At 56.3% G+C, this 139,315-nt stretch overlaps 3 protein-coding genes across 4 annotated transcripts in view; 1 reads left to right on the top strand and 2 right to left on the bottom strand.

Annotated features, from left to right (window-relative positions):
- The window catches only part of SLC5A6 (solute carrier family 5 member 6), a 20,790-nt gene extending 20,440 nt beyond the window's left edge, over positions 1 to 350 (bottom strand). The window contains exon 1 of the mRNA XM_089776963.1: positions 213 to 350. The gene's annotated coding sequence lies outside the window, so the exon portion shown is untranslated. The remainder of the gene's footprint in view (positions 1 to 212) is intronic.
- Positions 351 to 14,471: 14,121 nt separating this feature from the next.
- ATRAID (all-trans retinoic acid induced differentiation factor) lies at positions 14,472 to 20,796 on the top strand. 2 transcript variants are annotated; one of them, XM_089776965.1, is made up of 7 exons: positions 14,472 to 14,624; positions 16,583 to 16,713; positions 17,244 to 17,315; positions 18,203 to 18,277; positions 18,503 to 18,629; positions 19,085 to 19,185; positions 19,535 to 20,796. In XM_089776965.1, exons 1-7 carry the CDS (start codon positions 14,541 to 14,543, stop codon positions 19,578 to 19,580), a joined length of 636 nt encoding a protein of 211 aa, XP_089633091.1. In that variant the 5' UTR covers positions 14,472 to 14,540; the 3' UTR covers positions 19,581 to 20,796. The 2 variants fall into 2 exon arrangements, with proteins under 2 accessions (XP_089633091.1, XP_075770609.2); XM_075914494.2 differs by having other exon boundaries at positions 14,473 to 14,624; positions 18,503 to 18,624.
- A 25,350-nt stretch (positions 20,797 to 46,146) lies between these two features.
- Positions 46,147 to 101,686, bottom strand: LOC102462066 (nuclear GTPase SLIP-GC-like). Its single transcript, XM_089776966.1, has 19 exons — positions 99,073 to 101,686; positions 98,214 to 98,374; positions 90,492 to 90,590; positions 77,914 to 78,019; positions 76,881 to 77,103; positions 74,881 to 75,081; positions 73,445 to 73,666; positions 72,583 to 72,758; positions 68,319 to 68,337; positions 67,199 to 67,288; positions 65,352 to 65,457; positions 61,275 to 61,405; positions 60,140 to 60,301; positions 58,070 to 58,287; positions 57,230 to 57,350; positions 54,531 to 54,639; positions 53,468 to 53,604; positions 48,279 to 48,369; positions 46,147 to 46,360 (listed from the first exon to the last, which is right to left on the bottom strand). The coding sequence occupies exons 2-19, from the start codon at positions 98,239 to 98,241 to the stop codon at positions 46,302 to 46,304; spliced, it is 2,298 nt and encodes a 765-aa protein (XP_089633092.1). The 5' UTR covers positions 98,242 to 98,374; positions 99,073 to 101,686; the 3' UTR covers positions 46,147 to 46,301.
- Positions 101,687 to 139,315: the final 37,629 nt, after the last annotated feature.

The raw sequence follows: 139,315 nt of genomic DNA on the forward strand, positions 1-139,315 counted from the left end.
CGGCAGCGCGCCCCACGCGAGCCCCCCCGGCAGCGCGCCCCACGCGGGCTCCCCCCCCCCGGCAGCGCGCCCCAGGCGAGCCCCCCCCCCGGCAGCGCGCCCCAGGCGAGCCCCCCCGGCAGCGCGCCCCACGCGGGCTCCCCCCCCCCCGGCAGCGCGCCCCACGCGGGCTCCCCCGGCAGCGCGCCCCACGCGGGCTCCCCCCCACTCACCGGGGAGGCCCCGCCCCGCGCTGCCCGGCCTGTCTCCTTGGTGCCCCGCACGTGCTGCGGGGCGAGCAGCCCAAGGCGGGGCTTCCCCCGGGCGGCGCATGCTGATGACGTCAGGCACTGGCACGGACGGCCCGTCTCCCGAACCGCCATCTGCACTCCGGGCAGCGGAGCCTGGGGTCACGCGGGGGCGGGGCAGCGAACCCAGCGCTGACCCCACGTGGGGAGGGGGCGGGGCGAGCTGTGTTTACGGCGTCACCGCTGCTGCTCTGCAGCTGAACCACCGGGCAGCGCTTCACGCGCCAGTGTGGGCACGTGGGGAGGGGGCACCCCTGGGGGGTGAGCACACTGGGGGCTGCGCACGGGGGGGTGCCTGTGGGGGGTGAGCACACTGGGGGCTGTGCACGGGGGGGGTGAGCACACTGGGGGCTGTGCACGGGGGGTGTCTGTGGGGGGGTACACTGGGGGCTGTGTACGGGGGGTGAGCACACTGGGGGCTGTGTACGGGGGGGTGAGCACACTGGGGGCTGTGCACGGGGGGGTGAGCACACTGGGGGCTGTGCACGGGGGGTGTCTGTGGGGGGGTACACTGGGGGCTGTGTACGGGGGGTGAGCACACTGGGGGCTGTGCACGGGGGGGTGTCTGTGGGGGGGGGGTACACTGGGGGCTGTGTACGGGGGTGAGCACACTGGGGGCTGTGCACGGGGGGGGTGAGCACACTGGGGGCTGTGCACGGGGGGTGTCTGTGGGGGGGTACACTGGGGGCTGTGTACGGGGGTGAGCACACTGGGGGCTGTGTACGGGGGGTGAGCACACTGGGGGCTGTGCACGGGGGGTGTCTGTGGGGGGGTACACTGGGGGCTGTACGGGGGGTGAGCACACTGGGGGCTGTGCACGGGGGGGTGTCTGTGGGGGGGTACACTGGGGGCTGTGTACGGGGGGTGAGCACACTGGGGGCTGTGCACGGGGGGGTGTCTGTGGGGGGGTACACTGGGGGCTGTGTACGGGGGGGTGAGCACACTGGGGGCTGTGCACGGGGGGGTGTCTGTGGGGGGGTACACTGGGGGCTGTGCACCGGGGGAGGTGCCTGTGGGGGGTGAGCACACTGGGGGCTGTGCACGGGGGGGTGCCTGGGGGAGGGGGGCTGCCTGTGGGGGGTGAGCACACTGGGGGCTGTGCACGGGGGGGGTGTGTGTGCATGGGGGGGGTGGGGGGTGAGCACACTGGGGGCTGTGCACGGGGAGTGTGTCTGTGGGGGGGGGTACACTGGGGGCTGTGCACGGGGGGGGTGTTCCTGTGGGGGGTGAGCACACTGGGGGCTGTGCACGGGGGGGTACACTGGGGGCTGTGCACGGGGGGGTGAGCACACTGGGGGCTGTGTACGGGGGGGGTGAGCACACTGGGGGCTGTGCACGGGGGGTGTCTGTGGGGGGGTACACTGGGGGCTGTGTACGGGGGGTGAGCACACTGGGGGCTGTGTACGGGGGGTGAGCACACTGGGGGCTGTGCACGGGGGGTGTCTGTGGGGGGGTACACTGGGGGCTGTGTACGGGGGGTGAGCACACTGGGGGCTGTGTACGGGGGGTGAGCACACTGGGGGCTGTACACGGGGGGTGTCTGTGGGGGGGTACACTGGGGGCTGTGTACGGGGGTGAGCACACTGGGGGCTGTGTACGGGGGGGTGAGCACACTGGGGGCTGTGCACGGGGGGGTGAGCACACTGGGGGCTGTGCACGGGGGGTGTCTGTGGGGGGGTACACTGGGGGCTGTGTACGGGGGTGAGCACACTGGGGGCTGTGCACGGGGGGGTGTCTGTGGGGGGGGTACACTGGGGGCTGTGCACGGGGGGGTGAGCACACTGGGGGCTGTGCACGGGGGGGTGAGCACACTGGGGGCTGTGCACGGGGGGGTGTCTGTGGGGGGGTACACTGGGGGCTGTGTACGGGGGGGGGTGGGGGGTGAGCACACTGGGGGCTGTGCACGGGGGGGTGTCTGTGGGAGGGTAAACTGGGGGCTGTGCACCGGGGGAGGTGCCTGTGGGGGGTACACTGGGGGCTGTGCACCGGGGGAGGTGCCTGTGGGGGGTACACTGGGGGCTGTGCACGGGGGGATGTGCCTGTGGGGGGTACACTGGGGGCTGTGCACGGGGGGAGGTGCCTGTGGGGGGTGAGCACACTGGGGGCTGTGCACGGGGGGGGTGTCTGTGGGGGGGTACACTGGGGGCTGTGCACGGGGAGTGTGTCTGTGGGGGGGTACACTGGGGGCTGTGCACGGGGGGGGGGTGTTCCTGTGGGGGGTGAGCACACTGGGGGCTGTGCACGGGGGGGGGTACACTGGGGGCTGTGCACGGGGTGTGCCTGTGGGGGGTGAGCACACTGGGGGCTGTGCACGGGGGGGTACACTGGGGGCTGTGCACGGGGTGTGCCTGTGGGGGGTGAGCACACTGGGGGCTGTGCACGGGGGGGTACACTGGGGGCTGTGCACGGGGGTGCCTGTGGGGGGTGAGCACACTGGGGGCTGTGCACGGGGGGGTACACTGGGGGCTGTGCACGGGGTGTGCCTGTGGGGGGTGAGCACACTGGGGGCTGTGCACGGGGGGGTACACTGGGGGCTGTGCACGGGGTGTGCCTGTGGGGGGTGAGCACACTGGGGGCTGTGCACGGGGGGGTACACTGGGGGCTGTGCACGGGGGTGCCTGTGGGGGGGGTGAGCACGCTGACAACTGTGCACGGGGGGGAGGGGTGAGCAGGCTGGGGGTTTGGGGGCAGGCTGCAGGCAGCCACAGGTGAGAGAGTTGGAGCAGAAGCGGCTCAGAGGGAAGGGGCATCTCTCCTGTGCCACATGGGGAGGGCGGGCTGCTGCTCTGGGCCAGGGCGTGTGTGGGGGAATCCCACGTTGGGCTGGCAGGCTCCTGCTCTGCAGAAGGGCGGGGGGGAGAATGTTTTTGTAATATTTGAATGAAACCTATGGGTGCCTCAGTGTCCCCTATGTGTGTAATCAGTCCTCCCCCCCCCCCCCAGTGGGGGAAAGTGTTTGCTCTCTGGGCTGGATAGAACACAGGTGGTGGCAGCGGTGGGATGCTGAACACACAAGAAGTATGTTGCAGGCAGTGACGTGCAGCAGAGACGAGGGCAGTCAAAGGTAACGGCCCAGCCCAGTCTTTGCACCCTTGTGCAGGGGGAGAGCTCCACTTTGGGAAGCCCAACAGGATGCAGCTGAGGACGGTTGGTCGGGCATTGGGAGACGCAGGCCCCCAGAGGAGGCAGAGTGCCAGAAGCAGCAGCAGAGGTTGGGACAGAAAGAGCATCGGGGCCTCCTCCCTGGCCGGCTCCCCATTGCGTCCGCTCTGTGGTTGGGGGCCAGGCCCTGCTCCATTTGATGTGAGGCAGGGGTGCTTGCCATGTTTGTAGGAAGCGTGCGTGAGCCTGGCTGCCGTAGCCCCAGAGCACCCCGGGAGGCCCAGGGTCCCGTGCCCGTGCTGGGGAACAGCCGCACTGGCCAGTTAGCAGCCAGCCTCCAGCCCATGCCCTGCGCCATGCGCAGCGGTGAGCGCTGTGGGCCAGTCCCAAACCGAGCTGCAGAGCAGCAGCAGACTCAGCCCAGGCTGTCCCCCGACAGGTCTGCCCTGCCCAGCTCTGGGCTGCACAAGGCAGCCTCGTCAAACGGACACGCAGGCGGGATGAGCCGGGACCCAGCCCCTTGGCTGTAGGAGCCTGTAGGTAACCAGGTGTGACAATCAGGGCTGGCTCCAAAGAAAGTGGAACTCAAGTTAATACCCAACTGCAGGAGCTCCAGGGCCCAGAAAGGGGTTTCTCACCAGAAGCTGCCAGCAGCCTCCACTGGCTGAACCGCCTCCCCCGCCCGGATTCCCCTGCCCCCAAGCTCCCTGGTGTCATGAGCCGAGAGGGAGGAGGGGTGAGGTCAAGCAGTCGGTCTCTCCTCTTGGACACCTCCGTGCTGAGTCAGGCTGAGCCACAGTCTCTTGTGGAAGTGAAGTTTGACCCCTCCTGGGGCAGAAATGTCCCGTCTTGTTCACACCTCACTCCCCCCCCCCCCCCCCCCGAGAACTGTCCCTTAAGCAGATGAGAAAGAGATGGGACATGCTAGTGTGTCTGAAAACGAGTGTGGCCCTGCCTTTCTAGCTCGGGGCATGATACAGCAATGCCTCAACGTCCTGCTAGGGATGTAATAGCGCGCACGGAGTCCGGACCGACCCTCGCTGCAGCTCTGCATTGTAAGCGTCTTAGTAGCCAGGCGGGCTGACAGCCCGGCTCAGTTCTTGCTCACACCAGGGCTCAGAGCTCAGACCCCACCCCCTGGGCAAGGGCTGCTGCCACCCTGCACTGCTGCCTCTGTATCAGGCTGCAACAGGCAGCTGGTCTGCGAGGGGAGCTGCTCCCACCTGGCACCCCGTGCTGCTACCTCTAATACAGAGGGCAGGGGCTCCTCAGGAGTGGGGCCAGAGCACACTGGCTGCCAGACCCACCTCTGGGAACTACAGAATCGTTAATTAACCCATAAAAATTCATGAGGTTAATTGACTGTTCAATTAACCTGACATCTGCTGGGAAACCAATACGGCAGGACACAGGCAATCCAGGACGTTTTGGGAGAATGTTGGGGAGAACTTCTTGGTACAAGTGCTGAAGGATCCGACCAGGGGCCGTGCGCAGCTTGACCTTCTGCTCACAAACAGGGAGGAACTAATAGGGGAAGCAGAGGTGGGTGACAACCTGGGAAGCAGTGATCATGAGATGGTAGATTTCAGGATCCTGACCAAAGGAAGAAAAGAGAGTAGTAAAATACACACCTTGGACTTCAAAAAAGCAGATTTTGACTCCCTCAGAGATCTGATGGGCAGAATCCCCTGGGATGTTAACATGAAGGGGAAAGGAGTCCAGGACAGCTGGCAGTATTTTAAAGAAGCCTTATTGAAGGCACAGAAAGAAACCATCCCGACACGTAGCAGGAGAGGCAAACGTGGTAGGAGACCGGACTGGCTTACGGGGGAAATCCTTGGTGAACTTAAGCACAAAAAGGAAGCTTACAAAGAGTGGAAACTTGGACAAATGACCAGGGAGGGGTTTAAAGGTATAGCTCGAGAATGCCGGAGGGTTATCAGGAAGGCGAAAGTGCAAATGGAATTGCGACTGGCTAAGGATGTGAAGGATAACAAGAAAGGTTTCTACAGGCATGTGAACAAGAAGAAGGTGATCAGAGAGGGTGTGCGGCCCCTACTGGATGAAGGAGGTAACCTAGGGTATGTCTACACTACCCCGCTAGTTCGAACTAGGGTGGTAATGTAGGCATACCGCACTTGCAAATGAAGCCCGGGATTTGAATTTCCTGGGCTTCATTTGCATAAGCCGGCCGGCGCCATTTTTAAATGCCGGCTTGTTCGAACCCCGTACCGCGCGGCTACGCGCGGCACGGGCTAGATAGTTCGAACTAGCAAGCCATTCCGAACTATCTAGCCCGTGCCGCGTGTAGCCGCGCGGCACAGGGTTCGAACAAGCCGGCATTTAAAAATGGCGCCGGCCGGCTTATGCAAATGAAGCCCAGGAAATTCAAATCCCGGGCTTCATTTGCAAGTGCGGTATGCCTACATTACCACCCTAGTTCGAACTAGCGGGGTAGTGTAGACATACCCCCAGTGACAGATGATGTGGGGAAAGCTGAAGTACTCAATGCTTTCTTTGCCTCTGTATTCACCGTCAAGGTCGGCTCCCAGACTAATGCACTAAGTGACGCAAGATGGGATGAAGATGGACAACCCGTGGTGGGTAAAGAACAGGTTAGGAACTATTTAGAAAAGCTAAACGTACACAAATCCACAGGTCCGGACTTATCGCATCCGAGGGTACTGAGGGAGTTGGCAAATGTCATTGAGAAGCCTTTGGCCATTATCTTTGAAAAGTCATGGAGAGAGGAAGAAATCCCGGATGATTGGAAAAAGGCAAATGTAGTGCCCATCTTCAAAAAAGGGAAGAAGGACGATCCAGGGAACTATAGGCCGGTCAGTCTTACCTTGGTTCCTGGAAAAATCATGGAAGGGATCCTTAAGGAATCCATTTTAAGGCACTTGGAAGAGAGGAAAGTGATTGGCTGTGTCTACACTGGGCCACTTATTCTGGAAAAGCAGCCGCTTTTCCGGAATAACTTGCCAGCTGTCTACACTGGCCGCTTGCTTTTCCGGAAAAGCACTGACGATCTACTGTAAAATTGTCAGTGTTTTTCTGGAAAAACTATGCTGCTCCCGTTCGGGCAAAAGTCCTTTTCTGGAAAAACTATTCTGGAAAAGGGCCAGTGTAGACAGCACAGTAGTCTTTTCCACAAAAAAGCCCCGATCGCGAAAATGATGATCGGGGCTTTTTTCCGGAAAAGCGCGTCTACATTGGCACGGACGCTTTTCCAGAAAAGCATCCTGCCAATGTAGATGTGCTTTTTCCAGAAATACTTATAATGGAAAACTGTTCCATTTTAAGCATTTCTGGAAAAGGATGCCAGTGTAGACGTAGCCATTAGGAATAGTCAGCATGGATTCACAAAGGGCAAGTCGTGCCTGACCAATCTGATTAGCTTCTATGATGAGGTAACTGGCTCGGTGGATGTGGGAAAGTCAGTGGATGTGATACACTTTGACTTTAGCAAGGTTTTTGATACAGTCTCCCACAATATTCTTGCCAGCAAGTTAAGGGAACGTGGATTGGATAAATGGACGGTAAGATGGATAGAAAGACGGCTAGAAGGCCGGCCCAGCAGTGATCAACGGCTCGATGTCAGGATGGTGGTCAGTTTCTAGCGGAGTGCCCCAAGGTTTGGTTGTAGGACCGGTTTTGTTCAATATCTTTATGAATGATCTGGATGAGGGGCTGGACTGCACCCTCAGCAAGTTTGCAGATGACACTAAGCTAGGGGGAGAGGTAGATACGCTTGAGGGCAGAGATAGGGTCCAGAGTGACTTAGACAAATTGGAGGATTGGGCCACAAGAAATCTGATGAGGTTCAACAAGGACAAGTGTAGAGTCCTGCACTTGGGATGGAAGAATCCCAAGCATTGTTACAGGCTGGGGACCAACCAGCTAAGTAGTAGTTCTGCAGAAAAGGACCTGGGGGTTACAGTGGATGAGAAGCTGGAGATGAGTCAACAGGGTGCCCTTGTAGCCAAGAAGGCTAATGGCATATTAAGGTACATTAGGAGGAGCATTGCCAGCAGATCCAGAGATGTCATTATTCCCCTTTATTCGGCTCTGGTGAGGCCACATCTGGAGTATTGTGTCCAGTTCTGGGCCCCCCACTACAAAAAGGATGTGGACGCATTGGAGGAGGTCCAGCAACCCAAAATGTTTAGGGGCTGGAGCGTATGACCTATGAGGAGAGGCTGAGGGACTTGGGTCTGTTTAGTCTGCAGAAGCGAAGAGTGAGGGGGGATTTGAGAGCAGCCTTCAACTTCCTGAAGGGAGGTTCCAAAGAGGATGGACAGAGGCTGTTCTCAGTGGTGACAGATGCAGAACAAGGAGCAATGGGCTCAAGTTGTGGTGGGAGAGGTCCAGGTTGGATTTTAGGAAAATCTATTTCACTAGGAGGGTGGGGAAGCACTGGGCTGGGTTCCCTAGGGAAGTAGTGGATTCTCCATCCCTAGAGGTGTTTAAGTCTCGGCTTGACCAAGCCCTGGCCGGGTTGATTTAGTTGGGATTGGTCCTGCCTAGAGCAGGGGACTGGACTTGACCTTCTGAGGTCTCTTCCAGCTCTATGGTTCTATGATTCCTATGTACCTCAAAGTAGCACCCTGGAACCAGTGTTGCCTCCGCTTTTTTCCACCCCTGCGGAATGAATTTTCTTACGTGCACCAATGTAGAGGGGACGTGCGACATGTAACAAAACCTATGAGTGGGGCCAAAGGGTTCTGATGTGGGGCGAGTCTCAGGGCTGGGGTGCAGGAGTGTGAGGCCTCTGGCTGGGAGTGTGGGCTCTAGAGTGGGGCTGGGATTGAGGGGCTCAGAACTGGGACAGAGTTGGGGTGCAAGGGCTCTGGCTGGGAGTTCAAGCTCTTGCGTGGAGCTGGGAATGACGGGTTTTCAGTGCAGAAAGGAGGCTCTAGGTTTGGGGGGATTGGGGTGCAGGAAGGGGTACAGGCTGTGGACTTGGGTACAGGCTCTGGGCTGGGGTACAGGAGGGGGTACAAGCTCTGAGGATTCGGGTGCAGGAGGGGGTACGGCCTCTGGGCTGGCGGTTGGGGCGCAGGAAGGGGTACAGGCTCTGGGCTGGGGGTTGGGGTGTAGGAGGGGGTACAGGCCATGGGCTAGGGGATTGGGGTGCAGGAAGGGGTACAGGCCATGGGCTGGGGGTTGGGGTACAGGCTCTGGGCTAGGGGATTGGGGTGCAGGGAGTACAGGCTCTGGGCTGGGGGTTGGGGTACAGGCCCTGGGCTGGGGGGTGGGACGCAGGAGGGGGTACAGGCCGTGGGCTGAGGGTTAGGGTGCAGGAAGGGGTACAGGCTCTGGGCTGGGGGTTGGGGTGCAGGAGGGGGTACAGGCTCTGGGATGGGGGTTGGGGTGCAAGAGGGGGTACAGGCCCTGGGCTGGGGGGTGGGACGCAGGAAGGGGTACAGGCTCTGGGATGGGGGCTGGGGTACAGGCCCTGGGCTGGGGGGTGGGACGCAGGAGGGGGGTACAGGCCGTGGGCTGGGGGTTAGGGTGCAGGAAGGGGTACAGGCTCTGGACTGGGGGTTGGGGTGCAGGAGGGGGTACAGGCCATGGGCTAGGGGATTGGGGTGCAGGAAGGGGTACAGGCCCTGGGGTGGGGGTTGGGGTGCAGGAAGGGGTACAGGCTCTGGGATGGGGGTTGGGATGCAAGAGGGGGTATAGGCCATGGGCTGGGGGTTGGGGTGCAGGAAGGGGTACAGGCTCTGGGATGGGGGTTGGGGTACAGGCCCTGGGCTGGGGGGTGGGACGCAGGAGGGGGGGAACAGGCCCTGGGCTAGGGGATTGGCGTGCAGGAAGGGGTACAGGCCCTGGGCTAGGGGATTGGGGTGCAGGAAGAGGTACAGGCTCTGGGCTGGGGCTTGGGGCACAGGAGGGGGTACACAGGCCACGTGAGGTATGGGAAAGGCCACGACTGGCTGGAACCCGTTGTTCGGTACCTATATGTGCACTGAGGGGTGGCCGCGCGGTTGTGACTGGACTCTGCGGTGAGCTGTGGGGCTGTCCCTCTCTCGTGCTCCAGGAACGAGGACGGGGGCAGTTGCAGGCGGGAGGTTCCAAGGGCCGTTCCTCAGAAGGCCGGTGTGAGCGAGAGCTCTGCAGTTGTGCGAGGGGCTGTCGGGCACCACGCTACGGGGGCGCCCGGGGCCCAGGACTGCGGGCTGGCCGTGTGCAGGTGGGAGGAGGGCAGCTGTTCTCCGCCGGGGTCCACGGGGCTGGGGATGCAGCGCTCTGCCCAGGCTCCAGCTGCCCAGCGCCCCCGTGGCCTCCTTTGCCACCAGGCTGCAGAGCAATCAGCAGCCAGGCAGTGCACATGGCCAGAGCTCCCAGCAGGGCTGGGGGGGGGGGCACGCTTCAGAGGAGAGTGGGGTTAGGGGGTTGGGGAGCACACAGGGAGGGAGGGGCTCAGGGGACCCATGCTTGGGAGGGCAGGGTGCTTGGTGGGGGGGGGAGGATCACACCTGGGGGCACAGGGGCTGGGGGCATGGGGAAGAACTCCAGGAGGGAGATCACACCCAGGGAGTGCAGGGGAAGGGTTCTGGGAGGGGGCACTGACATGGAATGTGGGGGAGTCACCAGGCCCTGCACCCCATCCACAGCCAGGCGTGCCTGTTCTCTTTGCTTGGCTCCCCTTGTCCGGGGAGTACCTGGAAATAAATAACTCTCGTGGTTAAGCTGGCTGCTTCTCTCGCATGCGCTCGCTCTGCGGGGTGTTTTGGCTTCCCCATGCCCTCTGCCACAAGGCTCCTTGTGCCTAAGCTAGCGCCCCCAAATCCATTGGGGTTTGCTCTCCAAGCAGGTCACTGGCAGAAGGGTTGTGGTGTGAAAGGGGGACAGAGGTGCTGAACCTGGGGGTGCATGAGGGTGGCAGCTCACAGTGCTGTGCAACCAGCCCCTTGAGTCCACGGGCACAGGAGGGGCCCAGCGTGGCAGTGCTGTGCCACTAGCCCCGAGTCCAGGGACACGTAAGGGCCCGGCTCAGGAGCGCTGACTAACCGGCCCACTCAGAGGTGCTGTTGGTGGATGTGTCTGTGTTGGTGCAATTCCGGGGAGGGAAGGACCCGGCCCTGGGGACCCAGCTCCTGCAGGAGAGCTCCACGGGGAGGGATTTGGCAGCAGAGAGGTCGGGCTGGACAGACCTTTGGTCAGGCCCTGTTGGTCGCTCTGCTGTTCTCAGGAGAACACAAGCAGCTGCTGCGAGAATTGGTACCCTCCCCTCCCCTCCCAAGAGTGACCCCCAACGAATGAGCCAACCCAGAGCAAGAGGCAAACCTGGGACCTATGCCAGAAGCCTGTATCCCTAGAAAAGGGAACAAATTTATAGGCAGGTGTGTGAGACCAAGCTGGATGAGCAAGCATCTCAGAGAGGTGATTAAGAAAAAGCAGAAAGCATATAAGGAGTGGAAAATGGGAGGGATCAGTAAAGAAAGCTACCTTATTGAGGTTAGAGCATGTAGGGATAAAGTGAGAGAGGCTAAAAGTCAGGTAGGGTTGGACCTTGCAAAGGGAATTAAAACCAATAGTAAAAGGTTTTATAGCCATATAAATAGGAAAAAAACAAAAAAAGAAGTAGGACCGCTAATTACTAAGGATGGAGTGGAGGTTAAGGATAATCTAGGAATGGCCCAATATCTAAACAAATATTTTGCTTCAGTCTTTAATGAGGCTAATGAAGAGCTTAGGGATAATGGTAACTTAACAAATGGGACTAAGGATATGGAGGTAGATATTACCATATCCGAGGTAAAAGCCAAACTTGAACAGCTTAATGGGAGTAAATTGGGAGGCCCAGATAATCTTCATCCAAGAATATTAAAGGAACTGGCACATGAACTTGCAAGTCCATTAGCAAAATTTTTTAATAAATCTCTAAACTCAGGGGTTGTACCATTTGACTGGAGAATTGCTAATATAGTTCCGATTTTTAAGAAAGGGAAAAAAAGCGACCCGGGTAACTATAGGCCTGTTAGTTTGACATCTGTAGTATGTAAGATCCTGGAAAAAATTTTGAAGGAGAAAGTAGTTAGAGACATTGAGGCTAATGGCAATTGGGACAAATTACAACATGGTTTTACAAAAGGTAGATCGTGCCAAACCAACCTGATCTCCTTTTTTGAGAAAGTAACAGATTTTTTAGATAAAGGAAATGCAGTGGATCTAATCTACCTCAACTTTAGTAAGGCATTTGATACAGTACCACATGGGGAACTATTGGTTAAATTGGAAAAGATAGGGATTAATATGAAAGTTGAGAGGTGGATAAGCAACTGGTTAAAGGGGAGACTACAGCGGGTCATATTGAAAGGTGAACTGTCGGGTTGGAGGAAGGTTACTAGCGGAGTTCCTCAGGGATCAGTTTTGAGGCCAATTTTATTTAATCTTTTTATTGCTGATCTTGGCACCAAAAGTGGAAGTGTCCTAATAAAATTTGCGGATGACACAAAGTTGGGAGCTATTGCCAATTCAGAAAAGGATCGGGATATCATACAGGAAGATCTGGATGATCTTATAAATTGGAGTGATAGCAATAGGATGAAATGTAATAGTGAGAAGTGTAAGGTTATGCATTTAGGGATTAATAACAAGAATTTTAGTTATAAGCTGGGGACACATCAGTTGGAAGTAACGGAGGAGGAGAAGGACCTCGGAGTCCTGGTTGATTATAGGATGACTATGAGCCGCCATTGTGACATGGCCGTGAAAAAGGCTAATACGATCTTGGGATGTATTAGGCGAGGTATTTCCAGTAGGGATAAGGAGGTGTTAGTGCCATTATACAAGGCATTGGTGAGACCCCATTTGGAATACTGTGTGCAGCTCTGGTCTCCCATGTTTAAGAAGGATGAATTCAAACTGGAACAGGTACAAAGAAGGGCCACTAGGATGATCCGAGGAATGGAAAACCTGTCTTATGAAAGGAGACTCAAGGAGCTTGGCTTGTTTACCTTAACCAAAAGAAGGCTGAGGGGGGACATGATTGCACTTCTTAAATATATTAGAGGGATAAATACCAGGGAGGGAGAGGAATTATTTAAGCTTAATACCAATGTGGACACAAGAACAAATGGATATAAACTGGCTAGTAGGAAGTTTAGACTTGAGATTAGATGAAGGTTTCTAACCATTAGAGGAGTGAGGTTCTGGAACAGCCTTCCAAGGGACGTAGTGGGGGGAAAAGATCTATCTGGTTTCAAGATTAAACTTGATGGGTTTAGGAAGGGGATGGTTTGATGAGATAACATGATCTTGCTATCTAATTGACCATTCATTATCAGTGGGACTAGGTCAATGGAGGGATGACAGGAGTTACTATAGGGAACTTTCTGGGTGTCTGGCTGGTGATTCTTGCCCACATGCTCAGGGTTTAGCTGATCGCCATATTTGGGGTTGGGAAGGAATTTTCCTCCAGGGTAGATTGGCAGAGGCCCTGGAGGTTTTTCGCCTTCCTCTGTAGCATGGGGCACGGATCACAGCTAGAGGATTCTCTGCATCTTGGGGTCTTCAAAGTATTTGAAGGCTTCAATATCTGAGATATAGGTGAGAGGATTATTCTGGGAGGGGTGGGTGAGATTCTGTGGCCTGCCCTGTGCAGGGGGTCAGACTAGATGATCATAATGGTCCCTTCTGACCTTAAAGTCTATGAGTCTGTGAGTGGGACAGCATCTCAGAAAACCCTACAGAAGAGAGACACAATTACTGCCCCAGCCCTCAGCCTCCCACCCCACAAGTGGGAAGGTGTGGGGGGATGAATCTTACCCCCCCCGGATTCCTAAAGGAATCTGGCTGGCTGGTCCCCTTCGACAGGGAGCGAGGGGAAAGTGCAGCTTGCTGCACTCCTCACTCCAGCTGGGGAGCACAGGGGACAGATGAACTTGGACCTGCTCCAGCTGGGAGATGCATGCCCCTCCCCCATCTGTGCCCGCTGCAGCTGCTGTGGTAAGAGGGCTGGGGCATCCTCTCTCCCCAGGGTAGCCTGCATCCTGAGCCAGGATTCAAAGGAAGAAAAGGAAAGAGGGAAGTACCCAAGTAGTGCTGAGCAACTCCTCCAGTGCCTGCACAGAGGACAAAGACGTGTTGGACCTCTCAGCTCTGGGAGGGGAGAGGGTCTGGTGGGTTACAGCAGGGGGCAGATACATTCGGGCTCTATATAAGAACATAAGGTCAGATTGGGTCAGACCAAAGGTCCGTCTAGCCCAGGATCCTGTCTGCCCACAGTGGCCACTGCCAGGTGCTTCAGAAGGCGTGAACAGAAGGAATCGTGAAGTGATCTTCCTGTCGTCATTCCTGCCTTCTGGCAGAGGTGAGCGACAGCAGCCCTGCCCATCCTGGCTAGCAGCCATTCATAGACCTAACCTTGAACTTACTTCATTTGTATTGACAACCTGTTGTAGTTTGGGCCTTTCCACGTCTCCTGGCAAAGAGTTCCACAGGTTAGCTGTGAAGGAATAATGTCATAGAACCCCAGAGCTGGCAGAGACCTTAAGAGCCATCGCGTCCAGCCCCCTGCCCAAAGCAGGACCCACCCCAACTCAATCATCCCAGCCAGGGCTGTGTCCAGCCATCCCGCAGGGAACCCAGCCCAGGGCTTCCCCACCCTCCTAGGGAATCATTTTTCCTAATCTCCAACCTAGACCCACACCCCCCACTGCAACTTGAGACCTTTGTGCCTCCTCCTGCTGCCGGCCCCCACTGAGAAGGCCTCTCTGGACCCCCCGCAGGGAGCTGCAGGCTGCTCTCAACCCCCCCCCCTCCCCTGCTCTCCTGCAGACTCAACAGCCCCAAGTCCCTCAGCCTCTCCTCGCAGGTCACGTGCTCCAGGACCCCTAAACATTTTGGTCGCCCCCCGCTGGCCCCTCCAAAGCGTCCACACCCCGTGTGCAGGTGGGCGTGGCCTCCCCCGCGCGCACAGGGGCTCCCTAACTCATGGGCGCGGGGTGCAGGCAGGACCCAGCCCCGCCCACTCCCAGCCCGATACAGCCTGGCCACGTGGCGAGCCGGGACGATCGTCATACCCCCGCGCCTGCGCACCGACCGCCCTAGCGGTGCCGGGCGGGCAGGCAGGCACTCCGCGGGTCACGTGGTGAAACCTCAAGTCAGGTGCTATCACGTGAGGGCGCCGCGCGTCACATGACCCGTCAGTCGGCGATGGGGCCGGCGGGCTGCTTCCTGCTGGCGCTGGCGGCCTGGGGGGGCGCGGCCGGGCGGGAGCCGGTGAGAGACCGCTGGGGGGGGCAGCCCGGCGGGGAGCTGGGGGGGGCGCTGGGGGGAGGGGCAGCCCGGCGGGGAGTCGGGGGGGGGCAGCCCGGCGGGGAGTTGGGGGGGCCGCTGGGGGGAGGGGCGGCCTGGCGGGGAGTTGGGGGGGGCGCTGGGGGGAGCGGCATCCTGGCGGGGAGTTGGGGGGGGCGCTGGGGGGAGCGGCAGCCCGGCGGGGAGTTGGGGGGGCGCTGGGGGAGGGGCAGCCCGGCGGGGAGTTGGGGGGGCGCTGGGGGAGGGGCAGCCTGGCGGGGAGTTGGGGGGGGCGCTGGGGGGAGCGGCATCCTGGCGGGGAGTTGGGGGGGGCGCTGGGGGGAGCGGCAGCCCGGCGGGGAGTTGGGGGGGCGCTGGGGGAGGGGCAGCCCGGCGGGGAGTTGGGGGGGCGCTGGGGGAGGGGCAGCCCGGCGGGGAGTTGGGGGGGCGCTGGGGAAGGGGCATCCTGGCGGGGAGTTGGGGGGGGGCGCTGGGGGGAGCGGCATCCTGGCGGGGAGTTGGGGGGGGCGCTGGGGGGAGCGGCAGCCCGGCGGGGAGTTGGGGGGGCGCTGGGGGAGGGGCAGCCCGGCGGGGAGTTGGGGGGGCGCTGGGGGAGGGGCAGCCCGGCGGGGAGTTGGGGGGGCGCTGGGGGAGGGGCATCCTGGCGGGGAGTTGGGGGGGGGGCGCTGGGGGGAGCGGCAGCCCGGCGGGGAGTTGGGGGGGCGCTGGGGGGCGGCAGCCCGGCGGGGAGTTGGGGGGGCGCTGGGGGAGGGGCAGCCCGGCGGGGAGTTGGGGGGGCGCTGGGGGAGGGGCAGCCCGGCGGGGAGTTGGGGGGGCGCTGGGGGAGGGGCAGCCCGGCGGGGAGTTGGGGGGGCGCTGGGGGAGGGGCAGCCCGGCGGGGAGTTGGGGGGGCGCTGGGGGAGGGGCAGCCCGGCGGGGAGTTGGGGGGGCGCTGGGGGAGGGGCATCCTGGCGGGGAGTTGGGGGGGGGGCGCTGGGGGGAGCGGCAGCCCGGCGGGGAGTTGGGGGGGCGCTGGGGGGAGCGGCAGCCCGGCGGGGAGTTGGGGGGGCGCTGGGGGGAGCGGCAGCCCGGCGGGGAGTTGGGGGGGCGCTGGGGGGAGCGGCAGCCCGGCGGGGAGTTGGGGGGGCGCTGGGGGGAGCGGCAGCCCGGCGGGGAGTTGGGGGGGCGCTGGGGGAGGGGCAGCCCGGCGGGGAGTTGGGGGGGCGCTGGGGGAGGGGCAGCCCGGCGGGGAGTTGGGGGGGCGCTGGGGGAGGGGCAGCCCGGCGGGGAGTTGGGGGGGCGCTGGGGGGAGCGGCATCCCGGCGGGGAGTTGGGGGGGCGCTGGGGGGAGCGGCAGCCCGGCGGGGAGTTGGGGGGGGCACTGGGGGGAGCGGCAGCCCGGCGGGGAGTTGGGGGGGCGCTGGGGGAGGGGCAGCCCGGCGGGGAGTTGGGGGGGCGCTGGGGGAGGGGCAGCCCGGCGGGGAGTTGGGGGGGCGCTGGGGGGAGCGGCAGCCCGGCGGGGAGTTGGGGGGGGCACTGGGGGGAGCGGCAGCCCGGCGGGGAGTTGGGGGGGCGCTGGGGGAGGGGCAGCCCGGCGGGGAGTTGGGGGGGCGCTGGGGGAGGGGCAGCCCGGCGGGGAGTTGGGGGGGCGCTGGGGGAGGGGCAGCCCGGCGGGGAGTTGGGGGGGCGCTGGGGGGAGCGGCAGCCCGGCGGGGAGTTGGGGGGGCGCTGGGGGGAGCGGCAGCCCGGCGGGGAGTTGGGGGGGCGCTGGGGGAGGGGCAGCCCGGTGGGGAGTTGGGGGGGGCGCCGGGGGGAGGGGCAGCCCGGTGGGGAGTTGGGGGGGGCGCCGGGGGAGGGGCAGCCCGGCGGGGAGTTGGGGGGGCGCTGGGGGAGGGGCAGCCCGGCGGGGAGTTGGGGCTCCCTTTCACCGCGCTCCCCCCCAGGTGTGCAGCTGCTGCCCGGGCCCGGTGCGCGCCGGCTCCAGCGTGGCCGGGTTCTGCGCGGCGCGGTCCGACCTGGTGCTTTGGGGGCGCTGCTGCTTCCGCGGGGACATGGAGCGGGGCCTCATCGTGGGGTGAGTGCGGGCGCGGCCGGGGGCAGGGCAATGTGCTGCCTCGCTGGCCCTGACGGGGGGGGCTCCGAGCTGGTGCAGGAGGGCGCCTCGCCCCTCCCCTGGGCTGTGCGTGAGGGGCAGGGAGCAGCCCCCGGGAGCAGGGCGGTTGGGCAGAGCCCTGGAATCTGCTCTGGCCCGAGTGTGGGGCGGCAAATCCCCGCCGTGAGCCAGCCCTGCAGGAGCTCAGCCCAGACCCTGGGGGCCTGCCTCCCGTAAAGCTGTGGGGACAGGCACTGGGGGTGTCTGGCGAAGGGAGGAAGTAGGATGGGGGGGCAGGGAGTATATGGAGTCACATGCTGGGTGGTGAGGGGGGTTAGCATGAGGGGGTGCAGGAAGGGATGGAGGAGTTTGCAGGGTGGGGGAGGGGATAGCAGTGAGTGGGGGGTGAGCATGGAATTGGGGGTGGGAGTTGTGGCTTGGTGGGTCAGGGCTGCATTGGGGCTTGTTAATCCTCCGCCTCCCAGGGCCTCAGACAGCTTTGTCCTCCCCAGGCTGGATCTGAGCAATTGCTCCTTGTCTGCGCCCTGTGCTGGGTTCCAGGCTGCCAGCACCGCGGCTGTCATGTGAGTGGGGCCTGGAGTTCTCCCTGCCTGCTCCTCTTCCCCTGGGCTGTAAGCCACACACCTCCGGGGGGCAGGGAGGGGGGGCGTGCTGCTCCGCCTGTGGGCCTTCCACCTCCTGCCCCCACCCTCCCCCGTGGGCCGCTGGAGCGTAGTGAGCGGGGCTTGGCTCCCCGGAGCCTGTTCTGCCACTGGCCCCTCGCTTGGCTGGGGAGCGGCCACGCTCCCGTCCCCCAGCCAAGCCCCTGCTGGAATAGCTCTGGCCTCCCCTGCCCGGCTGGATGCTTGGGCCTCCCTGCGCCTTCCTGTGGGAGCTGTGCCTGGGGGGGTGTGGGGGGGATTATACTTCCTCACCCTCTGCCACTATGGCATGCCCCTGCAGCAGCACCCCCCAGCCGCAGCGTCAGGTCCACTGACTGGGGGAGGCACAGGGGGCAGCTGCCTCGGGGCTGGAGATTCGAAAGGGCTCCCGCATGGCTTGCTCCGGCTGGGGGAGGCAACACCCCTGCCCTGCTCCTTCCGCCTCAGGCCCTGCTCTTTGTGGGGGTGTGGAGCCAGGCACCCCCACACGCCTTGCCCAGGGCCCTGGCAATTCTGTCGGTCTCCTGAGGGCAGTGGACTACTGGGGGGAACCTCTGTGGAATGGGGGGTGGCTGGGGCATCTGCTTGCCCAGCCCTTGTCACAGCTGCACCCCTGAGCCCAGAGGGACCCATTGTGCTGGGACAGGCCCAGGCAGGGCGGAGCCTGGCCCAAGGGGTCGGGAGCAGCATCCTGGAGCCTGGCGATGGGGGGAGGGGATGTGCTGGTGCCAGGCGGGGGAAGGGCGCTGGGCAGGCCCTGGTGCAGTGGGGGTCGGGGGGTTAATACCACCAGGTCTGTCTGTTTGCAGCGACCTGACGGAGAATCCGCTGCAGGAGAGCATCCCCAACACCACCTTCCGGGGCTTCACCAGGCTGCAGAGCATGTGAGTGCTGGGCCGGCCTGCAGCCGGGCTGCCCTGCTTCAGGGGAGGGGGAGGACGGCCCAGTGGGGACACTGGGGCGACCCTGCATGTGAGGGGCAGATCTCTCCCCTGGACACCTGAGGTTCCTTGTGGGACTTGCCTCCTGGGGGTTGAGGGGCTCTCCAGTGTGGGGCAGCATGTGAGCCCTTGGCTGGCCCTGCCCAGCTCTGACTCCCTCTTGGCCAGATCCCTGCCGCTGCCCCTGGAGTGCCCTGGAGGGAGCATGGCCTGGGACACCGTCACCATCCGCGGGGACAGCCGGATCTGCCAGGGTCAGAGGAACCCCTGCAACGGCTCGGGGGAGCTCGGTACAGTACGGAGGGGTTGGGAAGATGCTGGGGGGAGGGGCTCTGTGATGACCCCTACCCCAGGCTGAGAAGAGCCCATGGCAGCGACACTGGGAGGCACAGGGGTAGGATCCCGGGCAGGTGTCCCTCCATCTCCCCTCCCACTATGTGCAACACAACATGCAAGGGAAAGCCATGCTGCTCTGGCTCCTGCTGACCCTCCTGGGCTCCTGCTGCCCTAGTTCTAGTGTCACCCCAGCCACCACCCTGGGGCTTCCATCATACCCACTCCCCCCACCTTCCAGCCTGGGCCTGGGGCTGCTGCGGCAACCCAGCGCTGCCTCCCCGATGGGCCTGTTCTCCCTCCTAGGCAGGCTGCTGGGCAGGCAGGAGCAGGGTCCCCCCCGGCTGTCGGACATTGCAGCTAGAGGGCCTCAGCCCAGCCCCACTTCCAATCCTGACTCATGTCTGGTCCTACCAGCCTGTCTGTGCCCAGAGAGCTCCCTGTGCGCCCCGGATGGGCCCGGCCTCTTCCAGTGCCTGTGCGCCGGCAGCTCCCACGGCTACAAGTGTCTGCGCGAGGTGAGCCGGGTGCTTGGCCATGGGGCGGGGTAGGGGCTGGGCTCAGCACAGGCCTCTGCAGGAGCCTCTGGCTCTCCCTGAGGTCATCCTCACAGCCGGGGGCTCAGGCCTCTCCTGCCTGCCTGGGGAACACTGGCCGTGGCGGCTGCTTCTGGCTGGTGTGCCAGGATCCAAGTGAGCATGGCGCAAGCTACAGTGCAAGGCTGTGGTACCTCCTTTCTGGGGTGCCTCCCAGGCCTGGGGCAGCAGTGCTGGGCTGCAGGGGGTGGCTGCAGGCTCCCTGGAGCCGAGGGGTGGGGTCAGACTCACAGACATCCCCTGCTTCTCACCTGCCGGCTTCACTTTGCAGGGCGCCTTCCCCATGCTGCTCTTCTATGGGACCCTGGGGGCTGTGACCACCAGCCTGGCCCTGCTGGCCTGGGGCACCCAGCGCCGGAAAGCCAAGTCCTCCTGACCTCTCCTGGACTGTGGGGAGAAGGGTGCAGCCTGGAGACTGGATGGGGGCCCTTTCCTAGGGCTTGCCCAGCTACTGAACTCACTGTGCTGCCACGGCCCAGCTCCCTGGGCACCACTGCCAAGGGGCTCCGAGAGACGGGGGGGTAGCGCCCTGGAACAGTCTGGCTGCCTGCGTCCCATTATTCTCCACCAGCAGGGGAGACCCAACTCCCCAGCCCTAGGCCTTGCCTGGCCCCACTCCAGGGTCCACCACAAGGCAAGTCCTGCAGCGAGCTCTGGGGGGCTACACATCACACCCCACATGGAGCCTCTGCCTGGGGCCAGCTCCCTGTGTGCACATCTCATGGCTGCTGGCCTGCAAGGTCCCTGGTACACTGGAGGCTTCCAGCTCTGACCCCCTGTTCCCCAAGTTATGAGCCTGGGGCTACACCCCTGCCTGGGCACAGGCTCTGGCAGGGGCCTGTCAGTGGGCTGGACCCCTGGGTCTCACTCTTCCCCTGGGGTGAGCGATGAGACTGGGCCTCTCTCCTGCCAGCCCTGTGCTTCTCTCCCCCTCCATGAGCTCCAGGCAAAGAGCCCAGCTGGGACAGAACCCAAGGGAGACTTGTACCATCGTGGGGAGCAGTACTCCCTTCTCTCCCCCCTCCCCCCCCCCGCCCGTGGGCACCAGCCAGCGCAGGCAGGTTTATCTGTGGCATGGCCCAGGCAGCCCCAGGGCACTGAGGATTAGAGGCCGTCCACACTGTAGGGAACCCCAGTTCTGGGGCGCATCTACCTCCCTTCCTTCAGCAGCTCCCTCTGAGAGATCTGGGCCTAACTCCTAGCCCCATCTTTGTTCTCAGCAGCCTTGCTGCGGGGTAGGACAATCCCCGGTTGCTGGAGCTCAGCTAGGTCAACTTCAGCCACTTCCTCGGTCATTTCATCTGCCCGGGCCTGGCGGCTAAGTGGTAGGACACTAGGCGGCTGGAACTGTCACTCAGGGAGGTGAAGACTCCTTGGCCCAGAACGTCTAGGGTGGGGCCAGCACTAGGGCAGGGGGTTAGTTGCCCATCACCAAGTGAAAAATCCCCTTTCTTTTTGACCCCAGAAAGAAGGCACTTGGACTTCTGCATAGGGGCCACCCCCAAGCGTTTTCACCACATGAGAGCTTGGGGGGGGGGGGGGGAAGGAGAATGACACGCTCAGCTAGCTGACCTCTGTCTCAGGTAGGTGCACACAGACCTCCTGTTACCTTCCAGGGCCCAAGAATCAAATCATGACCTTAGAAAAGGTGATTTTATTAACGAAATAGAAAGGTAGCTGTGGTGAAGCAGACTTGGCTGCTAGGTGTTTGAGCAACTGAGAAAAGAGCAATTTATAAACAGAGAAATGTGGAGCTGGCCCGGGGACATTGAACCAAACAAAGAAAATAACCTGATTGTGTCTAAATAGACATTCCGTGTCTACTCCCATCTCTGCTTCTAGGTCCAGTCTGTTTCCATGCCCCATATTCTTTGTAGGCATGGTAGCTCTGCCTGATCAATTCATCTTGTTCCCCTAGCTCTTGGAAACTCACACAATGAAAACAGCAGGCGCGTATCTCTTCCAATTCAGATCTCAATACCTCCTCCCCCTGGTTCTCTGGGCTCCTGCTAACACCCCCTAGTACCTGAGTTTAACCCTTTAGTCACTGAATGCTGGACAGCAACCCTCCTAGCCATCACAGCACCAGAGTGCCTGCCTATGGAGCTGGAAAGCCTCCGTGTGCCATGGAAGTGCTGCGGGGGCCCAGCGAGCCACGGGGAGCCCCACTGATGCCCATTGTACCTGGAGTGATGCCACCAGGTGCTACCTGTTGCCCAGGAAGCAGGACAAAGACAGGAGGAGCTTGGGGGGGATCTGGCTGCTGGGAGTGGAGCAGTTTGGCCCCCTCACTCCAAGCTGGGCTGTTCCTGTGCTGAGAAGTCTGCGCTGGGCCGTGTCCTTGTGGACTAATAAACCTTCTGCACTCCCTGCCAGCTGAGAGTCCCCTCTGGCTGCAAGTGGGGGTGCAGGGCTTGGAGACTCCCCCACCCTGGTAACAAAAGTCAGGCCACAGAGCTAGGCCAGACGGGCTTCATCGGCATGGCTGGGAGCAATGGTAGGCCTGGGGTTGCCATGTGTTAAGCTGTTCCCTACTCTGGAGAGCACTCCAAAACCTTGCCTCTATGGGCTCTGGTACAAAACTCCCCCCCACAAAATCCTAATATGCAGATCTTTGGGGACACTGCTACCACCCAAGTAATCCCAAGAAAATCAGGGAAGAGATCATGTGGGAATTCCCCTTCCTAATGTGAAACTCCCCCCTGCCCAATCTCGGTTTTGCTTGGAGTTGGGAAAAACGGAATCCGCAGGCAACTATAGACTCTGCCCTTGTAACTAGGCACTGTGTCCTAAGGAGACAACAATTAACCAATACCGGTTAATAAGAAACCCCTCAATCTTTTATTATCAAAACAAAACTAGTCTTGCAAGCATAGTAGATGGGCTGGGTGGAAAGAGTCAGTTTGCTATGGATATTCAGGGAAAGTCCCTGGGCTGTAATCCTTAGTTACAAAAAATAAAAACAATTAGCCAGCTCAGACATGATTTCCAAACCCCCAAAGAGGGAAAACAATAAGCCCTGATGGACTAGCTAAACTTTTCCCTGCTTACACATTTCAAGAAGTCTGTTCTTGGAGAGAGAAGCGACTCCCATCTCCCTTAATAGCTCAGAGAAACTGCTCTGATCGCAAACAAAGACGAGAGAGAGAACCCCTCTTTTCCAGTTTGAAATTTCTATCTGCGGTGTTATTGACTGACTGCCTGGTAGCTTGGTCCCTTAGTCACCAGGTGCTGATCAGCACTCCGGGTTATGACACTGGTTGAGAATGGGACACTGCCCCAAGCTGAGAGAAGGCTGGTGGCACCTTTGAGCATCCTGAGCCAGGCGGAGAGCCTACCTCTGGTTCTGTGTCATGGCACAGAACAAGGGTTTGCTGCCTGTGCCTGACTGGCACCGGAGGGGAGGGCTGGCCTTAGATTCAGGTGATGGCTCTGCCCAGTGTGAGCTAGGGTCAGTTCCTGTTGGACTCTCAGTGCCTGCGATTGCCAGTGGTACTGTGAGGGCATGGCATGGCCCTGCCTCAGAGAGCTGTGAGGCTCAGTGCAGTGGAGAAGGGAGGATAGGGGTCTGGTGAACTTGCTCAGCTGGGCAGCCCCATCGAACACCTGTAGGTGAGTTCACACAGAGGGGGAAACCCCAGCATCCCGCTCTCCTGCACCAATGATTTTCATTATTGAGCTGGGACCAGTTTCTAGGGTAGAGACTGTAGAAGCCTCTGTCATGCTCTCCCGCCATTCATTTGGCAGAGCACTTATTAGAGAGGAGCAGATCCTGGGTCAAATTCTTGTCAGCTGGAGGGTGGGACTTGAACCTGGGTCTTCTCCATTCCCCACATCTGCAAGTCCCTTTTCTAGCTCTGGCCTTCACCCATCAGTTTGCAGGGAGCCAGGCACCAGCCCCAGGCCTTGAGAGTCACTAGGTTACGCCTAACCATGGTCATTGGTGTGGGGGCACTGCCAATGGACATTGTTCTGCTGCTGCCCAGATCCAAAGGCAGCCCTGTCACCCGCAGCAGTGCAGAGGGAAGGGAGGCAAGACCATCCCATGGCCCCCCTCCCTTCTGCACTGCTCCTGATGGTGGTGCTGCCTCTGAGCTGGGTGCTCAGACAGTGGCGGCAGGTCTCCAGACACCCAGCTCAGAAGGCAAAGGAAAATCTGAGATGTGTTTTAATACTTCCAAAATTTGCCCAGGGGAAGATCTGAGGACCAAAGAAGAGGTCATGTCAGGGAAAGCCCAGACAGCCAGTGACCCTATTCACAACCCCCTACACTGGTCCTGCAACCCTCTTTTGGGTTGGGGGCCCCAGGTGGAGAAAGGCTGCTCTTGGAGATTCCCCCATGACCCTGAGGTCCAACACAGCCGAAGGTTTCTGGCAGACCGTTTCCCATAACTTCCACTGCCGAGCTCATAGATTGGGCCCTACCAAATTCACCTGCCTCCCCATCTATTCCACAGTCAGAAGTTTTCAAATTGCTTCCTTCCACAGTTTCAGATGTTGACATGGGAAATTTCACCATGTTCTAGCCACGTGAGTTCTGACCCAAAATGGGACCATGTGGAGATTGGGGGGTTTGCACAATTGTTGTGGGGAGGGTTCCCAGGAATGCCACCTTCCCTTCAGTGCTGCCTCCAGGGCAGGGCTACAGTGGGTTCCACCCTCATTTCTATCCTGCCTCTCAGGGGCACTCCAGTCTCCCTACCACGAGCAGCTATGCAACTCCCATCCCTGCCTAGCCTGTGAATTTGGTAGGGCCCTAGTCTTAGATTCTCAGAGACCTTTTCCCCGCCATGGTCTGCACTACTGGGAGTCTCCCTTGGAGCGGTCTGGCCTCCTTATCCACACTAACGGGAGGTCACCATAGAATTATAGAACTGGAAGAGACCTCAGAAGGTCATCAAGTCCAGCCCCCTGCTCTAGGCAGGACCAATCCCAACTAAATCAACCTGGCCAGGGCTTTGTCAAGCCGAGACTTAAACACCTCTAGGGATGGAGACTCCACTACTTCCCTAGGGAACCCATCCCAGCGCTTCACCACCCTCCTAGTGAAATAGTTTTTCCTAATATCCAACCTGGACCTCTCCCACCACAACTTGAGACCATCGCTCCCTGTTCTGCCATCTGTCACTACTGAGAACAGCCTCTGTCCATCCTCTTTGGAACCTCCCTTCAGGAAGTTGAAGGCTGCTCTCAAATCCCCCCTCACTCTTCGCTTCTGCAGACTAAACAGACCCAACTCCCTCAGCCTCTCCTCATAAGTCATATGCTCCAGCCCCCAAATCATTTTGGTTGCCCTCCGCTGGACCCTCTCCAATGTGTCCACATCCTTTTTGTAGTGGGGGGCCCAGAACTGGACACAATACTCCAGATGCGGTCTCACCAAAGCCGAATAAAGGGGAATGATGACATCTCTGGATCTGCTGGCAATGCTCCTCTTAATGCACCTAATATGCCATTAGCCTTCTTGGCTACAAGGGCACACTGTTGACTTATATCTAGTTTCTCATCCACTGTAACCCCCAGGTCCTTTTCTGCAGAACTACTACTTAACCGGTTGGTCCCCAGCTTGTAACTATGCTTGGGATTCTTCCATCCCAAGTGCAGGACTCTACACTTGTCCTTGTTGAACCTCATCAGATTTCTTGTGGCCCAATCCTCCAATTTGTCTAAGTCATTCTGGACCCTATCTCTGCCCTTAAGCGTATCTACCTCTCCCCCCAGCTTAGTGTCATCGGCAAACTTGCTGAGGGTGCAATCCATCCCCTCATCCAGGTCATTAATAAAGATATTGAACAAAACCGGTCCTAGAACATCAATTCATTGTATTGGCTATTTCTTTTCACACCAGCATAATGGATTAAAGGCGCTGTGTGATGGACCGGGCTAGGTCTGGGGACCGCTGAGGGCATCCACTCAGGGCGGATTGCTCAAATCCAGGGCTCCTTATAGCCCCAGACTGGCTACCTTTCCCAAATAGGCCACACACCAGTCACACCGAGCGCTTCAGCTGCCTACCAGGCCAGCCAGAAGCCTCACAACCAAAACTCCTCGGCTACGTCTACACTGGCATGATTTTCCGGAAATGCTTAAAACGGAACAGTTTTCCATTATAAGTATTTCCGGAAAAAGTGTGTCTACATTGGTAGGATGCTTTTCCGGAAAAACACTTTTTCTGGAAAAGCGTCCATGCCAATGTAGACGCGCTTTTCCGCAAAAAAGCCCTGATCGTCATTTTCGTGATCGGGGCTTTTTTGCGGAAAACACTTGTGCTGTCTACACTGTCCCTTTTCTGGAACAGTTTTCCGGAAAAAGGACTTTTGCCCAAATGGGAGCAACATAGTTTTTCTGGAAAAGCAGCTGATTTCTTACAGTAAATCGTCAGTGCTTTTCTGGAAATTCAAGGGGCCAGTGTAGACAGCTGGCAAGTTATTCCGGAAAAGCGGCTGATTTTCGGGAATAAGTGGCCAGTGTAGACACAGCCCTCAGGTATCCCAGCTCTCCCTGTGTCACAATCAGCCCCAGGCCTGCACACAAGTGAGGGGTTGTAGAGCCCAATCTCAGCTATCCCAAATGGGTTCTTCCAATCCCAAAGAACCAGCCACAAATTCCCAGTCAATTTAGATCTTACCCGCAAGGTCACACTGAGCCAATCCTTCAGAATCTAAAATCTAAAGGTTTATTAATAAAAGAAAGAAAAAGCTGAGAGTGAGGTTGTTAAGGAGAATACATGACATGCATCGAATCTCCCAGTTCTCGATGCAGGATCTGAGCAAAGATGTTACAAACTGCTGGCTTAAAAGTCTCTGATGCACATCCGATGTCAGGACAGGGCAGCAATCCTTCCTGGCTCTCTGTTCCTCGCAAGGCTGCATCTAGGATCAGTAGTGGAATTGAAGACAAGATGGTGTCCACCTTATGACACTTTATATCCATTCCTGGTACCTTCCAAGCTGGAGCGGGTCACATGGCTAAGTGACCTAGCCCTGTGTACTCTGCTAGCAACCATTAGCTACTGACTGGTCTACAGGTTTCCAGGTGCAGCTGGCTAATGTCTCGTAGGCGGTGGCTGAGATGTGTCTGAGGAGGGAGCTGAATGAGGAGAGGGCAGGGGCACTGTGGACAGGCTGGGGAAAGTGAGCTGAGTGGAAGGGGCAGTGTGGAGAAATGGGTGTTAGAGAACTGGCCCGATGGAGGATGGAGTTTGCCGTTCTTCACAGCAGAGGGGCAGGGCCATGCAATGAGACAAGAGCGCACAGGCAGGGAGAGAAGAGTGTAAATGGTTCCGAGTTCCCCTTCGCATTCTCTTACAGAGCTGGGGCACTGGTGTCAGGGAGTTTTGTTTCTGACCGGTTTAATTGTACTGCCTAGTTAAGTGTCATGTGATGGCGGCGTCTGGGTCAGTAACTGAACAACCACGGGGGGGGTGACCCTTGGCCCAGGGATCCATGCTGGATCTCCTCAGGTGCTGGCCGCCCACAGACCGGTCGGAACCGGATTTTCCCGCCAAGCGGCCGCGAAGGTTCCGTCCCCTCAGGTGCTGGCCACCCACAGACCGGTCGGAACCGGATTTTCCCCCCAAGCGGCCGTGAAGGTTCCGTCCCCTCAGGCGCTGGGCTCCACAGACCGGTCGGAACCGGATTTTCCCGCCAAGCGGCCGTGAAGGTTCCATCCCCTCAGGCGCTGGGCTCCACAGACCGGTCGGAACCGGATTTTCCCGCCAAGCGGCCGTGAAGGTTCCGTCCCCTCAGGGCTGCGCCGCCCACAGACCGGTCGGAACCGGATTTTCCCCCCAAGCGTCCGTGAAGGTTCCGTCCCCTCAGGCGCTGGGCTCCACAGACCGGTCGGAACCGGATTTTCCCGCCAAGCGACCGCGAAGGTTCCGTCCCCTCAGGGCTGTGCTGCCTCCTCCTCGGGGCTGTGTGCCCTAGTGGCAGCAGGCGGGTCCCTCTGCTCTGCCCCCGGCAGTGAGGGGCAGCAGGGGATTTACCATCCCCCCCACACACATAGCCTGCCCGTACTGACACCAGCCTGAGACTCCCCTTCACCCCCCAGTGCAGGACAGGACATTGTGGGACTCCCCAGTGCTAAATCAGCCTGAGGGGAGCAGGTCCTGGGCAGATATAGGGCAGGGCGAGCGAGGCAGCCGCCCTGGGCCCCATGCTTCAAGAAGCTCAGCTCATGCACTGTGGCGCCACCGCACATGCGCTGTGGCAAAGGGGGGCCCCACGAAATTGGGCTGCCCTGGGCCCTGCAAAATGGTCATCTGCCGCTGCCTGGGCGCCTCCCCCAGCGCCACGGCCAGTCCTCAGGAGAGAAAGGGCCCTGCACTTAGGGGCCATTAGGTTAAAACAACTAACCCAGCAGGTATCTACACCTCTAGGCTCATCTGCTGGGGTTTCCATTACCTTGGGATCTGGGATGAGCATCCCAAGATTGGGCTCTTGCGGATCAGTCTCTGTCCCATTGTTTTCATTCTGTTTGCCCCATGCGTGCCAGGCTGCTGGCTGCGAGGGAGCGGGTGGGGCTGGTGAGCTGTCTGCTGGTGGGCACGTTAGCCAGGTGGGACCCGTTGGTAGAGGAAGTGTGTGTCCGTGGGGGTTGGTCCCTTCCAGAAGGGTGGCTTTGTAAATTTGGCCTTGGGTGGTTCTGCGCACGTGCTGTGGGACCTGCGGGGCCTCATGTTGCTGCAGATCTTGGAAAAGGTTTGGGGAAGGTTTGCTTGAGGCGTGTTAGCACCCGCTGGAGAACTGCAACTCTGCCTCTTGGTGGGGATGGTGTCCTGGGTCTGGAGGCCTGCGAGGGGAATCCTCAGAGCTGCCAGATGCTTTCAGCCTAGCTTGCAAAAGCCCAGTTGTGTCCCCCACACTGTCACGTCACCCCTACGGGCCTGATTCTGCTCCATAGCTAAGTGAGGAGGCCAAACTCCTGCCCTGCTCAGTGTGGATGCTGCCAGTTGCACTCAGAAACACTGGTGTCCAGTGAGAATGGTACTCGGCTGCTGCTAGGCAGGGCTCTGGGAGCCCCAGCGAGGCCTGATGCTGGGAAGGCGGGGCCCAGAGTGGCATTTGGGTGTGTGAGTCCTTTGTGAGGCTGGCCCCCAGAGGTGGGCGGAGCTGGGACGCGAGCTCCTGGGGAAGGACTCACAGCTGGGAAGGGCTGGCGGAGCTGTGGGATCCGTATGGCTGCTCGTGAAAGCCAGGCCCATTCTCTTCCTAGTTCGTGTCTCTTCTGAGCCTTGTCCAAACCCAGGTCCCCTGCAGTCCCGAGGTTGCCACCCTCTCATACACACATCTCTGGGGCATTTCCCCCCCACATGCCCCACCACCTTTGGATGTCTAGCCCCAGAGCAGTTTCTGAAAACATAGAGGCTTTACGTTCCATCAAACAGCATTGGCTTTTATTTATACCTGTGGCCAAACCAAAATGAAGTAGAGCAACTAATCCAGTCTTCTTCTTATTTTGAATGTCATGTTCACTGCTGTATTTCCTCGTCAAAGTTGGACGTCCAAACTCTCCAGGCAGCGAAGAGCATCACTGGTTAGATTGTGGAGATCCTCCAGTGAGCCGATACGATTTTGTGTTGGGCATTCCGCAACAATGTGGTGCATAGTTTGTGTACTGGCACAATCACAAAGTGGAGATGGCAACAAATTCCTCTTATGCAGTAGATAACGGCACCTGCCCTGACCGGTCCTAAGCCCAGTTAGAGCACACCACAGTCTCTGGGGAAGAGCGAAACCTTTCTGCTCAGTGATGGGGTCTGGCACAAGATGTTTGTTTGGGACGTCTACTTGCTGCCATTCAGCTCACCATAGTTCCTAATTGATCTAGTAGGTATCTACACCCCCAGGCTCAACTCCTGGGGCTTCCTTTCATCTTGAAATTTGGGGATAAGCATCCCAAGGTTGGTCTCTTCTGGATCAATCTCTCTGCCCCATTGTTCTCATTCTGCTCAGCCCATGCAAGCCAGGTCTGCTGGCTGAAGGGAGCTGATGAGCTCTGTCTGCTGGCAGGAGGAGTGAACCTTCGTCCGCCTCAAGGCATGTTTCCAGTGTCTGCTGACTTGCCTCGTGGGGGAGCACAACATCCCTGAGGTGGTTGAGGCACGTTTTATCCTCCTCAACATAGTGGAGAGGAAGGGGGAGGCATTCCTACCAGGATTGGGGGAAGACACAAGTCGTGCGGGGAGACCCTTTGAGCAGCCGTGGACAGCTGTATCTGCGAGGCCCATCAGGATGGGGTGCGCATCCAGGAGTCCTTGAGGGAGAGGTTCTCTCAAGGACCCCAGTAACTCTCCCAGGGCCTCCTCTCTAGGGGCCTCTGGCTTGCAGTCCTATCCCTTCCCTATCACTTCTCCTCTCTTCCTCCCTTCACCCTCTCCCTGACCTCACAATACAATTTATGAAACATTCTGAAAAGGTGGGCGGGGGGCTCATAACTGGGACAGGGAAGGGGGTGGCTTGATGTGCCACCTCGGGTGTGGGGACCTCTTTGGAGTTGCAGTCAGGTGGGCCTAGGCAGCACAGGAGAATGGACAAGATGGAGGGGAGGGGGCTGGAGCGGGGTCAGTGTGGGCAGGAAGGCCAGGGGGAGGGGGCATGGGCATCACCTGTGGAGAGGGCAGAGACATAGTAGAAGTGCAGGCATATGGGCATAGCATAGGGGGGCAGAAGGGCGGAAGCCAGGAGTGGCATTAGGTGGGTGAGCCGTCAGGCGGGTTACGACAGCACACATGTTGTCCACTGCTGCATCAACTGTTCCCATGCATGGTCCCGCCACTCCAAGTCCACGCTGACCTTGTGTGCCAGGGTCTGGTGGATATCACACAGGACACTGACGTGCTGGCGCGTAAGCTGTTCTTGGACCCTGGCATGCCTTCAATTCCCCGGGCTCTGGCAGGTGGCTGCGGTGGTGTGGATTAGCCCAGCTGTGGAGAACACACAGAGGGAGAGGCGGTCAGTTATCCCTGCAGACACTGTCCCTGAGGCCGTGTCCTCCTCTGTGAGAAGTGACCAACAGTCCACATCCCAGAGGAGGGGGATGTCCTGGGAGCAAGGCCATGTGTGGATTGCACAGCGGGCCATGCCACACAGATGTGCCCAGAGGACTGTGTTGCTCACTTCCCCCCCACCCCAGTCCATGGACAAGCAGCAGTGGGATCCCCTCATGGGCGGCAGAGGAGCTGGGAGCAGCCTGGACCTTTCTGGGGGTCTCACACACAGATGCAGTTAGCAGCGCTGTCTACGGGCATGTGCTAGGTGCAGCACTCCTCGGTCTGTGTGGGGTCATGCCTGAGCCCTTGTGGTTAGCCTGCTTTCAGCCATGGTGGTTCCCCGCCCCATGGCAGGACATATGTGGTCTCCCCTGAGCCTGCCAGCAGGATCCTAGACGTGCTCAGGGGCTGCCTGCTATGTACATGTACCGCACAGTAATGCTGCACATGATTGCACATGCATGGACTGCAGCACAATGTCCAGCCTGAGCGACACTTGTCCCCTGCCTCACCTACCCTGTGTGTGTGACAGTGAGACCACTCACCAGAAGCCTCCTGGGAGGCCTGGAAGACATCCTGGCTCACAGGCACCATCTGGTGGCCGTCTCCCCTTCCACTGACTCTGGCTGGCCATGACCCTTCAAAGAGAGACACAAAGAGGGGTGGGCCTTCTGTGTACTGTGTCCATCGTGGGGCTTAACAATGTGGCCCTGATGTGACCCTCTCAGTAGTGCCCAGACCCAGCTGATATGTTACAGGCTGCCCCTGCATCACGTGGTAGCAGCTGCTCCTGGGCCAGGGGCCAGTGCAGGGTCAGACTGAGCAGGACATGTTTCAGATGGTTCAGTGACTCCAGAAGTGCCCATCCATGTGGGGGAGAGGGAAGGGGAGCGGACGGGGGACCAAGAGCAGGGCTCTGACATCTCGTCTTTCACAGCCCGGGACAGAGCCCCTCGCCGCTGGGCCAAAGGCCGGACAGTTCAACTAACCCCTCATGTGCCGCCTTTCGCCTGCTCCCCTGGCCCTTTTGTCACTGGCCAAAGCCACATGTGAGACATTCCCTGCTCAGCTCAGGTCACTCAGCACGGCTCTTCTCACTGAATGAGCCTCTTTGTCCCGAGCCTGCCTCTGACCCCCAAGAGCCTAAAAGCTGAGGTCACAAGGTGACCACGGGGTGGGGATACTGAACGGCCTGATGTCCAGACACCTCCCAAAATCTGGTCTGCTGCCTGGCTCCCTGCCCAGTGACAGGGGAGCGACAGGCCCTGAGCAAGGGACTCTTGGGAGCTGGGGGTGGAGCAGACTCTGGGTTCAAATCCCCCGCAGCAGATGGCAGAAGAATTGGAGCTGGAATCTGCCCCCTCTCAGGGAAGTGCTCGGACCACTAGGCTCTGGGGGTATGTCTACACTACCCCGCTAGTTCGAACTAGCGGGGGTAATGTAGTCATCCACAGTTGCAAATGAAGCCTGGGATTTGAATTTCCCGGGCTTCATTTGCATGAAGCCGGCCGGCGCCATTTTTAAATGCCGGCTAGTTCGGACTCCGTGCTGCGTGTAGCCGCGCGGCACGGAGTCCGAACTAGCCGGCATTTAAAAATGGCACCGGCCGGCTTCATTTGCAACTGCGGATGACTACATTACCCCTGCTAGTTCGAACTAGTGGGGTAGTGTAGACATACCCTGGGACACCTGACCGGGTCCCTCAGTCTCTCCCATTGACACAGTCCCACAGTGGGGCAAACAATTAAAAATCCATTGGGGCAAGGGCCGGATGCTGGGGTTCCCACCTCCCCAGCCTCCTCCCACATTGTCAGCTCACTCCTAGGGGCCTGATCTGGCCCCACAGCCGAGTGAGGAGGCTAAAGTCCTGCCCTGCCTGGTGTGGATGTTACCAGGTGTACACTCAGAAAAACTGGTGCCTAGTGGGCCTCTCCTGATCAGCTACATGTGTCCAGTGAGGTTGGGGCTTGGCCGCCACTGGGAAGGGCTCCGGGTGTCCCAAAGGGTCTGATGCTGGGAGGGCGGGGCACAGAGCAGCAGTTCAGTGCCCGTGTCTCTCGGGAGCCTGGCCTCCTGGAGGCAGGCAGAGCTGTGATGTGAGCTCATGGGGAAGAACTCACAGCTGGGAAGGGCTGGCGGAGCCGTGGGATCCTTGGGAAAGCCAGGCCCATTCTCTCCCAGGCTTTAAGGGCAGAAGGGACCATTGTGACCTTCCCTCCGAGCTGCTGCGCTCACCCCCAACCCTGCATAGACCCCAGTCTGCCTTGGCCTTTCACGCTGGGGCAGACCAGCCAGTGCCTGCATAAGATGATTGCGTTAGGTTCCTGGAACTCCTGAATTCAGTCCTTCCCAGGTGTGAACAGCTCCTGGCATCAGCCACAAGGCCCCAGGGCCCCCCATCCAGCCTCCTCCAAGCCATGAGGCAGGGGCAGCTCACCACTGTTACAGACCAGGAGTCAGAAGAACCAGACCCTTGTCTCCAGCCCCTCTGCCCCCTTCTGCTTCTCGCTGCCATGAACCTGCTCTCTTCTGCTCTGAAACTGGCCTTGCTCTGGTCGTGGGCCGTGGGAACCGAGCCCCGCCGGCTTGGCAAAGATGTGAAAACCAGGCATAGTGGCCTGGGGTATCTCCATTCTCCAGGCTCAGGTCTTGAAATCTGTTCTTTCCAGAGCATTGCCCTGACCCCAGAGGGCCAGTCCTCACACCAAGCCTCCCCTCAACTCTGGGTGTCTTCCTGCTCCTCAGCCCCATGGCCGCTCAGCTGTGCAGGGCAGCGGGGAGTTTGGGGTTGCTGTAACTCCATTTGGAGGCCCTCCCCGTGGGTCAGTGGCAGATCTCCCCATCTCCAACCCTTTGGCTCAGGGGCCCCTCCCTGCCCGCCTACTGCAAGGCTCCATCTGGTCTCGTGTCTCCCACTGTGCCAAGCCCAGACCTGGTGACCAAGAGATTAATGCTGAACCTAGCTGAACCCCCATGTTCCCACCACCTTTGGGTATCTAGCACCAGGGCAGTTTGTGAAAACTTGGGGCGTTACCCTCCTTGAAACATGTTTGGCTTTTATTTACGTGTGTGGCCGAAACACAACAAAGTAAAACAACTAATTTCATTACGTAAAACTACTACTCTGGTTAGGTTAAAGCAGGTTTCCCAACCTATGGGTCCGGACCCAAATATGAGTTACCGTTACATTTCAAAAGGGTAATCAGATATCCCCCCAGGTGGCTCTTAAGGAGCCATTCACACATTTTTTGAATTGTCCTGGGTCACCAAGTCTTCCTGAATTGTCGAAATGGGTCCCCATCTGGAAAAGGTTGGGAACCACTGGTTAAAGTAACTAATCCAAGTAAAACAACTAATCCATGTGTGCCAGACCCGCCGGCTGAAGGGAACTGGTGGGGCTGGTGAGCTATCTGCTGATGGGCACGTTAGCAGGGTGGGATCAGTTGGTAGGGCACATGCGCGCTCTTGGCGGTCCGTCCCTTGCAGAAGGGCAGCTTTGTAGACTTTGCCTCGGGTGGCTTTGCGTGTGCGCCATGGGACGTGCTGGGCCTCATGTTGCTCCGTAGCTTGAAAGTTGGCTGGAGGCGTGTGAGGACCCGCCGGAGAACAGGAACTCTGCTCCTGGGTGGGGAGTGGGGGTGTCCTCAATCTGGAGGCCTGTAGAGGGGAACCCTCAGGGCTGCCCGGTGTTTTTGGACTAGCTTGCAAAAGGTTGGTTGTGCTTGTGGCCATGGACATCACTGCTGGGTGCTTGCTGGGAGCCTTTCTCCCCTTCCTGTCCCGCGCCTGGCTTCTGCCGGCGGGAAGGAGCCACCCCACTGGCATGCTGTGGCTGGACGATCCGCACGCGTCTCCCAGAGCACCGCGCTGAGGAACCCCAGGGGATCTTGTGGGCGAGTCAGCACCTGCCGAGCCAGCGGGTCTGTTCTCTTGCTGCTTACCGCACTTCTGGCACACTCGGGCCGGGGGCTGGTACCTGCAGCCCTCAGGAGACATCATCCCATTGAACCCAGGTGGAGCTGCCACGTCCCAGAGACCAAGCAACTCCTCAGAGACATGAGTCTTCTGCAGTTCCTGACTCTGCATCGCTCCGGGGTCCGGGTCGGCTGAGTGCCCCATGGAGACATGGTCTGCCCCAGGGCTGGCGCTGTTCAGCATCTGCATCAGGCGCTTGAGCTGCAAGTAGTGTGTGACCTGCCCAGTGACCAGTGCGTTGATGATAGAGCTTGTGCACTGCCCAGAGCCTGCTGCCTTGGGGGCAACCTCGCGGTCTTGGCTCCTGGGAAGAGCTGCTCCGTCTTGGCCTCCCAACTCCCTTAGGCACAGGACTTCTCCGGAGACCCCCTTCCTGTCCCTGTGAAGCTCCAGCTTCTCCCCGCTCCCTGCAGCGCCAGCCTCGCTCCGGTGAACGTGGAGTGTCACCGCAAGCGTCTGCTCTGTCCTGTCTGACCCCGGAGGGGGTGATGTCAGATCTGGCCTGCCAGCAGGTCACAGGGCCCAGGGCTCGCCCGGCTGCCTGCCACTCTATTGCTCTTCCCATCTCTGCAGTGATGTCTTGCCCTGGCGCCGGGCAGGGCATTCGGAGCCGGTGCTTTGCCTCTCTGTCTGCCATGCAGGGGCGATGGTGGGCTGCGTGTTCCTCCCCTCTCGCTGCCCCAGGATACTTCCGGGAGTAAAAGCGGGCCAGTCGCTGCCTTGTGTCCGTGGGCAGGGCACGTGCATCCATCCCCCTCTCAGCGGGGGTCCTGGGAGGCCAGAGACCGGACTGAGCCTTTCTGGAAGGCGGCAGGAATGGTGAGAGATACGGTGCCATGCCGCCACCGTGCAGAAGAGAGAGCCGGCCTCTCTGTCCTGGGGGGCGGGGCAATGAACTCCCTCAGGGAATCCTGCACCCTCCGGGGCAGCCCCCATCTGTGCTGCACCTGCGTCTTGGTGATGTGGAACTCCAGCCACTTCCTATCCTAGCGTTGCTCCCCAGGAAGCAGGGGAAATGGCAGCACTGGATCCAGAACCCCTTCCCCGCAGGCACATGTACAGCCTCTAGCACACAGGCCTGAGCATGGCTGGGGGCCTTGTGCTATTCTAATAGAAAGATTAGCTACTCAAAATTGTGTGTGTGTGTGTGTGTGTGTGAGAGAGAGAGAAACAGACCCACCCACCCATCCACACCCACTGGAAAATTGTCCTCCTCTAGTGGCTGATAGGTTGTCATCATCCAATGTACTACTGCTACCAGTTAGTGGAGTTTCTCCTTTTGCTCCAGTGGGGGAGGGCTGTACTATGGGCCTGAACATACTGGGTTTGAACCCAGCTGATGACCCATGGTTGGGGTGTGTCATGGGATGTGCCACTCTGCCTGGTCACCCCAGGAGTTCGTGGGGGAGGTCAGTGCCCCACCCGCTGTCACATGCCATCACGTCCCTCTCTCTTGGGGCTGCAGCTTCTCTCTCGTTCAACGGCCTGTTCCTGACTCTGCTCCCTGACGTGGCCACTTGGCGTTTCCCCTCTTCCCAAGGGCAGCCCTTCGGCTCCTTGTCACCCCTATGGTGCCCCGGCAGGTCCCCCTCTCACTGCCCTGCCAGACCCTGCGACAAGCTCAGTGGCTGGCAGGGAAACCCAGGCGCCCATCTACCTCCCCATTCCAGGCCAGGGACCCTCCTCCCAGCAGTTCTGGGCTGCCTGGCCCAGCTGTCACTGCTCCGTCCCTGGACTGCTTCCTACCGCTCCTAGTTGCCCTCCCTGAGCTGGGTGTGCCGGGTCCGAACATGCCTCCCTCTGCCCAGGCAGGGACCGTCCTCTCCAGCAGCAGCCCCTCTCTGCAGCCGGCTTCTTGACTTTCTCCACCCAGCCCGCTCCTGCCCAGCTCAGTCTGTTTGCCATCCCTTCCCCGCTGCTGTTCTTCCCTTCAGGGACCTCTTGTAGGGTTCCTAGGCCCGCCTGGCCACCTTAGGCCCTGCCAGGGTGGGGTGGGGTGAGCACAAAGTCCTGCTACTGCTGACAGTGGGCAGATAGCTGCCCTCCCCCACCCCGTGTCTCCTGCAGCCATGTGTACACACTCTCTCTCTCCCTGCCCAGTGTCTCCCACCACAAGAGGCTGGTTCCTTTTCTCCTCCACAGTCACCCTCAGCTGCTGCTGCTGGGATGCCAGGGCTGGCTCAGGCTTTTGCAAGGCCTCCCTGCTGCTACCTCACGTCCCTGTCACGGGTCCCTGGCCTGGGCAGATAAAGCCTCTTGGGGGCTTTTCCCTGCTATTTTAGGATCCTGGAGTGTCTGGTTTTCCCTGCCCCTCATCTCTGCATTCACTTCCCTCCCTGCAGCATCCTTGAGTCTGGTGCCCCCGTGCATGGTCTTACGGTGTCAGATCTTCACCTAGGTACCGGGCCACGTCCTGTATCCTCTCCTCCACGAGCCGCAGGCTGTGAGACAGGGTGAGCTTCTTCAACAGCATGTAGCGGCTGGGGACAGAGAGAGCAGAGCACTGAGTGCAGGCCTGGCCGCAGGCCCTCGCTTACCCAGGGGCAGCTTTGAAAGTCTCCCTGCCCCTACCCCATGGAGGTAGAGTTGTGCCTGGCTTGTGCTAGGAGGGGTTAGCTGGAATGGGAGGTGAGTTTCAAGAGAAAAACCTCTCTGACACCCCAGCTCTTCCTGTGCCCCAATCAGCTCCGGGCCTAACACACCCGTGAGGGGTTGTAGAACCCAATGAACTGTCATTCATGTTAAAATTCGACACTTGCCAACAAGGACTTAACAAACATTTGAACTATCTCACCCATTACCAAGATAGTTTCCCCAATTATCACCTCTAATACCATTAACTCACAAACATCCCACTCTCCCTACCTCTAATATCATCAATTCACAGACACTTACCTTCCTTCCTCCCCCCCCCCCGCATCCCCCTCCTGTTCTGCAATGTGATTTGTCCTTTTCATATTTGTTCATTTTTTTAATTGTATCCTTTGGTATATATGGTTGTGACTACTTTCTTCCACTATTTGATCTGAGGAAGTGGGTCTGGCCCACGAAAGCTCATCACCTAATAAACCATCTTGTTAGTCTTTAAAGTGCTACATTGTCCTGCATTTTGCTTCAACTACCCCGAACGGGTTCTTCTGGTTCCAACAAACCAGCCACAGGTCCCAGGCCAATTTACACTCTGGATCTTACCCACAAGATCACGCTGAGCCAATCCTTTAGAATCTAACATCTAAAGGTTTATTACTAAAAGAAAGAAAAGCCTGAGAGTGAGGCTGTTAGGGTATGTCTACACTACCCCCCTAGTTCGAACTAGGGGGGGTAATGTAGTCATACGGAGTTGCAAATGAAGCCCGGGATTTGAATTTCCCGGGCTTCATTTGCATAAAGCCGGCCGGCGCCACTTTAAATGCCGGCTAGGTTGGACGCCGTCGAACAAAGGGATTGAGGGTCTTTTATACAAAACTTCGGTGTCTGTTGCCATGCTAGGGTCTGCATTTGGCAGGGCCTGATAGGCTAGTGATGAGGTAGCATGACAATATTGCCCTATAGGAATTTTCGTGATGTATGCGTGATCCCCTCGTGGACAGGACTAGATGGGGCATAGTTAGTGTGAGACAATTATGTTTTATTACCTTATGTTTACTTTTTCCTTTGCCCCTAAGACTGGTCAAGCAACGGTCAAATGAGGCTTATCTGTAAGCACTATCTAGTCATGCTCACCTCCCTATTTTTTGGCGCCTGTGAGTCCTAGAATGCCTATAAGATCAAATTCCATTCACAAAACTGCATTGTGCTGCCCATGCTCCTCTGAGTATCTGGGTTTTGTGTGAGGGGCCTTGTGTGGCAGGATGGGCTATACGCGAAGGCTATGGACAGAAAAAGCCTGCTTTACAACATGCCCCCGTGGCCATGGCCGAGCGGCCCAAACGCCACCAATTATACCTCCTCCTCGTCCTCATCGCCTTTATCGGCACCAAGTAAAGATTTTCTTTCAACGAGAAGCACTTGCGCAACAGTGCGTTTTGTACAGGCTTTTAAAACAGCGCATCCTAGAACAAGACAAACAATACATGTTATAAATGTGATGAAAATAGAAACAAAAAGTTATTTGTATCGTCCTAAACCAAACCATGAGGCTAGCCATCCCAGTCAAAAAAAGGTGCACGATTCCTGACATCCGTTACAATTTGCTCAATTTTTTCAATTACATCACTTACATTTTGTTCAATTGACTTAATTTCCATACAACATTTATCTTTAAACATAGAACCATATTGTGACTCATCTAACCAACTACAAAAACCATTTTCTTTTGCTAACAAGTAATCAAAAGCTAATCTATTTTGCATAACATATACATGTATTTCTTCAATTTTATCTGATAGTAGTTTTAGTCCCTTGCCTGTTTGGTTGCCGAGGCGTTCAATAGCCAGGGCATTCAATTCAAGTTGTTCTCGCATTATCAGATTTCCAACAGGATTCCAGGTGGATATTGCTATAGCTGCTTTTCCAAACTAGGTGCCTACCGACTGCCAGACTGAGGACAAATCGCGGGTTTTCCGCCCTACAAAACGAGGCAGTGAGGAGTCCTGTACATAAATTCCTCCTCCTTGAACGGCTACATGGCCAAAAGTGCAGCGTCCTCTTGTATTAATAGGCAACCGAGAATGGGCTTGATTTCCACAAAGCCAGAAGTGTCCCGGGTACAATGATTGGAGGCAAGGATGGTCACTGCACCAGGGAGCTAGTTCATCGTTTACATCTACGATGGTTATATAAGCACCAGGCAATGAATAGAATGGAGTAATGCGCAGACCACCATCATCGTGGCGATTACTTTCCGTCTGACACATAAAATTCCTGTTTGCAAACAAAAAGGGATACGGAATAGGGGTAGGAGTAACCTGTGGATTAGTTTCTCGATACTTATCATAGTACAAAATACTGGTTAGATTCCATACTATTGTTGTTAGGTGATGTTAATAAAAAAGAATTTAGTGTGGCTGTTAAAACAAAGCCAATCCAGTGGGAAGGGGTTGGTACCCCACTCCTAGTTTTTCTGTTCACATGGCACACTTCTTGCTTCTTTTCAGTTTCTTTTTGTTCACCTGTGAAGACATTGTTAACATTCTCCTAACTTAACAATTACTACACTATTATCTTTTCACTAAACTTTATAGTTACCAATTGATTGCCAATTGATTGATTGGGCTCAATTATTAATTTTGTTTTTGTTTAAATTCATGCTTCTGCTTTACTTAAAATATCCTTTCATAAAAACACTAAATATCCTACACACAATGACAATTGCAATACATATTACAATTAAGACACACAAGACAAACTTGAACAGAAGACAGAACATAAACTTATTATGTCATGACACAGAACCATGGTTTTTTCTTTAGTTGTTCAACTGTTCTTTAGCTGTTCTTCAGCTGTTCTTCAGCTGGTACCAGCGCTTTCTGATCTGAAAGACAAAAAAAACATTTCTACCCCGGGGGGGGGGGGGTGACACATTATATCTTAGAATACTTTTCCTTTGCAAATGTTCTTGCTAATTTTGATCAGCCTAATGTTACCAAATGATATGCTTTCATTCTGCACACCAGCTTCAGAGGGTTTAAGTGAATTACTTCATTGTTCAATTATTAAGTTAAAGGTGGCATGCCTTAGTTTCCCTCTTGTACTACAGATCAGTCTTAATGTGTGAAGCTTCAAATGATTTACTTCCACAGAAACTTTTTCTTAAAACAAGGTGTTTGCTAGTTACTATTCCATCAAACAGAAAAAGGTTTTATTTTCCTGAAAAGAATCATACTTGATGTTACAGGCTTACTTATAGGGGATAGTGCCGTCCCTCCCTTTCCAGAACAGACAGGCAGTTTGCAGACACACACAACCTCGGGTCTGATACCAACTCAAAAGTATTATCAACTTAGCCTTAAACAGAGACACAGTGAAGTTTCAGAGCTTGGATTCTTAAAACAATAACTTGTTTTCTTAGAGAGCAAATTTAACCTTTAAGGGTACAGCTTTTACAAATTTACAATGTATAGATTCATCCTTTTATGCAGTTTACCAATTAAGCTCCAGTAGAATTTCTTATTTCCCTAGTCTGCCCATGAAACTCCAAACCTTAACACATGCTTTTTCTTTCTATTGTCTGTCTTGATTCCTGCTAAATAGCTTTTTCAATGACACAAGTGTTGTCCATTATTAATTTAGTATGAAGGGTAGGCTTTTCAATTAGCCCCCACAGCTTATAATTCCTTTTCATGGGTAAATTTAAATGTTTATTATTGCAGTTAGCTACTTATAATTTCTAAACCTTTTAGTACAGGGGTTTGAGAATTTCCTGAAGTTGCTTGGCAGCCCTTTCCTGCTTCAGCGTGCTGCTCTGTATGTATGTTTCCAACTAAAATGCTTAGGGCCAGTATGGCTTGATGGTCGGCAGGTATTCCTTCCTTCAGAATTTGGAGGAACACTTCCCACAAGCTGTTAAGTCTATTTCAAAACTCAGTGTTTTACATTCTCTTTATTTACAACCTCTGATCCGTTATTTAAAGCTACACATTCCAACCATACTGTGGGGAGCTCTCCTGCATTACGCTGCATGTCCTCTAAAAGGGTTTTTAATTTGGTCCAGGATCGGGTGCATAGAACCGTGACCTGGTTAGTAAGTCCGATTGCTGCATCATAAGTTGTTTTTTAACGGCTACTGGGAACACTTCCACTTCAGTTTTTATTGCTAAAGGTGGGGTGCTTGGTATTTTTTTTAAACTTTCGAGAGCTTCTCAAGGATAAGAGGGGGGGCTTAGCTGGCCCAGCTCTTTTCTCCGGAGGCACATCTATATCTCGGTTGGGATTGTTAGCCTCAATTTTTTGCTGATCCCCACACACAGCAAAACTTAGTGGTGTGTGGCTTGAGTCCAATTTTCAGAGGGTCGTTTTAAACATGACTCTCAAAACCTCTGCTACTTTCTTGAGTTTAAATTTATCAGGCTTTAATTTCTTTTGCTCTTGGGATTCTTCTAACTTTTAAACTAACTCTATTAAGAGAGTGCGCCCTGGACTACCGTGGGTAACAGGGGTAGCTGGAAGGGTGGCTGACACGTGGCTATTAGATTTCTTTAAAACTCTTTCTGCCGCGGTCAAAAGTTTTGCCAGGTCTGTTTCGCTCCCTTTTAACCCTGTAGTTACACAGGCGGGGCCTTTTGTCTCCTCTTCCTAATAAAACGTGACAGAGTGGTGTGTCCTTAACAAACACCCCAGAGAAGACATTGTTAGGAGGGCTACCCATGATTTTAAGGCTTGCCCAGTTCCTTACTTTTATATTAAAAATCATTGAGGGGTTATTACTCTCATCTCCCAATTTGTAATACGTTAAATGACTAAATACATCTTCCTGAGTTTCACTTGGGGGTCTGCCTGCCTAGGGGCATTCACCACATCCTGTTCGTGACGCCATGTTACACCTTGGTTCGGTGATGTGATGTGAGCCTCAAGGGTTAAAGCCGACTATCCAGTGAAAACTACTGGATGATGGTGAAACAAATGATTTTTATTAAGTGGTCAAAACCAGCAATTAACAAGTAGGTGTTTGAACTAGCAATTGCTTAGTACTTTTACAGCGTAGAAAAGCTTGGGCACAATTATACCCAACTGATTACAATTCTTTGATTACAATTCACTTATATCAAATCACTATCCCTAATTCGCCTAAGACAACGCAGCATACAAATAAAAAATACAAAAAACAAAGCCAAAATAATGATAATAAAAGAACCACCCACAGCCAATCCTTCCAATGTCACTTTAGGACAGCTGGTGGAGTTAGTCATTGATTTTTTACTGTTACAAGTTGACAACTCAAAGGTTTTTCTTCTAACACTAATACCTGGGCTAAAGCTTAACCCTTTCACATAGCACAAAATCACACTATCTATACAATACAATTAATATGACTTACTTATACTTCACAGGATTATAGGATATAATTAATACAGCTTAACTATTAACTAAACCATCAATTAATAAATTTAAGCAATACTTACAAATCCAGAAACGATAACAACATAAAGACACACTAGAACTCGGAGCATACTCAGGACTCGTGCACCCCTATATTTGATTCGAAGGGTGGAGAGGCAGCCTCAGGGTGATCAATCCTTTAGCCGGGCAAAAAAAGACACGTGCCCTCAATACACGGAACCTCCGTCGAACAAAGGGATTGAGGGTCTTTTATACAAAACTTCGGTGTCTGTTGCCATGCTAGGGTCTGCATTTGGCAGGGCCTGATAGGCTAGTGATGAGGTAGCATGACAATATTGCCCTATAGGAATTTTCGTGATGTATGCGTGATCCCCTCGTGGACAGGACTAGATGGGGCATAGTTAGTGTGAGACAATTATGTTTTATTACCTTATGTTTACTTTTTCCTTTGCCCCTAAGACTGGTCAAGCAACGGTCAAATGAGGCTTATCTGTAAGCACTATCTAGTCATGCTCACCTCCCTATTTTTTGGCGCCTGTGAGTCCTAGAATGCCTATAAGATCAAATTCCATTCACAAAACTGCATTGTGCTGCCCATGCTCCTCTGAGTATCTGGGTTTTGTGTGAGGGGCCTTGTGTGGCAGGATGGGCTATACGCGAAGGCTATGGACAGAAAAAGCCTGCTTTACAACAGCTTGCAGCAGAGATGTTATAACTGCTGGCGTAAAAGCTGAGCTGAAGACGAAGATGGAGGGTACCACACGGCACTTATATACCTCCCCTGGCATCTTCCTGGCTGGAGTGGGTCACATGGTCAGTGGCCACGCCTATAGCTTCATTTACCAGGTTTGTCTTTGGCATTTAGAGATGTATTGTCCTTGGACCCTTGCTCATCAGCATGGCCAATAAGCAAACATTCCTGGCCCATTTCTCTGCCTAAGACAGAGAATTTTCCAGCATCCATACAGAGTACATATTTATAACTCCACATACAGATACCAAACAAGTACATGAACAGCATACACAGATTCAGTAGAACAGAAGCTTTCGCTTGACACATTACATGGCCCCCTTTGTAAACACTTTGGGGCAAATTACCCCCCTATGGGTGCAGCAGTGATCTGGTTGCTCCCCTTAAAAATCCAGTAATGTGACATGGTTACACTTGGGACTCAGGAAGTGATACAAATACCTATGTTCTGAAATATATTAGTCTTTTCAAGCTGGTCTGAATATTTAGAGCAGAGTTGGGAAACCTTTTTTGGGTCCGGGGGCCGCTGACCCACAGAAAAATCAGTCGGGGGCTGCACACAAGTGAGAAGCAAAACAAACAAACAACCCCTCCCTCCCTGATGTGACTTCTGACTAAGAAGCAGAAAGACCCTCCTCACATTCCCCTCAGAAAAAAAAGCCCAAACTGACTGGTTTTCCTCTGCAAATCTTGAAATATATCATTTAGGCTTTTGGAGGAAAAAAAGCCTGCACATTTTGTTAGCTGCTAAAAAAAATTAAAAAAAAATCTCTCGAGCTGTTTTAGTTCTAGTCTTCTAACATATCTATGTTCGCATTTGACATGTGCACAACTGACTCTGCCATTAGCAAGTTGGGCATTTTGCAAATTCTGTGAACTGAGGAGTCTGAAAACATAGGTATCCCCTACTTTCTACCATTGAAATGCACTGCCAGGTAATGGAATGAGAATCTCTCTTGCTCTCTAAGGGTATGTCTACACTACAGCACTAATTCGAACTAAACTAATTCGAACTAGTGCATCTAGACCTAAAAACTAGTTTGAATTAGCATTTTGCTAATTCGAACTAGCATGTCCACATTGAGTGGACCCTGAACCAAAGTTAAGGCTGGCTGGAACCAGTGCCGGCAGGGCACCAGGTTAGGATTTAGAGCGTGGAGCTGCTGCCTCAGGCTAGCCGAGGGCTGTGCTTAAAAGGACCCGACCCCCACCCCGGACAGACAGTTCTCAGGGTTCCCCGCTTGCTTGTCTACCTCGATGAGGGACAGCAAAGCAGTCCTGACTTGGAGTGCCCTGAGTGCCCACACTTGGCACGTCACAGCACTCGGCCATCAGCGCGGCTGCACCTGCCGCAGGTTGCCATCTGGGAGGGGTCAATCGCGGGGCTGTCAGGATCCAGGAGGCTCTGCAGGAAAGCTTCCACCCTGAGGAGACCGCAGAGCCACCCCAGTCCTCCCCATCGGGGGCTCGTGCCCCATTCCTCCCTCACCTCCTTCCACTTACCCCTCCCTAGCCCTCCTTCCTGAAGTAAAAAATAAAGGACACGTGTGTTCAAAAATAGAAACTCTCTTTATTTAACAAAACTGGGGGGGGGGGGGGGGAGATTAACCTCTGGGGAGATTTGGAAAAGGAGGTGGGAGAGGGGAAGAGAGAGGGTGGGAGAGGGGAGGGGGATCCTGGGAGGAGGGAGCTGGAAGGGGGAAGCCAGGGGAAGAAGGAGGAGGGGAAGTATAAAACTATGGTACGCCATATCTTCAGTACTGTGTACAGATGTGGTCTCCTCACCTCAAAAATGATATTTTGGCCTTGGAAAGGGTTCAGAAAAAGGCAACTAAAATGATTAGGGGTTTGGAACGGGTCCCATGTGAAGAGAGGCTAAAGAGACTGGGACTTTTCAGCTTAGAAAAGAGGAGACTGAGGGGGGATATGATAGAGGTCTAGAAAATCATGAGTGGTGTGGAGAGGGTGAATAAATAAAAGTTCTTCATTAGTTCCCATAAAATAAGGACTAGAGGACACAAAATGAAATTAATGGGCAGCAGGTTTAAAACTAATAAGCGAAAGTTCTTCTTCACACAGCGCATAGTCAACTTGTGGAACTCCTTGCCACAGGAGCTGTGAAGGCTAGAACTATAACAGAGTTTAAAGAGAAGTTAGATAAATCCATGGAGGTTGGGTCCATGGAGTGCTATTAGCCAGGGGGTAGGAATGGTGTCCCTGGCCTCTGTTTGTGAAAGGCTGGAGATGGATGGCATGAGACAAATCGCTTGGTCATTTTCTTCAGTCCATCCCCTCCGGAGTACCTGGTGCTGGCCACTGTCGGCAGACAGGCTACTGGGCTAGATGGACCTTTGGTCTGACCCAGTATGACCATTCTTATGTTCTAAGCTCAGGGCTCAGGGTCGGGGGTCTCACTGGAACAACTTGATTTTCATGCAAACCTGCTCCTGGATCTGCACGTGGCCTCTAGTGGCCAGGCTGTCAGCCATGCGGCCGTAGACGGCCGTGTTCCTGTGGCTAGTGTGGAGATCGTGGACGTTGGAGGCCTCCCCCCAAACCTCGATGAGGTCCATGATCTCCGCACTAGACCAGGCAGGCGCCCGCCTCTTGCAGCCCTGGGCAGGCTCCTGGGAGCCGCCAGCCTGGACCTGGGAAGAGGCGGAGGGCTGGGTGGCAGCGGGTGGCTTGCTTGTGCCGTGTCAGGTGCAGGGTCTGCTGGCTGGGTGCTGGCAGGCTTGCAACTGGCACAAGCACCGTTGCCAGACCGTGCCCCTTTAAGGGCTCCGGGGCCGGGAGGGGGGCAGAAAAGTTTCCCTGGTTTGGGCCAGAATGGCCACCAAGGCAACCTGGGAAGGGCTAGCCTCCAACTAGTTCGAATTAAGTGGCTACACAGCCCTTAATTCGAACTACTTAATTCGAACTAGGCTTAATCCTCGTAGAATGAGGTTTACCTAGTTCGAATTAGGCGCTCCGCTAGTTCGATATAAATTCGAACTAGTGGTTTGTATGTGTAGTGCCTATGAAAGTTAATTCAAACTAATGGCTGCTAGTTCGAATTAACTTTGTAGTGTAGACATACCCTAAGATTTGCTATAACACTTAAGGCACCGCATGACAGCACATTTCATCTGTATTTCCCGCTTCAATTAATTAATGCTACAATCACTGTATTTTAAATTCCCACTTTACTCATACTTCAGTGAGAGACATTGAAATAGCTCAATTAACACCCCCACAAAATGAAAGGAAAAAAAGTCTGTACAAAAGCTCACTAAAAGAAAGGTTTCATTAATGAGAATTGTCGTTGCCTCCTTTGAAAAGTCACATTTTTTTCAGCAGTTCAAGCAGCCGATTAATTTTTCTGTATTCCACGTTGAAGTCTGCAAAGAGAGCAGCAGGTTAGAACATGGTTAGCTGACTTTCTTCTGCAGAAGAATTGGCCATTTCCCTTTGGTACGCAGCAAGGAAAGGGTTCTAATCCTCCATCCAAACATAGGAACACAACGACCTCCGTTCTGTGTATTTCAGTGCTTTGTGGAGTGCCGCAGTGATACGTTCTCCTCAGACTGAGACTTTGTCAGAATGGACCCTCACGATAATCCAGTCTGCACTTCGGAGGCCTCTAACCCTCCCCCACCCATGTCTGTAGCAGGGTTATCACCTCTGAAGTCCTTAAATCTTGCTCTGAAGACTTCAACATGCAAAGAATCCCCCCTGTGCGTGAGTTCAACCCGGAGAGTGACGGGTCGGGGAACCCTTCCTAAAAATGACAAACGGTCAGCCCCTGAGCATTTGGATGAGACTCTTGCTTGCTGGGGTCCCTCTGGGCAACCACCACCGGGCAAATTTGAACCTAGGACCCCTGGGGCTTAGTGTAGGACTTTCCTGATTTTAAGAGGAATAAGGGATCTTCCGGAAAAGGCTTTGTTTTCTGAAAGGTTCCTGTCTAGACTGATGCTTTTTTCCGGCAAAGCCCCGAGCCGGAAAAAAGCGGCAGCCATGTTCATGCAAATGGAGCGGGGAAAATTTAAATTCCCGCTGCATTTGCAATTCCGACTTGGCTCATCTGCATCCCTTTTCCGGAAAAGGGTGCCAGTGTAGACACAGCCCTAGAGTGATAAAGCCAGCTGGCTCCCGGTTGGACTGTAGAGCTCCCTTCTTCTTATCTCTTGCCACTGCATGGGACAGTGACCCACCCCAGGCGTGTGGGTTACATCTGCACACAACTTCCACTCTTATGAATGTGTTTTCTCTGGAGTTCACCTTCTTTGGCACTCCCCTGGGGCTTTGCATCCAAAGAGCACAGAGTGCTTTGGAATAGTGGGGAAAATGTCCCCATTTTACAGATGGAGAAACTGAGGCACGGGGCAGTTCAGTGAATTCCCCAAGGCCACACAGAAGGAGGCAGCATAGCCAGCAAGAGAACAGATCACCTTAGGGTTAGGCATGGCCTTGGTACTAAGAAGAGGTGGGCATGTGCAGTGGGAATGCCAGGCAGGGGGAGGCGTTGCCTTCCCAAACCGCCAGCCTGGCCCTGCCCACAGTCCACCTCAGAACGCTGACTGTCAACGTACTGGGGGTGGAGTGTTGCTGCTCCCAAGTGCCCTCCCTCCCTGTGCTCTGGGGCTGGGGATGCTGGGGCTGTGCACTGCTCCATCTCCCCGTGGTGCTGGGGGCGTGTGGCTTGGTTCCTGTGGAGGTGGGGCCTAGACAAAGGGGGTGGGGTTAGGGGCTTGCCTCCCTCAGCCCTACCTTCACCTATAGAGGTAGGTGGGATTCCCAGCTCTGCCAGCATGCCTGTGAGCCATGGGCAGGTCATTTTACCACCCCAAAGTCAATGGAAACCCTCCCGAGTGGTTTAGCGGTATGGGTGGAGGTTGGGTAGCCCTTGGAGCGGCCAGGATGCAGGGAGCCATGCAGCCCCCCTGCTCCGTCGGCAGCCCCTCCACACTGGTTGCATGGTGTGCACCCGGGGTGCTCGTGGCACTGAGAAAACCCAGCACCTGCCCTCACAGGGGTCTTCTGCACTAGCCCCTTTCAGAAGGGCGGGAGGAGCTGCGGTGTCCAAAGCTCACCCCATCCGTCCCTTGCAGGGAGGAGGCCCCCGCTTCACCCTGACGCATCCTAAGCCCGTGGACGTCTCCCCACACGCACGGTTCTGCTCACGCTCCGAGATCACGTAAGGGCCTGGCTCAGCAGCCTGGGAAGACCTGGGCATGGGCCCCTTGTTGGACCCTTCCGCCCTGCCTGACCAAAGGTGGCTCCCGCCGCTGCAGACGGAGGTGATTTCGGTGTTACCTGGCAGCTCCTTGGTGAGTTCTTCCCAGTGGAACGGGGCGACTTTGAACATCATGGAGATGGCCTTCTGCAGCTGCATCTTGATCTTGTCCTGCGGTAAACACACAGCCCTGCCAGTGAGCACGGGGAGAGGGAGCTGGATCTGTGCCCCAGCTGCACTGCCTGTGACTTTCCACTCACAATCACACACACACACACCCTGCAATGTCATCAATGGGTCAAGGAGGGCCTTGTGTGACAGCTGGAGGGTAGCACGGGCGTGCTGGTTAGGACGGGCAGGAAGGAAAGAGCCCGCTGGACTTGTACAACCCAAGGGGAGTTGACGGCTCTGGCAGGTGGCTTGTAGGCAGAGCTCATTTCGTCTGGGTCACAGTACAAATGATGGCAGAGACGCCATTTTGACGGTGGCTTTCCAGAGGAGACCCCTGGCTTAAGCTGGACCCTCAGTCACACCTTGCATCAAGCGGTGACACACCGGCCTCCTGCTCCCGGCCCGAGGAAGAGCTCTGTGATGCCTGAAAGCCAACGGCAGAGATTCCCTCACCCGCCTTGCCTGCCCAGGGTCACTGGCAGCGGCACCAGCCCCCTTGGAAGAACTCCATTGCAGGCCACAGAGGTCCTGGGCTAGTTGGACGCTGCATCCGTAACAACAGGGAGCAACGTCCGACTGCTTGTTTGTGTCTTTCAGCGTCCTGCGTGCAAGTCCTTGGGGTTCCCCTGCAGGCGAGTCCACAGGGACCAGGGGCATGAAGCTTTCAGGAGCATGTGGAGAGGATGGTTCATCACACCGTGCCAGCTGTTAAACAACTGCTCGTTATTAATCTAGGTAAATGTCAGTCCCCTTAATGCAGGAGTCTCTGACTTTTCCTGGGAGGATCCTCTGAGCTGCAGTCTAGTCCAGTGTTTCTTAAACTGTGACACCGTGTGCTGCGAGGCAGTCGGAGGTGCGCCACGGAGAGCAACAGAATTCAAACTGGCCGCCCTTAAAGAGGCAGCTGACCTTTTTTCCCTCAATAACTTCCCCCTGATCCTTTCCCGCCCCCTCCCAGGAGCCCTTGGGAAAAAGGAGGGAAAATTGTTGCTGCTCTTCCAGGCTGTGCAGGGAGTGTCAGGGGAGGCTGCATTTGGGGAGAGGAGCCGGATTGCTGCTGAGGAGCCTTTTCCAGGCCAGGAGCTGTTGTGCTGGGGCTTGGCTCTAGCAGGCTGTTTGGGGCGGTTGATTGTCCCTGGCGGGGAGAGCCCCCAGCTGTGCCTGTGGCAGGGAAGGGCCTGCACAGGAGGTGACTGTGAGTAACTGGGGCTGTTTGGCAGAGCGCTGCCTGGGACGGAGCCCGGAAGACCGACTGACTCTGCCCAAAGAGAGCCAGAGTGAGCTCCCCAGGGACCAGAGCTGCTGGCATTGGGTGGGCCTGCTCCAGCAGCAGAGGGGTTTTCAGCTGGCTGCCCGCCTGGACTGACACACACAACCTGCCCAGGGCTGTCTCCACTCCAGCTGCAGCCCTTCGAGCGCCCCAGGCCAGCAGGTGAGTCCAGAGGAGGGTGGCAGCACATGCCAGAGACACGTCTCCTTTCTTCCTGGGCACTTCAATTGATTTTCTTCATGTTTAGTCTGCTCAACCCTGTTTGGTTACGTTGCTGAGCAGAGGTGGCTAATTCTAATTCAATCAATGAGAGGAGTGTTATTTACAATGGTTGCCTTGGAGTTAGACCCAGATTGTTACTGGAGTAAGTTGATTCCTGGAGGCTCCCCAGGCGCAGCATTCAGTGTGCACAGGGCCAGCCAGGTGGAGGCACCGGCACTGTATATTCCTTTAGGACCAAGGGACAGTGGCAAGGGGGTGGGTGGGGATTCCCGGCTATCCAATATCACCACTTGGCTACGCAGGATCCCTGTTAGTGTTAAAACCTCCAGGCACCCAGGGGAGCCTGGCCTGCTCCCGAGTGACCAGGGAGGGAAGAGGGGGCTACACAAAGCAGGTACACATTGCTAGAATATATATTTGCTGGTACCGTCAATATTGTTCCTAGCTACAGCCTTGGAGTTCCGTGCCATTTGCCATAGGGAACATAAGAACATCAGAGCAGCCATAACGGGTGAGACCAAAGGTCCATCTAGCCCAGTGTCCTGTCTGCTCACAGTGGCCAATGCCAGGTGTTCAAAGGGAGTGAACAGAAGAGAGAATCATCACGAGATCCCTCCTCTGTTGCCCATTTCCAGCTTTTGACAAACAGAGACCAAGGACACCATTCCTCCCCATCCTGGCTTATAAGTATTGAAGGATCCATCCTCCAGAATCTATCTAGCTCTTTTTTGAACCCTGTTAAATTCCTAGCCTTCACTGCATCTTCTGGCAAGGAGTTCCACAGGTTGACTGAGCTGAGTGAAGAAAAACTTCCTTTGGTTTGTTTTAAAATTGCTCCTGATTCATTTCATTTCATGTCCCCTCATTCTTGTGTTATGAGAACTTAAGAACGGCCAGACTGGGTCAGATTAAAGGTCCATCTAGCCCAGTGTCCTGTGATCTGACAGTGCTCAATGTCACATGTCCAGAGGGGATAAAACAGGATGGGTTTATTAGCGAGTCATCCATCCTCTGTCTACCACTCCCAGCTTGAGACATTCAGAAGATGAGGCTGCATCTCTGTCCATCTTGGCTAATAATCACTGATAGACCTATCCTCCACGAATTTGTCTAATTCTTTTGTGAAATCCCATTGTTGTTTTGGACTTTGCAACATCCCCTGGCAAGGAGTTCCACGGGTTGATGTGTGCTGCATGAAGAAAAACGTCCTTTGGTTTGTTTTAAACCTGCTGTCTATTAATTTCATTGGGTGACCCCTAGTTCTTTCATTATGTGAAGGAGGAAATAGCACTTCTATATTCATTTTCTACATGCCATTCATGATTGTATAGACGGAGAGCAAATCCCCTGGAGATCACTTTTCCAAGCTCAGATATCTGAGTCTTTGCAAGGGCTCCTCGTCCATATTCTTACTCATCTTTGTTGCCCTTCTCTGCTCCTTTCCAAATTGTAGTGTATCTTTGGGTATGTCTACACTACAAAGTTAATTCGAACTAACAGACGTTAGTTCAAACTAACTTTCATAGGCGCTACACACACGAACCGCTAGTTCGAACTTAATTCGAACTAGCGGAGCGCTTAATTCGAACTAGGTAAACCTCATTCCACGAGGACTAATGCCTAGTTCGAATTAAGGGCTATGTAGCCACTTAATTTGAATTAGTAGGAGGCTAGCCCTCCCCAGCTTGCCCTGGTGGCCACTCTGGCCAACACCAGGGAAACACTTCTGCCCCCCTCCTGGCCCCGGAGCCCTTAAAGGGGCACGGGCTGGCTACGGTGCCCGTGCCAGGTGCAAGCCTGCCAGCACCCGGCCAGCAGACCCTGCACCTGGCATGACACGAGCCCGCCACCCAGCCCTCCACCTCTTCCCGGGACCAGGCTGGCGGCTCCCGGGAGCCTGCCCAGGTCCGCAAGAGGCGGGTGCCCGCCTGGTCTAGTGCAGACATCTTGGACCTCATCCACGACCTCCGCACTAGGCACAGGAAAGTGGCCATCTAGGGCAGGAGAGCTGCCAGCCTGGCCACCCAGAAGCAGGTTTGCATGAAAATCAAGGTAGTCCACTGAGCCCCCCGACCCTGAGCCTTGAGCTTAGAATGGCCGTACTGGGTCAGACCAAAGGTCCATCTAGCCCAGTAGCCTGTCTGCCAACAGCGGCCAACCCTAGGGACCCTGGAGGGGATGGAGTGAAGACAGTGACCAAGCCATTTGTCTCGCGCCATCCATCTCCAGCATTCCACAAACAGAGGTCAGGGACACCATTTCTATCCCCTGGCTAATAACACTCCATGGACCCAACCTCCATGACTTTATCTCACTTCTCTGTAAACTCTGTTCTAGTTCTAGCCTTCACAGCCTCCTGCAGCAAGGAGTTCCACAGGTTGACTATTTGCTTTGTGAAGAACAAATTTCTGTTGTTAGTTTGAAGACTGCTACCTATTCATTTCATTTGGTGTCCTCTAGTCCTTCTATTATGGGAACTAATGAAGAACTTTTCTTTATGCACCCTCTCCACACCACTCATGCTTTTATAGACCTCTATTATATCCCCCCTCAGTCTCCTCTTTTCTAAGCTGAGAAGTCCCAGTCTCTTTAGCCTCTCTTCATATGGGACCTGTTCCAAACCCCTGATCATTTTAGTTGCCCTCCCCTCTCCCACCCTCTCTCTTCCCCTCTCCCACCTCCTTTTCCCAGTCTGCCTGAGTTTTGTTCAATAAAGAGAGTTTCTATTTTTGAACACACGTGTCCTTTATTTTGTACATGAGGAAGGGGGCTAGGGAGGGGTAAGTGGAAGGAGGTGAGGGAGGAATGGGGTACGAGCCCCCAATGGGGAGGACTGGGCTGGCTCTGCGGGCTCCTTAGGGTAGAAGCTCTCCTGAAGCCCCTCGATTGACCCCCCCCCCTCCGGATGGCAGCCTGTGGCAAGTGCAGCCGGGCTGATGGCCGAGTGCTGTGATGTGCCGAGTGTGGGCACTCAGGGCACTCCAAGCCAGGACTGCTTTGCAAGCGGGGCACCCCTGAGAACTGTCTGTCCGGGGTGGGGGTCGGGTCCCTTTAAGCACAGCCCTCGGCTAGCCTGAGACAGCAGCTCCACGCTCTAAGTCCTAATCTGATGCCCTGCCGGCACTGCTTCCGGCCAGCCTTAACCTTGGTTCAGGGTCACTCAGTGTGGACATTGTAGTTCGAATTAGCAAAACGCTAATTCGAACTAGTCTTTAAGTCTAGATGCGCTAATTCGAATTAGCTTAGTTCAAATTAACTAATTCGAACTACATTAGTTCGAATTAGTGCTGTAGTGTAGACGTACCCTTTGTGAGGCGAGCTGAGAGGGCTGCATGCAGTATTCTGGGTGGGGGCATTCCAAACTGTATGGAGGAACATTCGGTTTCAGGATTATTCTCTGTCCCTTTCCATCTGCACAGTTTGCCACCTGTTTACCCCCTTTTCCAGATGCTTTATGAATCTGTTGAACAGCCCTGATCTTTGGTCTAGTATCTGGCTGGGCAGCTTGCTCCGGGCCTCTCCTTCTTTGGACACTGTGCAGCTCCCAGACCCCACTCCCCACCCCCATCAGTACAGCCCCACAGAACAGGGGGACGTGCCTCTCACCTTCAGATCCTGGAGCTGCTTGTTCATCTTCTCTATTTCGTTATCAAACATCCTGTCCTTCGTCTCCCTCTCTATGTTTTCCTGGAGGATTTTCTTCATCCGCTGGAAGGATCCCGGGCCCTTGAGCTGAGCTGCAACTGTTGGAAAGACAGGAGCAGTCAGCGAGCTAAAGGCGCCGGGGAAGATTTGCAGTGGCAGCAGGAGGTGCTGGAGACAGGTTTACAGGAGGAAAACAACGGCAGTGTCAGCACCAAAGGGACATCCCCGCTGCTCTTCTAGGGAGAGCGACCTGAGTGGTGGAGAACAGAGCCGCCTGGCTGCCGCTGAGAATAACCCTCCCTCGTATCTCTCAGGGCAAATGGCCCCTCCATGCCTGTACGTGCTCCAGCCTGAGTGGGCTTCAGGTACTGCAGAGGTGCCAGTGAAATGCTGAGCAGGAATGGATTTGTGCCAGATCCCAGCCGCTCTTCCAAGACTGCCCCATCGATGACGACAATGACGTGTGGATTCATGTGAGAAAGTGGGTTTTACTAATGGCCAACCCGTTCCCAGAGACATGACAATGTCTCTCTAATTAGCCAGGCACACGGTAAGGCTGATGGTATCAAGGACTAAAGTTCCTTGACTCTAGCACCTTTTCCTTGTTGTTCTTGCGCTGTAACAAAAGCCAAAAAAACTCCACGGAGCTTTGATCAACAACTCAGAGCTGTTCACAGGCTCATGGGATCGCAGAAGGGCAGGGCTGGACGGGGACCTCAATAGATCATCTAGTCCAGCCCCCAGGACTATCTGACGCACAGACTCTAACGCCCCACCCCGGCTAGTTTAACTTGCTTCTCGTTGTCCCTCTCGGTGAAGCAGCACGTGAATTCCACCTTAGGTCCACCGATTCCTAAAACGTTTTCTTCTCCTGCAGCCTCCACCCTCAAGTTTCACCTGACATTCTTCCACTTTGGAGGATGAAGTTCAAATTCATCCTCACCCCCACCCCTCCCTCTTGGCCTGATGCCAGAGAACCAGCCCACACCAGGAAGCTTGGGGTCACCCAGCAGAAGGGTCCTACCTTCGTAGTGAGGGCGTAAGTGACTTTGGATGGACTGCACCAGGGAGGAGTAGATATCTATCTTCCTCTGAAGGATCTTCCTTTCCAGCAGGCTCAGGATGATGTTAGTCTGTGGGAATCAATTTAAAGCATTTGCCATTATCTCTGCTATCCCTGTTTGTGAAAATGAGCTAAAGAAATGGTTTGGGACACTGGTCAGGTGTTGGGACATTGCAGCTGATCACAGGGTGTGTCTGTGTGGGTGTGTGTGGTTCAACCCACAATTAAGGTGGACTACGCAGGTGTGAATTTTTAAGGCCAGAGTTTAGACACAAATGGTGAATTCAAACTGCCTCTGTGATCTCCACAATTCATTTTCCACCTTAAAGGCTGCCTGGTAGCTTCTAACTAACTTGGATTTCATATTCCTGGGCCTCATGCACTGAGCCCCAGAGTTCTAGCTGGAATCTGAAGATTGCCGACTTGTGGGTAGAAACTTGGAGTCTCTGCTGAGTTTTCTGCTTCTAGGACAGGAACCAGAGCCTAGAAACCTAATTTTAATGTTGAGAAATGTAAAGGCGTGCACACTGGAAAGAATAGTCCCCACTCTACATACAAAATGATGGGAACTAATTTGGCTAGAACCACTCAAGAGAGAGCTTGGAGTCACTGTGGATGGTTCACAGAAAATAGTCACTCCATGTGCAGCGTCCATCAAAAAAGCAAACTGAATGTTAAGAATCATTAAAAAAGGAACAGAGGATAAGAAAGAGAACATCTTACGGCCTCTGAATAAATCCATGGGATGCCTAAATCTTGAACACTGCGTACAAATGTGGTTGCCTCATCTCCAAAAAGATATCTTGGAATTGAAGAAGGTTCAGAAAAGGGCAACAAAAATGATGAGGGGTTTGGAATGGGTCCCATATGAAGAGAGATGTGATCGAGGTCTATGAAATCATGAGTGGTGTGGAGAAAGTGAATAAGGAAAAGTTATTTACTTGCTCCCATGACATAAGAACTAAGGGTCACCAAAGGAAATGAATAGGTAGTAGGTTTAAAACAAACCAAAGGAAGTTTTTCTTCACTCAGCGCACAGTCAACCTGTGGAATTCCTTGCCAGAGGATGTGGTGAAGGTCAGGACTTGAACAGGGTTCAAAAAAGAACTAGATAACTTCAGAGGTTAGGTCCATCAATGGCTATTCACCAGGATGGGCAGGGATGATGTCCCTGGCCTCTGTTTGGCAGAGGCTGGGAATGGGCAACAGGGGAGGGATCACGTGATGATTCCCTGTTCTGTTTGCTCCCACTGGGGTCCCTGGCATTGGCCACTGTGGGCAGACAGGACCCTGGGCCGGAAGGACCTTTGGTCTGACCCGTCTGGCTGTTCTGATGTTCTGATCTGCTCTGGTGCTTTCAAATAACTACACTCAGCAGCAACCTAAGGGAGCAGGTTCTCTGTCCAGCCACGGGGATGAGCACCCACGCTGGGGTGTCCTTTGGCATGCCTGGCTGCTTTCCAACGATACGATGCATTCAAGCTCTGCCCGTTGATGCTGACATGACACGTACCTGGCAGGGCTCTGGTGGAGAAGGGGCTGAGCAGCGTATCCGCCCCACACTGTGGGCCGGGATGATTTTCAGCTCTTGCTATTTATTTCATTGGTGGGCAGAGAAAGTCAAATTCTGCTTGGCTCACAGACTGGTCCAAGGCCTTCCCCTTGGGTGTGTCAAGGACACTGGGCTGGGGGGGTTGGCTGACATCCTTCCCTATAGGGCCCAGCCAACCCAGTCCGGGGGTCACTTTACAGCAGGAAGGGTGGGGTTTCTGGGGTCACCTTGCCTTGTGCTTTGGCTGTTCTTGGTCGCATAGGTGTGCGCATGGTGTGTGCCCAGGCACACCCTAATGTCTCAAAAAAAAGTGGCTTTGCGTTTTAATTGAATCGCATGATACCCTCTTTTAGTTTTCAAGTATGGATTGTTGTCTTATGCAATAAGCGCCGAATTGCGTAATATAGATGCTGTAGAAATGTATAGAAAGCCAGTGCTCACTCACAGCATGTCCTTTATGATTGAGTATTCAATAAATGTTTGCCTTTAAAAAAAAAAAATTCCCTGGGTGCACACCCTAATGAGATGTGCTGCGCTCACCTATGCTTGGTCGCTGGGGGGTCCCTAGGGGAACCGCTCCTGCTGGCGTCACTTTGAAAAGCCCATGGGTTGCTGTAAGTCACATCAGGGCCAAACCAGCCCTGGAGTCAACGCGGTTCCCCTACCCCGGGGCCCTGCACTAAACACAGCTCTGCTTGCCGGGTGATCGGCCCCACAGGGACACCAGGCAATACTCTGAACAGCTGACTCCAGGGGTGGTCTGGTGCTGGAAAAAAACAGTGGTGGCCAAGCACCCAGAGGCAGCCCCCCCATCCGCTCCACCGTCCCCCCTCCCTCGGCACCTTCTGCCTGCTGCCATCAGCTGTTCCCCAGCATGCCAGAGGCAGCAGGCGGCGGGGCAGTGCACGGGGCGGGAGGGATGCGCTCAGGAGCGGGGTGGAATGGGGCAGGAACAGGCAGTCGAGGACAGAGTGGGAGGGGGTAGAAAGCAAGGTGGGGGTGAGGCCTTTGGGGAAGTGAGAAGGTGGGGCAGGGCGTGGACAGAGCTGGACGACTCCTGCCCCAGGTGCGCTAGCTGGCGGTGCAGCGCCCTCCCCTCTTCACTTACCTCCTGAATTAAGAACTTGATCTTCCAGGTGTCACTGGTCACAGCCCTCGTCTGCCCGACGTCTCGGATCTTCGCCTGGACCGAGGTTCTGAACTTGTCCAGGCACGGCCTCAGCGAGGCGCTGGGGAAGAGCGAACAGCCGGAGTCAGCCCCGAGGCCGGCCCATCACTCCAGCTAGGAAGTTCGGCTTCTTGTGCTGACCCTGCCTGGCCTGGCTCCTGGGCCTACACAGGGCGCCAGGACCGGCCAGGGACATGAAGGAAGCTGTCGGCCCTGCCTTCCAAGCTGGCAGGCCCTGTGGTGTTACCTCACCAGGTCTAGCAGCCAGAACCTAAGGCCTGGGCCCCAGATGTGACCCCTGGCTTGCCTGAATCCAGCTCAGGAAGCTTGGGGCTCCCCTTCAGCATTGAGGAGCACACACCAGTGCTCCATGCCCACCCCCGGCTCTAGCTTGCTCCCTCCCGAAGTCTGGCGTGCAACGGGAAGGCGGGGAGTGTCTTTTTCCCTCCCAGCAGGGGCCACATCCATGAAGATTTGGGAGATTTTTTTGCCTCTCGCTTGTGTGCGGCTGATTTTGTGGTGGGTTAGCGGCCCCCCCACCCAAAAAAGTTTCCCCCCGCCTCCTCTGTGTGAGAACATGCTGTACTGCCAGGGCTGCTGGGTCACAGTGCGGACGTGTCCGCCACCCTGTGCACCGGGATTTTACCCCCCACAGAACCTCACGCCATAAACCAGCTGCCGTGGGTTAGGGAAGCCGGCGGGGGGAGGACTCCGCCAGACTAGGTTACCCGGAAGCGGCAGGAACTGGGGGTCATGCGGGAGAGGGGCAGACAGCCCTACCGCTGGGAGCTCGGTGTCCCTGCAGCCTGTGCAAGGCAGGGGTCGTCTCTCCTGAATATTTCTGCAAACACGGGGTTGATTGCATCATAGATGGGCTGAGCCAGGGCGGTGTTGAGGTCCAGGTAGCCGAAGGTGGGGGACATGTACACCCCGTTCTTCTGGCACAAGGCTTTCAGGGTCCTGTGGAAACCTTGGTTGCTGTTCCGGTTGGTGTTGCGCTGGACAATTGGAAACACAGTCGCAGCGCAGTGAGTACGGGGGATACGACTGACACTTTGTAGTACTGTAGGCCCCTGCGTGCTGGGAGCCGCCCTGTGACACAGCCCCGCAGACCTACTGCACCCTCCCTCTGGAAGCAGCCCTGTGGGATGAGCAGAGCAGTAAAGGCAGGTCGTCCAGGCCAGTGCAGAGAGGCCTTTCCAGAGGAACCATCTTGGAAACCATAGCAACGTGTCCCTGAAGGGCTAGCGACAGCCAATCAGAGCCCAGCAGATTCATATAAAAGGAGCTGCAAGGGCTGAGCAGGTGGGTGCCCGGCTAGGCAGAGAGGAGAGAAGAAGGGAGCTGCTCTGGCTCAGGACCTCGACAAGTAGCCGGAGTCCACAGGGGGCTGAACCCACTGAGATTGTAAAGAAGAGTCTGAGGAACGTGATGGCGGTACGCTAGGCAGGGGGAGGTGTTGCCTTCTCAAACCGCCAGCCTGGCCCCACCCATTCTCCAGCCCCAGAATGCTGACTGTAGGCATACGGGGGGCTGAGGGGGGTAGAGTGGTGCTGCCCCCAAGCACCCACCCTCCTGTGCTCCAGGAAAGTGATTTGTTGTGCGCACTGTCACACGGACACCTTCTAGCTGATTGTTTGTAGTAGACACAAAAGGGGGAGAGTCTGGATAAGCCGCGGTCCCATCTAAACACTTTCATTTAAAGGTCTCCACAGGGTGCCACAAGCAGCTGACCAGGGCCAACGACAGCAGGACACACCTGGGGCTAGTTAGCTAGATTGCTCCTTCAGGCAAGTCACTCGCACCTGCAGCCCAGTAAGGCCAGTGGAGTTGCTTTAAAAGGGGTCCCCCAGGCAAGGGACACGGAAGATGAAGTGTGACGGACCGGAAGGAGAAAGGGAGGAACAAGAGGCCATGTGGGAGCTGAGAGCTGGTTAACAGGCACCAGAGGGAGACACTTTGGAGGGGTTGTTTGGGGGAGTGGCCCAGGGAAAAGCTGCCAGGTCACAAGGGAAAACAACCTTGCCTGCTGCTGTTGTAGGGTCCCTGGGCTGGAACCTGGAGTATTGAGTGGGCCTGGGTTCCCCCCAAGCCTTCCTTCCCCCTACTCTCCCCCTGCCAACACAGAGCCAGGAAGGGAGGTCAGGCTTCTCAAGGGGTTTTACCCCCAAACCACGGACTAGCCTGTGAGGAGCATGGCTCACTGAGCCGTGGGCTCTGCCTTCTGTAAAGAGAACGGGGTCGTGTATAGGACCACAGCGAGTCTCTGAGGCTAATACCATCCGCCAGCAGCATGAGACCAGGGGCACGGCTGGCACTTTGCCAGATGGGGCTGTCAGAAAACAAATATTTGTTTCCTTTTAAATAAGGAGTGAACTGCAGTTGGCCAGGGAGAGGGTTCATTTTCAGGGGGGTTTGTTGATTTTCTAAGCTGAGGAGTTGCGCTGCCCAAGAGCTCAGTCTGCTGCCCAGGAGGGTAGGGAAGGAACCGAAGGTGCCGCGCTGGCAGTCAGCAGATGCCAACTGCAGCATGAGACGGCTACTGCTCGTGCACGGCGCAGCCAGGCGCTGCTCGCGGAAATCTCCGATCGCTGGCACGAGGACCCACCGACTCCTAGAGTGGGGCGCCCACTGGGCACCGCTGGAAGAAGGTGCTGCTCTCTGCAAGCGGCTTGTATCCAACAAAATTGAATTCCCCCTCTCAACACCCACTGCCAATGAGCCCGTTTAGGGCATTCCTGCCCAGGCCCCAAGGCACGTCTCCACCGTTCTTCAGTCACAGAGATGCCATGGCGGAGGCAGCTGGTGGCCACAGAACGGAAGCTGCCCACGTGGGCTCAGTGGACTCACCGAAATGAGCTGCGGGAGCACTTCAGCATGACAGAACTTTGCTTCCTCCAGGCCTCTGTGAAGGAGCTGCTCCAGCTGGGCAAAACACTTCTCAATCTCCTTCTCCAGAGCCTCGATCTTGCCCTCCATGAAGCTTTCCAGCTCTCTCTGCTGGTAGAGATCCTGCAACAGCAGAAGGGCAGAGGCCACGTCACTGCGCTGCTGAGGCAGGAGGCAAAATGAAGGGGCCTGTCCAGATTTCTGCTCTCTAGATCCTGCCGCGCGGGCCTGGCTTCGGACAGCCCCTGCCTGGCAGGCACCTGAGGAGCACAATGCGCTGGAAGAGGGGGTCACCCGTCCAGCCAGGGGCGTCCTGCGTTGGTACGGAGCCAAAGCCCTCGAGTGCGACGTGGCACTGGAGGCTGCTGCAAGGGGAGAGGTCAGGGCTTGGGCAGTGGGTGAAGGTAGGGCTGGGTGAGGCAAGCCCCCAGCCCCACCCCTTCTGTCAAGGCCTTGCCCCCCCATGGGAGCCAAGCTGCCTCCCCACCTCTCCCCATCGCCACTAGGAAGCTGGGCGGTGTCTGGCGCTAGCCTCCCCAGAGCACTGGGAACTGGTGTGTGGGGCGAGGGGCGAAACACTCTGTCCCCAGAGTGTGGCCAGAGCTTGGATGGCAGTTTGGGAAGGCAACACCTTGCCCTGCCCAGCGTACCCACCACCCGCAGTGGAAGGGTTGGTGGGGAAGTGACAGCAGGGCAACTGGCTAAGCTCCAGCATTTGGCTGCTTTTGCAGAGACAGTCCATGGTGGTCTAAAACAAAGCCCCCTTCTCTAATTGGAACTCCAGAACCATCCCTATTAACCGTCAGCAGTCCGGGGTCTATGGCACACAGCTGAACAGCTCCAGCTCCGCCCACCGGGGCAGTGATGCATTTACATGCTGGCCAGCTCATTCCTAGCTTTTCGGAGCCCAGTCTTTGCATTTGTTCCCTGTTAGGACCTGGAGAGCGGGCAGCCTGACTCCAAGGCCCAGGGTTGGGAGAGGCAATGGAGAGAAGGCGCAGGGAAGCGGCTGCGGTGTGAGGAGAGGGTAATATCCCCTGCAGCAGGCAGATCAGAACATCCCCTTCCTCTCTCCCCCCGGCCGTTCTAGCCATACCATCGCCTCTTTGGTAAAGTTGTTCTGGGCCAGCAGGACAGCGCTGTGAACGTCAGACATATAACCCTCCAGCTGCTTCTTCTTCTCCTTGTGGTAGACAGTCCTGACACGCGCTCTCAGCTTGGGGATCTCTGGAAGGGCACAGAGAGGCAGAGGTGAGCCGGGCCGCCAGCCCAGTGGGGGACAGCAGGGCGAAGGGTGTGGGGCTGTGCGAAGCTTCGTGCCCTGCGCGGTGCAGCAAGGGCGACCGGACCCCCAACGGGGACGCAGCGCGGTCGACGGCCTCGCTACCACCTCTGGGAGCAGCAAAAGAACAACGGGTCAGAGTGCTGGGGGAACCTCCCAGGTCAGGGGTCACCAAGCAGTCGGTCGGGATCTACCGGTAGATCCTGGAGCCTCGGACAGGGAATCCTGACCGATTTGGCCAAGAGGCTGTTATCAAGTGCAGCACCCTGCCCTGCCCCTCCCACTGCTGGGCACCTCCTGCCCTCTGCCTTAGAGCTGCCCCCTCGGGAGCCTCCTGCTTTCTGGGCAGGGCAGGGCAGGGCAGGGAGAGGAGGGGCTGTTGTCAAGGTGCCCCCTCCCACCCTGTATCTCTCTCCACCGAGCAGAGAGGGGGCACAGCAGGACATGGGAGGGAGTTTGCTGGCTGCTTTTGGGAGTGGGGCAGGGGCCTGCCTTAACCCCACTGCACCACCACCCAGGAGCCACCTGAGATAAGCAGGGCCCAGTCAGAGCCCACATCCTGAAACCCCTCCCCAGGAATGAACCCCTCCTGCACCCCAAACCCCTGCCCCAGCCCTGAGCACCCCTCCCAGAGCCTGCACCTAGGACCCCTCCAGCACCCCAACTGCCTGCCCCGAGCTCAGCTGCAAATCCCTTAATCCCAGACCGGAGCTTGCACCCCAGCCCTCTGCCCCTGCTTAGTGAAAGGGAGGGAGGGGGAGTGAGCCGGGGCGGGGCCTCACAGAAGGAGGCGGGGCCAGGGTATTTGGGTGTGAGGTAGATCTTGGATTGCACTGAAATTCAAAAAGTGATCTCGTGCTTACAATGGTTGGATGTCGCTGGGCCAGAGGGTCCCGGAGGCAGAGGTGGGAGCCAGCGGAGAGAAGTGGGGGACTGAGGAGCCCTGTCTTGGCCCAACAGCAGCTGAGGAACCCTGGCCCTGGCCAAGGAACCCCAGCATCAGGGGGCCAGGCAGTCAGGAAGTCCTGGCCTGAGCCAGCGAACCCCTGGCTGCAGCTGGGCTGCTGATGCCAGGAAATCTGGGAAACCCTTTTTGGCAGCAGGGCTGGGGTGACCTGATAACCCAACCCCCACTGAAGTGGGGCTGGCGGAGGCAGGTGGCCCCAGGGGGAAACCTCAGGAAATGCCCAGTGGTGGTAGAGCCACCAGGTGGTCCCAGCTAGAAACCCTGGGGGCCACTGGGGCAGTAGGTTGGCAACAGGATGTGAAGCCGGGCCAGGCCAGCATTAGCGGGCCCAGGTGATGTCGTGGTCGGTGTCTGCTAGAGACCAGATCAGGTGGGTGAGGCAGGTGAGGCTTTCTTCAGACAACTAAGAAAAGCTTCTACATCGCAGGCCCTGGTTTTCAGGGGTCTTTAATCCCTCTGACATCTATTGGGAAACTGATACAGCAGGACACAGACAATGCAGGAAGGTTTTGGAGAATGTTGGGGATCAGCACATTAACAAGAAGATAAGGAACCGACCAGGGGCCGTGCGCAGCTTGACCTGCTGCTCACAAACAGGGAGGAACTAGTAGGGAAGTAGAGGTGGGTGGCAACCTAGCAGCAGTGACCACAAGATGGTAGATTTCAGGATCCTGACCAAAGGAAGAAAGAGGAGCAGCAACATACACATCCTGGACTTCAGAAAAGCAGCCTTTGGCTCACTCAGAGAACAGGATCTCCTGGGATGTAACATGAGGGGGAAAGGCATCCAGGAGAGTTGGCTAGATGTTAAAGCCTTATTGAAGATGCAGAAACAAACCATCCCGATGCCCAGTAAGTAAAGCAAATATGGTAGGGGACCAGCTTGGCTTACGGGGAAATCCTTGGTGAGCTTAAACACAAAAAGGAAACTTATAAGAAGTGGAAACTTGGACAGATGACCAGGGAGGAGTATAAATATATTGCTTGGGAATGCAGGGGAGTTATCAAGGAGGTGAAAGCACAATTGGAATTTCAGGTAGCAAGGGATGTGACGGGAAACAAGAAAGGTTTCCACAGACATGTTAGAATAAGAGGGTGATCAGGGAGGGTGTGGGGGCCTTACTGGAGGAGGGAGGTAACCTAGTGATATATGATGTGGGAAAAGCTGAAGTACTTTTTTGCTTCTGTCTTCACGGACAAGGTCAGCTCCCTGACTGCTGCACTAGGCAATGCAGTATGGGAAGGAGGGGGGCAGCCCTTGGTGGAGAAAGAACAGGCTAAGAACTATTTAGAAAAGCTAGAGATACACAAATTCATGGGTCCAGATTTAATGCATCCGAGGGTACTGAGGGAGTTGGTAAATGTCATTGCAGATCCTTTGGCCATTAGCTTTGAAAACTCGTGGGGATCGGGAGAGATTCTGGATGACTGGAAAAAGGCAAATGTAGGGCCCGTCTTTAAAAAAGGGAAGAAGGACGATCCAGGGAACTACAGACCAGTCAGTCTTACCTCAATCTCTGGACAAATCATGGAGGGGATCTCCAAGGAATCCATTTTGAAGCTCTTGGAAGAGGGGAAAGTGATCAGGAATAGTCAGCATGGATTCACAAAGGGAAACCAATCTGATTAGCTTCTAAGATGAGGTAACTGGCTCGGTGGACATGGGGAAATCAGTGGATGTGATATACCTTGACTGTAGCAAAGTTTTTGATACGGTCTCCCACCATATTCTTGCCAGCAAGTTCAGGGAGTGTGGGATTGGATAAATGGACGATTAGGTGGATAGAAAACTGGCGAGATTGTTGGGCCTAACGGGTAGTGATCAATGGCTTCATGTCAGGTTGGTTTTCAGTTTCAAGCGGGGGGCCCGAAGGATCGGTTTTAGGGCTGGTTTTGTTCAACATTTTTATGAATGACCAGGCTGAGGAGAAGGGTTGCACCCTCAGCAAGTTTGGAGGTGACATTAAGCTAGGGGGAGAGGTAGCTATGTTGGAGGGTGGGGTTAGGGTCCAGAGTGACCTGGACAGATTAGAGGATTGGGACAAAAGAAACCTGATGAGGTTCAACAAGGACAAGTGCAGAGTCCTGCCCTTGGGATGGAAGAATCCCAAGCATTGGTACAGGCTGGGGACCGACTGGCTAAGGAGCAGTTCTGCAGAGAAGGATTTGGGGATTCCAGTGGAGGAGAAGCTGGATATGAGTGGTGCCTTTGTAGCTAAGAAGGCTAATGGCATATTGAGGTGCATTAGGAGGAGCATTGCCGGCAGATCCAGAGAAGTGATTATTCCCCTTCATTCGGCTCTAGTGAGGCCACATCTGGAGTATTGTGTCCAGTTCTGGGCCCCCCACTATAGAAAGGATGTGGATGCATTGGAGAGGGTCCAGTGGAGGGTGACCAAAATGATTCAGGGGCTGGAGCACATGACCTATGAGGAGAGGCTGAAGGATTTGGGCTTGTTTAGTCTGCAGAAGAGAAGAGTTAGGGGGGATTTGAGAGCAGCTTTAAATAACTTCAGGGGGTTCCAAAGAGGATGGAGAGGGGCTGTTCTCAGCAGTGATGGCAGAACGAGGTGCAATGGTTTCAAGTTACAGTGGTAGAGGTCTAGGTTGGAGAGTAGGATAAAATATTTCCCTAGGTGGGTGGTGAAGCACTGGGATTGGTCTAGAGCAGGGGGCTGGACTTGATGACCTTGTAAGGTCTCTTCCAGCTCTATGGTTCTATGATTCTAGGTGTTTAAGTCCCAGCTGGACAAAGCCCTGGCTGGGATGATTGAATTGGGGTGGGTCCTGCGTTGGGCAGGGGGCTGGACTTGATGCCTCCTGAGGTCTCTGCCAGCCCTGGGGTTCTGTGATTTTAAGCAGAGGCAGCACCCTGGGCAATGAAGCGTTAGCAACTCAGGTAAGAGGAAACCACTGCACGTTACCTGTCTCCTCCTTTGTGAGATACTTCCCTTCCCAGTATTCTTCGGCGCTGACGGTGTAAACTAGATCAGGGTTCTTCAGGAGCTCCAGATCACTCTCCAGATTTTTCTAAAACACACACAAGACACACACACACACAAACACTGTGACAAGGTCAGAGCAGACGGCTATAAGAAAGCAATGGAAAGGAGCTGTATAAGCCTCACACTGAGGAGATCTCTGTTCCCAGGGTAACAGGGAGGGGCTGGTTTAGAACCAGCAGAGGCAATGGGGGTGGAGGAAAACCTGGGGCTAATTGACCAGGCCGGCAGAGTCAGGCAGCATGGGCCAATTAGGACACCTGGGGGCAATTAAGAAAACCAATTCAGACTGGCTAGAAAAGAAGCTGTGGGCAGTGGTAGGGGGTGTGCAGCTGGGAGGAAGGAGGAGAGTGGTGTTATGAGTAGGAGGAAAGGAGCCCACAACTAGGAGGACAAAATTGAGAGAAGGGGCTGGGGAAGGTGTGGGGAAGTAGCCATGGGGTCCTGGAGCTGTCTTCTAGCAGGTGTCCCAGGGCCCTAGGCTGGAACCCGCAGTAGCGGGGAGCCCGGGTTTCCCCCAACACCCACCTCTCCATTTCCACTCGGGGAAAAGGACTCTGGAGCTTGATCCCTGTTTTACCCTACACTGGCCAAGGATGCAAAGAGCTCGACAAACGGCAAACTGAAGCTCTGGGTGTGGGGCCGACAACTGTAGGCTGCTGGGAGCCTCTGAGGCAAATCCGCCAAGTTCCTTAGTCACGTAGAATTTATCCGGGCACTACCAGGGACAGATACTGTAGGGAAATGGTGGGTGACCTGTGGCCCATCGGGGTCTCACATGTGGGCCACGAGACATTTTGTTACCACTGCCCACACACAGGGCTGTCAGATTATGCTATTTTCCGTCCACGTTGTTTTTTTCCTACTGTAGTTAGGTTATGTCTAGACTGCAGGCTTCTTCCGGAAGAACCTTTTATTGGAGGGATATTCCGAAAAAACTTCTTCCAAAAGAGAGCATCCATACAGCAAAAGCACATCGAAAAAGTGATCTGCTTTTTTGACAGATAGTGTCCATTCAGTGTGAACGCTTTCTTGCATGTAAGCTGTGATTACTATGGACAGAGTGGCCACCAGGGCACCTGTGCGCCCTGTGCTTTTTCCTCTTTCCTCCTCTTGCGAAAGAACTCTCTCTTCCCCGTCCACAGATGCCTTTCCCAAAGAGCTCTTTCCCAAAAAAGTTTCGTCCTCATAGAAAGTGTATTACCAATGTCGGAAATCCCCTCTGTTCTTTGGATTTACTTTTGGAAGAATGCGATTGCAATGTGGACATAACTCAAGTTGTCGGAGAATTGGTCGCTTTTCCAACAAAACTCTGTAGTGTAGACATACCCTTACTAAAGTGATGGGCACATAAAGCCAGAGCATGGGAAGTGAGGGGCGTGTCGATGGCACATGACGTTGACTGCGAGAGCCGCATGCTTCCTCAGCCTCCAATCACTGTGCTGCTACAGTTCAGTCTCCCGCCCCGCTCCGCACGCGCACACACAAATTTAAAGTTCTCAAGCACAGTGAGCAAAGCTGGCGTATCCTGGGAGACCCTCTGGGATACAACAATCTTGCAGCCCATTGAGATGAAGGAGGGCCACTCCTGCAGCCCACACACTAGCCAGCATGCCCATGGCTAGTCTAAAAGCTTGGCAGAGTCATATTGGAGCAGCTTTCTCATGTCAATACATTGATCCCAATTCTGCTAATATATGCATAGGGTATAACCACCGTATCCTGTAGTCACGCAACTGAAACCAGAGCGCTCAGGATCCTAACTTTACCTGGAGCTTGACCTTCATTTGGCTGCCCTTCTCCAGTTTCACCGTTGTGTTCCTCTCTATAATGGCGTCGTGTTTATTTCTTATGGATTTCTACGCACAGAAATACAATAAAAGCTATTGTAGATCACTTCGAAACTTGCCAAAATGCTACAGCAGATGTGATGGCCACCAGGGACCATCTAAGGCCACCAGGGACCAACCTTACGCCAGGCAAAGAACCTTACCCAGGAATTTTGAGAAGCTTTGTGAGGTATTTGGACACTACTGGGATTAGGGTCATAAACCCATAGGACGGATTCCACTCGGCTTTGTTGTCAACGTTGCTCAGCTGCTGAAGTTCTAACCTCTTGCATTCCTCAGGGCTGCCATGTATGTGGACAGCCCTGCTGCCCCAGTTGTACAGATGGAGAAGCCAAGGCACAGAGGTTAAGTGACTTGCCCAAGGGCACATGTTGAGTTTGTCACAGATTGGGTGAGATCAAAGGAATTCTTGGATCTCACGCCACTGGATCAGGGCCTCTCTCAGGATATTTACCTGGTTCTAGCTGGTGATCAACCTCCTTCCTGAGGTACAAATGCCAATAGTTCTTGTAATTTTATCCTGACTGCGAGCTAAACTCTCTGTTATGTACACAAAGCAAGTGAGGGACTCCCATGTGTGTGGTGAGCAAGTGACATCTAGACAGGATCCAAGCATGCTATAAATGCCTAATTTTTTCAAAATTTAATCCTATAGCTCCTCTTACAGTGAGCAGGACTTGTTTTTATAGGACCAGCATTCCCTGTAAACTGAGCACTTTGCAGCAGAGAGTGAAATGCCGCCTACCTAATTAGCAGAGCACCCACAGCCTCCCACAACTGGCACCACGTGTTTCGATTTGGTGGTGCACATCTGAGCATGGCTTAGTGCATACAACAAAATTTATTCCACATACACATTAAAAATAGAGGGAACGTTGCCAAGGACTGATAAATATGAGGAGGGGGAACATTCGTCTTCAGAAGACAAATCAGCTAGCTCTCATTTTTGTTCATAGACAGTATTCTCTCTCTCTCTCTTTCTCTCTTTTTCAAAAAAGATTATAACCTCCTTTAAGAAAAAAGGTTTGCAAATACTCACATTTTTCACTTTCCTTTCCCTGGAAGAAAGACAAAAAGGACACATTAACCAGGTTCAGCAAACTTCAAAACCCCTGTCCTGTCCTGTGAGCAGCGGGGTCTGTGAGGTGACAATGACCAGTCTGTAAAGTGCAAAGGCAGACTGGATTAGACCCAAAGTCCTTCTAGCCCCGCATTACTGTTTCCGGGGTTGGCCAGCAACAGGTGCTCCAGGGGAAGGTGCAAGATTTTCTCTGGAGGACAATAACAGAATGACCTGCTTCCTGCTAACCCCCTGTGACACACATGCCCATGGAACAATTTGTGTCAGGCAAGCTGCACCTAACACCCTGTCGTCGTATACACCCAGAAGGTGACATGCAATATCTCACTGGAAAACTCATAACTCGCTGATCAGTAATGTTCTTGCCTGCAAGGTTGCCTGGTGTTTGGTTTTTGACCGGAATACTCAGTCAAAAAGGAGCGTAGATGAACATAGTTTGTTAGGGGAAGTCAACATGGTTTCTGTAAAGGGCAATCCTGCCTTACTAATCTGCTGGAGTTCTTTGAGGAGGTCAACAAACATGTGGACGAGGGGGATCCAGTGGCTAGAGTGTACTTAGATTTCCAGAAAGCCTTTGACAAGGTCCCTCATCAAAGGGTCTTAAGTAAAGTAAGTTGTCATGGGATGAGTGGGAATGTCTTCTCATGGACTGAGAACTGGTTGAAAGGCAGGAAACAAAGGGTGGGAATAAATGGTCAGTTTTCAGTGTGGAGAGAGATAACTAGTGGTGTCCCCCAAGAATCTGTCCTGGGACCAATCCTATGCAACTTATTTATAAATGACCTGGAGAAAGGGGTGAACAGTGAGGAGGCAAAATTTGCAGATAATACCAAACTGCTCAGGATAGTTAAGACCCAAGCAGACTGTGAAGAGGTATGTAGAGTCAGCCCACAAAGGTCACTGCAGGTGGGCAGGAAAGTCAGAGGGCTGGAGAAATGAGCTCTCTGCAAACAAAGGAAAGAAGGCAACACCTCACACCAGGTGTGGCACGATGCTGGGAATTATTCATCTATATCTGAGGTTGTGAAGAGCTCGTTGGCGTTGAAAAATCACAGGGGAGGAAGTGGGTCTGGCCCACGAAAGCTCATCACCTCATAAACCATCCTGTTAGTCTTTAAAGTGCTGCACAGTCCTGCCTTTTGTTTCAGGGGAGGAGAAGACAGCCTGGAGCCTACACCAGACAGTCTGGCAGCCACGTGGGATCGGGACAGGATCTTTATCTGCACCCACATTTCAGGAGATTGTAACTTGCTGAGGATGAATCTTAGAAGTGTAGATTTACCTTCGTTTCCTTATTCACCAGCCTGTCTGGACCCCTCATGCCTAAGCTCACTCAAAATCTCCCTCCCTTGCGTTTCTGTCTTCCTTGGTATTGAACCAGCCCAGCGCATGGATTGAACTGAAGGGGGCGTTAACGCCAGCCAGAAGAACAAGCTGCTGTTCCTGTCTCTTTAAAGGAGCAGAAAATGTCCCTTGACTCCTCCCCTCTCCTGCCAGGCCACTCCCCTTTTCACAACTGTGTCTCAGCTATGTGAATGGAGCAGAGGGGAGCGTGGGGCGAATGGGATCAAATCATCTGGTTGCATTTCCTTTTCCTACTGCCTTCCCAGCCTTGTCCCCTTTTATTGGCCATTAGGCTCATTTGCTCCCCTTATAGAAAGGCTGGAGGGTGCTAGTGTTGAACACTACTGGCTGGTATAAGAACTGCCAATTGTGTGTGTCCTAGGCCCTGTAGTGCCTGCTAATGGCGAGTCTCCAATAGCCCAAATGTTGCTTTTGGAACAAGAGGATCACAGTTCTATCCCCACTACCACTGTGAAGTTCTTAGTGGCCACAGGTGATCTTGGTGGAGTTCTACTGAGGGGAAAAACAACTGAGGAGAGTTGGCAGTTTTTCAAAGGGACATTATTAAGGGCCCAAAAGCAAGTTATTCCACTGCATTGGAAAGATAGAAAATATGGCAGAAGACCACCTTGGCTTAACCACGAGATCTTGCATGATCTAAAAATAAAAAATGGAAAGTAGGACAAATTACAAAGGATGAATATAGGCAAACAACACAGGAATGCAGAGGCAAGATTAGAAAGGCAAAGGCACAAAATGAGCTCAAACTAGCTACAGGAATAAAGGAAACAAAAAGACTTTTTATAAATACATTAGAAGCAAGAGGAAGAGCGAGGACAGGGTAGGCCCACTGGTCAGTGAGGAGGAAGAAACAGTAACAGGGAACTTGGAAATGGCGGAGATGCTCAATGACTTCTTTGTTTCGGTCTTCACTGAGAAGTCTGAAGGAATGCCTAACAGTGAATGCTAGTGGGAAGGGGGAAGGTTTAGAAGATAAAATAAAAAAGAACACATTAAAAATCACCTAGAAAAGTTAGATGCCTGCAAGTCACCAGGGCCTGATTAAATGAATCCTAAAATACTCAAGGAGCTGATAGAGGAGGTATTTGAGCCTCTAGCTATCAACTTTGGAAAATCATGGGAGACAGGAGAGATTCCAGAAGACTGGAAAAGGGCAAATATAGTGCCCATTTATAAAAATGGAAATAAGAACAACCCAGGAAACTACAGACCAGTTAGTTTAACTTCTGTGCCAGGGAAAATAATGGTGCAAGTAATTAAGGAAATCATCTGTAAACACTTGGAAGGTGGCAAGGTGATAGGGAACAGCCAGCATGGATTTGTAAAGAACAAATCATGTCAAACCAATCTGATAGCTTTCTTTGGTAGGATAACGAGCCTTGTGGATAAGGGAAAGGCGGTGAATGGGGTATACCTAGACTTTAGTAAGGTGTTTCATATGGTCTTGCATGATATTCTTATCAATGAACTAGGCAAATACAATTTAGATGGGGCTATTGTAAGGGGGGTGCATAACTGGCTGGATAACCATACTCAGAGAGTAGTTATTAATGGTTCTCAATCCTGATGGAAAGGTATAATGTGGGATTCCGCAGGGGTCTATTTTGGGACCGGCTTTGTTCAGTATCTTCATCAATGATTTAGTTATTGGCATAGAAAGTACGTTTATTAAGTTTGCAAATGATACCAAGCTGGGAGAGGTTGCGACTGCTCTGCAGGATAGGGTCATAATTCAAACTGATCTGGACAAATTGGAGAAATGGTCTGAGATAAATAGGATGATGTTTAATAAAGACAAATACAAAGTGTTCCACTTAGGAAGGAACAATCAGTTTCACACATACAGAATGGGAAGCGACTGTCTGGGAAGGAGTACGGCAGAAAGGGATCTAGGGGTTATAGTGGACCACAAGCTAAATATGAGTCAACAGTGTGATGTTGTTGCAAAAAAAGCAAACATGATTCTGGGATTCATTAACAGGTGTGTTGTGAACAAGATACGAGAAGTCATTCTTCCGCTCTACTCTGTGCTGGTTAGGCCTCAGTTGGAGTATTGTGTCCAGTTCTGGGCACCGCATTTCAAGAAAGATGTGGAGAAATTGGAGAGGGTCCAGAGAAGAGCAACAAAAATGATTAAAGTTCTAGAGAACATGACCTATAAAGTAAGGCTCAAAGAATTGGGTTTGTTTAGTTTAGAGAAGAGAAGACTGAGGGGGGACATGAGAGCAGTTTTCAGGTATCTAAAAGGGTGTCATAAGGAGGAGGGAGAAAACTTGTTCATCTTGGCCTCTGAGGACAGGACAAGAAGCAATGGGCTTAAACTGCAGCAAGGGAGGTTTAGGTTGGACATTAGGAAAAAGTTCCTAACTGTCAGGGTGGTCAAACACTGGAATAAATTGCCCCGGGAGGTTGTGGAATCTCCATCTGTGGAGATATTTAAGAGCAGGTTAGATAAATGTCTATCAGGGATGGCCTAGACGGTATTTGGTCCTGCCACGAGGGTCCCTTCCAGTCCTGGTATTTTATGATTATATGATAAACTGCAAGAGACGTGAGACGTTAGTCTGAAAAGGAAAGCTGTGACTGATTTCAGCTATTTTGGTTTGTCAAACAGAGGATGTTTCTGTCTAAAACAATTCAAGCTGGGGCTCTGAGTGGATTTCTTTGTGTAACCTGGGCCTACAGAGCAGTGTCCTCTACTGTGAGCAATAGCGGCTTTTTTGGCTTCTTGCTTGAATGAGGCCCCCAGCTGACTTTAATGTGGGTCAGTGGCCCCCAGCCCAAAAAAGGTTCCCACCCCTGCTCTAAAGGAAGACCTCTCAGTCCCCCAAAGTCCGGGGATGATCGAGGGTCCTACCTCTTGTATTCCCCCAGATTCAGGTTATCCGACTGGGTGACCACCAGGGCCAGGTCCCGGCACATCCCGCCTTGGTACGCTTTGATGCCCTCTGCCAGCAGCTGTTCATGGCCTTTCTCCCCCAGAATCCGTTTGATGTCGCTGATCACCCAGATGACTGAACATTTTTTGATGCTCTTAAGTGGAGGGAGAGAGAGAGAGAGAGAGAATGGGATGATTGAGTTGGGCCGGGTCCTGCTTTGGGCAGGAGGCTGGACTTGGTGCCTCCCGAGGCCTCTTCCAGCCCTGGGTTCTGTGATTCTATATCTGGGAGCAGGCAGGCAGCCGGGCTCCATCCTGCCCCATGCAGAGCACCCGCAATTCCTCACTGGCTAGGGGCAGGCTTTGCAGGACTGTGCCAGCAATTGGCAGGCTCACGTCCCTATTTTGAGTCCCTCCGTTGGGCCTCGGCGCTAGGTGGAGGTTCCCGGTGGGCCCCTAGGATGGATCCAGGGGAGAGAAGATAAAAGGGGCATGCAGGAGGAAGAGCCTCAGCCCCCTAGTGAAGCGCAGAGGAGGAAAGATCCCACGGGCCTTTGATGCTGCCGGAATCCAGGAGCAGCAACGGAGCCAGGCTGGGACGTGTCTCTGACTAATATCCGGGGCTCAGCCTCTGAGTATGATCCAGCTGCTGCTTCTGTCCCGCCCCCTAACACCTTCCCCAGGCCACAGAGCACCCTGCCCCCTTCCGAGCGATCCTCTGTATGACCTGGGGCCAGTTCCATTCAACCCAATGCTGAAATTCTCACCAGCCAAGTCAATGGTTCAACATCCTTCCCTCTCGGCTTCCCTCCCTCCCCTCCCCCCAGAGCTGGGAAGTCACCTCTTTCCACATGTCGTCCCGTTTGCTGTTGTAATCGCCCGTCCCGGGAATATCCACAAACACGACGCCTTCTGGAATCACGTCCGACTTCGGGATCTTCACTTCCACGTACTTGACCAGCGGCCAGAGGCGCTCCAGGGCTTTCTCCGCATCCGGGCCTGGCTCCTCCTCGTCTCTTTGAGACCGGACATAAGGGTCCAGTTTTGCACAGAGTTTTTCCGCCTGAGGACAATACGTGAACCAAACTCGGTCTCCAGTATTCACTGGATGTTAATTAACATTAATATGTAGAATTATAAAAGTATAAAACTGATTGGCATTTGAAAGGCTTATGTGTCAGACAGAAGATAGATCCATGGAGGTTGGGTCCATCGATGGCTGTCAGCCAGGATGGGTCGGGATGGTGTCCCTGCCTCTGTTTGTCAGGGAATGGGTGACAGGGGAGGGATCACATGAGAATTCCCTGTTGTGTTCCTCCCTTCTGGGGCATCTGGCATGGGCAGACAGAACACTGGGCCAGATGGACCTTTGGTCTGACCCTGTCTGGCTACTCTCATGTCCTTATTAAAAGAGAGTGTTGATGCTATTATGCATAGCACAAAGTGTAAGTAAAATCAAAATCCCCTTGTGAAAAGGCTCAGAGGGGTGGCCGTGTTGGTCTGTAAATTTAAAAACCAGTGTCATGAGCTTTCATGGGCAACCCACTTCCTCAGATGGTTGTGAGCGTTCCCGGCCAATGGGGGCTGGGACCGTCTATACCTGTGGAGGAGCAGGTAAATATAACCCTGCAGGTTAGCAGGGGCTAACCCATGTGACCCATTATCCTTTTATTGCCCACTTGATCTAGAAGGTCAGCCTAGGTCAGTATCCGAGGGGGAGCTGTGTTAGTCTGGATCTGCAAAAGCGACAAGGAGTCCTGTGGCACCTTCCGTTAGTCTATAAGGTGCTCCAGGACTCCTTGTCGCTTTTGCAGACTAGGTCAGTGACACTCAAACTAAGATTCTTGAGGAGGCTTTTACTGTGTTTTCAGCCAGTTTACTGTGTTAGTAACCAACTGACTCAATTAGCCTCATTCACACTGGTCCAACCATTGACACGTAACTTCTTTTGCTGTTCCATATAGCCTGGATTCTGCAAACTCCTCTGCAACCCACCTGAGGAAGTGGGTTTTACCCACAAAGGCTCATACCCTAATACATCTGTTTGTTGCAAAGGTCCCACAAGACTGCTCGTTGTTTTGACAGTTACACACTAACACGGTGGCCCCTTGGAGATATAGCACTATGGTAAATGAAGCAACGAATTCACATGGCTGGGGCTCTTTGGCGGGCGGGAATTGCTAATTTGGCTCCCGCACCATTGACATCTTAGTACCATTGGACTAGAAGGTCACCGTTGTGTTCTGGGTGGGAATTTACGGGCGCACCCTCTCTCACCTGTTCATCCTTGAGGACCACACACCGTGAGGGAGGGATCGGTATCAGTGGCTTTGCCCTCAACAGCTCTTCATAAGGCCTGGTCTCCGCATTTTTCCCATAGAGGGCTCGGAGCTTTTGGCCAGCTTCATCGACATCGCTGTCCTTCTCATCGGGATTGCCTACAACCTCCACCAGATTCTTCAGCTCCTCCCGCCACTCCTGCCAGGTCAGAGCAAGGCAAAGGGACCGTTATTGTCTTGGGCATGTGTCCCCCGCTCTGGCCCTCTGAGTACAGAAAGTGGGGGCCTGCAAGAGAACTTAAAAATACGTTGCCTCTAGATGCTTCTGCTTTCAAAAAACTCCCCAAGATCACAGAGTCCCAGACCCAGGAAATAGATTGTTACCATGAAGTAAAAACAAAACAAAACAACCCCCCACCCTCACTTTCTTCTGGAAAATGGGAAGAAAGCACTTGGAATGTTTTCCAGAGGGGTACCTCCAAGCTGTTTTACAAGAGAGCTTATAAAAAAAAGAAAAAAAGCAAACTGCAATCGCTGGTAGTTGACCGCTCAGGCTATGTCTAGCCTGTAGTGCTTTTCTGGGATACTGGAGATATACAGGAAAAACAATGCCACATCTAAGGAAAGCGTCTGCTTTTTTTGAAAAATTTCTTCTTTTATTCTTTTGCCATCCCTGTAAAACTTATTTTATGAGGAAGAAGGGACGGCTTGAAAGAGCATTTTTTTCTGAAATCTGGTGCTGGGTAGATGCACCAAATTTCAAAAAAGCTTCTTTCAAAAGAAAAGTGGAAAAAGATATGCAAATTGCAGTTCACAATTTGCGTATCTTTTCCCAACTTTTCTTTGTAGTCTAGACATAGCTGCAATCTTACACATGCATACAGAGACCTTCTATTCTCTTCCAGGATACAAGAATCAAACCATAACCTTAAAAAATGAAAGGTGATTTTATGAACAAAACAACAAGGTATCCTTGGTAAAGCAGACTTGGTTACGAGGGGTTTTGAAGCAACTGAGAAAAGCACAAATTAAAACACAGAGAATTTCATCCCTGGGATACAGCTTAAAGTTGCAGTGTATGGGGGAGGAGCACAGGGATTTACCACAGAGAAGTTTAATCAAACAACAAAACAAAGAAAATAACCTGATCTTGTCTAAATAGACATTCCCTGTCTACGCACATATCCATGCTACAAGGTCCAGTCCGTTTCTTTGTAGGCATGGTAGCTCTGTCTGGTTCAATTCATCTTGTTTCCCCAGCTCCCGGGTTAAACTCACCCAACGGAAAACAGAAGGCAGGTATCTCTTCCATTCAAATCTCAATGCTTTCTTCTCATTGGCTCTCCTGGCTCCCTGCCAATACTTACTAGCTACCTGGGTTTAACCCTTTGGGTACTGAACATTGGGGGTGTTCAGAAAAGGACAGCACCCCTCCTATCCATCACAGCATGTGTGGGATGGGAGAATGGTGGGAACAAATAGCCCCAGGGGTGCTGCGAGCTCAGACAGGGTGGGATTGGTGTGACAGCGTTGCAGTCCGAGGGACACAGGAGCTAGGTGAGTGTGAGCAGAGGGTGGGGGTGGGAGCCGGGAAGTAGCTCGGTGCCGGAGGAGCAGGTATGGGGAGCAATAGCGCAGGAGTAGTTGGAACAGTTCCCTGGCTTCTGCGTCAGATGAACCAGCAGCGTGTGGTTCAGGGAGCGGGAATCCCTTCTGGCCACCGACAGGCCAGGCAGGGAGGGCCTGGTTCTCCTCTTAGAAGGCCTCCCTTCCTGCGTGTTCCTCCCTGGCTGGAGCCCTTGGCAATGAGGGGGTGGGGTTTAAGGCAAACTACAGCCCAGCTGTGGCCTGCAGAGCCAGGCAGATGCAGACCCCACACCCTTCCCGATTGAGCCCCATGGGCGACCATGACCCTGTGGGGCGGGGGCTGTGGCTCCTCGCCCATCCGCCCAGAAAACAGGCCCCTGTCCCTGTGCCCGGAGGCTGCACTCAACTTGCCTCTTCTGAAAGAAGGTGAATCTTCGCCTCATAGTTTTGGCCCCGGCCGCTGCTGACTTGCACCATGCAGGAGGTGCAGGCTTGGTACCCCGACGTCGGCAGGAAGAACTGACGCTCGATAATGGCGTTGAGCAGGGAGCTCTTCCCGGTCCCAGTGTTCCCTAAGAGCCCGATGCAGATGGGGTCCAAGGAAGAGCTTTCTTTCAAGGTAGTGAGGCGGTCCCTGTTAGAGGAAGAGAGAGGGAGGGGGTTAGGCAGGTTCATGTATTTGGGAAGCCTGATGCCTGCCTGGTCTCACAAATAAACCCCTTGGAAGTGAGTGGAAAGGCCCCTTTTCTCCCCTGCCCTCAGCTGATTTCGGTTGACATAGGGTTGGGCTCCTCTGCCGCTACAGTGGGCAGGAAGGACAGGTGAGTTTTCCCACCGTCCTCCAGGACACGAGGGTTCGAGCAGCTGCAGCCGGCGAGGTCGCTACATGCCCGGGATACACCAGATCTACACGGGGCGGCACAGACATGTCAGCGCAATTGTGAGTCCTGGTCTCGCCATCGCAATCCCAGGCTTACAGCGCCGCATGGACACACAAGAGCAGGTTTCCACACACAGGGTCTCTGGAAGTGTGGGTCCCTCACACCCCGGTTTGCATGGAGCTTACACTCCCTCCCCCGGTACTCCTTCTTCTCCCTGGGCTGTCTCTTCAGTGGGTAGGGCTCTGAGAAGGTATCTGCAGGGGTATTTTCCAGGGGCCATACAGGGCTGGGGGGTGAGCTGTACATTCATGGGGGACATCCCATATTGGAGGGGTTCTTATGCTTCCCTCCGAAGTGGCTGCAGCTGTCAAGGACAACACTGGGCTGGAGGGGCCGTGGCCTGACCCAGCCTGACCATTCCTATGCTCCTGGCTAGAGCCAGGCCTGCAGGCGGTGTTCAGAGCCCAGCGTAGAGCGGGTGAGCTGAGCACTCTGGGAGCAGGGGCTGGGAGGGGGCTCTAAATCCCTTCGTCTTCCCGAGAGGAACCAAGCGGCCGACTCACTTGAGGTATTTCAGTCCGTCCCACATGTTGCCCTCGGGCAGAAACTTGTACAGCTTCTCGTACAAGTTCTTCAGAAGTCCCCTGGCCTCCGCCTCCAGGGTCTCGTCTGAAGAAGGACACGGTGACGTCAGAGCACCTCAGCCCTCGCTCGGGAGCCGGGTCCCAGCTGAGCAGTGAGCAGGGTTGTGCTACCCCTGGGAGCTCCAGGAAATGGCCGCGGCTGGCGAGCCCTCTGAGTCAGTGCCCCCACTTCCTAAGGCCCAGGGCATTCCCGGCCCATCCTGCCCGCTCCCTAAAGCCCAGGGCGTTCCCGGCCCATCCTGCCCGCTCCCTAAAGCCCAGGGCGTTCCCGGCCCGTCCTGTCCGCTCCCTAAAGCCCAGGGCGTTCCCGGCCCATCCTGCCCGCTCCCTAAAGCCCCGGGCATTCCCGGCCCGTCCTGCCCGCTCCCTAAAGCCCCGGGCATTCCCGGCCCGTCCTGCCCGCTCCCTAAAGCCCCGGGCATTCCCGGCCCGTCCTGCCCGCTCCCTAAGGCCCAGGGCATTCCCGGCCCGTCCTGCCCGCTCCCTAAAGCCCCGGGCGTTCCCGGCCCGTCCTGCCCGCTCCCTAAGGCCCAGGGCATTCCCGGCCCGTCCTGCCCGCTCCCTAAAGCCCAGGGCGTTCCCAGCCCGTCCTGCCCGCTCCCTAAAGCCCAGGGCGTTCCCGGCCCGTCCTGTCCGCTCCCTAAGGCCCAGGGCATTCCCGGCCCATCCTGTCTGCTCCCTAAAGCCCAGGGCATTCCCGGCCCGTCCTGCCCGCTCCCTAAAGCCCCGGGCATTCCCGGCCCGTCCTGTCTGCTCCCTAAAGCCCCGGGCATTCCCGGCCCGTCCTGTCTGCTCCCTAAAGCCCAGGGCGTTCCCGGCCCGTCCTGTCTGCTCCCTAAAGCCCAGGGCATTCCCAGCCCGTCCTGCCCGCTCCCTAAAGCCCCGGGCATTCCCGGCCCGTCCTGCCCGCTCCCTAAGGCCCAGGGCATTCCCGGCCCATCCTGTCTGCTCCCTAAAGCCCAGGGCATTCCCGGCCCGTCCTGCCCGCTCCCTAAAGCCCCGGGCATTCCCGGCCCGTCCTGTCTGCTCCCTAAAGCCCAGGGCGTTCCCGGCCCGTCCTGTCCGCTCCCTAAAGCCCCGGGCATTCCCGGCCCGTCCTGCCCGCTCCCTAAAGCCCCGGGCATTCCCGGCCCGTCCTGTCTGCTCCCTAAAGCCCAGGGCGTTCCCGGCCCGTCCTGCCAGCTCCCTAAAGCCCAGGGCATTCCCGGCCCGTCCTGTCTGCTCCCTAAAGCCCAGGGCGTTCCCGGCCCGTCCTGTCTGCTCCCTAAAGCCCAGGGCATTCCCAGCCCGTCCTGTCTGCTCCCTAAAGCCCAGGGCATTCCCGGCCCGTCCTGCCCGCTCCCTAAAGCCCAGGGCGTTCCCGGCCCGTCCTGCCCGCTCCCTAAAGCCCAGGGCGTTCCCGGCCCGTCCTGCCCGCTCCCTAAAGCCCAGGGCGTTCCCGGCCCGTCCTGCCCGCTCCCTAAAGCCCAGGGCGTTCCCGGCCCATCCTGTCCGCTCCCTAAAGCCCAGGGCGTTCCCGGCCCGTCCTGCCCGCTCCCTAAAGCCCAGGGCGTTCCCGGCCCGTCCTGCCCGCTCCCTAAAGCCCAGGGCGTTCCCGGCCCGTCCTGTCTGCTCCCTAAAGCCCAGGGCATTCCCGGCCCGTCCTGCCCGCTCCCTAAAGCCCCGGGCATTCCCGGCCCGTCCTGTCTGCTCCCTAAAGCCCAGGGCGTTCCCGGCCCGTCCTGCCCGCTCCCTAAAGCCCAGGGCGTTCCCGGCCCGTCCTGTCTGCTCCCTAAAGCCCAGGGCGTTCCCGGCCCGTCCTGCCCGCTCCCTAAAGCCCAGGGCGTTCCCGGCCCGTCCTGCCCGCTCCCTAAAGCCCAGGGTGTTCCCGGCCCGTCCTGCCCGCTCCTTAAAGCCCAGGGCGTTCCCAGCCCGTCCTGCCCGCTCCCTAAAGCCCAGGGCATTCCCGGCCCGTCCTGCCCGCTCCCTAAAGCCCAGGGCATTCCCGGCCCGTCCTGCCCGCTCCCTAAAGCCCAGGGCGTTCCCGGCCCGTCCTGCCCGCTCCCTAAAGCCCAGGGCGTTCCCGGCCCATCCTGCCCGCTCCCTAAAGCCCAGGGCGTTCCCGGCCCGTCCTGTCTGCTCCCTAAAGCCCCGGGCATTCCCTGCCCGTCCTGTCCGCTCCCTAAAGCCCAGGGCATTCCCGGCCCGTCCTGCCCGCTCCCTAAAGCCCAGGGCGTTCCCGGCCCGTCCTGTCTGCTCCCTAAAGCCCCGGGCATTCCCGGCCCGTCCTGTCCGCTCCCTAAAGCCCAGGGCATTCCCGGCCCGTCCTGCCTGCTCCCTAAAGCCCCGGGCATTCCCGGCCCGTCCTGTCCGCTCCCTAAAGCCCAGGGCATTCCCGGCCCGTCCTGTCTGCTCCCTAAAGCCCCGGGCATTCCCTGCCCGTCCTGTCCGCTCCCTAAAGCCCCGGGCATTCCCAGCCCGTCCTGTCCGCTCCCTAAAGCCCAGGGCATTCCCGGCCCGTCCTGCCTGCTCCCTAAAGCCCCGGGCATTCCCGGCCCGTCCTGTCTGCTCCCTAAAGCCCAGGGCGTTCCCTGCCCGTCCTGTCCGCTCCCTAAAGCCCAGGGCATTCCCGGCCCGTCCTGTCCGCTCCCTAAAGCCCCGGGCATTCCCGGCCCGTCCTGTCTGCTCCCTAAAGCCCCGGGCATTCCCTGCCCGTCCTGTCCGCTCCCTAAAGCCCAGGGCGTTCCCGGCCCATCCTGCCCGCTCCCTAAAGCCCAGGGCGTTCCCGGCCCGTCCTGCCCGCTCCCTAAAGCCCAGGGCGTTCCCGGCCCATCCTGCCCGCTCCCTAAAGCCCAGGGCGTTCCCGGCCCATCCTGTCCGCTCCCTAAAGCCCAGGGCATTCCCGGCCCGTCCTGCCCGCTCCCTAAAGCCCCGGGCGTTCCCGGCCCGTCCTGTCCGCTCCCTAAAGCCCAGGGCATTCCCGGCCCGTCCTGCCCGCTCCCTAAAGCCCCGGGCATTCCCGGCCCGTCCTGCCCGCTCCCTAAAGCCCCGGGCATTCCCGGCCCGTCCTGCCCGCTCCCTAAAGCCCAGGGCGTTCCCGGCCCATCCTGTCCGCTCCCTAAAGCCCAGGGCGTTCCCGGCCCGTCCTGCCCGCTCCCTAAAGCCCAGGGCGTTCCCGGCCCATCCTGTCCGCTCCCTAAAGCCCAGGGCGTTCCCGGCCCGTCCTGCCCGCTCCCTAAAGCCCAGGGCATTCCCGGCCCGTCCTGCCCGCTCCCTAAAGCCCAGGGCGTTCCCGGCCCGTCCTGCCAGCTCCCTAAAGCCCAGGGCGTTCCCGGCCCATCCTGTCCGCTCCCTAAAGCCCAGGGCGTTCCCGGCCCGTCCTGTCCGCTCCCTAAAGCCCAGGGCGTTCCCGGCCCGTCCTGTCCGCTCCCTAAAGCCCAGGGCGTTCCCGGCCCGTCCTGCCAGCTCCCTAAAGCCCAGGGCGTTCCCGGCCCATCCTGTCCGCTCCCTAAAGCCCAGGGCGTTCCCGGCCCATCCTGTCCGCTCCCTAAAGCCCAGGGCGTTCCCGGCCCATCCTGTCCGCTCCCTAAAGCCCAGGGCGTTCCCGGCCCGTCCTGCCTGCTCCCTAAAGCCCAGGGCGTTCCCGGCCCGTCCTGCCCGCTCCCTAAAGCCCAGGGCGTTCCCGGCCCGTCCTGTCCGCTCCCTAAAGCCCAGGGCGTTCCCGGCCCATCCTGTCCGCTCCCTAAAGCCCCGGGCATTCCCGGCCCGTCCTGTCTGCTCCCTAAAGCCCCGGGCATTCCCGGCCCGTCCTGTCTGCTCCCTAAAGCCCAGGGCGTTCCCGGCCCGTCCTGTCTGCTCCCTAAAGCCCAGGGCATTCCCAGCCCGTCCTGTCTGCTCCCTAAAGCCCCGGGCATTCCCGGCCCGTCCTGTCTGCTCCCTAAAGCCCAGGGCGTTCCCGGCCCGTCCTGCCCGCTCCCTAAAGCCCAGGGCGTTCCCGGCCCGTCCTGTCTGCTCCCTAAAGCCCAGGGCGTTCCCGGCCCGTCCTGCCAGCTCCCTAAAGCCCAGGGCATTCCCGGCCCGTCCTGTCTGCTCCCTAAAGCCCAGGGCGTTCCCGGCCCGTCCTGCCCGCTCCCTAAAGCCCAGGGCGTTCCCGGCCCGTCCTGCCCGCTCCCTAAAGCCCAGGGCGTTCCCGGCCCGTCCTGCCCGCTCCCTAAAGCCCAGGGTGTTCCCGGCCCGTCCTGCCCGCTCCCTAAAGCCCAGGGCGTTCCCGGCCCATCCTGCCCGCTCCTTAAAGCCCAGGGCGTTCCCAGCCCGTCCTGCCCGCTCCCTAAAGCCCAGGGCATTCCCGGCCCGTCCTGCCCGCTCCCTAAAGCCCAGGGCATTCCCGGCCCGTCCTGCCCGCTCCCTAAAGCCCAGGGCGTTCCCGGCCCGTCCTGCCCGCTCCCTAAAGCCCAGGGCGTTCCCGGCCCATCCTGCCCGCTCCCTAAAGCCCAGGGCGTTCCCGGCCCGTCCTGCCCGCTCCCTAAAGCCCAGGGCGTTCCCGGCCCGTCCTGTCTGCTCCCTAAAGCCCAGGGCGTTCCCGGCCCGTCCTGCCCGCTCCCTAAAGCCCAGGGCGTTCCCGGCCCGTCCTGTCTGCTCCCTAAAGCCCCGGGCATTCCCTGCCCGTCCTGTCCGCTCCCTAAAGCCCAGGGCATTCCCGGCCCGTCCTGCCCGCTCCCTAAAGCCCAGGGCGTTCCCGGCCCGTCCTGCCCGCTCCCTAAAGCCCAGGGCGTTCCCGGCCCGTCCTGTCTGCTCCCTAAAGCCCAGGGCGTTCCCGGCCCGTCCTGTCCGCTCCCTAAAGCCCAGGGCATTCCCGGCCCGTCCTGCCTGCTCCCTAAAGCCCCGGGCATTCCCGGCCCGTCCTGCCCGCTCCCTAAAGCCCAGGGCGTTCCCGGCCCGTCCTGCCCGCTCCCTAAAGCCCAGGGCATTCCCGGCCCGTCCTGTCCGCTCCCTAAAGCCCAGGGCATTCCCGGCCCGTCCTGTCTGCTCCCTAAAGCCCCGGGCATTCCCTGCCCGTCCTGTCCGCTCCCTAAAGCCCAGGGCGTTCCCGGCCCGTCCTGCCCGCTCCCTAAAGCCCAGGGCATTCCCGGCCCGTCCTGTCTGCTCCCTAAAGCCCAGGGCGTTCCCGGCCCATCCTGCCCGCTCCCTAAAGCCCAGGGCGTTCCCGGCCCGTCCTGCCCGCTCCCTAAAGCCCAGGGCGTTCCCGGCCCATCCTGCCCGCTCCCTAAAGCCCAGGGCGTTCCCGGCCCGTCCTGTCCGCTCCCTAAAGCCCAGGGCATTCCCGGCCCGTCCTGCCCGCTCCCTAAAGCCCCGGGCGTTCCCGGCCCGTCCTGTCCGCTCCCTAAAGCCCAGGGCATTCCCGGCCCGTCCTGCCCGCTCCCTAAAGCCCCGGGCATTCCCGGCCCGTCCTGCCCGCTCCCTAAAGCCCCGGGCATTCCCGGCCCGTCCTGCCCGCTCCCTAAAGCCCCGGGCATTCCCGGCCCGTCCTGCCCGCTCCCTAAAGCCCAGGGCGTTCCCGGCCCGTCCTGCCCGCTCCCTAAAGCCCCGGGCATTCCCGGCCCGTCCTGCCCGCTCCCTAAAGCCCAGGGCGTTCCCGGCCCGTCCTGCCCGCTCCCTAAAGCCCAGGGCATTCCCGGCCCGTCCTGCCCGCTCCCTAAAGCCCAGGGCGTTCCCGGCCCGTCCTGCCAGCTCCCTAAAGCCCAGGGCGTTCCCGGCCCATCCTGTCCGCTCTCTAAAGCCCAGGGCGTTCCCGGCCCATCCTGTCCGCTCCCTAAAGCCCAGGGCGTTCCCGGCCCGTCCTGCCCGCTCCCTAAAGCCCAGGGCGTTCCCGGCCCATCCTGTCCGCTCCCTAAAGCCGAGGGCGTTCCCGGCCCGTCCTGCCCGCTCCCTAAAGCCCAGGGCGTTCCCGGCCCGTCCTGCCCGCTCCCTAAAGCCCAGGGCGTTCCCGGCCCGTCCTGCCCGCTCCTTAAAGCCCAGGGCGTTCCCAGCCCGTCCCGCCCGCTCCCTAAAGCCCCGGGCATTCCCGGCCCATCCTGTCCGCTCCCTAAAGCCCAGGGCATTCCCGGCCCGTCCTGCCCGCTCCCTAAAGCCCAGGGCGTTCCCGGCCCGTCCTGCCCGCTCCCTAAAGCCCAGGGCGTTCCCGGCCCATCCTGTCCGCTCCCTAAAGCCCAGGGCGTTCCCGGCCCGTCCTGCCCGCTCCCTAAAGCCCAGGGCGTTCCCGGCCCGTCCTGCCCGCTCCCTAAAGCCCAGGGCATTCCCGGCCCGTCCTGCCCGCTCCCTAAAGCCCCGGGCGTTCCCGGCCCGTCCTGCCAGCTCCCTAAAGCCCAGGGCGTTCCCGGCCCGTCCTGCCCGCTCCCTAAAGCCCAGGGCGTTCCCGGCCCGTCCTGTCCGCTCCCTAAAGCCCAGGGCGTTCCCGGCCCGTCCTGCCCGCTCCCTAAAGCCCAGGGCGTTCCCGGCCCGTCCTGCCAGCTCCCTAAAGCCCAGGGCGTTCCCGGCCCGTCCTGTCCGCTCCCTAAAGCCCAGGGCGTTCCCGGCCCGTCCTGCCCGCTCCCTAAAGCCCAGGGCGTTCCCGGCCCGTCCTGCCCGCTCCCTAAAGCCCCGGGCATTCCCGGCCCGTCCTGCCCGCTCCCTAAAGCCCAGGGCGTTCCCGGCCCATCCTGCCCGCTCCCTAAAGCCCCGGGCATTCCCGGCCCGTCCTGCCCGCTCCCTAAAGCCCAGGGCGTTCCCGGCCCGTCCTGCCCGCTCCCTAAAGCCCAGGGCATTCCCGGCCCGTCCTGTCTGCTCCCTAAAGCCCCGGGCATTCCCGGCCCGTCCTGCCCGCTCCCTAAAGCCCAGGGCGTTCCCGGCCCGTCCTGCCCGCTCCCTAAAGCCCAGGGCGTTCCCGGCCCGTCCTGCCCGCTCCCTAAAGCCCAGGGCGTTCCCGGCCCGTCCTGCCCGCTCCCTAAAGCCCAGGGCATTCCCGGCCCGTCCTGCCCGCTCCCTAAAGCCCCGGGCGTTCCCGGCCCGTCCTGTCCGCTCCCTAAAGCCCAGGGCATTCCCGGCCCGTCCTGCCCGCTCCCTAAAGCCCCGGGCATTCCCGGCCCGTCCTGCCCGCTCCCTAAAGCCCCGGGCATTCCCGGCCCGTCCTGCCCGCTCCCTAAAGCCCAGGGCGTTCCCGGCCCATCCTGTCCGCTCCCTAAAGCCCAGGGCGTTCCCGGCCCGTCCTGCCCGCTCCCTAAAGCCCAGGGCGTTCCCGGCCCATCCTGTCCGCTCCCTAAAGCCCCGGGCATTCCCGGCCCGTCCTGCCCGCTCCCTAAAGCCCAGGGCGTTCCCGGCCCGTCCTGCCCGCTCCCTAAAGCCCAGGGCATTCCCGGCCCGTCCTGCCCGCTCCCTAAAGCCCAGGGCGTTCCCGGCCCGTCCTGCCAGCTCCCTAAAGCCCAGGGCGTTCCCGGCCCATCCTGTCCGCTCCCTAAAGCCCAGGGCGTTCCCGGCCCGTCCTGTCCGCTCCCTAAAGCCCAGGGCGTTCCCGGCCCGTCCTGTCCGCTCCCTAAAGCCCAGGGCGTTCCCGGCCCGTCCTGCCAGCTCCCTAAAGCCCAGGGCGTTCCCGGCCCATCCTGTCCGCTCCCTAAAGCCCAGGGCGTTCCCGGCCCATCCTGTCCGCTCCCTAAAGCCCAGGGCGTTCCCGGCCCGTCCTGCCTGCTCCCTAAAGCCCAGGGCGTTCCCGGCCCGTCCTGTCTGCTCCCTAAAGCCCAGGGCGTTCCCAGCCCGTCCTGCCCGCTCCCTAAAGCCCAGGGCGTTCCCGGCCCGTCCTGTCCGCTCCCTAAAGCCCAGGGCGTTCCCGGCCCATCCTGTCCGCTCCCTAAAGCCCCGGGCATTCCCGGCCCGTCCTGTCTGCTCCCTAAAGCCCCGGGCATTCCCGGCCCGTCCTGTCTGCTCCCTAAAGCCCAGGGCGTTCCCGGCCCGTCCTGTCTGCTCCCTAAAGCCCCGGGCATTCCCGGCCCGTCCTGTCTGCTCCCTAAAGCCCAGGGCGTTCCCGGCCCGTCCTGCCCGCTCCCTAAAGCCCAGGGCGTTCCCGGCCCGTCCTGTCTGCTCCCTAAAGCCCAGGGCGTTCCCGGCCCGTCCTGCCAGCTCCCTAAAGCCCAGGGCATTCCCGGCCCGTCCTGTCTGCTCCCTAAAGCCCAGGGCGTTCCCGGCCCGTCCTGCCCGCTCCCTAAAGCCCAGGGCGTTCCCGGCCCGTCCTGCCCGCTCCCTAAAGCCCAGGGCGTTCCCGGCCCGTCCTGCCCGCTCCCTAAAGCCCAGGGCGTTCCCGGCCCGTCCTGCCCGCTCCCTAAAGCCCAGGGTGTTCCCGGCCCGTCCTGCCCGCTCCCTAAAGCCCAGGGCGTTCCCGGCCCATCCTGCCCGCTCCTTAAAGCCCAGGGCGTTCCCAGCCCGTCCTGCCCGCTCCCTAAAGCCCAGGGCATTCCCGGCCCGTCCTGCCCGCTCCCTAAAGCCCAGGGCATTCCCGGCCCGTCCTGCCCGCTCCCTAAAGCCCAGGGCGTTCCCGGCCCGTCCTGCCCGCTCCCTAAAGCCCAGGGCGTTCCCGGCCCATCCTGCCCGCTCCCTAAAGCCCAGGGCGTTCCCGGCCCGTCCTGCCCGCTCCCTAAAGCCCAGGGCGTTCCCGGCCCGTCCTGTCTGCTCCCTAAAGCCCAGGGCGTTCCCGGCCCGTCCTGCCCGCTCCCTAAAGCCCAGGGCGTTCCCGGCCCGTCCTGTCTGCTCCCTAAAGCCCCGGGCATTCCCGGCCCGTCCTGTCCGCTCCCTAAAGCCCAGGGCATTCCCGGCCCGTCCTGCCTGCTCCCTAAAGCCCAGGGCATTCCCTGCCCGTCCTGTCCGCTCCCTAAAGCCCAGGGCGTTCCCGGCCCGTCCTGCCCGCTCCCTAAAGCCCAGGGCATTCCCGGCCCGTCCTGTCCGCTCCCTAAAGCCCCGGGCATTCCCGGCCCGTCCTGTCTGCTCCCTAAAGCCCCGGGCATTCCCTGCCCGTCCTGTCCGCTCCCTAAAGCCCAGGGCGTTCCCGGCCCATCCTGCCCGCTCCCTAAAGCCCAGGGCGTTCCCGGCCCGTCCTGCCCGCTCCCTAAAGCCCAGGGCGTTCCCGGCCCATCCTGCCCGCTCCCTAAAGCCCAGGGCGTTCCCGGCCCGTCCTGTCCGCTCCCTAAAGCCCAGGGCATTCCCGGCCCGTCCTGCCCGCTCCCTAAAGCCCAGGGCGTTCCCGGCCCGTCCTGCCCGCTCCCTAAAGCCCAGGGCATTCCCGGCCCGTCCTGCCCGCTCCCTAAAGCCCAGGGCGTTCCCGGCCCGTCCTGCCAGCTCCCTAAAGCCCAGGGCGTTCCCGGCCCATCCTGTCCGCTCCCTAAAGCCCAGGGCGTTCCCGGCCCATCCTGTCCGCTCCCTAAAGCCCAGGGCGTTCCCGGCCCGTCCTGCCCGCTCCCTAAAGCCCAGGGCGTTCCCGGCCCGTCCTGCCCGCTCCCTAAAGCCCAGGGCGTTCCCGGCCCGTCCTGCCCGCTCCCTAAAGCCCAGGGCGTTCCCGGCCCATCCTGCCCGCTCCCTAAAGCCCAGGGCGTTCCCGGCCCGTCCTGCCCGCTCCTTAAAGCCCAGGGCGTTCCCAGCCCGTCCCGCCCGCTCCCTAAAGCCCCGGGCATTCCCGGCCCATCCTGTCCGCTCCCTAAAGCCCAGGGCATTCCCGGCCCGTCCTGCCCGCTCCCTAAAGCCCAGGGCGTTCCCGGCCCGTCCTGCCCGCTCCCTAAAGCCCAGGGCGTTCCCGGCCCATCCTGTCCGCTCCCTAAAGCCCAGGGCGTTCCCGGCCCGTCCTGCCCGCTCCTTAAAGCCCAGGGCGTTCCCAGCCCGTCCCGCCCGCTCCCTAAAGCCCCGGGCGTTCCCGGCCCGTCCTGCCCGCTCCCTAAAGCCCAGGGCGTTCCCGGCCCGTCCTGCCCGCTCCCTAAAGCCCAGGGCGTTCCCGGCCCGTCCTGCCCGCTCCCTAAAGCCCAGGGCATTCCCGGCCCGTCCTGCCCGCTCCCTAAAGCCCCGGGCGTTCCCGGCCCGTCCTGCCAGCTCCCTAAAGCCCAGGGCGTTCCCGGCCCGTCCTGCCCGCTCCCTAAAGCCCAGGGCGTTCCCGGCCCGTCCTGTCCGCTCCCTAAAGCCCAGGGCGTTCCCGGCCCGTCCTGCCCGCTCCCTAAAGCCCAGGGCGTTCCCGGCCCGTCCTGCCCGCTCCCTAAAGCCCAGGGCGTTCCCGGCCCGTCCTGCCCGCTCCCTAAAGCCCAGGGCGTTCCCGGCCCATCCTGTCCGCTCCCTAAAGCCCAGGGCGTTCCCGGCCCGTCCTGCCCGCTCCCTAAAGCCCAGGGCGTTCCCGGCCCGTCCTGCCCGCTCCCTAAAGCCCAGGGCGTTCCCGGCCCATCCTGCCCGCTCCCTAAAGCCCAGGGTGTTCCCGGCCCGTCCTGCCCGCTCCCTAAAGCCCAGGGCGTTCCCGGCCCGTCCTGCCAGCTCCCTAAAGCCCAGGGCGTTCCCGGCCCGTCCTGTCCGCTCCCTAAAGCCCAGGGCGTTCCCGGCCCGTCCTGTCCGCTCCCTAAAGCCCAGGGCGTTCCCGGCCCGTCCTGCCCGCTCCCTAAAGCCCAGGGCGTTCCCGGCCCGTCCTGCCAGCTCCCTAAAGCCCAGGGCGTTCCCGGCCCGTCCTGTCTGCTCCCTAAAGCCCAGGGCGTTCCCGGCCCGTCCTGTCCGCTCCCTAAGGCCCAGGGCATTCCCGGCCCGTCCTGTCCGCTCCCTAAAGCCCAGGGCGTTCCCGGCCCGTCCTGTCCGCTCCCTAAAGCCCAGGGCGTTCCCGGCCCGTCCTGTCCGCTCCCTAAAGCCCAGGGCGTTCCCGGCCCGTCCTGCCCGCTCCCTAAAGCCCAGGGCGTTCCCGGCCCATCCTGTCCGCTCCCTAAAGCCCAGGGCGTTCCCGGCCCATCCTGCCCGCTCCCTAAAGCCCAGGGCGTTCCCGGCCCATCCTGCCCGCTCCCTAAAGCCCAGGGCGTTCCCGGCCCGTCCTGCCCGCTCCCTAAAGCCCAGGGCGTTCCCGGCCCGTCCTGCCCGCTCCCTAAAGCCCAGGGCGTTCCCGGCCCATCCTGTCCGCTCCCTAAAGCCCAGGGCGTTCCCAGCCCGTCCTGTCCGCTCCCTAAAGCCCAGGGCGTTCCCGGCCCGTCCTGTCTGCTCCCTAAAGCCCAGGGCGTTCCCGGCCCGTCCTGCCCGCTCCCTAAAGCCCAGGGCGTTCCCGGCCCATCCTGTCCGCTCCCTAAAGCCCAGGGCGTTCCCAGCCCGTCCTGTCCGCTCCCTAAAGCCCAGGGCGTTCCCGGCCCGTCCTGTCTGCTCCCTAAAGCCCAGGGCGTTCCCGGCCCGTCCTGCCCGCTCCCTAAAGCCCAGGGCGTTCCCGGCCCATCCTGCCCGCTCCCTAAAGCCCCGGGCGTTCCCGGCCCGTCCTGTCCGCTCCCTAAAGCCCAGGGCGTTCCCGGCCCGTCCTGCCCGCTCCCTAAAGCCCAGGGCGTTCCCGGCCCGTCCTGTCCGCTCCCTAAAGCCCAGGGCGTTCCCGGCCCGTCCTGTCCGCTCCCTAAAGCCCAGGGCGTTCCCGGCCCGTCCTGTCTGCTCCCTAAAGCCCAGGGCATTCCCTGCCCGTCCTGTCCGCTCCCTAAAGCCCAGGGCGTTCCCGGCCCGTCCTGCCCGCTCCCTAAAGCCCAGGGCGTTCCCGGCCCATCCTGCCCGCTCCCTAAAGCCCCGGGCATTCCCGGCCCGTCCTGCCCGCTCCCTAAAGCCCAGGGCGTTCCCGGCCCGTCCTGCCCGCTCCCTAAAGCCCAGGGCATTCCCGGCCCGTCCTGTCTGCTCCCTAAAGCCCCGGGCATTCCCGGCCCGTCCTGCCCGCTCCCTAAAGCCCAGGGCGTTCCCGGCCCGTCCTGCCCGCTCCCTAAAGCCCAGGGCGTTCCCGGCCCATCCTGCCCGCTCCCTAAAGCCCAGGGCATTCCCGGCCCGTCCTGCCCGCTCCCTAAAGCCCAGGGCGTTCCCGGCCCGTCCTGCCCGCTCCCTAAAGCCCAGGGCGTTCCCGGCCCGTCCTGCCCGCTCCCTAAAGCCCAGGGCGTTCCCGGCCCGTCCTGCCCGCTCCCTAAAGCCCAGGGCGTTCCCGGCCCGTCCTGCCCGCTCCCTAAAGCCCAGGGTGTTCCCGGCCCGTCCTGCCCGCTCCCTAAAGCCCAGGGCATTCCCGGCCCGTCCTGCCAGCTCCCTAAAGCCCAGGGCGTTCCCGGCCCGTCCTGCCCGCTCCCTAAAGCCCAGGGCGTTCCCGGCCCGTCCTGCCCGCTCCCTAAAGCCCAGGGCGTTCCCGGCCCGTCCTGCCCGCTCCCTAAAGCCCCGGGCGTTCCCGGCCCGTCCTGCCCGCTCCCTAAAGCCCAGGGCGTTCCCGGACTGTCCTGGGCGTCGCTATGCACTGTGGGCAAGCACAGGAGGGTTCTCGTACTTACAGATGATCATGGTCGGGTCACCCAACAGGCCTGTCCCAGGTCGATCCGCCGTCCTCCTCTTCTTGGCAGGGGGTTCATAGGTATATTCCCGCCGCTCACCTTGGCAGATGAAAGGGGCCGTCTCATTAATGCACTTAGATCTGAGATGGGTGCCAGGCCCAAGTCTCACTAACAAATAACCTGGGATTCACTTCAGGCGGCAACAGGAGCTGCTGAGCCATGTGTGGGTGTCAATCCACAACTGTCATGTGCACGACAATTCGGCCTAGTGGCTGAGACTGCGCTAGGCGCTGTATACACGCGAAAACCCTGGCCTCAGTTCATTCATGCCTGTGTCTCATGCGACAGTGAAACAGGCGATCGAAATAAAGCCCTATTTTGAACTACCTGTTATTCCTCCTGTGATGAGGTTTAACAGGTATTTCAAAATAGGGCTTGTCAATTTCAAAAAGTGGCACCCGGCCGGGAAGATGCAAATCAAGTGCGGGATATTTAAATCCTGGGCTTGATTTGCAATTTCGAATGCCTACATTTGCAGCCCTATTTCGAATTAGGCTGCAAGTGTTGACATACCCATAGAGCATTAGAACTGGAAGGGACCTCGAGAGGTCGTTGAATCCAGTCCCCAGCCCTCATGGCAGGACCCAGCACCATCCAGACCATCCCGGGCAGGTGTCTGTCAAACCTGCTCTTAAATTCTCCAGAGATGGAGATTCTACAACCTCTCTAGCCAATTTATTCCAGTGTTTGACCACCCTGACAGTGAGGAAGTTTAAACCTCCCTTGCTGCAGTTTAAGCCAATTGCTGCTTGTCCTATCCTCAGAGACCAAGGGGAACAAATTTTCTCCCCCCTCTTTGTGACACCCTTTTAGATACCTGAAAGCTGCTCTCATGTCCCCTCTCAGTCTTCTCTTTTCCAAACTAAACAAGCCCAATTCCTTCAGTCTTCCTTCATAGCCCATGTTTTCTAGACATTCTTGTTGCTCTTTTCTGGACCCTCTCCAATTTCTCCACAGCTTTCTTGAAGGGGGGTCCTGCAGGCCGGCCTAGGGAGCCGTGTGGAAGCTGCCAGCGCTCAGGTGAAAGGAGAAGCGGGACGGTTCCTGGCTGGGCGCAGAGGGTGAGGAAGGAGCGGTGCTCCAGCCACAGGAGGTCAAGCGGCACCACAGACTGGCGCTGGGGAGGGCGGGCCTGAGAGCTCTGAGGTAGCGGGGGGAGGTTGAGGGGCCAGGTGGGAAGAGGCCCAGGTAATGCAACTGTGACTCATGAAAGGGAGCCCAACCTGGTTGCTATTTATAGGGTCCCTGGATTGGAACTGGATTCCTCACAGCCACTGGCAATGTGGCTAAGTCCCAAGGAGGGAGCTGGACTCCTTAGGGCTGGGCCTTACCTGGAGTGGGTCCTGGGCAGCGGTTCGGGGGGTGGGCTAAGGCAGCTTCCTGCCTCTCCTGGCACCGCAAACCGCGCTGCCCCCAGAAACAGCCGGCAGCAGGTTCCCAGCCAATGGGAGAGTGTGTTGGTGTTGAAAGTTTTATTCTTTCTATATTTGTATGTTAGGTTTAATAATGTAGCATTGTACGGTAACATTACCACAGTTAATACTGTGCTAAACGAAACCCTTTAGTGAAGTAGATATTGTCTTGTTTTAAAGTTGAATGAGTTTAGCAAGTACAGAAATGGAGGTTTGGTTTTGTGTCTATGTTAATGAGACTAGAGAAATGTTGAAGGCTGAAGTCTTGTTTGATTTAATTGGCTGTTGCTTAGCCCAATACAAGATACTGGTGTTTTGCTTTTCTTTGAAAGTCCTTGTAAAAAATTGTTTATGTGTGGAAGTGGTATGTACGCGTTGAGATAAAGGTGTGAAGGTTATCCAGATGGCCAAGGAAGGAGGGGAGAAGCGTGGGTGAAGAAGACAGACTTGTTGGCATCAGCGGCGAGGAGTCCTGTGGCACCTTAGAGACTAACCGAAGTGTTGGAGCACAAGCTTTCGTGGGCAAAGACCCACTTCGTCAGATGCATGTAGTGGAAATTTCCAGAGGCAAGTATAAATATGCAGGCCAGAATCAGGCTGGAGATGACGAGGTGGATCCAATCAGGGAGGATGAGGCCCACTGAAGGACTGTCTGGCTATGTGGACTCTACTCAGACCCTACGCCACCAGCACTCCCAGTTACCTCCGTGACACTACAGATTTCCTGAGAAAACTACAATGCATTGGTGATCTTCCAGAAAACATCATCCTAGCCACCATGGATGTAGAGCTCTCTACACAAACATCCCACATGCAGATGGAGTACAAGCTGTCAGGAACAGTGTCCCTGATGATGCCACAGCACAACTGATGGCTGAACTCTGTGAATTTATCCTCACACACAACTATTTCAGATTTGGTGACAATATATACCTCCAGACCAGTGGCACTGCTATGGGCACACAATACGCCAACATTTTTATGGCCGACCTGGAACAACGCTTCCTCAGCTCTCGTCCACTTACACCCCTTCTCTACCTCGCTACATCGATGACATCTTCATCATCTGAACCCATGGGAAGGAGACTCTGGAAGAATTTCACCACGATTTCAACAGCTTCCACCCTACCATCAACCTCAGCATGGACCAGTCTACACGGGAGGTCCATTTCCTGGACACCACAGTGCAAATAAGTGATGGTCACATCAACACCACCCTATACCGAAAACCTACTGACTGCTATGCTTACCTGCATGCCTCCAGCTTCCATCCCAGACACATCACACGATCCATTGTTTACAGCCAAGCACTGAGGTACAACCGCATATGCTCCACCCCTCAGACAGAGACCTACACCTACAAGATCTTCAACAAGCATTCTGTAAACTACGATACCCACACGAGGAAGTGAGGAGACAGATCGACAGAGCCAGACATGTACCCAGAAGCCTCCTGCTACGGGACAAGCCCAAGAAAGAAACCAACAGAACACCACTGGCCATTACCTACAGTCCTCAGCTAAAACTTCTCCAACGCATCATTAGTGATCTACAACCCATCCTGGACAATGATCCCTCTCTTTCACAGGCCTTGGGAGGCAGGCCAGTCCTTGCCCACAGACAACCTGACAACCTGAAGCATATTCTCACCAGCAACTACACACCGCACCATAATAACTCTAACTCAGGAACCAATCCATGCAACAAACCTTGGTGCCAACTCTGCCCACATATATACACCAGCAACACCATCACAGGACCTAACCAGATCAGCCATACCTTCACTGGTTCATTCTCCTGCTCATCTACTAACGTAATATATGCCATCATGTGCCAACAATGCCCCACTGCTATATGCATCGGCCAAACTGGACAGTCCCTACCTAAAAGAATCAATGGACACAAATCTGATATTTGGAATGGCAACATACAAAAACCTGTAGGGGAACACTTCAATCTTCCTGGACACACAATTGCAGATCTAAAGGTAGCCATCCTGCAGCAAAAAAACTTCAGGACCAGACTTCAAAGAGAAACTGCTGAGCTACAGTTCATCTTCAAGTTTGACACAATCAACTCTGGATTAAACAAAGACTGTGAATGGCTCGCTCACTACACAAGCAGCTTCTGCTCTCTTGGAATTCACACCTCCAGATCAGCTGCTAGAAGTGGGCCTCATCCTCCTTGATTGGATCCACCTCGTCATCTCCAGCCTGATCCTGGCCTGCATATTTATACCTGCCTCTGGATATTTCCACTACATGCATCTGACGAAGTGGGTCTTTGCCCACGAAAGCTTATGCTCCTACACTTCAGTTAGTCTATAAGGTGCCACAGGACTCCTCGCCGCTTTTGCAGATTCAGACTAACACGGCTACCCCTCTGATACTTGTTGGCATCAGAGGAAGCATCAGTAAACATCAGTGCAGTGCGTACCCATGACCAAGGAGTGACCGGGTTGGCAGATTGACGTCTTTAAAGTGGAGCTGGCACCCCTAAAAGACGATTGATTACAGGATGAGCTCTGGAGATGTTTGGGAATGACTGACATCAACAAGGTAACACGCCGGTCACAGGCTGACAGCGGAATCCACAGACAGCGACACAGGAAAGGCTGAGAACAGCAGGGTGCCTGGCTATGGAACTTCGGGTTCGTCCTGCCACCAACTCCAGGAGAGCATCGGATCGCGACCGACAAAGGCCCTGCTCCCCCTCCGTGATCGATCTGGGTGGCCACTAGATTGATCCAGACTCTGGACTGGTAACTGTAACACCGTCTGGCGGGACTGTGTGTGTGTGTGTGTGTGTGTGTGTGACTGAAAAGCCTACGCAACTGTTGTATTCTCAGTCCATGCGGCGTACTGCCTTTTCCCCTAGAAAAGATCTCATGTGCTTCATTTAAGCATAACATGAGGAACTCATGATCGGAGCAGGGGCAGTGTGGAGCCCTGTGTGGTTCTCTCCCCCACTCCCCAAGAGCCAGGACTGCTGCCGGCTGCTTCCAGGGCGCAGCACAGTCTGTGGTGCCAGGACAGGCAGGGAGCTGCCTTAGCTCCCCCGCCCCTCTGCAGCACCGAGACCCAGGGCCCGACATTCCACCACCCACTCCTGGGTCGCGCCCCATCCTCATTTGAAACCCAGTGGCCTATGGCAACAGGCCGATTTAATGAACCTGCCCAAACAAGGCCCCCCCATGTAATGCTGGTGGGCAGAACCGAACCCCAGACCTCGGCACAAGAGCCCCTACAGCATGAGTGAAAAGCCAGCGGCTCCCAGCCGAGGAGGCTGGTTCTCTCCCTTTCAGGTCAGGCCGGGGTGAGCTATGTAACAGGCTGACTCACGCAGGATACGTCTGCAGCAGACACACCCTTTGTAGGTTTCTGGAGAAAACAACCCACCGTTCCTGGCAAGTCCATTCAGAACCCAAACCGGCCACGCCGGGGAGGGGGCGTGTACCCACAGCTCCACTCGAACAATCACAGAGCAAGGAAACAGATCCCCTGTTCACCGCAGCGAGGTGAACCCCACGCCTCTCGCCTCAGTTGGCTTCTGACAGGGCCTGACCCTGTGAGGGGCGAAGACACAGCCTCAGCTCCGGCCTGCGCCAGGAGACGTGCCGCATGCTGCCAGGCTACGCCACTCGCTTGCTGGTGATATTACTGGGGCAAATCTACAGCTCTGACCGCCCGGTGGGCCTGGTCTCCAGCAGATGGAAATGGGTGAACACGGATTGAAGACAGTTGATTAACGAGAGCTGAGGAACCGACCGTATCGCTCTCACGCTGCATTTTCCACCAGCAAGGGGCCCGGCTGGCTCGAAACCTGATTTGGGCCCACACGTGACATGGTTAATTCTCAGAAACCGAGCGTCTCCCCGGCCAGCTCCCTCGGCACAGACAGCCTCAGCCCCATGGGCCCCCTGGAGGGGAGAGAACCAGCCAGGAGGGGCCTGCGGGGAGCAGCCCAAGACGCCCTGAGGGAACCAGGGGCAGTTACAGAGGGACCAGCGAGGTGGGGAGGAGCAGCCTGGAATGGGGGGAGGAATTGTTGGAGCTCAGACATTGCCCCCCAGTCACACAGGGAGCAACGACGAGCCCTGGCTTGGGCAGTTCCTGACAGCCCCAGGAGAAGAACATTAGAGCGGCCAGACGGGGTCAGACCAAAGATCCATCCAGCCCAGGGTCCTGTCTGCCCACAGCAGCCAGTGCCAGGTGCCCCGGAGGGAGTGACCAGAACAGGGAGTCAGCCAGTGATCCCTCCCCTGTCGCCCATTCCCAGCCCCTGAGAAACAGAGGTCAGGGACACCATCCTTACCCAGCCTGGCCAATAAGTATGGATGAACCTAACCTCCATGGATTTATCTGGCTTGTGTTTGAACCCTGCTAAAGTCCTCGCCTTCATCACATCCTCTGGCAGGGAGTTCCACAGGTTGGCCGTGTGCTGCACAAAGAAAAACTTCCTTGTGTTTGTTTTAAACCTGCTGCCTATTCGTTTCACTGGGTGACCCTTGTTCTTGTGTTATGTCAGCAAGTCTTCTGGGGTGACTGCAGCCAGGCTGTGGCGGCTTTTCCAGTCCAGTCTTGAGGCACGGCCCTGCCTGAGGTGTGCCCAGCCCAGCCCGCCCCTCACACTTGGCAGGGGAGGGCAGTGCTCAGAGGAGAAGGTGTGTCCGTTTATTTTCTCTATCAGGTGACCTGGTGAGAGGGCGAAACGGCTGCTCACCCGAGTGAGCACTTGGCTGGTGCATTCAGCCACCGGGGAGGTGGGGCTCCCTCACTCAGTCACGCCTATTGGAGAGACATCTCGTGACCTTTGAAAGCAGGGTCTCCCTTGTGGGTGAAGATTCGGGACTCACTCAAAGAAGGGAAAGGAGAATGTGTGGGAATGTGTGTAGAACTGCGAATAAGGCTAGAACCCTTGTGGTGGGACTTTACCATCCTCACACACACACCCCTTCTGCAACTATCAGCCCACCATGGATTGAGAATACAACTGTTGCGTAGGCTTTTAAAAAAAAAACCCCCAAAAAACAGACCAGCACTCTATAAACACGTGTTACACCCTGGGTAAATAGCACAGTGCATGTTTTCACCCGGGTGTAAGGAATGCACAAGTACATTTTAAAACTGCTCAGTTACTTAGTATCCTTTGAAACCTGCTAGCAAGCTTCCTCCCATATTTGCACGCACGGCTGCTTCAGCAAACCCAGAGGCGCTGGGGCGATGAACAGCCAAGTTCTTGAGGAAACTAAGTGTGGCTTACTAGACAGGGTGTTTTTCTGTGAGCCCTCTTTTTAGTTAGTTCAGGCTAAAGCTATGACCCCTGGGATTATGTTAATTATTGGGAATCTATCCTATAATTGGGTAGGAACATGCCACCTCTCAGATGGATCTGATCTATGTAAGGCCCGGTCTACACAGCTGGAGGAAATTGATGCAAGATACACAACCCCAGGTAGGGGAATGGTGTAGCTAATGTCGACGCACCTTGCATGGATTTTCTGGGGCACCCCCACATCGGGAAGTCAATGGGAGAAACTCTCTCATTGACTTCCCTTACCATGAGGAGTTCTGTGGTTGACAGGGGAGCCCTCAGCATTTGATTTAGTGGGTCTTCACTAGACCCGCTGAATGGAACTCTTGAATATCGATCACAAGAGTATCTGTCCTCCAGTAGGTTGAGACGTGGCCTAAGAGGAGCAGCCTGGGAGGAGGCACTGTGAGGAGAGGGCCAGGCGCTCTGGAAATGCCTCTGCCCTCGTCTCCAGGGAAGTCGCTCACAAGGAAAAGTAATCGGCAGGCAGCCCTAATCCCAGAGCGTTCTGAATAGCCTGTAGGAGAGGCCCTATTGGAGTAGCCTCACGAGGTAGATCCTGGGGAGGGAAGACACTGGGAGTTCCTAGTGCCCCACAGGTGGGAAATCTCACCCAGCCTCAGCCTCAGCACTTCATTGTAGCCAAAAGGTGCCTGGGGAAAGGAATTGTTTTTGCATTCGTAGCCGATTCAGGAAATCCAGCGGCCCTGGGGCTGTGAACAGCCAGCTCGCCTTGGAGCCGACTCAGCCTGCTCCCCCAGCGAATGCGGAGGTGGAGAGAGACGTGTTACTGCTGGTCCCACTGCGGCAAGAGCCCGTTTCACTCTGCTCCAGCCCCAATCCCAAGGGCGCGTCGCGTGGCACCATCTGGGGAGCTCTCCCTGCGCACGCCACGGGGCTCGCGGTCAGAGTACAGTTGTGGGGCATCTCCTCTTACCTGGGCACTCCGGCCGGGCGCTCGCCATACTCGCTCACCCGCTCCAAAGTTACAAGCGAGTTCCCGCTGGCGCTGGGTCGTCAGGGCTCTTCCAAAGCGGGGCGGAGTCAGAGCCCAGGGCTGGGAATGACCCTGCAAGGTGCAATGATCACAGCAGCTGCCTGAGGGGGAGAAGGAAGTCAGGCTGCCTTGTGTGACTAACCCGCTGTGTCCGTATCGCCTGCACCCTTAGCTTGTGCCCTTTACACCCTCCACCGCTCCACGGAGGTTTTGGTTTTCTTACGTGGGAGGCTCAGACCGTGTCAACACCAACCCCAGCCGGCAGTGAAACCAGCCCACTGCAACCCTCCATGCAGACACCTAAACCCCACATTTGCAGGGTGCAGCTGACCTCCTGCTGGGAAGGAGGCTGTTGCATCTTAGCCATTGGTAAACTCCTTGAGTCCTCCACGAAGGAATCTGGAGTCAAAACCAACGGGAGCATTCCACCCATAGCTAGACAAACATGGGCAAAGTGCACCTGTGAAAATCATGGCTTAGGAGGACTTTCACCATTTGCACGAGGGTTCAGCCTAGGGGCAGCTACTAACACAGACAGAGCCTGGCACTTTTAAGAGAGTCTGTAACCAGCTGCAATGCTGTTAATACTTGGTAACAGACCAGGCACCTCACATGCCAGGTACAAGAACCTGACACACTAGTAGAATCCCACAACACTAGAACTGGAAGGGTTATCGCGTCCAGTCCCCTGCCCTCACGGCAGGACCAAGCACCATCCAGACCCTCCCTGACAGGTCTCTTGCTAACCTATCCTCAGAGGTCAAGGAGAACCCAGCAACCTCCCGGGTCCAAGAAGTACCTGTCGTAGTGGCAGAAGTAAAGGCGGTTCAACTCATGCCCAAGGAGAACAGAAACAAAAGAAAGGCAGCAACACAGAAGACTGCAGAGAGAAAAGGGAAAAAGCATCAAATATCAGAACTGATCGTATTAGAAATTAGTATTCAGAGGGGAGACCATCCGACCCTAATTCAACCAGGTATCCTTGTAATAAACCCAAAGGCCAAGCCATCCGGCAAAGAGCCCTCACACGTATAACCCTTTGTGTACCCGTTAACCATCGAACAACGTCATTGCGAATTCCTGACGGCACCAATGGGAGGCAGGTCTCCCTCAGTTCCAGTGTGAACCCAGAGACTGACAACCTCCTTTCTCCCCAAAGCCTTTCCCCCTCCTGCTTGCTGGCCAGGCAATGCGAGACCCCCTATAGGGAGCAGGGGACAGTCACAGAGTGAACAGGAACAAACAGATTCAATCAGCTGCCTCAGAGGAAAGTACAAACCCCCACAGAGGGTGCAGGTGGGCGACTGTCCCACATCCACACACATGTGACCCCGCTCAGCACTGGCCAGTGTTGTACGACCCAGCCCTTCCCCAAATCCCTCTTTAGCACAAGCCATAAGAACTGGCTGGTTTTAAACTCCACGTAAATAAGAACATCAGCGCGGCCAGACGGAGTCAGACCCAAGGTCCATCCTGCCCAAGGTCCCATCTGCCCACAGCGGCCAATGCCAGGGGCCCCAGAGGGGACGGATGCATCTTGCTGAGAATTGGTCTCAGTGACTTCTTGGGGCAATGAGTTCCCCAGTCAAATCTGTACTGCAGACAATGCTATTTTATGTCACCAGTGTTTTTAAAATTGCTGCCTTGCAGATTCCTGGATTGTGCCCTTGTTCTTGTGTTAGGAGACAGGGTGACCGGGCATCTTTGCTCTGACACTTCATGGGCAAGACGTTATTTGATAGACTTGTATCATGCCTCCTCTTACTCATCTCTGCGAAGGCCAAGGCGACACCATTCATGAGTCACTGCTCTGTGGAAGCAAGACCTGACATAATCCACTTAATACACCAGGGCAAGATAGTTACCCCAAAAATGGAAGCTGGAAAACCCCAAACTCGCAGATCATTAGTTTTCTGGCCTGACGCATGCAGAGTAAACCCAGACAGGACTTATAGACGTATGCTGGAAATGTGCCATAAAAATGCATCTGAACCAGGCGTAACAGGGAGAGCTCGGAACATGGGTTTGTGCAGACAAAAAGGCCAACCTCTCAGACTGCATGTGGGCCATTTGTCTGCATCCAGAGCTACAGGAAGAGCAACTTTGAACGGTGGCAATCGCCAGTGTGGGAGAACACAGCATGGCGCCTACATCAGACAGCAGGGAGACTCCACCCCGCGGGGAAAAGAAACGCTCTCTGGGTTTGCTGTTCAAACACCACCTCTGGAAGGTTTCCTGGGCCATACAAAGGAAGGGAGAGAGTCCCACAGGTATCGCTTGCTGGGCAGGTGTCAGAGGCCGCGGCTCTAGCACACGTAAGAAAAGAAGGTTGAAAGCTCAGAACGGAACGGAAGCGAGGAACCTGCTTAGGCAAAGGGAGACGGTGAGTTAGGTTTAGTATTAGAGGCAGATTTCTACTTGGTCTGTTTGTGACCGTTTCTATCTTCGTCCCGTACCTGACCTCACTTCAAACCTCGTTCCTTTCTAGCGAAGCGACTGGTTTTACTTTTTAGCTAAACCAGCCCCCGGCCTGGACTGAAGTGTTACTGCCAGGGAAATAACAAGGCGCTGTTTCTGTCTCTTTAAAAGAGCAGCGGACTGAACTTTCATGAGAGCTCCAGAAAAGGCCCGGGCACTGCAAGGAGGCAGCTTGGGGGAAATGCGGGACTGGGGAGGTCGTGGTGCGACTGCAAGCAGTAAGTGGGTGCTGGACGCCAGGGCTGCATGCGGGGCCGTTGGTATAGGGGCTAGGAGTCACAGCACAGTCCCTCCGTACTCATGGCTCCCCGCACTGCGGGGCAGACCAGGCCACACTCCGTTAGGAGTCGCAGTTGGATCCCAGAATGTCACAGCGCACGATCCACACCCTGACGACCTCTCCTTGTGCGACCGATTGTCCAGGCCCCTAAATCATTCTCAGGAATCTTCCCCAGACTCCTTTGCGAGGGGGGATCCAATCTGCCTCCTTCGACATTTCCCCGGGAACCTTGTGTTGGGCCCAGAGCACTGTGCTCTGCCCCTGGGAAGATGGAAAGTGGGAAAGGACACGGCGAGGTAACCGCAGACCGACCTGGATCTGTTCTAATTAATAAATAAACACACTTGCTCAAATAACAAAACCCAGAGGAAGAGCCAATGGAACTGATGCCCAGTCAGGGAAGGTTTTAGGCCCCGATCCTGCAAACGGCTCCACACAAGCCAGGGCAGAACAGCGCGAGAGTCAGAATCGTAGCAAGACCAGAAGGGCCAGCAGCCCATGGGAACGGACCTCACGGATGGCACAGGATACTGACACCCTCTGACGCCCACACACTTAACTCGGCCGGGGCTGGTTTGCCCCCACACAGCGCACTGCAGGGGCGGGGTCTTAACCTTTTCATCATTAGAATCTGAAATCAAGTTCTCCGGCCCAACCACTCCCGAGTCTCTTCCAGCTCTGTGCTTCTACCACTCCACCCTGGGATTCTAGCTGAGCTACGGCACCTGCAGAGGGGTTAGAACCCCAGGGCGGGCAGAGACCTCAGGAGTCCCCGAGTCCAGCCCCTGCCCAAAGCAGGACCAACCCAACTCCATCATCCCAGCCAGGGCTTTGTCCAGCCGGGAATGAAACACCCCTAGGGATGGAGATTCCACCCTTCCCTAGGGAACCCGGCCCAGAGCTTCCCCACTCGCCTAAGGGAATCGTTTGTCCTAATCTCCAACCTAGACCTCCTCTACTGCTGCTTGAAGAGGATCTGAAGAGGAGGGTCTAGAACTTCTTTTCACCCTTTGTCATAGCACAGAGCACAGGGCCATACAAGGTTGGAATGTCAGTTGATTTGAAACAAACAAGGACACTTCCTGTTTTCCTACCGAACACACACTGGGACCTCCATGGTGACCCCAAAAAAGGATTAAAAATCAAACAGAACAACCGGCAGTTGGGAAGGGAAAGGAGCCCTCGGGCTTCAGGGCAGGTGTGACCTCTGATGGGGTCAGGAAGAACGTGCCCTGCACACAGGTTACTTCCCAGTCTCCACTGTACCGGGGGTTGCCCCTTGCTCTGCTGCAGCGGGGGCTGGCCACGGTCACAGCTGGGAAATGGCCGGATGAACCCTGGACTCATGGCAGCTCCTAGGTTGCTGAATCAGGCCACTAAGTCCTCGTGAAAACACCGACATTTAAGGGGCCTGATTTGCAGAGGAGCCGCACGCACAGAGCTGGCATGGAACCAGGGAATGGTCACGACTGTTAAGTGCCCACACGTGCCCACGGGGAACCTCTGTCAGCGCCATGAAACATCTGCACATGGACAGCAGAGAATAGCCCCGGGAGAGCCCCAGCCCATCCTGCCCGAAAGTAAACGACGCATCACATGGAGTAAAGCAGCTCACGCAGCGGCAACTCCCTCTAGGTCAGGTAACGAGCAGCTTGGCCTACCAACGCCATCCTCCTAGCACTGCCGAGTGCGCACATTACCCGTCAGGGCGCCTGTCCCTTACGAAAGCACAGAACTCGTGTATTTCCCACACCCCACTGGGGCAAACCAGGAGCAGCCTGACAGGTAACATCTCTTCCCAAAACAGATCAAGGGTATGTGTGTGGCAGTGGGGGGGGGGGGGAGGGATAGATAGATAGATAGATAGATAGATAGATAGATAGATAGATAGATAGAGGGGGTGTGCGGGGATAGATAGATAGATAGATAGATAGATAGATAGATAGAGGGGGTGTGTGGGGATAGATAGATAGATAGATAGATAGATAGATAGATAGATAGATAGATAGATAGATAGATAGATAGAGGGTGTGTGTGGGGATAGATAGATAGATAGATAGATAGATAGATAGATAGATAGATAGATAGAGGGGGTGTGTGGGGATAGATAGATAGATAGATAGATAGATAGATAGATAGATAGATAGATAGATAGATAGAGGGGGTGTGTGGGGATAGATAGATAGATAGATAGATAGATAGATAGATAGATAGATAGAGGGGGTGTGTGGGGATAGATAGATAGATAGATAGATAGATAGATAGATAGATAGAGGGGGTGTATGGGGATAGATAGATAGATAGATAGATAGATAGATAGATAGATAGATAGATAGAGGGGGTGTGTGGGGATAGATAGATAGATAGATAGATAGATAGAGGGGGTGTGTGGGGATAGATAGATAGATAGATAGATAGATAGATAGATAGATAGATAGATAGATAGAGGGGGTGTGTGGGGATAGATAGATAGATAGATAGATAGATAGATAGATAGACAGACAGACAGACAGACCATATTAATTCATACAACCTTCTAACTCTGCCTCTGGCTGGCTGCTGCCTCCTCCTTTGTTTCCAGAACAGCAGAAATGAAACTTAAGGACCTGTCAGATGTTTTATCGATAAAATTTTCACTTCCTGGAGCAGGGCCAGCCCCCAGGTGTACCTACATCATGAGTCAGATAAACATCACGCGATTGGCTTGGAAGAGCGTGATTAAAGATGAGAGTCATTCTGCATTTGGGGTCTGGCGTGTCTCTGCGCCTGAGGACACACTGGGGTGGGGTTTCCCAGCCTGGCATCTGCCAAGCAGAGGTTGTGAATCAGGTTTCAAAGAAAGCCGAGAGGGCGTCTCCACAGCAGAGCCCCCGCTGGCAGAGCTAGTTGCATCCCACACGCACGGACGTTTCTCTGTGGGCAGAACAGCATCACCGCCCCGCACAAAGCCCCCTCAGACGTGAGGACCTTAGAGCCAGAAGGGCCCGTGAGGGCGACCTTGTCTGACCTCTTCTTGACACATGCGGCAGTCGACGCGCCCTAGAAGCTGCAGGCGTGTTCTGGCCGCTGCTTGCGGCCCATGTCTTGGTCAGAGGCATAGCGAGGGGAGGGTGTGGGGGAGCAGTTCCCACTGGTGCCACACTAGGGGGTGCCGGGCTGGAGCGGGACCGGAGCACACAGGTCCATGTGCTGCATCATGGCGAGCCAGGGATACCTGGGGGGCACGTGCTGTCTCTCTGTACAAACTGTGAGCAAGCCGAAGCAGCCGGGCAGGCCAGCTGGAACGGTCACTTTAAAGGCAGGATTTACCGCAGCCATCCCATACCTCCGGTGCCTGGCTCTGCAGGAGGGGGGTTAGGTGGGCGGGGGGAGGCTGGGGTGCATTGGGTTTGAGTGGGTGCAGGGGAGGCGGGCTGGGGCAGGACCGGAGAGCACAGGCCCATGCATCACGGTGGGGCGGGGGGGGCTACTTTAGTCCCCCTCCACTTCCCCTGTCATCCCTCCGCTCGCCTGCTCCTCCTCCGCCCACCGCCGCTGGCTGGAGCCTCCTCCCTTGCACTTCGCCCCCAGCCTGACCCTCCTCCATCTTCGGCGGTGGGATAGTGCATGAGGGGGCCCCTCCCAAACTGGAAGGAGTGAGGGAAGACACGGTACAAGCTCCCCCCTCCTCCCAGGGTCGGGCTCAGCCATGCACCAAGTTTGGGGTCCCACCGCATGGTGGAGCGGGGGGGTGAGCAAATTTTGCTTTTGCCCCAGGGCGCATAACACCCTCGCTATGCCTCTGGTGCTAGAGCTGTGATTAGGTTCGTTAAGGCAAGGAACCGGTGCTGGGGAGCCGGGCTGTCACTGTGACACGGGCGAGGGGTACCCCAATAACACCCACTTGTTGGGGTGGGGTCAGGGTGGGATTCTGTGGGTGGATTTGGGCCTTAGAAAGGCTGAAGGGAAGCGCCTGGTGTTGATAGTCTGGGCCGTCCCTGTGCCCTGCACACGCCAGATCTGACATCCCTTCTCTCCTGCTGCCCGGCTGTGCAGCCACCCTGCTCCTCCTTGTGCAGACGCACCCTGAGTCTCCTCTTTTCTAAACGGAAAGTCCCAGCCGTTTCAATCTCTCTTCCTACGGGACCCCTTCCAACCCTCCGCATGTTTGCTGCCCTTTTCTGAACCTTTTCCAATGCCCAGAGATCTTTTTTGAGATGAGGTGACCACATCTGAGTGCAGGATTCAAGCTGTGGGCGTCCCGTGGTTTTACACAGAGGCAATAAGATATTCTCTGCCTTGTTCTCTATCCCTTTTTTAATGATTCCTAACTTTCTGTTTGCTTTTTTGATTGCTGCTGCCCACTGCATGGCTGTTTTCTAGTAGACTAGTAAGGCATGATTTTCCCCTTATGGAAACCATGTTGACTTTCCCCCAGCAAACTGTGTTCACCTCTGTATCTGGACATTTTTTTCTTTACTATAGTTTCAACTAATTTGCCTGGTAGAGATGCTAGACTTAGCAGCCTGTAATGCCAGGATCACTTCTACAGCCCTTTTTAAATATCGGTGTCATGTTAGCTATCGTCCAGTCAATCGGTACAGAAGCCAATTTAAAGGACAGGTTACAAACCATAGTTAATAGTTCTAGAATTTCCCAATGAGTTTTCAGAACTCTTGGGTGAATGCCATCCGGTCCCGGTGACTTGTTACTTTTGTGTTTATCAATTTGTTCCAAAACTTCCTCTAATGACACCTATTTTGGCACAATTCCTCAGATTTGTCACTTAAAAAGAATGGCTCAGGTTTGGGAATCTCCCCAGTATCCTTGGCTTGAAAACAGATGCAAAGAATGTGTTTAGTTGCTCTGCAATGACCTTATCGTCCGGGAGTGCTCCTTTGGCATTTGATCATCCGGTAACCCCACAGATTGTTTAGCCGGCTTCCTGCTTCTGATGTACTTAAAAAAATTGCTCTTACTTTTTGCATCTTTGCTTAGCTGGTCTTAAAATTCATTTTTGGCATTCCTTATTAGATTTTTACGCTTAATTGGACAGAGTTTATACTCCTTTCGTTTTCCTCACTAGGGTTTAACTTCTCCTTTTTAAACAATGGTTCTTTTGATCTCTCGTGACTGGGTTGCTAAGCCACCATGGCAGTGTTTGGTTCTCTCACAGTGTTGTTTAATGCAGGGTGCACATTGAACTTGCACCTCCATGGTGGTGTCTTTGAAAAGTTTCCAAGCAGCTTGTGAAACTGGAGGGTCGCCGGCAAATAGGCTTTCTTGCCAGACAGGTCTGGGCGTTTCCAGTATTTATTTCAGGGGTCGTTTTGGTTTGATGTTGCTTCCTGCTTTGATTACCTGCTGTGACGGTGCGTTGGGGGTCCCCCGTCTCCTGCACCCCGAAATGGCCCAAACAGACTGCACCAGCCGGTGGAATAGAGGAAGTTTATTGCCTCTCCAGGATACAGCACAGCACAGATGGAATCTGGTCACAGAGCTGGGCTACGATGCCTCAGGCCCCCTTGAGATGGGGGAGACTGGGCCCCTAAACTCCAGCCCCTTTCCCTAGGCTGTCTCCTCCATGCTTCCAGCCAGCAACTCCCTAACTCTCTTCCAGCCCTGCCCCCCAGCCAGGGCAGCATCCACCTTCCTTTGTTCCTCTCCATGGGGGGTGTCTGGCCATACTGGTTTGCATAGTGACCCATCCTGTTTTGCTGGGTCGTGGTACCCACGGCAGCCGGGGGGGTTACCCCAGAGCCAGCAGCATAGAAACCAGCCAGGTACCCCCACTACGTCACACCTGCCTCTGCCACCGGTAGGATGAGTAAAAACACCTCCGCTCCGTCAGCCGGCAGGTACTCCTGCCTGTCGGATCACTCACAGGAGGGCGGGGCCCTGGCTGGTGTCTGCCGTGCGGGTTTGCGGCTGGCAGCATTAGTGCCCGGAGCGAGCTTTGCTGATGAAGACGTTTGTGATTTCACTTCCAGCCCGGGCTGAGCCTGAGGTGACCCCGCCAGTGGGACGGGCAAGGACTCAGCTACTCTTCCTACCCAACCCAGGGAGGGTTTAGTCCCCTCCCACTGAGAGGAAGGCGGCATGACTCTGTTTCCCAGAAAGGGATGAGTAGACGGGAGAGAGTCGCCCTCCGGCCTGTCTGCTACTTGTCAGCTCCCCCTCCAGCCATTCTGGGGAATCCAGAGCAGAGGGCAGAGGGACCCCGCCCCAGCCCGCTCCACTCAGCCGGCTCCAGACCCGTCGCTCCGCGTCCCACAGCGGGTGAGTGTGGGGGCCAGTTCCAGCCCTTCCTCCGAGCCCCCTCCCCTGAGCGACAGAGTCCAAGGGTTTGGGGGCCGGGCCAGGCTGTAGCAGTGTTTTCCCCAGGAACTGAAATTAGGGGGGTGTTTGAATTTACGGGGGGTGCCAGGGCTGACGAGGGGTGAGACTGTGAGGGTGAAGGTGGGCTGTATGGCACTATAAAATCAACTACACGTACAAAACAATGGGGTCCAAACGAGCTGTTAACACTCAAGAAAGATGTGGGAGTCCTTGGGGATGGTTCTCTGAAAATAGCCATTCAAAGTGCAGCAGCAGGCAACACAGCAAACACAATGTTGGGAATCATTAAGAAAGGGAGAGAGGATAGGACAAAAAATATCATATTGCCTCTCTATAAATCCATGGGATGGGAACACCTTGAATACTGAGTGCAGGTCTGGTCACCCCATCCCCAAAAAGATAGATTGGACCTGGAAAAGGTACAGAGACGGGCAACTAAAATGATGAGGGTATGAAACAGGAGGGGAGATTAAAATGGCTGGGAATTTTCATCTTTGAAAAGAGACGACTAAGGGAGGATTATGATGGGAGGTGGCTGTAAAATCTTGACTGGTGTGAAGAAAGTGAAAAGGAAATGTTATTTAATCCTTCCCATAACACAAGGACTAGCAGTCACCCCATGAAATGAATAGGCAGCAGGTTTTAAAAAAACCAAAGGAAGTACTTCTTCACACAACAGCAAGTTAACCTGTGGAACTCCTTGCCAGGGGATGCCGTGAAGACCAAAACTATAAGAGGATTAAAAAAAGAACTAGATAAATTCCTGGAGAATCGGTCCAGCAGTGGCGATTAGCCAGGATGGGGAGGGATGCACCGTGCTCTGAGTGTCCCTAGCCTGTTGCCAGAAGCTGGGAACGTGCAACAGGGGATGGGTCGCTTGATTTCCTGTTCTGTTCATTCCCTCTGAAGCTGGCCTTGACCACTGTCGGCAGACAGGACACCGGGCTCTACGGACCACTGGTCTGACCCAGCACGACCGTTCTTCTGTAAAAATTAATTTTAATAATAAAAATGTTTAGTACAGAAACTCCCCACCATAACGAGCTCTCAAGAGAGCAACGATGTGAGATACGACCCTTGGCAAATGATGCATTTTAAAAACCTTGGCCTACTAGGAATCACATGTCTAGAAGTTTCCATTCCCAGTCACAGATCTAGCGTTCTGGAGCAAAGTCACTAAACAAATGGTTATTTAACGTGCCCCTCGTTTTCCCCCCACCTCACCCCACTCGCCGGTGTTGTCCTGGTCAGTGGCGACTCAGAGCTCAGAGGTGCTTTCCCGTGAGTACGCCTCCCAGGTGGGGGCAAGAAGGCACCTTGCTTGTTCCTCCAGCTGCTCACTGTTCGCTCTGGCCACTGTTGTTCGTTGTGAAAACCATTCACTCCATCGCTCTGTGGCCGACGGCCCCGCGCCGTCACCTTCTGCTGCCACTGTGACCTCTGCGACTTGGTCTCGAGGGTCCACCCAGCGCTCAGTGATTTCAGCTGAGCTCTCAGTGGGGGAACCTCACTGCTAGTGCAGTCTGGGCTGTCTCTTACAGAAAAACACCGTCCCCACAGGAACACCGTCCCCACAGGGGAACACCGTCCCCACAGCAGGACTAAGCCCTTACTCTAGACCAGGGGTGTCCAAACTTTTTTCAAAGAGGGCCAGATTTGATGAAGTGAACATGCGTGAGGGCCGACCATTTTGCCTGACATTCTTTGAACCATTAAAATTAAATGCAAATTAACTATTTCATGCAAAGTTTATTGCAAACGGCATACTTTTCATTTCGTCACATGGATGACAAATCTAAACAGGTGTTAAATCACTCTGCCTTTCATATCTGAAGGCCAGATGAAAAAAAAATCCAGGAAGCTGAAATATATGTCAGGAACATTGTAAAGTACATTACATATTATTGGTAATAAAGGTTGTCTGTCAACTTTTAAGTTCAAAAAATATGAACAGGAACATAACACCAAGTATACATGTTGTGTCCAAATATATTTATAACTGATTTAGACCAACTGACATTAACTGAGATTTTACAATGTATTCATCTCAATACATATGGATTCGTTGGGGGCCATAAAAGATAGATATTGCCAAATTACCTGGGGGGCCGTATTAAACCAGAACACGGGCCGCAATTGGCCCGCGGGCCGGACTTTGGACATGCCTGCTCTAGACACTCTGAAGCCTGCCTTAGTTAGACTGATTATCCGTGATTTCAGCTGGAGTGGTCACTTAACAAAACAAAAGACTAGATATGGAGCCTAATAGCTCTGTCTTTAACCAGTGGAGAGGGGCGGGTCAGATAGTACTTGTGACTCAGACAGACCACCAAGCAAAACACCTGTCCCCACCCTGTCTCTGGATGCTCTCAGTCAGTCCAGGTTAAGTACAGTTCTACTGCCCTTTACTCATACAATAAGAACAACAACATTTCATCCCCCCCCCCATTCAAGTGATTTGTAACCCAACCCCAGTCAAAATCTATCACTTGGGCGACACAGCTCTGTCTGCTGGATCCCCCAGGGAGATTAGGTGTGACTGTAAATACAATCTGGTGCTGTAGCCTTTCCCCCCAGCCCCCAGCCCCCAGCTCATCACCAGCTGTCAGGGAGCTCATTGTGACTTTGCTTACAAATCGTCATTTGAAATGATTAGGTTGGCCAACATCACCCAGATGAAGGCACTGACATTGTCACAAAAACAACAGCTGTGCAAGGAAGCTCGTCTATGTTCATACTTCTCAAATCGATGACACTTGTTCAGACACACACCTGATCAGACACTGTCTGTGCTTTTGAAGTGTGTATGAATGTTTCAATTTCAATTCAGCTCTCCAAACAATCACTAAATTGGCATGTAACTAGTTCACAAAACTGGGAGGGAGGGTTGGGGAAATTCAGGAGGGGATACACCCCCATAGGGCGGGTGTAGGGAAATCCCTGGGCTGCAGGGTAACCCCCCACACTCACTCAGGAGCAGCAGAGGGAAGAGAAGTGACCTGGCCCAGCCTGCCCCACTGCCCCGGCTCTCAGCCATGCTGCTGGGAGGAGAGGATCTCGGGGAGGAGTGGAACCACCCCCCACACTTACCTGCAGTGGGACGTAGGGCCTTGCAGTGGGGAGCTGGGGGGCAGAGTGGGCTGGGGCCTGGCTCCTCTGCTTCCCCCTGCCATCACCGGTCTGTGGGGGGAGCCTGACACCCACTGCCAGCACCAGGCTCCCCGCTAGTCCCTGGACCGCATCCCTGACAAAGGGGCTGTTGTCCCAGGAACTGGCCATTCGAAGGGGCCTAGAGCTCCCAGCCTTTCTCTGCTACTGCCACAGGGCAGTGGCCAGAGCCCCGGGCCCCTTGGAACTGCCGTGGGAGCACCAGAGCGCCTCTCTGCGCAGCTCTGAGGGCTGGGGGGGAGCCCAGAGCCGCTGTCCAGGCAGTGCTGGGGGCCGACTGCCCTTGGCCCTGCCCCTCCTGGGGACATGGAGCCCCCCCTTGAGCTGGGGCCCATGGTGGCTGTGGGCCCTGCTGGAGATGGCTGCTGCGTGTGTGCAGTGCACAGGGCCCTGCTACCTAATGACTCCGGATAGGAGCGCAGCCGCCACAACGCTCGCGTGGAGCACCCCCGGGACACGTGCTGCCAGGCCAGCTTGTTAAGAGTCTGTGTGCGGCAGGGGGCTGCTGTGAAAATTCCCCAGAGCCCAGGTGAGCTGGCTGTGGGTTGAGAGAGGCCCCCGGCAGGTCACAGTGCATGACTCAGTTTCCCTTTTGCATGGAGGCATCGTATGGAATTCCAGCAAGACTATACAAGGAATGTGGGAACTGCCAGGCACGTGTGGCCTCACCACGGCCCTCTGCTGGATGGGAACAGACCTGCTCCGCTGTGCCGTGGCCACGCTGCTAAGGACAGCGCAGACACTGGGCACCCAGCTGCCCCTTTGCAACATCAGAGCCACGTGTCCCAGGCCATGCGGCATGTCAGTGCAAGAGCTGAGCCGATCACATAGCTCCCAATACCAGGCTCTAACCACTAGGCCGTGCATCACTCCCTGAGCCTGCCACAAACCTGCTGTCTCCAGACACTAGACACCAGGAATCTGATATTCCTGTCACCCGCCGGGAGTCGGGGGGAGAGTACATGGCACCTGTCAGACCCTGGGCAGGAGCAGGCGTGTGGCAAGGTGCACTCACCCCACACTGGCCCGGGAAGGGTTAACCCTACATCAGGGCGACGCAACTTTGGAAGCACCAAGGGCCACAATGATACTCCCAGCCCATGCCGAGGGCCACAACCTAAGTGTGTGTAACCCCAAGGAGATTGCTTGGATTCCCGGGGCCTTGTCTGCTGGCAGCTCAGGGAGAGGCTCTGAGTTTGCCTTGGCTCCCCCTCCCTACCAGGGCCAGAGTCTGCCAGGCAGCCCATGGGGAGTGAGATGCCCCTCCCAGGGGGAAGGAGCGACCATGGTTGAGGGGAGTCTGGAGCCAGCAGGGCAAGGGGAGGCTGGCTGGGTGGGAGCTAGTAAGCCCAGGCCTGCAGGCAGGTTCCCCCTGAGAACTGGCCTCTAGGGACCTGAAGGCAGGATCCCTCAGCTGGGTTTATGTCTCCACTGCTGATTCCCAGTTGTGGAGTTTGCTGGGAGGCTTCCCCAGCCAGGCTGAGTTGGCTCCAGCTCCCTGGGTGAGAGGAGTCACCGCATGGTCAGCTTTCCCTGCTTGGGGGAACTTACAGACCCTGGGACTCAGGCAGAGTCTCCCGGGCCAGGGTGAGACGCAGCCCTGACCTGAGTCCCCTGGAGCCCTGAGGGCAGAGCAATGCACCTGGCGCTACCAGCCCAGCAGTCCAGACCAGGAAATGGGCCCCCCAACATCAGGCCGTTGGCTTAGCATGAGGAGAAAGAAAATGCATCTCGGCTCCGGGATGCTTCGTGTGCCTGCTGGGGTGTGAGCCGGGAGGGGCAATTCCTGCTTTGCAGCTTCTCTTTGAACCAACAGGGCCTGAGATCGGCTAAAGATCAAATTAAATTAAATTAAAATAAAGCCGAGGTTCTCTTGACTTTGAAAAGCATCCTATATCACGGGACCATAACGATCCTCATTTCTTATCTAACACTTTCCAGCAGCCGTTTTTAACACATTTTACAAAGGAGATCAGTGACATTAATGAGGGGAAACCGAGGCACAGAGCATGGCAGTGACTTGCTCAAGGCCGCCCATCAGGATAGTAGCAGAGGCAGGACCAGCACCTCAGAGCTGGCCACAGCGCATGCAAGGTGAGGGGTCACAGTCACTACATTGCTGTGGGGTGCGGTGGGTATTCGGGATCTGCCAGTGGCAGTGTGGACGTTCCACGCGTGGCCCTGTGGCCTGAGGGGCTGCTAGCTCAGGGGCGTCACTATGAACATGAGTTCCTCGTGGGGGGGTATCTGAGTTCTTGTCAGGCCTCAGCCTGAGTTACCTGGCCCATACCCCGTGTCCCTGTGGGAGGAGGAGAAGCCACTGACGGCCATGCCACGTGCTGACACACTGGGACAGGCAGGAAGCCTTTGACAAGGTCCCTCCCCAGAGGCTCTTAAGCCAAGGGAGCTGTCCTGGAATAAGGGGACAGGTCTCTCCTGGGCTGGTCACTGGTTAGACGACAGGAAACAAGGGGTAGGAAGAAATGGGCAGTTTTCAGAGTGGAGAGACGTAACTAGTGGGGTCCCACAGGGCTCTGTGCTGGGACCAACCCTGTTCAACCTGTTTATAAATGGGCTGGACAAAGGGGTTAGCAGAGAGGTGCTGAGATTGTAGATGAGCTAAAACTCTCAAGGGTGTTCAGTCCAAAGCAGCCTGCAAAGAGCTACAAAGGGACCTCACAGAACTGGGAGGCGGGGACACAAAATGCAGATAACATTCAGTGTTGATCTAGGCAAAGTAACTCTCATTGGAAAACAACCCCCCAAAGTACATCTCAGATGCTGGGGTCCATGTTAGCTGTTACCACGCCAGAGAGGGATCTTGGAGTCACTGTGGATAATTCTTTGAAAACATCCACTCAATGTGCAGCAACAGCCAATAAAGCAAAGAACAGGTTGGGGATCATTAAGAAAGGGATGGCGAATAAGACAGAGAAATCATATTGCCTGTATAAAACCATGGTACACCCACATCTTGAATACTGCATACAGATGTGGTCACATCTTATCAGAGAAAATATACGGGCATTGGAAAAGATTGAGAGAAGGGTAATAAAGATGATTAGGGGTATGGAAGAGCTTCCGAATGAGGCGAGATAAATAAGACAGACATTTTTCAACTTGGAAAAGCTAAGAGGGGATATGATAAAGGTCTATATAAAATCATGACCGAGATAGTAAATAAAGAAGTGATATTTGCTTCTTCTTCTAACGTAAGAACTAGAGGTCACCAAATGAAATTAATAAGCAGCAAGTTTAAAATGAACTTCACACAGCGCACAGTCAACCTGTGGAACTCCTTGTCAGAGGATGTTGCAAAGGCCAAACCTACTGCCTGTGATGTCATAATGCTGCTCAGTTCTCCATCTTCCATGGAGCCAGGCAGGACAAACGTCACACGGTGAGCTGGTCTAGCCTGAGCCCCTGTGTTTGGGCAGAGAGGGGCTCCTGGGAGAGAGGAGTCAGGCAGCCATCCAGCCTTTCCCTCCCTCTGGGATGATTCTGTAACTTGCTGCAGGGGGGCAGCTCACTGGATCCATGAGCAAAGTCCGACAGGAAGCGCCACCTCTTCTCCGCGCTGCAGGGTTATTCCCCAGGCTTTCAGGGCTCCCGTCTGTCTGTTTCTCGGCACTTTGCAGGTTCAACAGTGATAGAGATGCAGCCGAAACAAAAGGCAGGATGGTGCAGCACTTTAAAGACTAACAAGATGGTTTATTAGGTGAGGAGCTTTCGTGGGCCAGACCCACTTCCTCACATCAAATTGTGGAAGAAAATTGGCACGACCATAGATACCAAAGGGATAGAATAAAAAAAAAGTGACCACGTATAAAATCGACGAATCAGATTTAAGAACAGAGGTGGGTGAGTGGGGGAGGTTAGTGTCTGTGAGGTAATGACATTAGGGTTCGGGGTTTGTACAGAGGAAAGGGCACGAAAAATCAACCGCAGTGATCAAATGTGAGAACAGGGCTGCCGCTGCCGGGTTCTTCACCTGCACCGAGTGGCCTCCAATTCAGGGTCACATGTGCTACCTTCACAGCCTCCCTTCTCAAGTTCTGCTGCCTGAATTGGGACGCGCCCCCGCCCCTTTTCGGGGTGTCTGCAGCAGGGCCTGTCAGCCTGCCCTGTTCATAGCATGAGCCGGGTCCGTGGGCGCTGCACCAGAAATGCCCTTTGCGTGTTTCCCAGCGGTTCCCAGAGCACCCTTCTCTTTGGGATCGTCCTGCAGGGAGCGTGAGCCGGGGGGGGGGGGGGGGGGGGGGGGGAGGAATTCCTGCCCAACGAGCCGGCCTCCTCCTTGTTTGGAAAGACACCGGCCAGCCCGGCGCCCCCTGCGAATTCCTGAGGCGCTGTTCAGATAAAGAGCTAAGTCCTGGCACTCTGGGCAAAGGAACCCCCTGAAATCCCACAATAGCCTAGTGTTTGGGTGCTGGATTTACCACCGCAAGCTCCAGAGCCCTCCTCCTGTTCCCCCAAAAGTTAGTAAGAAGGGACCATGCGAGGGGTCAAACAAAAGCTGCTTTCTACTTATTCTGTATCTGCTCTCCATAGATCGGTATAACGTCTGGGTGGAGTTATAAAGATGTTCTCTGTATGGAGACTGGAAGTTTCTCTGGATGTGGTTGAGCAACCGGCTCAGCCTATGGACATGCTAATTAGGCAGGTGGAAACTGTTGGCTTCTAATTAAAGTTTGAATTCTAGAAGCCTCTGCTGATTGGCTGAGCCTTGGTAGAGGGAGGGACTTTCAGGCAGTCCAGGGCTTTATAAGGCAGTGGGCAAGCGACCAATGAGCTTGTGAACAGGTGAGTGCTAACAGGGAGTTTGGAAGGGCGGAGGGAAGGGCGGGAGGTTCTCTTGACTTTCTTTTTAAATCCCTTTTCCAGGACAGCAGTGATGGATGGTGATGGGTCTGCTGCTGTTACCTGCACAGCGTGTGCCATGTTTGTCTTCCGCCCGAAGAAAGAACGGATTTCATCTGCACCAAGTGCAAGCTGGTTGACATTTTGGAAGAAAAATTAGAGGACTGGAGGCCCAAGTGTTGACCCTACGCTCGATCAGAAAGGATGAAGACTCCTCGATAGAAGGCAGCGTTTGATCCTTCAAGCACGGCAGGCGGAGGAGCCAGAGAGGGCAGTACGGGACCAGGAAGAGAACTGGCAGCATGTAACTTCTAGAAGGGGAAAAAGGCCAGTACGGGAATCCCCCGATGCTATAGAGGTAAGCAATCGCTTTCAAGCTCTCTCCACAGGCTCTGCAGTGCTGAAAGCTCTGGAAGGGACCTCACAAGGAAGAAACCAGAAGGGAACACCATCTACTGGAAGGCATGGGATGCGTAGTCCTAGGGATGGGAGTTCCATGGCCACCACCCCCAAAAGGAAACGACGGGTGGTGGTGGTCGGGGACTCCCTCCTAAGAGGGACTGAGCCATCCCTCTGCCGTCCGGACCTGGAATCTCGAGAGGTGTGCTGCTTACCGGGAGCTCGCATTCAGGATGTCACTGAGGGTATGTCTACACTACAGAGTTAGTTCGAACTAACTTAGTTCGAATTAGTTAATTCGAACTAAGCTAACGCGTCTAGAACTAAAAACTAGTTCGAATTAGCGTTTTGCTAATTCAAACTAGCATGTCCACATTAAGTGGACCCTGAACAGGGCTTAAGGCTGGCCGGAAGCAGTGCCGGCAGGGCAACAGAGGAGGACTTAGAGCGTGGAGATGCTGTCTCAGGCTAGCCGAGGGCTGTGCTTAAACCCCCACCTCGGACAGACAGTTCTCAGGGGTGCTCCGCTTGAAAACCAGTCCTGGCTTGGATTGCCTGGAGTGCCCACACTGGGCACATCACAGCACTCAGCCATCAGACCGGCTGCACTTGCCACAGGCTGCCATCTGGGGAGAGGGGGCAATTGGGGGGCTGCAGGAGAGCTTCCACCCCCAGAAGCCCGCAGAGCCAGCCCAGTCCTCCCCATCTGGGGCTCGTACCCCATTCCTCCCTCACCTCCTTCCACTTACCCTTCCCTAGCCCCCTTCTTATTGATGTACAAAATAAAGGACAATTGTGTTCAAAAATGGAATCTGTCTTTATTGAACAAAACTGGGGGAGACTGGGAAAAGGAGGTGGGAGAGGGGAAGAGAAAGGCTGGGAGAGGGGAGGGCAACTAACATGATCAGGGGTTGGGAACAGGTCCCAGACGAAGAGAGGCTACAGAGACTGGGACTGTTCAGCTTAGAAAAGAGGAGATGGAGCGGGGCCAGGATAGAAGTCTCTAAAAGCAGGGGTTGGGTGGAGAGGGTGCATTCAGAAAAGTTCTTCCTGAGTTCCCATAAAGGAGGACTAGAGGACACCAAAGGAAAGGAATGGGTAGCAGGCTTGAAACTAGTAAGAGAAAGTTGTTGTTCTTGACAAAGCAAATAGTTAACCTGTGGAACTCCTTGCTGCAGGAGGCTGTGAAGGCTACAACTAGAACAGAGTTTAAAGGGAAGTGAGATCAAGTCATGGAGGTTGGGTCCATGGAGTAGTCTTAGCCAGGGGGTAGGAGTGGTGTCCCTGCCCAAAGTTTGTGGAAGGCTGGAGAGGGATGGCACGAGACAAATGGCTTGGTCACTGTCTTCGGTCCATCCCCTCCAGGGTCCCTAGGGTTGGCCGCTGTCGGCAGACAGGCTACTGGGCTAGATGGACCTTTGGTCTGACCCGGGACGGCCATTGTAAGCTCAGGGCTCAGGGTCGGGGGTCTCAGTGGACCCCCTTGATTTTCATGCACACCTGCTCCTGGGTGGCCAGGCTGGCAGCTCTCCTGCCCTAGCCAGCCACTTTCCTGTGCCTAGTGCAGAGATTGTGGATGAGGTCCACGATGTCCGCACTAGCCCAGGAAGGTGCCCGCCTCTTGCGGTCCAAGGCAAGCTCCCGGGAGCCGCCAGCCTGGTCCCGGGAAGAGGGGGAGGGCTGGGGGGCATCGGGTGGGTGGCTCTGTGCCGTGCCAGGTGCAGGGTCTGCTGGCTGGGTGCTGGCAGGCTTGCACCTGGCACGGGCACCGTAGCCAGCCCATGCCCCTTTAAGGGGTCCGGGGCCGGGAGGGGGGCAATAGAGTTTCCCTGGTGTTGGCCAGAGTGGCCACCAGGGAAACCTGGGGAGGGCTAGCCTCCCACTAGTTCGAATTAAGGGGCTACACAGCCCTTAATTTGAACTAGTAAGTTCGAACTAGGCTTAATCCTCGTAAAATGAGGTTTTCCTAGTTCGAACTAAGCGCTCCGCTAGTTCGATTCAAATTCGAACTAACGGAGCGCTAGTGTAGCGCCTATGAATGTTAGTTCGAACTAACATTGTAGTGTAGACATATCCTGAGAGGCTTACCAAGCTGATCAAACCTTCGGATCGCTACCCCTTCCTGCTTCTCCACGTGGGAACTAACGATACAGCCAAGAACGACTTTGAGCGGGTTACTGCGGATTATGTAGCGCTGGGAAGAAGGACCCAAGAACTCGGAGCGCAAGTGGTGTTCTCGTCCATCCTCCCTGTTGAAGGGAAAGCACTGGGCAGGGATCGTCGAATTGAGGAAGTCAATGCGTGGTTGCGCAGGTGGTGTCGCAGAGAGGGCTTTGGTTTCTTCGACCATGGGACTCAGTTCCGGGCACAAGGATTGTTAGGAAGAGATGGGATCCACCTAACGAAGAGAGGAAGGAGCATCTTCGCGGGCAGGCTTGCAAACCTAGTGAGGAGAGCTTTAAACTAGGTTCGTCGGGGGACGGTGACCAAAACCCTGAGGGGAGTGGGAAAGTCGGATACCGGGAAGAAATGCAGAGAGGAACGAGCAAGAAAGGAGGACCCCTGCTTCGAATGGAGAAGATAGGGCGATCAACTGGTTATCTGAGGTGTTTGTACACTAATGCGAGAAGCCTGGGCAACAAACAGGAAGAACTGGAGGCCCTGGCCCAGTCCAAGGAATATGATTGAATTGGGATAACAGAGACTTGGTGGGATGACTCGCATGACTGGAGCGCTGTCATGGAAGGGTATAGACTGTTCAGGAAGAACAGGCAGGGGAGAAAAGGAGGAGGAGTTGCACTATATGTAAAGGTATGTCTACACTACAAAGTTAATTTGAACTAACAGCTGTTAGTTCAAATTAACTTTGACAGGCGCTACATATGCAAACCGCTAGTTTGAACTTAATTCGAACTAGCAGAGCGCCTAATTCGAACTAGGTAAACCTCATTCTATGAGGACTAAGCCTAGTTCGAATTAAGTAGTTCGAATTAGGGGCTGTGTAGCCACTTAATTCGAACTAGTGGGAGGCTAGCCCTCCCCAGCTTGCCCTGGTGGCCACTCTGGGCCAAACCAGGGAAACTCGTCTGCTCCCCTCCCGGCCCCAGAGCCCTTAAAGGGCTACGGTGCCCGTGCCAGGTACAACCCTGCCAGCACCCAGCCAGCAGATCCTGCACCTGGCACGGCTCGAGCCACCCACCCGCTGCCACCCAGCCCTCCGCCTCTTCCCAGGACCAGGCTGGTGGCTCCCAGGAACCTGCCTGGGGCCGCAAGAGGCGGGCGCCTGCCTGGTCTAGTGCGGACATCGTGGACCTCATCCAGGTTTTGGGGGGAGGCCTCCAACATCCACGACCTCCGCACTAGGCACAGGAAAGTGGCCTTCTAGGGCAGGAGAGCTGCCAGCCTGGCCACCAAAGGCCACATGCGAACCCAGGAGCAAGTTTGCATGAAAATCAAGGCGGTCCAGTGATACCCCGACCCTGAGCCCTGAGCTTAGAATGTCCGTACTGGGTCAGACCAAAGGTCCATCTAGCCCAGTAGCCTGTCTGCTGACAGCGGCCAACACCAGGTACCCCGGAGGAGATGGACCAAAGACAATGACCAAGCGATTTGTCTTGTGCCATCCATCTCCAGCCTCTGACAAACAGAGGCCAGGGACACCATTTCTACCCCCTGGCTAATAGCACTCCATGGACCCAACCTCCATGATTTTATCTCACTTCTCTTTAAACTCTGTTCTAGTTCTAGCCTTCCCAGCCTCCTGTGGCAAGGAGTTCCACAGGTTGACTATTTGCTTTGTGAAGAACTTTCTGTTGTTAGTTTGAGGCCTGCTACCCATTCAATTCATCTGGTGTACTCTAGTCCTCCTATTATGGGAACTAATGAAGAACTTTTCTTTATGCACCCTCTCCACACCACTCATGATGTTATACACCTCTATCATTTCCCCCCTCCGTCTCCTCTTTTCTAAGCTGAAAAGTCCCAGTCTCTTTAACCTCTCTTCATATGGGACCTGTTCCCAACCCCTGATCATTTTAGTTGCCCTTTTCTGAACCCTTTCCAAGGCCAAAATATCTTTTCTGGGGTGAGGAGACCACATCTGTACACAGTACTGAAGATATGGCGTACCATAGTTTTATACTTCCCCTCCTCCTTCTTCCCCTGGCTTCCCTCTTCCAGCTCCCTCCTCCCAGGTTTCCCCCTCCCCTCTCCCACCCTCTCTCTTCCCCTCTCCCACCTCCTTTTCCCAGTCTCCCCAGAGATTAATCCCCCCCCAGTTTTGTTCAATAAAGAGAGTTTCTATTTTTGAACACACGTGTCCTTTATTTTGTACATCGAGAAGGGGGGCTAGGGAGGGGTAAGTGGACGGAGCTGAGGGAGGAATGGGGCACAAGCCCCCGATGGGGAGGACTGGGCTGGCTCTGCGGGCTCCTTGGGGTGGAAGCTCTCCTGCAGCCCCCCAATTGACCCTCCCCCCAGATGGCAGCCTGCGGCAAGTGCAGCCGGGCTGATGGCCGAGTGCTGTGACGTGCCGAGTGTGGGCACTCAGGGCACTCCAAGCCAGGACTGCTTTGCTGTCCCTCATCAAGATAGACAAGCAAGCGGGGAACCCTGAGAACTGTCTGTCCGGGGTGGGGGTCGGGTCCCTTTAAGCACAGCCCTCGGCTAGCCTGAGACAGCAGCTCCACGCTCTAAATCCTAACCTGGTGCCCTGCTGGCACTGCTTCCGGCCAGCCTTAACCTCGGTTCAGGGTCCACTTATTGTGGACATGCTAGTTCGAATTAGCAAAACACTAATTCAAACTAGTTTTTAGGTCTAGATGCACTAGTTCGAATTAGCTTAGTTCGAATTAATTTGAATTAAGTTAGTTTGAATTAGTGCTGTAGTGTAGACATACCCTAAGAGAGAACTACGATTGCTCTGAACTCTGGTATAAAGAGGGAGAAAAACCTGTTGAGAGTCTATGGGTTAAGTTTAAAGGAGCAAACAACAGGGCTGTGTCTAGACTGGCAAGTTTTTCCGCAAAATCAGCTGCTTTTGCGGAAAAACTTGCCAGCTGGCTACACTGGCCGCTTGAGTTTCTGCAAAAGCACTGACGATCTCATGTAAGAAATCAGGGCTTCTTACGGAAATACTATGCTGCTCCCGTTCGGGCAAAAGTCTTTTTCCGATAAACTTTTGCGCAAAAGGGCCAGTGTAGACAGCTGAGATTTGTTTTCCACAAAAAAGCCCCGATTGTGAAAATGGCGATCGGGGCTTTTTTGCGGAAAAGCGCGTCTAGATTGGCCACGGACGCTTTTCCGCAAAAAGTGCTTTTCCGGAAAAGCTTTTAACAGAAAACTTTTCCATTAAAAGCATTTCTGGAAAATCATGCCAGTGTAGACGTAGCCCAGCAGTGATGTTGTGGTTGGTGTCTGCTACAGGCCACCGAATCAGGTGGATGAGGTAGATGAGGCTTTCTTCCGACAACTGAGCGAAGCTTCCAGATCTCAGGCCCTGGTTCTCATGGGGGACTTTAATCACCCTGACATCTGTTGGGAAACCAATACGGCAGGACACAGGTGTGACGGTGCGTTGGGGGTCCCCCGTCTCCTGCACCCCGAAATGGCACAAACAGACTGCACCAGCCAGTGGAATAGAGGAAGTTTATTGCCTCTCCAGGATACAGCACAGCACAGATGGAATCTGGTCACAGAGCTGGGCTAGGATGCCTCAGGCCCCCTTGAGATGGGGGAGACTGGGCCCCTAAACTCCAGCCCCTTTCCCTAGGCTGTCTCCTCCATGCTCTCAGACAGCCAGCAACTAACTAACTCTCTTCCAGCCCTGCCCCCCAGCCAGGGCAGCATTCCACCTTCCTTTGTTCCTCTCCATGGGGGGTGTCTGGCCACTGGTTTGCATAGTGACTCATCCTGTTTTGCCTGGTCGTGGTACCCACGGCAGCCAGTGGCGGTTACCCCAGAGCCAGCAGCATAGAAACCAGCCAGGTACCCCCACTATGTCACAACAGGCAATCCAGGAAGTTTTGGGAGAATGTTGGGGAGAACTTCTTGGTACAAGTGCTGAAGGATCTGACCAGGGGCCGTGCACAGCTTGACCTTCTGCTCACAAACAGGGAGGAACTAATAGGGGAAGCAGAGGTGGGTGACAGCCTGGGAAGCAGTGATCATGAGATGGTAGATTTCAGGATCCTGACCAAAGGAAGAAAAGAGAGTAGTAAAATACACACCTTGGACTTCAAAAAAGCAGATTTTTTTACTCCCTCAGGGTATGTCTACACTGCCACCCTAGTATGAACTAGGGTGGCTAATGTAGGCATTCGAAGTTGCAAATGAAGCCTGGGATTTAAATATCCTGGGCTTCATTTGCATCTTGCCGGGTGCTGCCAATTTAAATCCCCCTTAGTGCAGACTCCGTGCCCGCGGCTACACGGGGTACGGAGCAGGTAGTTCGAATTCGGCTCTCTAATTCGATCTACCAGTACAGCTCGTTCCACGAGGAGTAATGGTAGTTCGAATTAGAGAGCCTAATTCGAACTACCTACTCCGTGCCGCGTGCAACCACGGGCACGGAGTCTGCACTAAGTGTAGACATACCCTCAGAGACCTGATTGGCAGAATCCCCTGGGATGCTAACATGAAGGGGAAAGGAGTCCAGGACAGCTGGCAGTATTTTAAAGAAGCCTTATTGAAGGCACAGAGAGAAACCATCCCGACGCGTAGCAAGAGAGGCAAACCTGGTAGGAGACCAGACTGGCTTACAGGGGAAATCCTTGGTGAACTTAAGCACAAAAAGGAAGCTTACAGAAAGTGGAAACTTGGACAAATGACCAGGGAGGGGTTTAAAGGTCTAGTTCGAGAATGCCGGAGGGTTATCAGGAAGGCGAAAGCGCAGATGGAATTGCGACTGGCTAAGGATGTGAAGGATAACAAGAAAGGTTTCTACAGGCATGTTAACAAGAAGAAGGTGATCAGAGAGGGTGTGCGGCCCCTACTGGATGAAGGAGGTAACCTAGTGATAGAAATGTAGCCGTGTTAGTCTGGGGTAGCTGAAGCAAAATGCGGGACAATGTAGCACTTTAAAGACTAACAAGATGGTTTATTAGGTGATGAGCTTTCGTGGGCCATGTCATGGCTCCTTCCCCACTCTGGCATGATAAATGCAGAAGTGGGGGCCAGCAAGTGTACCCCAAAGCCTTATCTACCAGGCTTTGGTATAAAACTTCCCCCAAGATCTTAAAAACCTAGATCTTGGGAATAAAACTTCCGCTGCCACCACCCAAATGTTGCTAAAGAAACCAGGGGAAAGATCATTTGGGAAATCTTCCCCCTAAAACAAAAATCAGGGCACACCATTAACCACTGCCAGGTTAATAAAAGAAAAGAAAGAACTTTTATTATTACAACAATATTCTGGTTGCAAGTATAATGACTGGAGAGGAAGGTAACAAAATATACTCATGGAGAAACTCCATGGGCCTAGAACTTAGTTACAAAGAAAAGCCAAAACATCTTTTAAGCAGAGCCAGATCTCAGATCCCATACCCAATCCATAACACAATAAAACCTAACGAAACTGCCTAAACTTTACCCTACTTACAGAAAATGAAGAATGGTGTCTTGGAGAAAGAGAGACATGCTTGTCCCTCTCTGTAGCTGCAGAGAACTCTCCGAGAGACCAAAGGGAGAAGAGAAAAAAACCCAAATTCCTTTGTCCCAGTTTGAAAAGTCCCACCTACATTCTTATTGGTCACTCCACCTGGCTAGGTGTAGTTAACCCCTTAATCCCCAGGCTGCTGGCTAACCCTCATAATCATGACAGGCCAGACCCACTTCCTCAGATCAAATAGTGGAAGAAAATAGTCACAACCATATATACCAAAGGATACAATTAAAAACAATGAACAAATATGAAAAGGACAAATCACATTGCAGAACAGGAGGGGGATGCGGGGGGGTGAGGGGAGGAAGGAAGGTAAGTGTCTGTGAATTGATGATATTAGAGGGAGGGAGAGTGGGATGTTTGTGAGTTAATGGTATTAGAGGTGATAATTGGGGAAACTATCTTGGTAATGGGTGAGATAGTTCAAATGTTTGTTAAGTCCTTGTTGGCAAGTGTCGAATTTTAACATGAATGACAGTTCAGAGGATTCCCTTTCAAGTGCAGATGTAAAAGGTCTTTGTAGCAGAATGCAGGTGGTCAAGTCATTTAGAGAGTGTCCTTTCTGGTTAAAGTGGCAAGAAACTGTTTTCTCTTTGTGATCTTGTCTGATATCTGTTTTGTGGGCATTAATCCTTTGGCAAAGTGTCTGAGATGTTTGTCCAATGTACATAGCAGACGGACACTTTTGGCACATGATAGCATAGATTATATTTCTGGATGCGCAGGAATATGTGTTCTTGATCTTATAACTCACTTGGTTAGGTCCAATAATGGTATCAGCAGAGTGAATATGTGGACAAAGCTGGCAACGGGGTTTGTTTCAAGGGAAGGTACCAGGGTTGGTATTAGTGTGGTATGTCCTGTGGTGGTTGGTAAGAGTCATCTTGAGGTTAGGTGGTTGTCTATAGGAGACTATGGGTCTGTCTCCCAGAGCCTCTTGGAGTATGGTATCCTGTTCCAGTATAGGCTGTAGTTTATTGATAATGTGTTGGACAGGTTTAAGTTGGGGGTTGTAGGTGATGACAAGTGGTGTTCTATTGTTGGTTTTCTTGGGTCTGTCTTGAAGTAGATGGTTTCTAGGTATTCGTCTGGCTCTTTCAATTTGCTTTTTTATTTCTCTGGGTGGGTAGTTGAGGTTTATAAATGCTTGGTAGAGATCCTGAAGCTTCTGGTCTCTGTCAGTGGGATTAGAGCAGATGCGGTTGTATCGAAGGGCTTGGCTATAGACGATGGATCGTGTGGTGTGTTCTGGATGGGAGCTGGAAGCATGTAGGTAACTGTATGAGTCGATGATGTATGACATATGATGTGGGGAAAGCTGAAGTACTCAATGCTTTCTTTGCCTCTGTATTCACGGACAAGGTTGGCTCCCCAACTAATGCGCTAAGTGACGCAAGATGGGATGAAGATGGGCAGCCCGTGGTGGAGAAAGAACAGGTTAGGAACTATTTAGAAAAGCTAAACGTACATAAATCCATGGGTCCGGACTTAACGCATCCGAGGGTACTGAGGGAGTTGGCAAATGTCACTGAGGAGCTTTTGGCCATTATCTTTGAAAAGTCGTGGAGATCGGGAGAAATCCCGGATGATTGGAAAAAGGCAAATGTAGTGCCCATCTTCAAAAAAGGGAAGAAGGACGATCCAGGGAACTATAGGCCGGTCAGTCTTACCTCGGTTCCTGGAAAAATCATGGAAGGGATCCTTAAGGAATCCATATTGAGGCACTTGGATGAGAGGAAAGTGATCAGGAATAGTCAACATGGATTCACAAAGGGCAAGTCGTGCCTGACCAATCTGATTAGCTTCTATGATTGGTGGACATGGGGAAGTCAGTGGATGTGATATACCTTGACTTTAGCAAGGCTTTTGATACAGTTTCCCACAATATTCTTGCCAGCAAGTTAAGGGAATGTGGACTGGATAAATGGACGGTAAGATGGATAGAAAGCTGGCTAGAAGGCCGGGCCCAGCGGGTAGTGATCAACGGCTCGATGTCAGGATGGTGGTCGGTTTCTAGCAGAGTGCCCCAAGGTTCGGTTCTAGGGCCGGTTTTGTTCAATATCTTTATTAATGACCTGGATGAGGGGATGGATTGCACCCTCAGCAAGTTTGTGGATGACACTAAGGGTACGTCTAGACTACATGGCTCCGTCGACAGAGCCAAGTAGATTTGTTTGTTTGGCAAAAGCAAATGAAGCCACGATTTAAATAATCGCAGCTTCATTTAAATGTAAATGGTTGCCCCGCTCTGCTGATCAGCTGTTTGTCGGCAGATTGGGGTAGTCTGGACACTCCCCTGTAGACATGAAAGCCCTTTATTGACCTCCCCGGTAAACCTCATCCTACGAGGGCTTTCAGGTCGGCGCGAGAGTGTCCAGACTAGCGCGCTGAGCTGACAAACAGCTGATCAGCTATTTGTCCGCTCAGCGCAGCAGCCATTTAAATTTAAATGAAGCCGTGATTTAAATAATTGCGGCTTCATTTCCCTCTGCTGATCAGCCTAAGCTACATGGCTCCATCAACGGAGCCATGTGGTTTAGACACACCCTAAGTTAGGGGAAGAGGTAGATAGGCTGGAGGGCAGAGATAGGGTCCAGAGTGACGTAGACAAATTGGAGGATTGGGCCACAAGAAATCTGATGAGGTTCAACATTGACAAGAGCAGAGTCCTGCACTTGGGACAGAAGAATCCCAAGCATAGATACAGGCTGGGGACCAACCGGTTAAGTAGCAGTTCTGCAGAAAAGGACCTGGGGGTTACAGTGGATGAGAAGCTGGATAGAAGTCAACAGGTCGCCCTTGTAGCCAAGAAGGCTAATGGCATATTAGGGGGCATTAAGAGGAGCATTGCCAGCAGATCCAGAGATGTCATCATTCCCCTTTATTCGGCTTTGGTGAGGCCACATCTGGAGTATTGTGTCCAGTTCTGGGCCCCCCATTATAGAAAGGATGTGGACACATTGGAGAGGGTCCAGCGGAGGCAACCAAAATGATTCGGGGGCTGGAGCATATGACTTATGAGGAGAGGCTGAGGGATTTGGGTTTGTTTAGTCTGCAGAAGCGAAGAGTGAGGGGGGATTTGAGAGCAGCCTGAAGGGGGGTTCCAAAGAGGCTGGAGAGAGGCTGTTCTCAGTGGGGGCAGGCGGCAGAACAAGGAGCAATGGGCTCAAGTTGTGGTGGGAGAGGTCCAGGTTGGATATTAGGAAAAACTGTTTCACTAGGAGAGTGTTGAAGCACTGGAATGAGTTGCTTAGGGAAGTAGTGGAATCTCCATCCCTAGAGGTGTTTAAGTCTCGGCTTGACAAAGCCCTGGCCGGGTTGATTTAGTTGGGATTGGTCCTGCCTAGAGCAGGGGGCTGGACTTGATGCCTTCTGAGTCTCTTCCAGTTCTATGGTTCTATGATTCTAAGGCTCCAGGGTCAATAGGTCTCTTAAGTACCCAGAGACCCACCTATGAAGGAATCTAGGTGCCTGGTCAGAGACCATGTGACTCTTTCCAGCTTGGAAGAAGCCAGGAAGGAGGTAGAAATAGGCCATGTGGCCGACTCCATCTAGGTCTCCAGATCTGCTTTGACCCCAGATGCAGCCTCGCAGGGATTCACGAGCCGGGAAGAACTGTGGACCCATCCAGACATGTGCACCAAGGACTTCTAGCCAGCAGCTAGAACATCTCTGCTGCGAGCCTGCATCGAGAACTGAGAGACTCGATGCACGTAATGTAGGATACTTTAACAACAACCTCACTCTCCTGCTTTTCTTTCTTGTAGTAATAAACCTTTAGATATAGATTCTAAAGGATTGGCCCAGCGTGATTTGTGGGTAAGGTCCAGAGGGTAAATTGACCAGGGATCTGTGGCTGGTTTCTTGGGACCGGACAGGACTTGTTTGGGGTAGGTGGGATTGGGTGCTAGGACCCCCCACCTGTGTATGAGGCCCAGGGCCATCTGGGGCACGGATATGGCTGGGGCGCTGGAGGGGTTTTGCTCAGGAGGCTTCAGGCAGACAGCTGGAGCGCTCTGTGGGACTGGTGTGTGGCCTGTTTGGGAAGGTCTCCAGTCTGAGGGCTGTAAGGAGCCCCGGATCTGAGCAATTCGCCCTGAGCGGACGCCCTCAGCTGTGCCCAGACCCGCCCGGTCTGTCACAGCCCCTCCGCCAGGGAGCCTGCGGCTGCCTCTCAGGGGTGTCTGCCCTGCAGGAAGGGACCAGGCTCGGATCCAGGTTGGCCCCAAAGCTTCCTTCCATCACACCCAGAGCAGCCAGACTCAGGCCAGCAGGCTTCCCGACCCCGGTCCCAGGGCCGGAGCCCGTGTCCCTTCCCGCCTTCCCATGAGCAGTGGGCCGCAGGCCGAGCCGAGGCAGGTCTGTGCGGTGCAGGGTGACGCTGCTCGCATGCAGGGGCGGTGGGGGAAGGTGGGGCCGGAGTAGGCAACTTCCCAACCCATCCCAAGCCCCGCCTCTTCTGCCTAGGCCCCCCGCACCCACGGGAACCAAGCTGGCCACGCCCCCAGCACCCACGGGAACCAAGCTGGCCACGCCCCCAGATCACAGGGAGATGGGGCGGCATGTGGCTCCAGCCTCCCCAGTCCCGGAGCTCGGGGAGGGCAGGTGCTCGCGCCAGCAACACTCCACCCCCCAGTACATCTACAGTCGTGTTGTGGGGGCGTAGTCTGGGGAGGCCAGGCTGGTGGTTTGAGGAGGCAGCGCCTCCCCCTGCCTGTGATACCCGCTGGCCCGGCCGTGTGACCCGGCCATCGCACTCAGGTGCACAGAGCCGTGGGGACGCTCACGCCTGGGCGGGGACCCACGGAGCCCACGAGCCAGGACTGGCAGCCCAGAGCACAGTGCAGCCCCACCCAGCCCCGGCTGGCCCTTCCCTCCCCTGACGGCGCTCGCCCTGGGCTCAGAGCTTCCCTCCCCCTCCTCCCGGCCACACGTCCTGGGCCAGCGCAACCCTGTGGCTGCGTGCACGGCTGTCCAGAGGGGAGTCCCCGCTCTGTGGGTCAGGGGCTGCTGCTGTCCGAGGTGCTGGGTTCCCACAAACACACAGCCCACGGAGAAATGCTTAAGACAGGCCCAGCCTGGGGTCCAGCCGGCCTGCATCTTGCCTGGGACACTGGCCAGCAATGTTCCCCCTCATTTTTCCATCCACAGGTGGAATAAATTTTGTTCCGTGCACCAAGACCTGTGCAGATGTGCACCACCACGAGAAGCAGCTGCTGCCGGCTGTGGGCGCTCTGCTCTTCATTTGAATCTCTCCTGGGGGGCCGCCCAAGCGCCCCACTTCCAGAGAACACAGCCGGCCAGCACCCGCTGCTGCCGGGGAACGGGTGAGCGACCCCGCATGGGCAGCGGTGGGGTTACCCGGCGAAGGGGAATGTCCCCCATGGGTAGCCATAATGTAGGCTTCTTGGCCCTTAGCCATGAACACATAATGGTGACGTGCCTCAGTTTCCCCTCTCACATAATACATTATGGCTGAAATCTCCTTTGTCCTGTAAGATGTTCCAAGATCAGTTACAGGCATTAACCATGAAATATCAACATCACAAGGTCCTTTAACGTACAGTCTGCCATTTGGTACATTTTTTGACAGGTTACACGGTATTTCCATAAGATCGTGCACATTGTACATCTTTACAATTCTCAGTAACAAAAGTACATTGGTTACAAAAGTTAACATGAGTAATAGGAACAATGCCATAGCCAGTGTACATCGACAGGACTTTCTCTCATGCCAGCATGGGGTCCTGGTCCAAAGCTCAATTGATCAAGATCTGTGGATCCTGCCGACTACGCCACTGTGACGGACCGGGCCGTGTCTGGGCACGGCTGAGGGCGTCCGCTCAGGGCAAATTGCTCAAAACTCGGGGCTCTTTACAGCCCCAGACCAGGGACCTTCCCAAATAGGCCACACACCAGTCCCACCGAGTGCTCCAGCTGCCAATTTGGCCAGCCTGGAGCCTCACGCTCAAAACCCCTCTGATGCCCCAGCTCTCCCAGTGCCCCAATCAGCCCCGGGCTTGCACACGGGGAGGGGTTATAGAACCCAATCTCACCCACCCCAACGGGTTCTTCCGGTCCCAAGAAACCAGCCACAGGTCCCAGGTCAATTTACCCTCTGGATCTTACCCACAAGACCACACTGAGCCGATCCTTTAGCATCTACCATCGAAAGGTTTATTGCTACAAGAAAGAAAAGCGCGAGAGTGAGGCTGTTAAAGGACAGTACGTTACGTGCAGCGAGTCTCCAATGCAGGCTCTAGCAGAGATGTTACAAACTGCTCTCTTACACGTCTCTGGTTACATCCTGTGTCAGGATGGGTCCACGATTCTTCCCGACTCGCTGTCCCTTGCAAGGCTGCATCTGGAATCAGTAGCAAAATGGAAGGCAAGATGGAGCCTGCCTCATTGCATTTTACATCCATGCCTGGTCTCTTCCAAGCTGGAGCGGGTCACATGGCCCAGGGACCTATCCTTGCGTCCCAAGCCAGCAATCACGACTCTGGCTGGTCTGCAGGTTCGATTCATTCCCCAGGTGTGTCTTTGGCACCTAGAGATCTATTGTCCCTGGGGCCTCGCTCTTTAGCCACTGGCCGAACATGCCTGGCCCAGTGCTCAGCCACAGACAGAAGTTTCCAGCATCGACCCAGAGTCCATGTGTCTAACTCCACACACAGATATCACACACGTGCAGGACTAGCAGACACAGAACCAGGAGAACAGAAGCTTCCTGTGACCCCCACACGGCCCCTTTGTACAGACTTTGGGGCAAACACCCCCCCCCCCACGGGTGCAGCAGGGATCTTTACAATCCAACGGCGTGACACTGCCTCGGGCAAGGGCACCAGGGGCATTTGTAACCGTGTTTGCTACCGACGCCCTTGGGGTCGCGTTGCCTGGGTGCAGCGCCCCCTTCCAAGGGTGGGGCCTGCGGGCTTTGGGGCTAGGGCAGGACCTTGCTTTTGGCTCTGGGAAACCTGTTTTTTCATGGGTTCAGTTTCCCAAGGGATCCAGATCTCTCCTTGTCACCGCCCTGGCCTCAGGCTTATTCACCACTCGGCTCGTATTGTGTCCCCAGGCCCGGTCCCGGCTTCCAGCTCACTGGTATCAAGTGCTCCACTGCCGGCTAACGCCAGAAACGCTCCTGCCCGAGGGGCTCCCGCACTGGCTGCTCCTAGAAACGCGATCTCCACATCAGCCCCGAGCTAACATTGACTCAGTCAATACGAGGCAGCTGAAATCTCCCTTATTCTGGCACTTTCTGCCTTTGCAGCCTCTCTCTCTTGCCAGCAAGCCCGGGTGGTGAAACACTGGAATAAGTTGCCTAGGGAGGCTGTGGCAGCTCCCTAACTGGAGATAGTTCAGAGCAGGTTGGACAGACACCTGTCAGGGATGGTCTACACCGGGGTGGGCAATAATTTTGGAAGGGGGCCACTTCACAAATTTCGGAAGTGGCCACCGGCCGACACGGAAGGGGCGTGGCCTCGGGCGGAAGAGGCGGGGCCTCGGCAGAAGAGGAGGGGCCTCGGGCAGAAGGGGCGTGGCTGAGGGCGGAAGAGGCGGGGCTGAGGGCAGAAGAGGCGGGGCCTCGGGTGGAAGGGGCGTGGCTGAGGGTGGAAGAGGCGGGGCTGAGGGCAGAAGAGGAGGGGCCTCGGGCGGAAGGGGCGTGGCTGAGGGTGGAAGAGGCGGGGCTGAGGGCAGAAGAGGAGGGGCCTCGGGCAGAAGGGGCGTGGCTGAGGGTGGAAGAGGCGGGGCTGAGGGCAGAAGAGGCGGGGCTGAAGGTGGAAGAGGCGGGGCTGAGGGCAGAAGGGGCGTGGCTGAGGGTGGAAGAGGCTGGGCTGAGGGCGGAAGAGGCGAGGCTGAGGGCGGAAGAGGCGGGGCTGAGGGCAGAAGAGGCAGGGCTGAGGGCAGAAGAGGCGGGGCTGAGGACTACCCTGCTGGGTACGGTGACCTTATTTTCTGAACCAGCTGCTGCCAGCAAGAACAATTTAATTTCAATTACGAAATAGATGAGGCATTTTAATTTCCTCATGTTAGTTTAAATAAAGTAAACTAGGCTGTCCAACACAAAAGGTTTCCATGTTTTCTTTGTTTTTGGAAGGACTGGGGAACCCTTTTTGGGTCAAGGGTCACTGACCCACAAAAACATCAGTTGGGGACCATCCACGTGAGAAGCAAAAAAACTCCTCCCAACCCCCCCCGATGTGGCCCCATTTGACACCTCACTCCTCTGGTGCACCCGCCTCATGGGCTGAGGGGCAGGGAAGGGGGAAAGTGAGGTTCAGGGCTCCTCATAGACCAGATTGACTTTTCTGGGGTTCAGGAGTTAGAGGATTTTCTGGACCTTCGTAGGCTCTGGCGTAGGGACAAAACCGAAGAGTACAGTGCGCGAGACAGAGCTGCCAGCAAGAAGGCTAGGGATGGGGTGCGGGATCTGGGAGGTAGCTGGGGTGCAGAAGCAGGCTGGGAGTAGGGTGACTGGCCAGGTGGAGAGAGCAGGAACAAGGGAGGGGGTAGGGCGTGGCCAGGAGAGAGGGAACAGGAACAAGGGAGGGGGCAGCGCGTGGCCAGGAGAGAGGGAACAGGAACAAGGGAGGGGGCAGCGCGTGGCCAGGAGAGAGGGAACAGGAACAAGGGAGGGGGCAGCGCGTGGCCAGGAGAGAGGGAACAGGAACAAGGGAGGGGGCAGGGCGTGGCCAGGAGAGAGGGAACAGGAACAAGGGAGGGGGCAGCGCGTGGCCAGGAGAGAGGGAACAGGAACAAGGGAGGGGGCAGGGCGTGGCCAGGAGAGAGGGAACAGGAACAAGGGAGGGGGCAGCGCGTGGCCAGGAGAGAGGGAACAGGAACAAGGGAGGGGGCAGCGCGTGGCCAGGAGAGAGGGAACAGGAACAAGGGAGGGGGCAGGGCGTGGCCAGGAGAGAGGGAACAGGAACAAGGGAGGGGGCAGCGCGTGGCCAGGAGAGAGGGAACAGGAACAAGGGAGGGGGCAGGGCGTGGCCAGGAGAGAGGGAACAGGAACAAGGGAGGGGGCAGCGCGTGGCCAGGAGAGAGGGAGCAGGAACAAGGGAGGGGGCAGGGCGTGGCCAGGAGAGAGGGAACAGGAACAAGGGAGGGGGCAGGGCGTGGCCAGGAGAGAGGGAACAGGAACAAGGGAGGGGGCAGCGCGTGGCCAGGAGAGAGGGAACAGGAACAAGGGAGGGGGCAGGGCGTGGCCAGGAGAGAGGGAACAGGAACAAGGGAGGGGGCAGCGCGTGGCCAGGAGAGAGGGAACAGGAACAAGGGAGGGGGCAGGGCGTGGCCAGGAGAGAGGGAACAGGAACAAGGGAGGGGGCAGGGCGTGGCCAGGAGAGAGGGAACAGGAACAAGGGAGGGGGCAGCGCGTGGCCAGGAGAGAGGGAACAGGAACAAGGGAGGGGGCAGCGCGTGGCCAGGAGAGAGGGAACAGGAACAAGGGAGGGGGCAGCGCGTGGCCAGGAGAGAGGGAACAGGAACAAGGGAGGGGGCAGCGCGTGGCCAGGAGAGAGGGAACAGGAACAAGGGAGGGGGCAGCGCGTGGCCAGGAGAGAGGGAACAGGAACAAGGGAGGGGGCAGCGCGTGGCCAGGAGAGAGGGAACAGGAACAAGGGAGGGGGCAGCGCGTGGCCAGGAGAGAGGGAACAGGAACAAGGGAGGGGGCAGTGCGTGGCCAGGAGAGAGGGAGCAGGAACAAGGGAGGGGGCAGTGCGTGGCCAGGAGAGAGGGAGCAGGAACAAGGGAGGGGGCAGTGCGTGGCCAGGAGAGAGGGAGCAGGAACAAGGGAGGGGGCAGTGCGTGGCCAGGAGAGAGGGAGCAGGAACAAGGGAGGGGGCAGTGCGTGGCCAGGAGAGAGGGAGCAGGAACAAGGGAGGGGGCAGTGCGTGGCCAGGAGAGAGGGAGCAGGAACAAGGGAGGGGGCAGTGCGTGGCCAGGAGAGAGGGAGCAGGAACAAGGGAGGGGGCAGTGCGTGGCCAGGAGAGAGGGAACAGGAACAAGGGAGGGGGCAGTGCGTGGCCAGGAGAGAGGGAACAGGAACAAGGGAGGGGGCAGGGCGTGGCCAGGAGAGAGGGAACAGGAACAAGGGAGGGGGCAGGGCGTGGCCAGGAGAGAGGGAGCAGGAACAAGGGAGGGGGCAGGGCGTGGCCAGGAGAGAGGGAACAGGAACAAGGGAGGGGGCAGTGCGTGGTCAGGAGAGAGGGAGCAGGAACAAGGGAGGGGGCAGGGCGTGGCCAGGAGAGAGGGAACAGGAACAAGGGAGGGGGCAGGGCGTGGCCAGGAGAGAGGGAACAGGAACAAGGGAGGGGGCAGCGCGTGGCCAGGAGAGAGGGAACAGGAACAAGGGAGGGGGCAGCGCGTGGCCAGGAGAGAGGGAACAGGAACAAGGGAGGGGGCAGCGCGTGGCCAGGAGAGAGGGAACAGGAACAAGGGAGGGGGCAGGGCGTGGCCAGGAGAGAGGGAACAGGAACAAGGGAGGGGGCAGCGCGTGGCCAGGAGAGAGGGAACAGGAACAAGGGAGGGGGCAGGGCGTGGCCAGGAGAGAGGGAACAGGAACAAGGGAGGGGGCAGGGCGTGGCCAGGAGAGAGGGAACAGGAACAAGGGAGGGGGCAGGGCGTGGCCAGGAGAGAGGGAACAGGAACAAGGGAGGGGGCAGGGCGTGGCCAGGAGAGAGGGAACAGGAACAAGGGAGGGGGCAGGGCGTGGCCAGGAGAGAGGGAACAGGAACAAGGGAGGGGGCAGCGCGTGGCCAGGAGAGAGGGAACAGGAACAAGGGAGGGGGCAGCGCGTGGCCAGGAGAGAGGGAGCAGGAACAAGGGAGGGGGCAGCGCGTGGCCAGGAGAGAGGGAACAGGAACAAGGGAGGGGGCAGCGCGTGGCCAGGAGAGAGGGAACAGGAACAAGGGAGGGGGCAGTGCGTGGCCAGGAGAGAGGGAGCAGGAACAAGGGAGGGTGCAGTGCGTGGCCAGGAGAGAGGGAGCAGGAACAAGGGAGGGGGCAGTGCGTGGCCAGGAGAGAGGGAGCAGGAACAAGGGAGGGGGCAGTGCGTGGCCAGGAGAGAGGGAGCAGGAACAAGGGAGGGGGCAGTGCGTGGCCAGGAGAGAGGGAGCAGGAACAAGGGAGGGGGCAGTGCGTGGCCAGGAGAGAGGGAGCAGGAACAAGGGAGGGGGCAGTGCGTGGCCAGGAGAGAGGGAGCAGGAACAAGGGAGGGGGCAGGGCGTGGCCAGGAGAGAGGGAGCAGGAACAAGGGAGGGGGCAGGGCGTGGCCAGGAGAGAGGGAGCAGGAACAAGGGAGGGGGCAGCGCGTGGCCAGGAGAGAGGGAACAGGAACAAGGGAGGGGGCAGTGCGTGGTCAGGAGAGAGGGAACAGGAACAAGGGAGGGTGCAGGGCGTGGCCAGGAGAGAGGGAGCAGGAACAAGGGAGGGGGCAGGGCGTGGCCAGGAGAGAGGGAACAGGAACAAGGGAGGGGGCAGTGCGTGGTCAGGAGAGAGGGAGCAGGAACAAGGGAGGGGGCAGGGCGTGGCCAGGAGAGAGGGAACAGGAACAAGGGAGGGGGCAGGGCGTGGCCAGGAGAGAGGGAACAGGAACAAGGGAGGGGGCAGCGCGTGGCCAGGAGAGAGGGAACAGGAACAAGGGAGGGGGCAGCGCGTGGCCAGGAGAGAGGGAACAGGAACAAGGGAGGGGGCAGCGCGTGGCCAGGAGAGAGGGAACAGGAACAAGGGAGGGGGCAGGGCGTGGCCAGGAGAGAGGGAACAGGAACAAGGGAGGGGGCAGGGCGTGGCCAGGAGAGAGGGAACAGGAACAAGGGAGGGGGCAGGGCGTGGCCAGGAGAGAGGGAACAGGAACAAGGGAGGGGGCAGTGCGTGGCCAGGAGAGAGGGAACAGGAACAAGGGAGGGGGCAGGGCGTGGCCAGGAGAGAGGGAACAGGAACAAGGGAGGGGGCAGTGCGTGGCCAGGAGAGAGGGAACAGGAACAAGGGAGGGGGCAGGGCGTGGCCAGGAGAGAGGGAACAGGAACAAGGGAGGGGGCAGGGCGTGGCCAGGAGAGAGGGAACAGGAACAAGGGAGGGGGCAGTGCGTGGCCAGGAGAGAGGGAACAGGAACAAGGGAGGGGGCAGGGCGTGGCCAGGAGAGAGGGAACAGGAACAAGGGAGGGGGCAGCGCGTGGCCAGGAGAGAGGGAGCAGGAACAAGGGAGGGGGCAGTGCGTGGCCAGGAGAGAGGGAGCAGGAACAAGGGAGGGGGCAGTGCGTGGCCAGGAGAGAGGGAGCAGGAACAAGGGAGGGGGCAGGGCGTGGCCAGGAGAGAGGGAGCAGGAACAAGGGAGGGGGCAGGGCGTGGCCAGGAGAGAGGGAACAGGAACAAGGGAGGGGGCAGCGCGTGGCCAGGAGAGAGGGAACAGGAACAAGGGAGGGGGCAGTGCGTGGTCAGGAGAGAGGGAACAGGAACAAGGGAGGGTGCAGGGCGTGGCCAGGAGAGAGGGAGCAGGAACAAGGGAGGGGGCAGGGCGTGGCCAGGAGAGAGGGAACAGGAACAAGGGAGGGGGCAGTGCGTGGTCAGGAGAGAGGGAGCAGGAACAAGGGAGGGGGCAGGGCGTGGCCAGGAGAGAGGGAACAGGAACAAGGGAGGGGGCAGGGCGTGGCCAGGAGAGAGGGAACAGGAACAAGGGAGGGGGCAGGGCGTGGCCAGGAGAGAGGGAACAGGAACAAGGGAGGGGGCAGCGCGTGGCCAGGAGAGAGGGAACAGGAACAAGGGAGGGGGCAGCGCGTGGCCAGGAGAGAGGGAACAGGAACAAGGGAGGGGGCAGGGCGTGGCCAGGAGAGAGGGAACAGGAACAAGGGAGGGGGCAGGGCGTGGCCAGGAGAGAGGGAACAGGAACAAGGGAGGGGGCAGCGCGTGGCCAGGAGAGAGGGAACAGGAACAAGGGAGGGGGCAGGGCGTGGCCAGGAGAGAGGGAACAGGAACAAGGGAGGGGGCAGGGCGTGGCCAGGAGAGAGGGAACAGGAACAAGGGAGGGGGCAGTGCGTGGCCAGGAGAGAGGGAACAGGAACAAGGGAGGGGGCAGGGCGTGGCCAGGAGAGAGGGAACAGGAACAAGGGAGGGGGCAGCGCGTGGCCAGGAGAGAGGGAACAGGAACAAGGGAGGGGGCAGGGCGTGGCCAGGAGAGAGGGAACAGGAACAAGGGAGGGGGCAGTGCGTGGCCAGGAGAGAGGGAACAGGAACAAGGGAGGGGGCAGGGCGTGGCCAGGAGAGAGGGAACAGGAACAAGGGAGGGGGCAGCGCGTGGCCAGGAGAGAGGGAACAGGAACAAGGGAGGGGGCAGGGCGTGGCCAGGAGAGAGGGAACAGGAACAAGGGAGGGGGCAGCGCGTGGCCAGGAGAGAGGGAACAGGAACAAGGGAGGGGGCAGTGCGTGGCCAGGAGAGAGGGAACAGGAACAAGGGAGGGGGCAGTGCGTGGCCAGGAGAGAGGGAACAGGAACAAGGGAGGGGGCAGCGCGTGGCCAGGAGAGAGGGAACAGGAACAAGGGAGGGGGCAGCGCGTGGCCAGGAGAGAGGGGACAGGAACAAGGGAGGGGGCAGCGCGTGGCCAGGAGAGAGGGAGCAGGAACAAGGGAGGGGGCAGCGCGTGGCCAGGAGAGAGGGAACAGGAACAAGGGAGGGGGCAGCGCGTGGCCAGGAGAGAGGGAGCAGGAACAAGGGAGGGGGCAGCGCGTGGCCAGGAGAGAGGGAGCAGGAACAAGGGGGGGTGTCGGAGCAAGCTGGGGGCGCTGGGTCTTGGGGGAGAGGGCCGTGACGGGATTGGGGTGGGGGTGGGGGCTCTGGACATGAGGGGGAACCGTCCCTGGCTTTGTGCTCCCTCGCAGCAATGGCTGCAGCCGCACTGTCCGGGCCGCCCCAGAGGAAGGCCCTGCTTCCGTGGCCACGCAATCATGGACACCAGAGACACCACTGCTGCGGCCATGTGGTGTGGAGCCACAGGCCACCGAGGAGGCACCACTTCCGCAGCCACGTGGCCAGACCCACGGCACCGCACCCACAGGAGATGCTTGGGACTGGCTACGTGCCTGGAGCAGGCCCCTCAGGCACCACGGCCACAGGCCGCCCCAGAGGCGCCACTGCCACGGTTACACGGTGGTGCCGTGGCCCAGGGCCAGCTCCGAAGGCGCCGCTACCGCAGCCAGGTGGCCCGGGGCTGGCCCTGGAGGCTCTGTGGCAGCGGCACCTCTGGGGCCAGCCCTGGGCCGTGTGGCCACGGTAGCGGCGCCTCTGGGCTGGCCCTGTTGAGGAGCCTGAGCTGCAGCGCTGCCCCCTCTCCAGCAGCAGCTCGGGGCGTGGAGTGGCTGAGCTCCCCCACCCCCCCGCGGGTCCCGTAATTAGGGGCGGGGCCCGATCAAAGGCCAAGGCGGGCCAGATCCGGCCCACTAAGAGGCTTTTGCCCACCCCTGGTGTAGCTGGTGCTTGGTCCTGCCATGCGTGCAGGGGACGGGACCTGACCTCCCGGGGTCCCTTCCACATCGAGGATTCTAAGCTGGACGACAGCCCGTCCAAATTCGGTCTCAGTTGGGAGCGGGCAGGCGTTCCGGGCTGCTGTCAGTGTAAGACAGAGCAGAACTGGACTGCTAGTGGGAACTGGGCTTGCATTTGGTTAAGCAAAGAAACAGAAGGGTTGCTTCTTGCCTCCGTCCCTCTGCATCCTCTTCTTCAGTGTCACTGGCTCTGTTTTCCTTACGGCAAATTGGTTGTGTTTGTCTAGGCTGCACCAAATCTTTACTATAAATGACATGGAATAGCACAGCACACAGCACAGCCCCAAACTGGGCCAAGACTGCCTAGAAGGGATACTGCAGCAAAGCACGGGGAGTGCAGAGTGGATCACAACGCCTGAATTAACAACGCAACACTATTGCACAAAAAGCAAACCTCCTTCTGGCACGTTAACAGGAGTGCTGCGAGCCAGACGCGAGGAGGCGTTCTTCCGCTCTGCGCTGCACTGAGTAGGCCACTGGAGTCTTGTGTCCAGTTCTGGGCACCGCATTGCAAGGAAGATGTGGAGAAATTGGAAAAGGTCTAGAGAAGAGCAACCGAACCGGCAGAAGGACTAGAAAACATGTCGGCTGTGTCTACACTGGCCACTTATTCCGGAAAATCAGCCGCTTTTCCGGAATAACTTGCCAGCTGTCTACACTGGCCCCTTGAATTTCCGGAAAAGCACTGACGATCTAATGTAAAATTGTCAGTGTTTTTCCGGAAAAACTATGCTGCTCCCGTTCGGGCAAAAGTCCTTGTCCAGAAAACTGTTCCGGAAAAGGGCCAGTGTAGACAGCACAGTCGTGTTTTCCACAAAATAGCCCCGATCGTGAAAATGACGATCGGGGCTTTTTTGCGGAAAAGCGCGTCTACATTGGCACGGACGCTTTTCCGGAAAAAGTGCTTTTTCGGAAAAGCATCCTGCCAATGTAGACGCGCTTTTTCCGGAAATACGTATAACGGAAAACTGTTCCGTTTGAAGCATTTCCGGAAAAGGGTGCCAGTGCAGACGTAGCCGTCCTGCGTGGGACGGGTGAAAGCGCAGGGCTTGTTTAGATTGGGAAAGAGAGACTGAGGGGCAGCCGGGAGTTTCAAACACATGGAAGTAGGACGAGGGTCCCTCACTCTCAGTCACCTCTCAGGACAGGGCAAGCGGCACTGGGCTGAAACTGCAGCAAGGGAGGTGTAGGTTGGACATTAGGAAACACGTCTTGTGAGGGAGGCTCCGCCCAGAATACGTTGCCCAGGGAGGCTGTGGACAGGCCCGGCCCTTGCGCAAGGCGAGCGAGGCGGTGACCTTGGGCCCCGCACACTCAGAGCCCCGCGGCGCCAGGGCCTTG

The sequence above is a fragment of the Pelodiscus sinensis genome, chromosome 3, assembly GCF_052426305.1.
Source record: "Pelodiscus sinensis isolate ZL-2025 chromosome 3, ASM5242630v1, whole genome shotgun sequence".
Taxonomy (NCBI): domain Eukaryota; kingdom Metazoa; phylum Chordata; order Testudines; family Trionychidae; genus Pelodiscus; species Pelodiscus sinensis.

Coding starts and splice junctions, on each gene's coding strand:
- LOC102462066 (XM_089776966.1), bottom strand. CDS start 98,241: ATGGCGAGCGCCCGGCCGGAGTGCCCAG. Junction 72,759..73,444: donor GGGACGACATGTGGAAAGAG/GTGACTTCCCAG, acceptor CCTCCACTTAAG/AGCATCAAAAAATGTTCAGT. Junction 60,302..61,274: donor ACTTTACCAAAGAGGCGATG/GTATGGCTAGAA, acceptor CTGCTGTTGCAG/GATCTCTACCAGCAGAGAGA.
- ATRAID (XM_075914494.2), top strand. CDS start 14,541: ATGACCCGTCAGTCGGCGATGGGGCCGGCGGGCTGCTTCCTGCTGGCG. Junction 17,316..18,202: donor GCCAGCACCGCGGCTGTCAT/GTGAGTGGGGCC, acceptor GTCTGTTTGCAG/CGACCTGACGGAGAATCCGC. Junction 19,186..19,534: donor GCTACAAGTGTCTGCGCGAG/GTGAGCCGGGTG, acceptor TTCACTTTGCAG/GGCGCCTTCCCCATGCTGCT.